General features: G+C 38.4%; 5 protein-coding genes across 10 annotated transcripts; 3 read left to right on the top strand and 2 right to left on the bottom strand.

Annotated features, from left to right (window-relative positions):
• Nucleotides 1-20,367: 20,367 nt before the first annotated feature.
• Nucleotides 20,368-22,044, bottom strand: LOC129925800 (uncharacterized). Its single transcript, XM_056026409.1, has one exon. The coding sequence runs from the start codon at nt 22,042-22,044 to the stop codon at nt 20,368-20,370; it is 1,677 nt and encodes a 558-aa protein (XP_055882384.1).
• A 46,930-nt stretch (nt 22,045-68,974) lies between these two features.
• LOC106072720 (uncharacterized) lies at nt 68,975-86,879 on the top strand. Its single transcript, XM_056025798.1, has 5 exons — nt 68,975-68,994; nt 70,630-70,917; nt 72,446-72,567; nt 74,501-74,682; nt 86,655-86,879. Exons 2-5 carry the CDS (start codon nt 70,672-70,674, stop codon nt 86,759-86,761), a joined length of 657 nt encoding a protein of 218 aa, XP_055881773.1. The 5' UTR covers nt 68,975-68,994; nt 70,630-70,671; the 3' UTR covers nt 86,762-86,879.
• Nucleotides 86,880-89,745: 2,866 nt separating this feature from the next.
• Nucleotides 89,746-128,523, bottom strand: LOC106067251 (uncharacterized). 2 transcript variants are annotated; one of them, XM_056025793.1, is made up of 2 exons: nt 128,429-128,523; nt 89,746-93,534 (listed from the first exon to the last, which is right to left on the bottom strand). In XM_056025793.1, the coding sequence occupies exon 2, from the start codon at nt 93,528-93,530 to the stop codon at nt 91,374-91,376; it is 2,157 nt and encodes a 718-aa protein (XP_055881768.1). In that variant the 5' UTR covers nt 93,531-93,534; nt 128,429-128,523; the 3' UTR covers nt 89,746-91,373. The 2 variants fall into 2 exon arrangements, with proteins under 2 accessions (XP_055881768.1, XP_013081860.2); XM_013226406.2 differs by lacking the exon at nt 128,429-128,523 and adding an exon at nt 111,814-112,310.
• On the top strand, nt 123,036-124,034 carry LOC129925799 (uncharacterized). The gene has a single exon (XM_056026384.1). The coding sequence runs from the start codon at nt 123,036-123,038 to the stop codon at nt 124,032-124,034; it is 999 nt and encodes a 332-aa protein (XP_055882359.1).
• Nucleotides 128,524-131,477: 2,954 nt separating the features above from the next.
• On the top strand, nt 131,478-142,842 carry LOC106067249 (zinc finger protein 226-like). 5 transcript variants are annotated; one of them, XM_056027633.1, is made up of 6 exons: nt 131,549-131,700; nt 134,317-134,382; nt 134,604-134,677; nt 136,362-136,616; nt 138,311-138,523; nt 140,380-142,842. In XM_056027633.1, the coding sequence occupies exons 2-6, from the start codon at nt 134,358-134,360 to the stop codon at nt 141,421-141,423; spliced, it is 1,611 nt and encodes a 536-aa protein (XP_055883608.1). In that variant the 5' UTR covers nt 131,549-131,700; nt 134,317-134,357; the 3' UTR covers nt 141,424-142,842. The 5 variants fall into 5 exon arrangements, with proteins under 5 accessions (XP_055883611.1, XP_055883610.1, XP_055883608.1 ...); XM_056027636.1 differs by lacking the exons at nt 131,549-131,700; nt 134,317-134,382 and adding an exon at nt 131,478-131,541; XM_056027635.1 differs by lacking the exon at nt 134,317-134,382 and having other exon boundaries at nt 131,548-131,700.
• Nucleotides 142,843-144,179: the final 1,337 nt, after the last annotated feature.

Raw genomic sequence — 144,179 nt, 5'->3', positions numbered from 1 at the left:
TGACACCCACCATAGTGACGCCACTGTCACTAGCTCCTTCCTTCTCTCTCTCTCTCTCTCTCTCACTCTCTCTTTCTCTCTATTTTCTCTCTGGAAGCTCTAGTTTCTTTTTACAATACGTCTATTTAAGTCACATGGTACCTGGACAGCTGATCTCAAAAACGGTTCTAACGATTTTCCTATAAATTTAACAGTTGATGAATATCGCTAAGAAGAGAATTACTAGCTCGTTGGCCACATTTGGGAAACTCTAGTTTGACCGTTATAAATTGTACAAAGTAAATGAATGTAAATTTGGCTAAAGACTCAACGTAGGTCAAATCCAACATCGGTCTTGAAATGACTATAGCGCTCTTGAAAGGACTACAGCGTTCGGGCTTTTCCATTGTATGGCATTGTTGATTCAAAAGTATGATAAATTAATGTTTGCGCATCGTCTTCTAAGTCTAGATCCAAAGGCTTTAAAGTTTCTTCCAGTCTGTTGAAAGACTATCTCGAACTAGATCTAGATCCACTCGATAATGCCTGTGAATACTTCCACGTGTTTTATTGACATACTGGGCTAATCGTCCTGTCTCTGACTCCGTCTTGAAGTGGCTGGCAGTTCATTTTAATGCTTCAAGCCCAAGCCATAGTTTCTTTTTTCTGTACTCCTAGTCTGCAACGTCATTCTTCTGTCTGGCTACGTCACTACTTTTTACTATCACTAATTACACTGCACAATATTTATAAACGAACTAATATAGGCCTACTAGTAAGACTAAACTAGGTCACTACACTAGATTGCAGTCTTTTGGGAATACCGAAAATAAAATACAAAGGTGTAATAGAAAGCTTGAGGTTTTTCGCGAATAGCGGTGGTCATATTGTAAATCTGTCAAAAAAAAAAGTAGGCGCCGCGTAAAGGCGATGGGAGCTGCAGTGCCCCCGGTTAGTGCCTTTCTGTACAAGTTAAGAAATATAGCATAGAATCTGAAATCAAAACTAGCGACTTATGTTATATGACTTTTTCAAGTAAAATGGCAGTCCTCTTGCTGCAATTTTCCCTCCTTTCCGTCAGTGCAGTGTTGAGTTTGTTGTTGTTTGTTGTTGTTGTTTTTTTTGCTATTCTGTGTGTCCTTTAAATGTTCTTTTCTTTTCCTCTATTTCTGGTATTATTTTTGGCGATAATACAAGGATTATTGTTCGAATAGATCTTAGTGTTATTGATTCTTATGCACGTTTTCACAGATTTGATGTAATTGGTCACTGCTTCGATGTATTCTCTCTAATCTTTTTATCTTTTATCGTTAAAAGATAAGCACCAATAAAAGACAAGCAAGGCAAAACTTTGCTAACTGTAACGGATGCATGTGTTCTGTAGTCACAGATTAATAATAAATTACTGTAGACGTTACTATTTAATAATGATAATAACGAGACTGTCTTTATCAAGGTAGACATATATAACTAACTTTTATTTCCGTCCCATTCTTTGCTTTCGCATAAAACATAGACAACAAACAATGACGTAATATCTTCTAATATTAACACATCCTTCCTTTTGAAGCTATTATCACATCCTTCCTTTTAAAGTTCTTAATACTTATATTTACAAGGAATTTTGACAACTCGACCACTTCTGGTTGTCTTGACCGGCACAGCAAGTTCTCTAGATGTTGGTTTATAATTGTCTGTTTCGTTTGTTCTAACAGTTTGCTGTTCATTGTCTTCGTCGGTGTCATAGTACACAGAGATGTCTTCTTCGTAGCTCTTGTTTAAAAACCGTTGATTTCTTCTGTATGTTTTCCCATCATTTGTCTTTATGATGTAAGATCTGGGTGATGGATGTTTCTTAATGACGACTGCTTTCTGCCATGTTTGTCCTAGACGAACTCTCACCTTCTCCCCGACAGAGTAGTCTTTAGGTAACCTTGCTTTTGCATCGTACCTCACTTTGCTTTTCCTCTGTCGTTCGTTGAGTAATGTATCTGCATTTTCAGCTACCGATGGTTTCAATAGTTTGGGATCAGTTGGAATGATGTTCCTGAGTCTTCTACTCATCAGCAGTTGTGATGGCGAATAAAGCAGTCCGCTTATCGGACAGGAACCGTCCGATGTCCACTAGTACTAGCCGTCTATAGAATTCTTATTCTTACTGTAAATAAGACAACGTCTTGATTCTAAGGCGTCGCCTAGAGAGTTCTTGTTTTTTAACCATCTGTCACGACACTTGTCACTAGGTAAAACTTTCCACTTATTCCCGAAACAAATACTAATACTAAATTCTAATCATGTCTTGTATACTAAAATAGTCTTTCTATGACAATCCCACTAGTCTTGAGCACAAGTCCGCTAGTCTATTGTCCTCTCCTTGGATGTGACACACGTTGAACTGTTTCACATTGGCGTTGACTAATTGTCCAAGTTGATAGCCAGGCGTTAGGATGTCGTGGCGTTCGAGATCACTTCTTCAGTGGAAAGAGCCATCGACCGTTGAAAACAAAATCTTCACTGTAATAATTTGACACCTCTTGAAGATCGCTGCTGCAATAATAGCAACTGTAGTAACGATTTGTTGAATTATCACATGGCAGGCATTCAGGCGTGATTTCTGTTAAGGGGGTCATCTACCTTGAAAACTTTTTTTTCTTGTTTTTAACATTTTAGGCTTTTTAATGTATTCAAATGATGTATTTGACCATAGGAACACATAATGTGCCTTTAAAAATTATTTTTTAAAATGAAATTCAACTTTTTTTCATCATAAGGGGGTGTCGAGGCAGTGGCGTAACTAAGGGGGGGGAGGGGGGGGGAGAATTTTTAAATCCCCCCGGGCCCCCACCTAGGGGGGGCCCCCAAATGGGTGTCCGAAATTTATTTGTAAATACATAAATTAATATATTTGATTGACAAATAGTGTCAAAGGGTGTCTTTTTTTTTTCAACATTTATGGATTAAATTTATCACAAAGACTAAACCTAAATCTATTATAGGTCTATCTGTACGTTGCTTTGTTGACATTTTACAAATATTTTTTCCCACAGAGATCAAAGTTTTTTTTAAAGTTAGTTTTACATTTTAAATTTTGTGGCCACGAATAAAACTGCATGATATACAGCGAATTCCAGGTATCTTGTTACCTTTACTAATAATAGATCTAAATGGCGAGTATTTTATGGCTACACTAATTAACCTTGAAGCAAAATTTACAGAATCAAGTATAACAGATTCAAAAGTTATTCTTAATAATGCTAGAATAGTCCATTATTCGGGTTTGGCGTCTATAATTTCAGAATTAAACTTCACACTCGAGTTATTACCCCTCTATTCATCATTCCTTAATCCAATGGAAACTCTATTTGTATTTCCATCTAATCCTTTTGCTTTCGCGCAAAGCATAAACAACAAACAATGACGCAATATCATATAATATTAGCACATCCTTCCTTTTGAAGTTATTATCACACCCATCCTTTTAAAGTTCTTAAGAGTGATATCTACTAGCAGGGACGGCCCTAGCATTTGCGGGGCCCTATGCGAAACGGATCGCTTGGGGCCTAGTTTGGGTAGGGATGAGCATAATGTCAAAATTATTTTTTTTTAATTAGAAAATAGGCCTACTTTCGTCTTCGCAATAAATTTTTATCAAATGAAAGCTTGCAATGCCACTTTTTATTTATAGGCACCCCAAAATGTCGATTTCGTCTATTATTCTGTAGATTTGAATGAATTCAAAAAAGTTCAGGACTTTATCGTATATTTCGCCTTTTCATGAGATTTCCTGGAGGCCTTGGAAAATCAGGAGGTCGCGAAAACCCTGTTATTTTATATACGTTATAATGGTTTAATTTAATAATGTACACTTAGAATTAGCGCGGGTCCTATGAAAGCGCGGGGCCCACTGCGACCGCATAGGCTGTAGTGGCCTAAGGCCGGCCCTGTCTACTAGGAACTTTAACAATTCGTCCACTTCTGGTTGTCTTTGACTGGCACAACAAGTTCTCTAGACCTTGGTCTATAACTGTCTGTTTCGTTTGTTCCAACAGTTTGCAGTTCATTGTCTCCATCGGTATCATAGTACCCAGAGATGTCTTCATCGAAACTCTTATTCAAAAAGCGTTGATTTCTTCTGTATGTTTTTCCGTTTGTCTATACGATGTAAGATCTGGGTGCTGAATGTTTTTTTTTATTACAACTGCTTTCTGCCATGTTTGACCTAGACGAACTATCCGGCAGAATAATCTTTAGGTAGTCTTACTTTTGCATTGTATTTCCCTTTGCTTTTCATCTGTCGTTCGTTGAGTAATATCTCTGCATTTTCAGCTACCGATGATTTCAATAGTTTGGGATCAGTTGGAATGATGTCCCGAGTCTTCTACTCGTCAGCAGTTGTGATGGTGAATACGGCAGTCCACTTATCGGAGTATTTCTATACTCGAGCATAACGAGATATGGATCTTTCCCACTTTTGTATGCTCTGAATCCTTTTGCTTGCGCACAAAACATAAACAACCAACAATGACGTAATACCATATAATATTAGCATAGAATCTTCTTCATGCAGTGGAAAATTAAGAATTTTTTGCCTATCTTGAATTCTGGTCAAAGCTCTTGCGCCCAATTAATATAGTTCAGAAGAAACTACAAAAGTCTGGACTGCATATACGGGAAGCTGCTAAAGAAATTAGTACCCTTTCATGCTTTCTGCAAAATGATGAAAAACTGACAAATACCCAAATCCATCGAAAAAGCAAAAGAAGGTAGTGAATACTATGGAATCCCTGTAATCAAAACAACCAGAAGAATGAAAAGACTTGATGGGAAGTTGAGTTCTAATGTAGGACTGTCAAAAGAACTGCACTGCTGGACAGATTTCATATGGAGATGAAGGGCAGATTCCAAAGGCTGGAAAGAAAATGGATACCTTTGGGTTTCTTCTTGAACCAAGACACCTGTTTGATTAAGACCCGCTTATGACTAACTGTGCTACTTTTCCTGTTTGTATGATGAAATAAATGGCAAATCGCTTTTTCAATGATGTCATTGATGCACGAGCACTTTTCATCAACAAACCAGTTATACAATCACCAATAGACATATTGAGGAAACAGGCTTCATATGGTAATTACGTGTGCTCAAATTTTGCAACCTCCTCCGAATACCGCTAACTCAGGCCACTTTTATTACGTCATGTGAGAGATCATTCTCAAAAACTATCTCAGGAGCACAATGACACAAGAAAGGCTTATCATGGCTTTAATGTCAGTGAAGTCACAAATACTTGAAAGTATCGATGTAGTTGATGTTATAGATGTCTTTGCTGCACAGAATGCACGACGTGAAGCGATATCAATTTAGATTTGTCACTTGTGCATTATTTAACTAATAAACAACGGTATTATTCAATAAAAGAGTCTTGATTACTTTTTGTTAAGTTTACTAATATACTGAACCAATTTGATTTGGGGCTTATATATTTTTGCGTACATTATCCCATGTCATATGTCGAATGTCAAAATGCAAGGGGCCCCCAAAGAGGTCCATCCCCCCGGGCCCCCAAATCCCTAGTTACGCCCCTGTGTCGAGGGGTCAAATCATCTCATTTCTAAGAATGTGTTTCTGAAATAACCATTAAAGCTGCAGGTCTAAAATTTGGTATATTGATAGGCACCCTATCTTCTTACAGGATGACAGAGAGACATTTTGAAAAATGTATATAGAGTATTTTTTAATTTTACCCTCTTCTGCGGACAACATTTTCAGCCATTGTAACCAATTACAATGTCTTTTACTCTTTTTCTGTAAACATTTTATGATATGTTCTTATGTCATCCTGTGCTAAGACAAATAGTTAAACATGTATACCAAATATTATTATAATTGAATTGATAGTTTTTGAGAAAAGTGATTCTTAAGAATACATACCCATGTAAAATTGACATTTTGAGAAAAATCAAAATAAAAGTTTCAATGAGTGAGAAAAACAAGATATGTATGTATATGTAGTGTCATCCGGGAGTAACAAGACTATGGCATTGAGTGCGAGCGAAAAACTTACCTTTCTCTTGTGAAGATGTCAGGCTGGTTGTCAACCAGTGCAGAATCTGTGCCGAAGTAAAACCTAGATATTTCAGTAATTCTAATGGAACTTTAATTAAGGCGATGCAGCCTTTCCAGAGACTAAGTATGGACTTCAAAGGACCGCTCCCTTCTACATCTCGGAACACATACCTGCTAACCATAGTTGACGAATTTTCAAGATTCCCGTTTGCATACGCCTGTTCTGATATGTCGGCTTCAACAGTAATTAGATGTCTAGATAATTTATTTGGACTATTCGGAATGCCTGACTATGTACACTCTGATAGAGGTACCTCATTCATGTCAAGAGAGGTGCAGGAATTTTTACACGAGAGAGGGGTGGCCACAAGCAGCCCTTATAATCCAAGAAGGAACTCTCAAGTAGAAAGGCTAAACGGCTAATTATGGAAAGCTATAACTCTGGCCTTAAAAACTCAAGGACTCCCGGTTTCCAAATGGGAGCAGGCGTTAAACCAAGCCCTGCACTCTCTTCGTTCTCTGCTCTGTACCGCTACAAACGAGACACCGCACGAGAGAATACTCAAGTTCTATCGCAGGTCCACCTTCGGCAAATCACTCCCGACATGGTTAACTCAACCAGGAAAAGTGTTGTTGAAAAAGGGAGTCCGTACATCAAAATATGACGATGGTACAATAGCTGTGGACTTAATCACATGCAACCCACAGTATGTGTTAAGGCTTCCGCACGGTGTTGCTTCTTGACAATATGTCTAGTGTAGATCTGACTGGAAGTAACGCTGAACTCAACTAATTCAGTAACACCGGCGAAAGGCCGAAACAATCAAATATGTAGTCGACGCTGGTGTTGTTCTATAACGATATTTAATACTCAAGAAGGGAATCGTCTGATGTCAGCTATGTCCGTAAATCTGTATCTATTCTATTGTACTCAAGTCTACTACTCTACAAGAAGCGTCTTCCTTTTAGCGTCGCTTAGAGCGTTCTTATTTTTTAAAGATCTGTCACGTCACTTGTCGCTAATTAAAACTTTACCCTATTCCCGAAACAAATAACTAATTCCTAACTAATTCCTAATCATGTCATAACAACTCCTCCCCCTCCCGCTAAAAAAAATTGCCTGTCAATTTTTTAATCTACTGTCTTTGTCTTACAATGTGCAAGGGCCGAAATGTAGGGAAACATAAAAGACAACACAACTTGAGTCTTGATTGCGGTTTCAACTTCTCTTCCTGTGTCCACAATCAAGTTCCTCTGAATACATATTTCCCTCAAGTGTCACTAAGTGATATTGTCCAATGTGATGTGCCATATGTGACCGCAGACATAGTTCGTTTGCGCTGACAATATAGGTGTGTCTATCTATACTTCATCACATCACGTTCCCGAGGTTACACCATTTTCCCTCACACGTCAGAACAGACCTTTTACCTAATATGACAAATTGACATTTATCAATACTCATTGTCCCACTATACACCTAACGTTCTTTCGGGCATTTACAAGTGTAGTTCGTTTGCGCTGACACTATAGGTGTGTCTATCTATACTTCATCACATCACGTTCCCGAGGTAACACCATTTTCCCTCACACGTCAGGACAGACCTTTTACCTAATATGACAAATTGACATTTATCAATACTCATTCTCCCACTATACACCTAACGTTCTTTCGGGCATTTACAAGTGTATTTTATTTCCTCTCTCCACTTACTTGTCCCCACACGACCTAACTCTTTACTGATGTATGATCATGATCAAATACAAAGAATAAATTATAAAACTTACTTTTTCGTGATGTAACTACATCGTCGCCTTATAAATGCCCTTTTTATTCATACAAACATACATACAATTCATACAAACTACCCGAAATCAATAACCAACATGAGTTAATCTAATAATAACGCAATAGCATTTATATTATAACATAAATATCCTATTCAAAAATACCTTAACACAACCTAATACCCATCTAATTATGACTACTAGCCTACTCGATTACTTAAATTAAAACAAAATCAACTGTGTTCAAGTTATATGCTCCTTCACCTATCTCAACGTAACTCGAGATAGCATGTCCGCCACTATATTGATACTTCCGCTTATTGCCTTTATTTCAAATTTGAAATTCTGCAGTATCAGGAACCATCTACATATTCTTCCATTCTTCATGCTTTTCTGTTGCATGAACTGGAGAGGTTTATGATCAGTGAGCAAACAAAATTCTTTGCCCAACAAATAACTTTCTAACTTTGTCACCACCCATACTGTTGCTCTCTCCAACTGGAGTTAACATCTCGTCGGGGTCGCCACGTTGTTAAGGCTTCCGCACGGTGTTGCTTCTTGACAATATGTCTAGTGTAGATCTGACTGGAAGTAACGCTGAACTCAACTAATTCAGTAACACCGGCGAAAGGCCGAAACAATCAAATATGTAGTCGACGCTGGTGTTGTTCTATAACGATATTTAATACTCAAGAAAGGAATCTTCTGATGTCAGCTATGTCCGTAAATCTGTATCTATTCTATTGTACTCAAGTCTACTACTCTACAAGAAGCGTCTTCCTTTTAGCGTCGCTTAGAGCGTTCTTATTTTTTAAAGATCTGTCACGTCACTTGTCGCTAATTAAAACTTTACCCTATTCCCGAAACAAATAACTAATTCCTAACTAATTCCTAATCATGTCATAACAACTCCTCCCCCTCCCGCTAAAAAAAATTGCCTGTCAATTTTTTAATCTACTGTCTTTGTCTTACAATGTGCAAGGGCCGAAATGTAGGGAAACATAAAAGACAACACAACTTGAGTCTTGATTGCGGTTTCAACTTCTCTTCCTGTGTCCACAATCAAGTTCCTCTGAATACATATTTCCCTCAAGTGTCACTAAGTGATATTGTCCAATGTGATGTGCCATATGTGACCGCAGACATAGTTCGTTTGCGCTGACAATATAGGTGTGTCTATCTATACTTCATCACATCACGTTCCCGAGGTTACACCATTTTCCCTCACACGTCAGAACAGACCTTTTACCTAATATGACAAATTGACATTTATCAATACTCATTGTCCCACTATACACCTAACGTTCTTTCGGGCATTTACAAGTGTAGTTCGTTTGCGCTGACACTATAGGTGTGTCTATCTATACTTCATCACATCACGTTCCCGAGGTAACACCATTTTCCCTCACACGTCAGGACAGACCTTTTACCTAATATGACAAATTGACATTTATCAATACTCATTCTCCCACTATACACCTAACGTTCTTTCGGGCATTTACAAGTGTATTTTATTTCCTCTCTCCACTTACTTGTCCCCACACGACCTAACTCTTTACTGATGTATGATCATGATCAAATACAAAGAATAAATTATAAAACTTACTTTTTCGTGATGTAACTACATCGTCGCCTTATAAATGCCCTTTTTATTCATACAAACATACATACAATTCATACAAACTACCCGAAATCAATAACCAACATGAGTTAATCTAATAATAACGCAATAGCATTTATATTATAACATAAATATCCTATTCAAAAATACCTTAACACAACCTAATACCCATCTAATTATGACTACTAGCCAACTCGATTACTTAAATTAAAACAAAATCAACTGTGTTCAAGTTATATGCTCCTTCACCTATCTCAACGTAACTCGAGATAGCATGTCCGCCACTATATTGATACTTCCGCTTATTGCCTTTATTTCAAATTTGAAATTCTGCAGTATCAGGAACCATCTACATATTCTTCCATTCTTCATGCTTTTCTGTTGCATGAACTGGAGAGGTTTATGATCAGTGAGCAAACAAAATTCTTTGCCCAACAAATAACTTTCTAACTTTGTCACCACCCATACTGTTGCTCTCTCCAACTGGAGTTAACATCTCGTCGGGGTCGCCACGTTGTTAAGGCTTCCGCACGGTGTTGCTTCTTGACAATATGTCTAGTGTAGATCTGACTGGAAGTAACGCTGAACTCAACTAATTCAGTAACACCGGCGAAAGGCCGAAACAATCAAATATGTAGTCGACGCTGGTGTTGTTCTATAACGATATTTAATACTCAAGAAAGGAATCTTCTGATGTCAGCTATGTCCGTAAATCTGTATCTATTCTATTGTACTCAAGTCTACTACTCTACAAGAAGCGTCTTCCTTTTAGCGTCGCTTAGAGCGTTCTTATTTTTTAAAGATCTGTCACGTCACTTGTCGCTAATTAAAACTTTACCCTATTCCCGAAACAAATAACTAATTCCTAACTAATTCCTAATCATGTCATAACATATGCCATTGTAAGACTTCCTGATGGAAGAGAAGAACAGTGTCACTGCGACATTTGGCCCCCGCTCCAAGAGAGGGAGAATCAGAGGTGTATCAACATATGGAACATGAAGACCTTGAGCCGGAAACAAACCCTATCACACAGATGCAGGTGCCTACTGACCATGTGACTATGGAAAAAATGGCTGCTCCTAACACACATATACAACAGGGGGAAAATGGACATCAAAAAGAAGTAAATGCAGGGACTGAGTCTCCAGTTAGAGAGACGCCGATGTCACCAACTCAAAGCGACGGCAGTATTGGTCTTGGTAGATATAACCTAAGACCAAGAACAAGCAGACCTAATTATAAGGTCTAACATTTATTTAATTATTTTTCCATCACAAGTTCTAACTCAGTATCTGTAGGCTTAATAGGACACACTTAGAACTGATCATTTTATAGTATATAGCTTTTTTAGTTAGACTTTTGTATTGTATTACTTATTACATTATTATTCAAGACTATTTTCTCTACTGGTCTAACCTAATATTTGTATGCATAATATGACACTTAGTAACTGATCAATTGTATAGTGTATAACGTGTTTGTTTATATTGTAATAACTTAAGTGAGGCAACTCAACGAGGACATAGACGTTTATTTACATAGAGACATGACAAACACAAAGGGCATCTGCCTTGAGTACAGCATCTCCATATTGGCTCTCTCCTTGGGCGGAAATCGTTAGTCTCTTCATGTCAACATCCTGTTCTAGTTTGGTTACTAGAAGTGCGCATCTCTGCACTAGCCTGGATGGTGGTACGCATGGCAAAGTCATAACATTGCCCCCGTCTTAGCACTTTTCGTCCCGAAAAGAAACACTGCAGTGGAGCTTTGACAGTTCAGGTGGAGGTCGATCGGTGGGAACCACAGACGTTAGGGTGTCTGCTGCCCACAAAGCCATCTGCACAGTTTCCCGTGGTCGTCGCTTCCTCTTCTTCCAGTTGGCAAGTCTACGCTTGAGGCGATATCGTGGTTGCTGCTTCGACCTCATGACGATAGTCGCTGATGCCAGCCAGCTTACACAGGGAGAGTTAGTGGAGGTCAGGGTTGCCAGCCACGTAACACAAATGGATGTTGTGGCGATCACCGTAGATTCCAGGGTTGTTGTTCTTAGACGCTTAGTCAGCGGACCTTTTCCATGGATGTCTCGTGACACAGTTGTAGGCCCACTGGTAGCAATGGTTTCAGGCACATAGTCTTTCTCAGCCTCATCTGTAAGGTATGCCATGAAGCATCCTTGTAATGCTCATCCACCGCTACATCAGGTTTCGCTGGAATTAATTCACAACCGTTCAAGTCACTCTCACTGATGTTGGCAGAAGTACACATTTCTGTCAAGTTCAGATCTTGTAGCTGGGTTTCTTGGCATGGGCACTGTCCCCGCAGGACGCCGCATATACAGTTCAAGTCAATCGCCTGGATGCAATTGCCAAGCATGGAGTTCTCCCTTATGCCGCTGTCAAAGTCAAATTCGTTGTTTCTGTCTCGGCCATTGTTGGGGCCCGTATTCGCAATTTTACTCGACGACATCCAAAGCAAGGAATCAGAAACGGTCTTGAGGCTTTCATGGTTTGAGTTCTTATCAAAGGTACTGACAGATAAACAGAGGTATTTAAGGTCCACAGCAGAAAGCTTGGACGCAGACCCAACGTTGTCTTCATCTGTCCGGCTCACCGAGATACTGGTAACAGGTGCAACAGGAACAAACACTTCAGGCACATAACAGACTTCTCTTGTTTCTTCATTTGTTTCTTTCCTTTCGATTTGAAACATACCGTTCAGATCGTCGAAGCAATCGTCGTCACGTTTCTCGCCTTGAAAGTCACCCCCGACAGACTTGCCCACAACACAGTCACAGACGGCGCTCCAATCCCCAGCGCCTCCATCACCACTGTTTGTGCAGCCACAGTCCTGACCAGGCAACTGCTCCTTCCCTAACGAGTTTATTCCTCCTTTTGCTTGCGACACAATGTTATCACTTTGGTCTATTTGGCCTTCTACTGGCAACACACTTTCATCTACTTTGTTCCACATCATGCTCCTCATCTTATTCCTAATCATGTTCAATTGTTCCTTAAATGCATCCCCACAGTCTTGGATCTTGCCCATTACATCAACAATCCCAGGCTCAATTTCAAATTGATAGGTCTCCGGATCTTCCTCTTCATCGATCAGAGCTTGCCGCAGACGAGCCGTGAGGGTTTCCCTGCTACCGACAGGTTTTAAACCTCGGTCTCGAAGCTCTTGTCTTAGCTCTTTAATTAAGAGCTGATGTAATAGCTTCAGCGATGCCATAGAGATCTAATCCTACCTCCTCTCGTTGAGTTGCCTATAAATCCCACTTCTGACACCAATTGTAATAACTTAAGTGAGGCAACTCAACGAGGACATAGACGTTTATTTGCATAGAGACATGACAAACACAAAGTGCATCTGCCTTGAGTACAGCATCTCCATATTGGCTCTCTCCTTGGGCGGAAATCGTTAGTCTCTTCATGTCAACATCCTGTTCTAGTTTGGTTACTAGAAGTGCGCATCTCTGCACTAGCCTGGATGGTGGTGCGCATGGCAAAGTCATAACAATATTATACAATGCTTTTCAATAGAGTAACTCTGTAGGTATTCAGTAGGGATACTAAGGCCTCCTATATCGTTGTCCTTCACTATTATTTACATGTTTATGTTCCTATAACTTTTAGGCGGGGTGAATGTAGTGTAACCGAGTTGATTTTCTGCATGCGTCCAGCGTGTCAGAAGGTCATGCCCAGTGCGTGTTTCATGTCCAGTGTGTGTGTATAGTACTGCATCAGTGTTATGCGATACGTGCTGGTTTCATTCACTGTTTACTGTGGTCTAATTTTGTCGAATAAAGCCATGGTATTGATATACTAGTATTTGTTGTTTCTTATCTTATCTTATATAATACAGACGTTACTTCAAAAAAGAAGATGATTACGTCCTACGCGTCATGCATTTAGTCATGCATATTAACCAATGACTTAAATTCAGCCAAGTCACTGGTTTTCCTGGCTAGCTCAGGTAACCCATTCCATGCTCTAATAGCACTAGGGAAGAAGGAGTGTTTGTACAAATTTGTCCTAGCATATGGTACGAGGAATGTGCCTTTATCTTTGTGTCTTTCAGAGTATTTTATTAAATTCTGTTTTTGTATTTGAAGATTATGGTTCAGTGTTTTATGTATGATTGCTACTTTACCTTTGAGTCTTCTGTCCTGAAGGCTTTCTAAATTTAGTGATTTTACTAAAGGTTTTACTCTAGTCAAATGTGAATATTGGTTTGTTATGAATCTCACTGCTCTATTTTGTGTCTGTTCCAGTTTCTTAATGTTTTCTTGAGTTGTGGGGTCCCAAACAGAGGATGCATATTCTATTATTGGCCTAACCAAGGTTAAGGTTAAGGTTTCATTACAGTATATTGATCAAAAAGATGTTTTATTTAGCTCATGTAACATCTAGGAATAGAAGCAAACACAGAAATTATTCAAATATTGTTAAAATTTATTATAAGTGGCTTCCCCCCCCCCCTCCCCCTCCCCCCAGGCGGAAAAAAAAATTGGCAAGGAGACATAATAAATCCAAATTTACTTTTCAGACATTAATGTAAGCCCCAAAACAACTAAAAATCAAGATACAGTATCCCTTATTTATAAATACACGCAAATAATAAGTAAATAAATAGTTACAATATAATTAATACCGAGTATATGAATGTGGTTTACACAAAAAGTTTTTCAAAGTAATAAAAATAAAATTACCTACACCAGTTCAAATAATTTGGAATCTAGTCTTTCTCAGGTTTCAGGCCTGCATTTTTTTGTCATAAGCACCTAATGTTATTTGTACTCATACTAGTGGTTTGATAAGAGTACACACAATAATAAATCCAGTAAATAGAATGGCACCAGTATTTGAAAAAAAAATGCAACTTGTATATTTTAGGTGGCTGAATAATTGTAGAGTGCTGTGCCTTTATAGTAGATAGTCCTTCATTGTAATATGATATGGCTTTTTATATATAGCCATTGAGCTGATAATGCACATATGTATGCTATGCAGTATAAATGTTATAGATGGTAAGAAATGCTGGTATAATGTGACATGGCGAGACTGAAGCTCATTGCATGTGTACAGCTACAACCACAGAAAACTCTAGTCCTTATTTATGTTGAAACAGTAGCTGATGATAAATTGGTTCAATGAAATAAGTTAGGTAGAACTTTATAATAATGTAAGAGTCTTTGTAGCTGGAGGTGGTGGTAAAAGACAGCATCCAACGAGTAAAGAATCCCAGGTTGTTAACATGATATAGATCTAAGGTCTATAAAGTGGAAATTATTGCTATATATGTGATAAGCAGCATGTGATGAGGTGTTTCATTATGAAGTACTTCTATGTCATACTGCAGTATTTAGGCAGCTTTCAGACAGGGTAGATGGTTGACGAGGTACTAGTATGTGGTGACGTTTTCTTCCAACAAGAGGAAGGGTCAGTGTACACTGCATGTGTTGTTTTGATCTGTTGATATAAAGAAAATGAAAATATTAATTAAATATTATGAAAATAAAATGATAAGTATAGCAGTAGTGTTATTTACTCAATATATAATCAAGAACTAAGAAGAATGATAGAAAAAAATGAATGGACAAAACTTCTTTTTTCTTACCTACAATTCCGTAAGTGTGTGTATCCTTGTAACAGATTAGGTAGATCATTACTTCTAATTGTAGTCAGGAGAACCTGAGACTGGAAATAAAAGCCCTACCCCTTTCTAACTCATTTTTTACATTAAAATACTTTTATTTTAGTGATTTTAGCTAAACTATATCATTTATTAGATATTATTCTAACATAATATGCAACTTTTGAAGAAATCGATTTTTTAAATGAAAAATTATTATTTTTGACCCGTTGACCCCCAGGTTTACGAGTTATCTAGAGGTTTACGAATTTGACCGGGTTCCCTACCTCAACAGGCTAATGCAATAACCAACGGGCAACAGCATATCAAGTTGCATGATAACTAAATAATCAACAATTGTTCAACAAGAACAATATTTATTAATAAGTGAATTACAAAATAAACAATATAAATTTCAACATATGCCAATCAATGACTCATGGTAATGTAAATATAGCATTGGTAATTATATAATTAATACACCTCCCACACGCTCACTCCATTTCAGCCCTACGGATCGACAGCTTCGAATACGACAAACAACTCTAGACACAGTCACGGCTTCAAGGAGACTAGACTCTTCCTCATAGCCCCAAACCTAACACCCGTTAAAACGAGGAAACTGTAAACTGTAGCGTATACAGCTCCATAGCTAAAAAGCTCTCTCTGCTACAAAGACAATACGGGAACTAAGCGTGACATAAACACATACAGTATTCTTGACAACGAAACACGCCCAATACAAACTACTTGCTAGACATATAAAACACGACTATTCGTCAACACGAAAAGAACACTTCACGCGCTCACTACAATCACCACTTCACCAACTGCTACTTCGACGAAGGCATCCGGAGCCGTTACTGTAGCTAGACCCTTAGGTTCGAGCGAGGTCACCACTGTAACGGATGGATGTAGGACTTGTGCTTGGTTTTATTTCTACAGTACTTGATAAGATTCCTTGATGCTTGGATAGCTTGTCAGGTGTATTACAGATATTCTAGTTCTACAACTAAGACATACACAAAATACAAATACAACTATGTTGCTTGCATGATGCTAATTTGTTTTTTAATGATTTAAGAGTTGTGCTAGTTTGGATTTTTTTTTTCTCTTTTCATCACATTTGACAATATCTTTTTTAAATTTATACTTGGCTAATTAGTTTATATTGGCTTAGGAAATAATTTTAAATTTTTACAGATCTAAGCCACAAATTATGTGTGCATACTTACCTCTGATAAACCTTCTATGACAATGGAGTTTCCATTCATTGTTTGATGTAAAAGTGGTGATTAAAATCTTTGGTAATGGTTTCTTTACAGAGTAAACAAATCCACCGGAAGTAACTTTACCCTGCAACCGAGGACGTCTTGGTGGATGGGACTTATTTAATTGAAAAATTTAGGCGTGTTGCGCAAAGTTGGCAGTCCTGAATAATATAGTCTTATGGTTTAATTTGAAATACCATATCTTGTCATATCTCTGATATTATCTTGACGCTCTTGTTCTTCCCTTCTAATTTTCTCTTGTCTCTTTATCTCTTCTATTGGTCTCTTTATCTCTTGTTATTGGCGCTCTTGCTCTTCTCTTTTTTTTTCTCTTTTCTCTTTCGTCCTGTTTCGTTGTCAGTATTTGCTGTACGTAAGCAGCTAAATCTTTACCTTTTAAGTCCTTCGCCTTTTAATCCTATATAGCCGTTTCCTTCAGTGGCGCCACTGGGGGGGGGTGCGGTCCGCACCGGGTGACACCCGATAGGGCGTGACACCTGAGTGGAAAAAAAAAATTTTTCCCCCCAAAAAAATACCAACTTTAAAATGTGACAGTAGCAATATAATAAAGCACAGGAATGGTTGAGTAAACTTTTTCTTAATGGGGAAAAAATCAATTGCGAAATTTTCTTGTTTGATAAACAGTGGGCATGTCCACAATGAGAAACTCGCGAGAAGAGAGAAGAACATTTATCAGGTTTTCAAATTTGGAACATTTTGGCAAAAAATGGACATGGAAGTCATTGCTTGACGTATAGATGGGAGAGCAGAGGAACATCTTGCACTTATAGATTGTTTACTATCGCATTGTTTCTAGCAAAGCAAACGTTGGTATATGGTGGCAAATTGAAGAAAACACCTCATTGAATATTGGAATTTTTTTCTTGGGATTGTGGAAATTTTATCCAAAATGACCCAGTGCTGAAGAATAACTTATACGATTGCAAGGCAGCGATGCAAAAGAAAAGTTACTTTCCAACTTGGTACCAAAACTCAGAGAGTTTATAAATGTTTTAACAAACCACTCAAGGGATATACTTATCAGAGACATAAATGCTGCAAGTTACTCTGGTATCTTGTTTTATAGCACACCTAACATAGGTCTCTGAAGTTGTAAGATATATTAACAGTAGCAATGGCAATGTTGAAATTCCAGAAAAGTTGTAGGATATTCCTTTTTATGTGGACCAAAAGCTGATGATATTCTGATAATTTAAAACGCCTGGAAAGAGATAGGCTTAAAGTATTGATACATGAGCTCAGGGACAATGTTAAGGATTCATGAAGAAGTGCAGGCAGTAATAATGAAGAGCAGAAAAGAAACTTGAATGGAAGTGTGCACCGTTTACTTAAGCTATGTGGTCAAAAGTATTAATTAGAAAATGTTTGAAATGTACATTTTCTCGGTTTTCTAGAAAGACGTTTTCTTTCTTTGCCGCTGTTACCAATGGATCTGATATTTTAATTGATGAACAATTCGCTGGTGTGCTCATTATGTTGCTGTTAGACTCATGAAAGAACGATTTTATTTAAGTGTGACGGCTAAAATCTTTGCCGTTACTCTGAAAATGCAAGCACTAGAGGAGCAGTGCAAAGACCAGTGCCAGCTGTCTATGAATTCATGCATACTTATCATTGCTTTACTTTCTTGTTGGCAGATGTACTGGGGAATAAGTCAACTAAACACAGGAGTACTTTCAAATAAAAGTGTTACTTATTGGCAAAGTGGTGGCTAAGCTAGAGCACTTTAACATTTACTCTACGAAATATGTGACAAGTTAGCTCAAAATGTTATTGAGATAATTTTTGTCAAATTAAACTAGCATATAAGTGCAATAAGTTTTAACAATATGAAAGTATCAGGAAAGTGATCTTAAGATGCCGGATTCACTATTCAAATAGACAACAGGAGTTTAATACTGAGTGCATCAATCTCGTTTATACTGAGCCAGACGACAAGATTTGTGAACAGAAATACCAAAACTAGAAGGCAGCAAAGTTTCGAAGGACGTCAACGAATCTCTATCAGCCTTTGATTTAAACCGCTAACTGTTTCTTGCCAAATGCATGTCTACGTGGCATATGGTGAAAGAAGCTTTTCAAAACTAAAGTTAATTAACAACTATTAATAACTTTTGAAAAACGAATTTCAAATCAAGCAATTCTGTCCATTGAAAACGAAGTCGCAAATTATATTAAGTTTAAAGTTATTTATTAAATTTTCAAATTTGAAATCCGAAAAAAAATTCAAGTTTTTATTTTCTAAAGCTATTGTAAACTTTTAAATGTGAAGCTAAAATATATATATATATTTTCTTTTCAAGTTTTTTTACCGATCAATATATTTTTCATAAAGTTGCATTATTTTTCATTAGTCGTCCTCAGGAAACTACCACTATAATGTTAAAAAGTTTCCATTAAGAGTTGTTAAAAAAGGTTTGCTAAGAAAAGCATATTTAATTAGTTTCCAATTTAAAAATTAGATGTTAATATATGTAATAATTAACAATAAAATGTCAGACATAAAATAATTTCAAATAAAATCGACATTCATTTGAACGTTGTGTAACAGCAATCAACGAACTGTAGTATTGCGCAAAAAAAGAACTAAACAAAGATAGTTTTTTATTGGGAAGAATAAGTATGTGTGTGTGGGGGGGTGACACCCAGATCTTATCGCACCGTGTGACACCCATCCTAGTGACGCCACTGGTTTTCTTTACTTTTTTCTTTACTTCCTTTTGATCTACATATGAGGATCTATATCTACTGTTGATGGTTGATGTCAGTGGCGTAGCTACCCATGGGAGAGTGGTGCGGGCCGCACGGGTCATCAAGTGGTAAGGGGCATCAAACTAAGGATAAATTCCCTCAATAAAATCAACGCATTGTATATACATGAACAAAGACAAGCTACTGAAGTTGAAATGTTTAATAGCAATTAATTTACTTCATTTATTAATTAATCTTCAATGTTCTTTCTTACATTAAACGAAGCTGTTAACCATGTTGAATCAAGTTTGCTAGATTTGTTTAAATCTCTGAAGGCAACGCATATTTAGTTTCTCCATTGTGCAGTACGCTGGTTTCAGCTAGATCTAGAGCTAAATGCCTTAGACCCTAAAATATATAGAATCTGGCATTTAATGGGCATCGCGAACAAGTTGAAGAAGAATGACAAAGACAAAATCTAGGTCATTTCTAGGGGTTGGTGAAATTACTTTTCATGTAATCTTGAAAGAACAATTGCTTCGAACTAAGCCTAGTTCCAGACCAAATACTTACTTGTCTCCACAAATACAAAACGAACCTATTGTAATAGTGGGTGATAACGAGACAAATATTTTTCGTTGATTAAACAGTTCACCTAACATCACAAAACTCATTTTTTCCGTATGTTGAGATTACGTTGTCATGGATAATGGCGGTGTTATGTATTTATGTTTCCTGTTGTGTGTTGTGAACTGATCTGTTCTAGTGTGTCAAAATGTCATGGTGTCCAGGTCAGCTTGTGTGTGTATGTGTGTGTACTGTGTTATTGTGAACTGTTTTGTCATTCTTGTTCAATAAAGCCTAGCTTCAAGACATGTCTTCCTGTAGTGTTTTATTAGGTCACTACAATTTATTGAACAAGAAATGTATCTTTGACTCTCTCAGGGAGTGGGAAAGTTCTGTTGTGTACCAAAGGATGGATCTTATCTGAGAAATGTCCTATCCAGTTGGCATAGTAGGAGAATAGACCAACAGCTCGCCTTTGTGCATTTAGGTTCTCGGGTGGAAGAAGTTGACGCAAGGGCAGTAGTCTTTCGGGGTCTGGCTTCATATCATTATGGGAGACTTCATAACCTAGTAATCTTATTCTTGAGGATGCGTATGCACACTTTTCCTCATTAAGAGTTAGTCCATATTTTTTATAGCCCCAAGAAATTTATGCAGATTTTTATCATGCTCTTCTCTGTCCTTACTACAAATGGTGATGTTATCAATATAAGCATATGTACCCTTCAGTCACTCTTGTTCTATGATCTTGTCGATTGTCCGTTGAAAACAGGCTACCCCGTTAGTTACTCCAAAGGGTATCCTACAGAATAGGTATAATTTCCCTCCAGCTTCGATGGCAGTATAAGGGCGATCAGTCTTCCTTACAGGGATCTGATGGTATGCGTTGCGAAGATCAAGGGTGCTAAATATTTCGTATTTAGCTATTTGAGAGACCATGTCATCAATGCGAGGTAAGGGATAAGCATCCCGAAGTGTGAACCGATTAAGAGTTTGGCTGTAGTCCACTACCATTCTTCGTTTGTGTCGTTCGTTAGCTGTTATTAAGACTTGAGCCCGCCATGGAGATGACGAGGGCTCAATGACGCCATCTTTTAAGAGTCTCTCAACTTCTGAATTGATGAATAGAGTTTCGTTTGCAGAATATCGTCTGGATTTTGTGGCGATAGGTCGACACTCTTTAAGCATATTTTGGAAAAGAGGAGCGGGTTCGACATTAGCAGCTTTCATTCCATTTAACACCATTGTTGGTTTAGGCCCCTGAAATGTGATGTGTACACTTTCATGTTGTTCAAGGAAGTCATGGCCTAAAATAACATCCTCACAGAGGTTGTCAAGTATGTGTAGCTTGAAGTCTTTATAACTGGAGCCTTTACTCTTAATGTCAGCATTAACATGGCCTCGAGTATAACCAGTTAGGTTCGTGTTGGCCATAGATATATGTTTTGATGAGTGAAAAGTTTTGAATCTATACTTTCTGACAGCCGATGCAGAAATGTAACTTTCCGAACTACCTGTATCGATGAGGGCGTCAAGGGTAATGTTGTTAACTTGTATCTTCATTACAGCACGAGATAGAGAAAACGAAGAGGCGGCTGTTATTGTATACGCCGCTGAATCAGAGTTATGTCTGTAAACTGTAGAAAGTTTTGATTTGCATACCTTTTTGTAGTGTCCCTTTTTACCGCATTTATTGCAGGTTGCATCTTTAGCGGGGCATTTGCTACGAGAGTGGATAGCACCTCCACAAAAGTAGCACTTGCCTTGAGCTGCAGCTATGGTACCGGTTGTCGAATCAATTGTGTCTTCTACAGCAGAGCAAAGTGACAATTCCGACGTAGTGGATTGTTGTGCTTGAAAAGTAGTGGCTTGTGGCGAGTTATATGTCACAGAATGTTTCTGTGCCATCTCAAGAGATCTAGCTACCTCCAATGACTTTGCGAGGTCCAGAGATGAGTACTCTAAAAGTCTCTGCCTAATCTCTGGTGATGACATGCCACTAATGAATGCGTCTCTGATGGCCTCGTTCTGGTTTTCGAGGGCAGTGACTGCTCTGAAATGGCAGTCTTTAGCTAGCAATCTCAATCTTTGAATATATCTGTCAACACTCTGTCCCGTTTCCTGTTTACAATTGGATAGGAGATAGCGAGCATAAACCTCAATGGTTTGTTTGACATAGAGTCCATTTAGTGTGTTTACAGCAGATTCAAAGTCAGTACAGTCAGATATCAATTCGTACACAGCATGTGAGATAAAGTTACATAGTAGATCGAACTTCTCACCTTCTGATACAGCTAGTTTTAATGCGAATTTTTCAAATGTGTGAAGCCAGTGCTTCCAGATCCTTTGAGCGTCCGGATCATTAGGATCCACCACCAATCTTTCAGGTCTTAGAAAACGATCCATACTTAAGGTTAGAAGCACAATTAATCCACAGGATTCTTGTTCAATAAATGCAATAACTCTTTGTCATCCTGGCATAGTGCGAATGCTCCATTTCGTCCGGTCAAAGAATCTTCCGTATGCAGTTGAAAAAATAAGAACTGTAGTAAACAATTGCCCCATCTGTGCAGAGATAAAACCTCGTTTTTATCAACCATCTGCCGGCAGCTTAGTAAAAGCCACATCACCATTTGAGAGACTTAGTGTTGACTTTAAGGGACCACTCCCTTCTACCACTAAAAATAAATATTTATTGAACAAGAAATGTATCTTTGACTCTCTCAGGGAGTGGGAAAGTTCTGTTGTGTACCAAAGGATGGATCTTATCTGAGAAATGTCCTATCCAGTTGGCATAGTAGGAGAATAGACCAACAGCTCGCCTTTGTGCATTTAGGTTCTCGGGTGGAAGAAGTTGACGCAAGGGCAGTAGTCTGTCGGGGTCTGGCTTCATCTCATTACAAAGTCTTTCATCTAGGGTATGATGTATGTGCCCGGGATCCCCACCTGAACAGTGTTTATTAAATTCCTGTCGGGGTTGTAATTTAGCCGTGGCTCGTCTGCCTGGGCACCCCTAAGAATCTAGCCATCAATTTATGAACTGAGTATAAAAAAAAACAATAATGCAAATAGTAACATACACTAGTCATAACGAGATTGCATATAACATAGCAAATGTTTAATGGAGTAACGATATGATGTGGCATAAATGATGAATAAATATTAATAGTTTGTACAAGGCAAATTGAAGTTAAACATATTGCTCAAAATAACATAGCTTAATCTCAGTGTCACAATTCGATCAGGGCCCGCGAAGCCCACTGTCAGGTGGGTTTAGCCGCTTAAGTAGGGTATGATATGATGGTCCCGTATCCCCAGCCTGAACAGAGTAACACAAGAACCCAAAGGTAGTGGCATGTAAAATACGAACAACGAATAACAGTTATTCAACTGAACAGTTAGTGACTAACAACAGTTATCAATATGAACAATATTTAATAATAATTATTTATAAGTTATCAACATATTTACATATACATCACTATCATTGAAGTCATCATTGAATTAATAATTAGTCTAATATAACGCCAATAAGTTTCCATAACACACCTCCACGCTCTCACTCCATCTCGGCGCCCAACGTAACCTCAACTCCCTACACCTCAACAACAAGAGTTACTGCAAAACTCCAAAGACGGAAAGGCGACACACTTTCCCATAGCCCAAAGCCTAACACCGTATTCTTATACAAGGGGGAAACAAACAACCAGACCAGCTACCTAGCTCACAAAAGAAGCTCTCTCTCTTGCGGGAACTAAGGATGACGTAAACACACACACACACACAATATTCTAGACAACAAACGCACTAAAAAGAAACTACTTCCTATACGCTAAAACACCAATATTAAATGTAAAGAAAACTTCACGCGCGCACGACATCCCCCCTCTCCCCCTAACTGGATCTTGCGAAGACAAGTCCAGTCTTCAAAAAAGAAATTGAAAACTGAAGTATAGAGACAGCAAAAGAAATTAGGACACATTTCCCAACATTGAAGCCGAAGAATCACAGAATTATTCACAGAGATGATGTCGCAAAGAACAACATCCATCCTAAAACATTATAACATTACATTGCATAATAAAACAAGCAATACATATTACATACATCTTCATATATATCAAGCAATAGCTATAATAAAATAGTCTTTGTGTCAATCGCACCAGTCTTGAGCACAAGTCTGCAAGTATATTGTCCTCTCCTTTGATGTGACACACGTCGAAGGTGTAGTCCTGGAGCATCAGCGCCCACCTCGTAACACGGTGGTTTGTAAAGTTCGTGCTCCGAAGATAAGCCAAGGCCTTGTGGTCCGTCTGGAGGTGAAACGTCTTTCCACAAAGATATCGGTCAAGTTTTCTAATGGCAAATACGATAGCCAAGCCTTCTCTCTCGATGATGGAATACCTCTGCTCCCGAGGCAACACTTGCGACTCACATACTTGACGGGATGCAGAACACCATTCACGCACTGAATCAGTATACCGGAGATTCATTTGTCCGAGGCATCGGTCTGAAGAAAAAATGGCAATGAAGGATCAGGCAAACGAAGAATGGGGTACCTACACAGATACGCCTGCACCCTGCTCAAAGCCTCCGCGCACTCATGATTCCAGTACACCTTAACAGACCGACCCCGACACAATAGATCAGTAAAAGGGTACACTAGATCAGAGAATCTCGGTATGAACCTGCTGTAATAATTCACCAACCCAATGAGGCTACGAATTTCCTTTTTTGTTGTGGGCGTTTTAAACTCTAGAATTTTCTTAACATTACTAGGATCAGGCTTAACAACCCCCTGCCCTACATTATGTCCGAGAAACTTAACATTAGTGAACCCCACTTCTGGCTGGCTTTAACGTAAAACCATTTTCCCTAAGAGCGCCGAAAACATTACGGACACTTTTCAAATGTGTATCCCAATCTTCACTGAAGATACATATATCATCAAAATAAAATAAAACGGTTTGTAAACCTTGCAACATACGTTTAACGACCCTATTAAAATGATTTGGGGCCCCACTTAACCCAAAAGGTAAATAGTGAAACATATAATGTTCCCCCAATACACGAAAAGCTGTGTATGGTTTACTTTCCTCACTAATGGGAATCTGCCAATAACCTTTAGTAAGATCAACTAAAGTAAAATATTTGGCCTTATACAATTTGTTAAACAACTCCTCCTGCTCAGGTATCACTTCAGCCGGGATCTGAGTTACATTATTAAGTTTTCTAAAATCTATACATGGTCTTAACGACCCATCTTTCTTTTTAATAATGACTACCGGGGCTGCATATGGCGAGTTCGTGGGACCTATTATTCCCAATTCAAGCATACTGTCAACTTCTTGCTTAACTTTATCCCTCATATGTATGGGAACCGCGTATGGCTTTAGTGCAATAGGTTTTGTATCTGTTAACGTAATAGAAAATCTCTCTACCTTTGCTCTACCAGGCGAATCTGAAATGATATCCCTAAACTCATTTAGAACATCATCAACCTGATTTCTCTGCACAGAACTAAGATCGGGGTTTATTTTGACCTGCGCCAAGATATTCCCGTCTGACTTCTGGCTAACTTCCAACGTTGGAATGTTAGGCAGCGCATCTTCCTTAGACAACCCTTCCGTATCTGCGTCTTCGTCACTCACGACAGACACCATATTGGCTGATAAAAACTTATTTTCATCACCAATAGAATGAATACTAACTACCTCATCTACTTTTCCTATCCGACAATGATACTTCATAAGCCTATTAATATGGTACATTTTCAGCCTCTCGTCCTTCTGTACTACAAAGTTAAACTTTGACATTTTTTTGACAACCTTATACGGGCCTTGCCAAAATACAGCCAACTTATTGTCTCTTTGTGGTTTTAAAACCAACACACAATCTCCCGCCTCTATGTCCCGATTGGATGAATACTTGTCATACTGGAATTTATATTTACTTTTATTTACTTGGTCATTTTCACTAGCAATAGCGGTAACGACAGACAACCTTTCTTTCAAGTCCAATAGGTAGCTAAATACATTTTTATACTCCGTTTCTTCTTCCCTATTTGTAAAAACTCGTTTTAAAATAGACAATGGACCCCTCATTTGCCTACCATAAACAAGCTGGAACGGAGACACCCCAGTTGTCTCATTAGGAACTTCCCTAAATGCAAATAATGCAGCAGTTATCTTTCTATCCCAGTCCCGTGGGCTATGTTGGGTAACCTTCCTAAGGAACGACTTCAAAGTCCCATTTAGCCTCTCAATTTGACCATTCAAGGAGGGGTGAAACACAGTAGAGTGCACCGGTTTAATTGAGAAGAACTCACACACCTGGTTATACAGTTCGGAGGTAAACTGACCCCCCTGATCCTACAATATTTCACAAGGCAGTCCGATTCGGCTAAATATGGTGGTTAGTGCCTCGATTACCGTCTCTGTATTTATATTACGTAGTGGAATAGCCTCCGGCCGTCTTGTAGCAATATCCACCAAGGTTAAAATAAACCTGTTTTTATTTTCTGTTAGCTCCAATGGGCCAACAATGTCAATGGCCACCTTAAAAAATGGGGTGGATATCACATTCATACGACCCAGTTCCACTCTGTCACAACGACGCGGTGTTCTAGCTTTCTGACACACATCACACGATTTCACAAACTCTTTCACATCCCTGTCTAAACCTTGCCAAAAAAAATATTTATAAATTTTTCCTTTCGTTTTCCTTATTGAAAAGTGACCCGCTAGCATACTCTCATGCGCCGTTCTTAACACAAGCTCCCTCTTAGACGACGGTACAACTATCTGTCTCTCTTCCTCACCACATTCTCCCTTAAATACTCTATACAACAATCTATCAAATACTTTAAATTCTACACATCCATTCTTCTTATTATCAACACAGTTATCTACCTGCCGCTCCCAGAGATCTTTCAAAGACGGATCACTCAATTGTTCACGTAAAAAGTCATCACTCGTACCTAGAACATCACGACAATCTTCCAGCACTCCGCTGTCATTCATAACACTGTCATCATTTTCTCTCTCTTTCATCGCCCTAGTTACAGCAGCACAACCAAGCTGACTGCCACCGTTCAAATCTACATTCCCAATAATTAAGTCTGCCACTGGATCCCTAAAACATGCTACCACAAACTTACCAACAATATATTCAGTCTCAATGTAAACGCACGCCAACGGGTAATCTCTCACAGTCCCATCAACAAGTTTCAACCTGTAACTTCCAGGAATCATATCATTCTTTCCAACTAACGACCTCCTAATACCTATCACGCTTGAACCAGAATCTTTCAGCACAGACACAACTTTACCATTTACTCTACCACTTTCAAACTTCAACTTGCCTACCGATCTGTCACGCAACGATTTATCCACATAAGATAATGTTTCTTTTTTACAAGGGGAAAAAAAATCAAGACCCTTTCCTAGGGAACAATTGCAACAATTTTGCACATCATGTGGACCACTCAGTCACCTGTATCTAATCGGTGGGCCAAAGGTTCTGTTGTTATAGTTGGGTCTCGGTGCGTACTCCCCTGTACCACCTGACCTTCCGTATCCGTTATCAGGAGGACGCCCCTCCACGTCACAACTTTGTCATCTCGTGCTCGTGCCGCGGATTCTGCGCCCACTACCATCAAATTGCCTCCGATAACGCCCCAATGAAACATTTCTATTTGGGTGAGAGTTTGCAGGGGTTGCGGGTGCTTTCTTAGACCTTCCATCCGCAACAGGGGTGGAGTTCGCTACTGGCGAACGTTGAGGGCATTCAACTGACTTGTGGCCTTTCATGCCACACCCGAAGCAAACAATCACTTTTCTTTCAACGGCTGGGCCACGATTCACTGCTTCGCCACACGCCGCCGCAACATAAACACTTTCTTCTTTAGCAAGCGACGCCCCCGAATTTGCGACTTTAAACCCCTCTATAATGTCTAACATGTTCTCCACAGTGTTTTGCTTGTTTAAAACAAGTTGTCGATAGACCTCCCCTGAAACATTCTCAAGTATCCCGTCTTTAATCAAGAGATCTTTGATCTCATCTACCGTCTTTCCTACCTCGGCCATTTTGCACCAGTTGTCCAGCGCGGTCCTCCGCTCAGTCACATACCCACGGAAGTCATTCTGCCGTGGTTTGACCCGGTGGAACCTTTTGCGGCATGTCTCCGCATTGATGTCTGCGTGGCGGAGAAGTGCCGTTTTGACATCCTCATATTTGTCGCTAAGGAACAGACTGTCCCTCAACATAAAATTTTTGAGCGATGTCGTCAGCTTGTAGGACAACAGTAGGGCCCACTCTTTACTCTCAATCTTACACCTTGCTGCTACGGCCTCAAAGTGCGTCAGGTATGCTAGAAGGTCATCATCCTCCTTCATGCCTTGGAAGTTCTTGTCTAGCCTGTCCAAGACACTCTTTTGTCGCACCTCAACTGCCTGACCTACCACTGCACCTGCCTCTTCTCTTTAAGCCGTGCCAACTCCAGTTCATCTTTTCTCTTGAGCTCCTCTCTAGCATCTCTCTCCTTCCACCTCTCGTGTTCCTCACGCCTGGCCCTCTCCTCCCGTTCATGTCTGGCGGCCTCATCTGCCTTCGCCTCTCTTCTCAACCTCTCTTCACGCTCAAGTCTGGCTTTCTCCTCAGCCTTCGCCTCTTTCTTTAATCTCTCCTCTTCTGCCTTCGCCTCTTTCTTTAATCTCTCCTCTAGCTCAAGCCTAGCCGTCTCTCTTTCAAACTCCTCTTTCTTACGTTCAAACTCCTCCATCTTAGCTCTCTCATAGTCAGCCTTCTGCTCTGTCACATACCTCTCCAACCTCTCACCATCATACCCGAGAGCACTGATGAACTGGGCGGTTAGAGTCAACCTTGTCTCCATCACACAGACTATTAAATACTACTTACAGTCTAACTATCACTAACAAACCAAAGTTAGACCATAGAGAGGAATAACGAAATAACAATAATATATTATTACGTAATTATAACGGGCGAACTGAAATCACGGGCGCATCGACAAAAACAGGGCCAAGGACTTATCTGCTCAGTATCCCGCGTCGGAAGAAAATCGCCTCACTCCAGGCTCCGCAGAAGAGAAAAGCCACAGACAACCAATGCCACTGGAGCAGACCAACGGTTTTAACTTCAGGACGGTTCCGGTACACCAGCCAGCAAGACACACAGTTTCAGGTCGATCCCGTCGACAAGCACTCGATCCACTCACACGTTGCCGCTCAGAGTCAGAGGATTCAGGCGTTGGTGACAATAAATAAAAGAACAGGTTACAATAGTTTCAAAGAGTAACTATCCCCAGCCTGAACAGAGTAACACAAGAACTCAAAGGTAGTGGCATGTAAAATACGAACAACGAATAACAGTTATTCAACTGAACAGTTAGTGACTAACAACAGTTATCAATATGAACAATATTTAATAATAATTAATTATAAGTTATCAACATATTTACATATACATCACTATCATTGAAGTCATCATTGAATTAATAATTAGTCTAATATAACGCCAATAAGTTTCCATAACACACCTCCACGCTCACACTCCATCTCGGCGCCCAACGTAACCTCAACTCCCTACACCTCAACAACAAGAGTTACTGCAAAACTCCAAAGACGGAAAGGCGACACACTTTCCCATAGCCCAAAGCCTAGCACCGTATTCTTATACAAGGGGGAAACAAACAACCAGACCAGCTACCTAGCTCACAAAAGAAGCTCTCTCTCTCTTGCGGGAACTAAGGATGACGTAAACACACACACACACACAATATTCTAGACAACAAACGCACTAAAAAGAAACTACTTCCTATACGCTAAAACACCAATATTAAATGTAAAGAAAACTTCACGCGCGCACGACACCCACAACTTAAAACAATGGAGGCAAGAACCGCGTAAGTCTCATCGCACTAGGGCACCGTGTTGAGAACTCTATTCTCTGATAACATGGACAAGGAAAGCGGCAGTTCTTCTCAGAACTTCTCTGTCTCCGTACAGAGCAAGCTCCTCATGCAAACCAGTTTCTGCTTCACTCATATGGCCATGTTTGGGGTGTAGTGTTGCGCACTCATAATGGATGTGGTTTACTGTCTCGACGTCGTCCTGACAATGCCTGCAGCGTGAATCGAAGTTTGGTTTAAATTTAGCAAAATAGGCACCGATTGGACAGTGTCCAGTTCGGTACCTAGTGATTGTCACCCGCCACCATTCGTCCGATTTGGAGGGCCCTTTTAAGTTTTGCCAGACTTCCCTTCCCGTGTTACCATTTTCCCAGCTCTTACACCATTTATCTCTTGCCCATTCGTCCACTATCGCACGCGCCTGCACAAAAGTCTGTGGCTCGTCCACAGGTTCCAGCTTTGTGCCGGAATAAGTCAGCCTTCGTGTTACCTTCGACCCCCACGTGTCCAGGTACGTACTGGAATGTCGTCCGAATGTCGTGTTTTTCTTGGAGGCGTCCCACGCACGCCAGTGTTTTTGCCAAAGGTTCAGGGAGCGTGTCGGCTGAGCTTTCAATGGCTTGTAGGCTCGACAGAGAGTCTGTGAATAGCACAATAGGACTGGGTTGTGCTGTTTTCTCGTTAAGTCGTTCTTCAATGTACTCTACTGCATTTTGAATTGCTACCATTTCTGCTACGTAATTGCTCCTGCCAGAACACGAACCTAGAATCTCTTCGTTTTCAGTCGAGCCAGGGAATCGAACCACCACACCATACCCAGAAGTTTTTTGTCTAAGGTTCTCTCTCGTGGAACCATCTGTGAACACCTTAATGGAGTCTGCTGGGTACTGGGCGACAGTTTTCTGGCTGTGTTTCGTAGGACAGTTTTTGTGCACTTCTTATTGATTTCCTCACCTCCGGGATTCCAGGAGCATTCGCCGGAGAAGAAGCCCCATGCAGAGCGAGAGCTTGGGTAAATCATCGACCTCTTTGGACAATTCCCGCACCGAGTGCATGAAAGAGTTCCGTTTCAGCCGATTTCCGTCCTGCCAGTTGTCGACCAGACTTCTAACTGGGCAGCCTTCTTCTAGCCGTTTGAATTTTTCGTAAGCGATCATAACGGCTCGCTCCCTTCGTAGTCTCAGTGGTGGGAGATTTGTCATGACCTCACATGCCGCAGTTGGCGTCGTACGAAATGCACCACAAATGAGTCTAATTGCTTGTCTCTGCACTGAGTCCAGCCCCGCTAGAGACGTTTGTGAGGCGTAGACTTGTGCAAGAGACGAGTACTCCATCCTCGACCTTACCGCTCCAATGTAGAGGGCCCGTAACACGTTCGCTTTGGCCCCCCACTTGGTCGTGGCTAACCGCTTGACTACCATAAGGCTCTCCGAGGCCTGTTCTCGTACCAGTCTCACATGGTCGGACAAACCCATTTTTGGGTCCAGGGTGACTCTCAGGTATTTCGGCTTGGCTTCCATTTTTAGCTCGGTACCATTGATTGAGAGAGAAATATTTTCTTTGTAGACATCTTTGCCAAGAGTGAAGAGGGTCCAGACCGTTTTCGCACAATTCACTTCCATATTCCACAAACGTGTGTAGCAAGAAATCGTGACTAGGTCACGTTGGATTTCCGCAACAAGAGCGGCTGCAGACCTCCCAGTTTTCCAGATTAGCAGATCGTCTGCAAAAAGTAGTGAGCGACACCCCAGGCGTTTGGTCAAATCGTTGATGAATACCAGAAAAAGTGTGCACGAGAGTGACGAGCCCTGTGGCAACCCCTGCTCGAGTATCTTCTTGTTTGATAGTTGCTCGCCATAAAGTGTCTGAACTAACCTGTTCGTTAGGAAGCTTTTGATCCACCGGTACATATTGGAGTTTAATCCAAGGTCCATCAACTTAAGCAACAATCCTTGTCTCCAGACTCTATCGTACGCCTGTTTCAAATCTCGAAAGACCGCAAGTGTCGACTCACCCTTCCTCTCTCTTCCGCCTCTCTAGAAACCGTCCGCTACTTCTTTCATAAAGACTGTTACCTGGTCCATTGTACTACATCGCTGTCTGAAACCACCCTGTTCCTGACAAATTAAATTGTGGGACTCAAGGAACCACGTAAGCCGTCGGTTATTGATTCTCTCCGCAACCTTCCCCACACACGATGTGAGGGAAATTGGTCTGTAACTCTCAGGGCTGTTCGCATTCTTGAAATCGTACACTCAGACTTGACTCTAACAGAGTCCCAAACCTGCGTCCCTAAACAAGAAAAATGAGCATTCCTTGAGATCTCCATTCACAAGATCACAGGACCAACGAATTAAGAGCTACACCACTAAGAAATAACTAACTTACCCAATACTGGGGAAGAAAACACCAAAGAAAAGAACTCCAACCAAAGATCAAACATCAGTACAACCACAACAGAAGCAAGGAAGCAAATGACATCAACAAAAGCGCGTCCTTAGAAACTAAAGTAAATTATTGTGCACAAAAGAAAACACCCCGCAAGATGCGCGCGTCACTTACTTCCTCTTTCTGTCTCAGACGTCGCACGTGCCTTTTCACCCCTTTGACCCGAGGTGAACATATAACAGGCAATGTCAAGCGAGACTGTGACGCTTCTCTCGGATATTGAACTGTGCGAGCTTAATTTCGAAACGCTTTAGGTAATCGCCGATGTCGTCCTTATCTTCCGCAAAAGGTTGTATTTTCCTTTTGATCCTTGCGGCGCTACTTGGGTTTTCCGTGTTGGCGCTATTGTTGCTGTTGCTCTCCGTGGTAACACTTACACCAGCCTCTATCCTCATCTGCTCCACTTGTATCTTTACCTTTCTTTCTTCCTCATCTCTTCTCTCTCTCTCTCTCTCTCTCTCTCTCACTCTGTGCGTTCCGGTTCTCTTTTTCCCGCTCTACGCGGTCTGCCTCTATCGCCTTTTCTGCTTCTCTAACTCGTTCCCGCTCCAAGCGTTCTGCCTCCGCCGCCACCATCTGCTGCACATAAGCCGTTATTTCTTTGCCGCGCAGTTCTAGTTCTGTCTTGGCGTGACTTGAAGCAGTTGCCATTTTATTTACCTGTTATATGTTACGTTACCCTTACTTGTTACCTGAGTTACCTTCTTAGCTATGTTCTATAACTAGAACCAACTTGTGCGCTTAACCTCGCTCCGCGGCTTCCCAATATCTCCCAATTGAATGGAATTAAATGTGTGACTCTTGGCGTCTAGACTTGGATGTACAATCATTCCTATACTTTCTAAAATACACTCAGTATTTGTGGTGCAAGTATCTACCCTCTGACCCGACTGAATTTCACTGTGCGACACACGCACACTTGACCGACCACGTGTTACTCAACACGAGTCGCTGGTAAATAGACCAACCTGTCTATTTACAAACAACAAAATTGCTGTATGGGAAATCAGGCTTCACCTTGATTGTCCCCCCCCCCCCCAATCTAATCTAGATTACGCTAGATCCTAATTACCGATTACCTGCTATCACAATCAGAAGTGCATATCAATAATATAATACATTAAATTATGAAGATAAATAAATGTAAATAAGATAAACACTAAAATATAGATCTAGTTCTAATGAATGAGACTTTCTTCTATAGACAGAAGACGGAAGTACTGCAAACAATTAATATACAACGTTACTAAAAAAAATGCTTAACTAAATGATTCACATTCACATATACGACGGATTAACAACTAAACGTATATATGGGCCTCTTGCTAGATTACACCTTATTTTAAGGATATCCCCAATCCACTACGATTCAACTTGGTAGTGATAATCTAGCGAGTGATCACTTTCCTATAGACTCGTAATTCAATATTTTAGGGGAGTGTTCTTCTTGACATGTGGCTAATTCACATGATCTAAAAAAGGCAATTATCCAGAGCTTAAGGAAAAGTACACCAGTTGTTGAAAGAATGGTTCTATAAAAGGCTTATTAAATGGAATGAATTAGTCACTTAATAGCAAAAATTATATTGTTTTTCTTTCAATTATTTTCATCCGATTCTATCTAAATATGTTGCTTAATTTAATAGGTGGCGGAAATAAAGTCTGAAATTGAAATATTAAAAGACGTATGAAGAATATTCTTCTGGATTGGAAAATGAAGGCATCCGGCTACACCTACAAATAACAGGGAAGTCGTTGCTATGATTGATGTGAAGAAAAATGGAAGGATATATTGCACAGATTGTTTTAATAAAAGCAGAATAATTGACATATATTAACGACGTGTCTTAATTGAATAAAGAATTTCCTTGAAATAATGGAAATGTAAATAAATCCTGAACTGAAAGTACATCTACAATGTTGAAATGTTTATAGACGTTTTAGCAAACAACGTTTTAGTCAGAATGACTGTAAAAAACTTTGTATTTTGTTTGACAGTACAGCTGACATAGCAGACATTGATCAGATTCAGAAGTTATAAGACTTCAAGATAGAAAAAAAGCTGATGAGTTGAACTTAACATCTTAAAATGTGTAGAAAGGGTCGAGCTTCAATGTTTGATGTGTCGTGCTAAGGAATATGAAAATGCAGCTTCAATGTCTGGAACCATGAAGAGTACAGTAAATTTTAAGAAGCCACATAAAAGCGATTTAATAGATGTCTATAACATTCACTTAATTCACGTGGTCAACATTCTTTAGAAAATGCTGCTAAATTTGTTTGTACTATTGAAAGAATATTTTCGTCCTAAACTTACAGCCACTAGCGGCGAGGTTAAGATCTATTGAAATATGTCATTTATTTTATCGTTTTTGCTAGATTTTTTTAGAAGATGTACTAGAAGGCCAAAGATACACAATAGTACCTTTCAACTTTTGACAAAGTGGTGACCAATGAAACCTTTTTTTTACCAAATGCTTAACACGTTAGCTCAAAGTGTAATTGAAAAGGCTCTTTAAAAAAACAACTTGTGATTCAATTAAAAAAACAAGATGTTTAGTAGCAAGTTCGGGTTCCTTTTCTCTGCTTGGCTCGTTAGAGGGTTATTTAAATAACAATAAAGTAGTACTAGGTTAAATTCAACTTGAACTCCAAATGTCTGCGTGGCGGAGAATCGCCGCTTTGACATCCTCATATTTATCGCTGAGGAACAGACTGTCCCTCAACATTAAGTTTTTGAGTGAGGTAGTCAGTTTGTAAGACAACAGCAATGGCCACTCTTTGCTTTCGATTTTACACCTTGCTGCCTCGGCCTCAAAGTGCGTCAGGTACGCCAGAAGGTCATCATCTTCCTTCATGCCTTAAAAGTTCTTGTCTAGCCTGTCCAAGACACTCTTTTGCCGCACCTCAACTGCCTGACCTACCACTGCACCTGCCTCTGGCGCCGACTTCTCTTTAAGCCGTGCCAACTCCAGTTCCTCTTTTCTCTTGAGCTCCTCTCTAGCATCTCTCTCCTTCCACCTCTCGTGTTTCTCACGCCTGGCCTTCTCCTCCCGTTCATGTCAAGCTCAGATTTACATACAAGTTTACATATTTCCCCAGAGCCCCCAATCCTGTCAGGGTTGGATAACTGATTAGTTAGGGTATGATATTACGGTCACGTACCCCCAGCCTGAACAGTGTAACGCAATAACCTAAAGACATGTAAACTACGAACATTGAATAAATATTATTCAACTGAACATTTAGTGAATAACAACAGTTGTCAACAGGAACAATATTTAATAATACTTAATTGTTAACAACACAATTACATGTACATCAATATCATTGATGTTAAGCATTTGATTAATAATTAGTCAATATTACACCAATAAGTTTCAATAACACACCTTTCACGCTCTTACTCCATTTCGGCGCCCTACAGAACATCAACTCCCTACACCTCATCAACGATAGTTACTATACGACTCCAAGGGCGGAAAGGCGACACACTTTCCCATAGCCCAAAGCCTAACACCCCTTACAACGGGGAACCAAAAAACCAGCTACCCAGCTAACAAAAGAAGCTCTCTCTCTCTCTCTCTCTCTCTCACGGGAACTAAGGATGACGTAAACACACACATACACACTATTCTCGACAACAAAACAAACCTCCTTTAAGCTACTTCCTATACGCTAAAGCACAACTACAAAGAAAATTTCACGCGCGCACACGACACCCCTGACAGCAATAGAAACATATGAGCACATTTACTTTTGCTTTTTATGTCAGGTCCTCATTAGAGCTGGGTAGGGGGACTCAGAGGCGCCTAAAGATCCCGAAATTAAAAATCTTATTTATTTAAAAAAAAAAAAAGGGCCACATTTTACTAGCCTGTGAATGACTGTGTCTGTTATGAACTTTCACGATCTGCTCTCTCTCTCTCTCTCTCTCTCTCTCTCTCTCTTCGTTCTCTGAAACCTCAATTTTGTTAGTTGTTGTTTTTTTTTACCTGCATATCGTAATAGCTGTAATATACACTTGGCTTGGAAAGGCCTGCTTCATAATGCGCACCCGACATATACAGGCCAATAACTCAAACTCATGTTTTGGGTCCGTTAATTTTAGTAGCACTTTGACTTATCGCCCCTCCCTCGCCCTCAATAAAAGGTTAGTCCATCGTGTACATCCCTTTGCCCATTCTACACCTTTGTTTGTATTTCATCTCTTAATAGTTTGGCTTTATAGTTCAAGTGCTAAGAGTTACACAACTGAGGTATTAAAAATAAGGTAAACAAATACAAATCTGTTGTAAAAATGTATATTTTTTAAGTATTTTGCCCGATCCCATCTCCCGGATAAAGCCCAGTATTTTCCCAGTATCAGTGCAATCAGACAGCGTTTAGAGGTTACTCTAAAATATTTCCCTCTAATGTCCCGTTCCCCTTTCTATATTTATCTTGGTTTTTTTTTTCTCAAAATAAACAAAAATATCAATTTGGCTTTATCAATCGTAATAGCTTATCTCACCCCTTCTGAGTGTAGTGAAATAACAATAGATCTAGAATTTAGATTTTCAATGCGATTTAGTTGTTTTTTGTTTAACAGTGTTACAAAGAATCATTCCTTGCTCACTCTCTCTCTCTCTCTCTCTCTAAAGAATACAAATACCGAATACAAACTCTGAAGCAATTTTTAAGAAGCATCAAAACAAAAAGTGAAATTTATTTCCTCAGTTATAATTATAGAGTTCTATAGATAATCTATGTGAAGCTACCTAAACAATAAGTAATTGCTTACTAAGAGGTAAGACTAACCTTTCAGCGAAATATGCAATTTAACACTTTACTTTGATACGCCAAAACGCATCAAAGAGTTACTGACAAAAAAAAGATGTTGTTTTTTTTTATTTGCATTAGATCAAGATTGAATTTTTATGTACGATTTGTAAAAAAAAAAAATCCGAGCAGTGTTTTTGAATTTGTTTTGAAACGTAAGTGGAAATGCTGTAAAGCTGATTGGAACTAAGTGACTTAATGAAAAATAAAACATTGCTTTAAAAATACGAAATTCGTGCTATCTTTGTAAATGCTTTATATTGTTGTAACTCTAAGGCAGGCACTCAACGAAAGGCAGGTCGGCAACAGTAAAGGATGTATTTATTTAGTATAAGCATCAACAAATAGTAATAGTTACTAGTTAGACTTGGACTTCTGCTATAAAGTCACAGGGGGTAATATGTCTTAAATTTTAAGATTCTTATTTCATACCAGAACACAGAACAGACCACCGACACACTTCCCAGTGTCGCTCCAGGTCTCCCAAACAGTTTCCTAGTATCACACAGGACAGCACTCAGCACCAGACTGTTCAGACTCCCATGACTTTTAGCCGGCTCACAACAGTCTTTCTTCCTGTCTAAACATGTCTTATACTCCTTGTGTTCAATGGCGCTCTGATGCTCACCATCAGTGTGTCTCGGGAGCAAAGTTACATTCCGTCAGACTGAGGGTGTAGAGGCGTGGTGCAAGTCTTTTCGATGCAAAGTGTCCTGCACATCTCCTGAAAGACTCTGGATTCAAAGTTTCGGCCCTGGTCTGAGTGTAACTCAATTGGAGCACCATACCGACTTATCCAGTTCTCTACAATGGTTTCCGCTACTGTGGTGGCTTCTTGATTGGGTATTGCATATGCTTCAGGCCATTTAGTAAAATAGTCAATAACTACCAAGATGAACTTATTTCCTTTCTTGGTTTAAGGGAATGGCCCCGCAACATCGATTGCGACCCCTTCAAAGGGATTCCCAACGTTGTATTGCTGCATATGTCCTCTTGTTCTACGATGCGGGCCCTTGGCTGCTGTGCAGACATCGCACCTTCGGCAACATTCTTCCACATCTTCCCGGTAACGGAACCAGTAAAACCGCTGGCGTACCTTCTCCAAAGTTTTGTTGACACCAAGATGGGAGCCACTGAAGCCATTATGTATCTCTTTCAGTACTTCCGACACCCTAACCTTAGGTGACACTCTAACCTTAGGTAGCATCAGCTGAAAGCGATTGCTTGTCCCGTCTGGCGTTTCCCAGACTCTCTTAAGGACACCGTTCACAATTTTTAGGGAGTTCCATTGGACCCAATATGTCTTGGTAGCGGTTCCCCTATCAGAGATGTGTTGCCAATCTGGTCGTGGTCCATCTTCCTTCATTAGGAGAATGGGAGCCAGATATATGGGATCTTATTGCACCACCATAGTGGCCTTTCTTTTAATGGTTGCCTTTGTTAATCTTCCTGGTCCTCCAATATCTTTATAGGTTTTAGAACTTTCATTGAATACTTTATTTCTGTTCAAGAGCCGCTTCCTCATCCGCTTCTGCACATGACCGCAGCATTCTAAGTTTTCGATCTGTGTGTCATTATAAATTGGAGGAACTGATTCAGAAATAGCTTTAAAACTTTTGGAATCTCCATCCCCTCAAAAGTTGGCATATTTTAAATTATAACGCCTCTCTGGTGTTCAAATATTCATTTGGTTCCATGACTCTGACCTATCATGATTCTTCTGACATAATGGTGCATGCTCATGTTTCCATCTTTCTAGACCCTCAACAATTAGCTTTTTTTGCCATATTGCATCACAATGGTTTGACATGATTTAAACATCAAGTACTTTAGGTGGTTACAGCTTTGGTTGATGTCAAACAAGTTGACACTCCATTTTTACTTGAGAACCCCCTACGTTGCCATGTTCCTAGTGATGGGCAAAAGTTAACTAAAAAGTTATTAACTTTTAGACGTACACATGTAGGTCTAGTGTACTGTAGATTGTTGTCCATAATGACAAGACCAACCCGCATTTTTTTGTCTTGCGCTATTAACGGTTATGCAATAGTGTTAGTTGTATGGTGAGTGGTCAGACAAGAAAATAACACAATGGCATGGCTAGTCAAGCAAGTACTTTACACTAAAATAGTTACACAGGTCAAATGTTTCATAAAACATTTATCTGTCCTATTGTCACTTTATTTTAAAAAATACATTTGATTGTTGTTGAAGCTCATATGTTTCATATTTCTTTAAAACAAACTTTAAATCCCATTTTTCTCAAAATAAATTTTTCATGACACACACAACCTTGTTTTTTATTTTTCTAGAAATCTATTTGTCCAATCGTTCTGTTATTGCATAAATGTGTTTAAATATATACTACATAGTAGCAGAGCAAAATTTTAAAATTAAGCCAAGAAATGGAGATATTAATAGATTATGAACAAATTTTACATCCGCAGAGAAAAAAAAAGATAAGGTTTCAATTTAATTTCTTTACTCCTAAACCTGACATTCTTTTCAAAAAAGCTTCTGTTATTATGAAACACATAAATAAAGTATTAAAATGTAAAATGTGAACACTCTAACTATTATAGTTTCAGAAAAAAAAATCATTTTTAACAATTTAGCAAACATTTTTTTCTTCTAATTATGCCTATCTAGACTTGTAGCAATACTTTAAGCACATTTTCATTGTAAAAATATGATAAATAAAAAAAAAGGTTCTGGAAGATAGACTACCCCCTCAATGTCTGCGTGGCGGAGGAGTGCCTTTTTCACGTCCTCATACTTATCGCTGAGGATTTGGCTGTCCCTCAACATGACGTTTTTAAGCGATGTCGTCAATGTGTATGACAACAGCAGGGACCACTCTTTCCTTTCAATCTTGCACCTTGTTGCTACGGCCTCAAAGTGCGTCAAGTACGTCAGAATGTCATCGTCTTCCTTCATGCCTTGGAAGTTCTTGTCTAGCCTGTCCAAGACACTCTTATGGCACACCTCAACAGCCTGACTTGCCACTGCACCTGCCTCTGGCGCCGACTTCTCTTTAAGCTGTGCGAGTTCCAGTTCATCTTTTCTCTTATTATATATTATATATTATTTTATATATTATATTATATATTATATTATATATTATATTATATATTATATTATATATTATATTATATATTATATTATATATTATATTATATATTATATTATATATTATATTATATATTATATTATATATTATATTATAAATTAAAAATAATGCTAAATATCTCTATAAATATTGAAACTCCCAATATAAAAAAAAATCAAGTAAATGTAAATTAAGCTAATTAATTGGCTCTACTTCAATACCCTCAGTCAAAGACACAATCTCCGGACAGTATTTATAAAATACCGGTACTGTAAACATAAATAAATAATAACAACAATAATAACAGAGACTTGTGTTTATACAAGTAGACATAGAAGACTATCATTTCAAATACTTTCTCACAAAAAATTCACAACAAGCAATAACGCAATATAAACTTATTATTAGCAGATCTTTCCTTTTAAAGTTGTTATCACATAATAAGTTAACATATATCAGTTAACAACGAGAGTTTAACTATCAACAGTTGAATAAATAGATAATATAATAAGACATGAATGAGAAGTAGGTACAGAAGAATAATAATTTCAAGGTCAAGTACAAGTTAGGTAAATTATTCATCATAAATATAGCACACCTTAAGCGCAGTGCAACAGTTCAACCTGGGCTCGCGATGGCCACAAGCCAATGCCATGGATGGTAGCTAAGTAGGGTCCGTACAATAACACATCCTACATATCAGGATTGACTCCAGCAGACTCCCAAGCAGACTCCCAAGCCTGCATCCTAAACAATAAAAATATGCCTTCCTTGTGACCCCCATTCACAATATAATATTAACGATTTTAGAGCTACGAACTAAAGAAGGAATTAAAATAAAACTAACTTACCCAATACTGGGTAAGAAAACAATAACCTTCAGCCAAAGATCCTGCAAATCCAAGCAGATGCAATGAAGCAATGACTGCCAACATAGCGAGACCCATAGAGATAGCGCATAAACCTTTATGGTGCACACACAAAACTAAACCTAGCAAAGAACCAGTGTGTGTCAATCTTTACTCTAGATCAGGGGTTTTCAAACTGTGGGTCGCGACCCCCTTGGGGTCGATTGACGATTTGTCAGGGGTCGCTTAAAACCATTTAAAAATGAATTCTAGCATGTAAAACTGACACATGCAAAGTTTTTTTTTTTCATTGCAATTTACTATTTTTATTGTTATTCGAGGATAGATTTTGCAGACGGCTGAATCGGAATTGATTTCAAACATTTTAAATATCGCAGCAGAAATATTTTTAATAGTATAATTTAATGTGCTTTAAAGCATAACGTTTCGTTACATCTGGTCGTATTGTTAAGCTCTGGACTCTCGTCTGTAAGGTCAAGAGTCATTATTAATAGTCACTAATTTATTAAGTAGGCACACAAACTTTTATTTGTAGCCAAGCAAACGTATTAAAACTGTAATATGTGGACTAAAATAAAAATGTTTTGAAAAAGGTGGAACAACGCATCCATAATATTTCAATTTTAATACGTAAATTTTGTATAGAAATACATAACGTATTGGACAACATGAAACTTAAATGAACTCCAAATGGTAGTGTCACGTACACTGTATCTATATTTAGCCGCCCAAGGTTACCAGCCAGAACTTGTTAGCTCGATCGTAGATCTATATCTATGATAAGATAAGATATCGATAACCAAACTGACCTTTGAACATAGTAGAACTATTCTCAACAAAGACAATATGAAAGAACAAAACTAAAATTTGAAAAACAAAAACTACACAAGTTGGAAGAAGAATTAAAAGGTTATCAATCTCAAATAGACGCAATTCATCGCAACATAGCAGATCATGACGAAAGAATGAGACTATGGAATATTTTCACAATGCAAGAGTAATGAGAATTGAATCAGAAGAAGATTTAGATGACGCCTCAAATGATACAGAAGAAGTAGAAAAGAAAAATGAAGACACAAAGTCACAAGATGTGAACAATACATGTTACATGAAACAAGAAGAAATAAAAGAAGATATAAATAATGTACAAGAAGATACAAATGAACATAGAACAGATTTACAATACATTGAACTTGACAGAAAACGGCAAGAAGAACTAAAACGAGAATTATTAGAATTGAAAAATACCGAATTCAAAGCTGCACAAAAGAATGATGCAACATTAACAAGAATATACCAGGAAGCTCCATTAGGATACCTTGAAGCATATTTTGAAGATGGATTTATCAAGAAAGTTACTTTCTACATGTGCAATATAATTAAACAAATATATGCACCACAGAAGTACAGAAAACAAATAATTGAAGCAAAGCATGAGTTTCATTACACCAAACATATGAGTGTAACAAGTACTAAGAAGAGAATTGCCAAAGAATATTATTGGCCTAGCTTGAACAAAGATGTCAAGAAATATATTAACAATTGTCCAGATTGTAAAAGAGCCAATCTTAAAAAGAAGCAAAAGTCAAAAGCAATCTAAATCAATCAAAACAAAGAATGAACCAGAATACAAAGTCAGAACCGACAACAATGAATCTATGCATCATGACTAAAGCAAATCTACAGGGACACCACTGCCTACTACATGCCATCCCTACCTGTTACTACATGTCCATCCCTACCTGTTACTACATGTCCATCCCTACCTGTTACTACATGTCCATCCCTACCTGATACTACATGTCCATCCCTACCTGATACTACATGTCCATCCCTACCTGATACTACATGTCCATCCCTACCTGATACTACATGTCCACCCATACCAAGTACATGCCCATCCCTAACCACTGATGATAACTTCATACATCAAGACTTGAACAAGACTGCATCTGCATCATAATCTACCAATGCTATGGCATGCATTGAACATTTCTGCTACAATCAAGACAAGTCTCATAAACCAGAAGCAGATACCAAAGAAGCTTATCTTCAATCAATTTTAGATATACCAGGCAAAAAAAAAACTATGCAACTTGACTCTAACACTCATACAAGTATTCCTCATTTGAAAGAATGTGAGTCAACTAAAGAAGCCATTACAACCATGAACATTGAAAGTCAAAGAATATTACATGAACACATGAAATCAAGACATTTTGCTCAAGGAGATTAAGTCAAATTACTGTTACCAGACTTGAGTAACAAGCTTTTCTACAAATGGCAAGGTCCATATACCATCACCAGAAAGATTTCCAACCTGCTTTATGAAGTCAATGTAAACAAGTTTACCAAAGTATTTCATGTTCATATGTTTGAACATTACCATGAAACAGATAATGAAGACATCAAAGCAGAAGTTGAACATTTTACAAGCTTAGCAACTATCACTGAAGAAGAAGAAGAAACGTCATCAACACCCATTCCTGAGATAAATGTTTCATTACCAGCATCAAATCAATTTGACATTCCCAAGGTCATCACTCTGGATGACATAGCACTACAGAAAGTGAAGAACATTAAAGTGTTCACGGACCATGATGAATTCTTTACCAGTGTTTCTGAAACATTTCCAGTTCTGCAATTTGAAAGCAACTCAGAAAGCATCAACATTGACAACACCAAGTTTCATCCATCATCCACTCAAAGAGCAAATTTTCTTCAGAAAGAAACAACTGAACTTCTTCAACATAGCTTTATGGATCGATTGAACTCAGACCTGTTCAGTCATTGCTCTATTGAACATTCTAACGCAAAGCATTCTGCTACCATTGTTCTACAGTGTCAAAGTTCATCAACCAGAAAATTGAGTTTTGGTTTCGGACAGTTCTTATTTTCACCAAACTCAAACGCGGTTCAAACAGACATTATCTGTGTTATCAATATGACATGGAGACAACAGCTTCACAAACTGAAAGACCTTTTCTTCAAGTTTAGAAAACGCAAATGCACATCCATGAAGGCAACTCAGAAGGGTTCTAATCTTAACATTTCTACTTTACATACGTCCTATAGCATATTTAGTGTTACTTAATCCACTATCATTCATACTCGTCAAGGAAGAGAAATATCCAGTTATATCTAATCAATTAATTAGTTTGTCTTTACAGTTTGTTTGTTTTCCACAGGAGTTTTATATCAGTATGTTACATTTGTTTTAGCACCAAGCAACCCACTGAGAAAGGTCACTCATCCAAGATATTGTTACGTATTTCTGAATCTTCTGGCTAGATGTATTAGTTGGCACACAAATAAAAACACAGCAAAGAACTTGACGACTAAACTTTCAGTTTCATATAACTTTAATGACTATTAACTCTAACAATTCGTTACTGTAACATGTAGCGTAGAAGACTGTACAATATCTGTCAGTTTACAGTTAGCTATACTTCGTTGCAATTCATCTCTTCACTTCGTTGCAATTCATCTCTTCTCAACTTGCATCGAGCCGTATTCCACAGTACAGACCAACAACACACTTCCCAGTCTCCCAAAGCTGAACCAAGTCGTACTCAAGTCTACCGAATCAGAGCCGCACACGTCTTACATCGACTGTATCGACTGTAACGGCTCAAGTCCACTGTAGTTCGCTGTATAGACTTAACGACAGTAGTCCACTCCAGTTAACTCTACCCTAGTTAACTTGCATCGAGTCGTACACATCTCTCTTCTACTGCCTCGCACAGTAGACAACAGTACCGACGACTCACTCACGACTGACTTTCACATTAACTCTCTGGCTTATATAGAGTCCCTAATCGATCCTCCAAAGTTCCACAAACACTGCTAGTATCTTCTGGAATAACACGTGAGGAAACGTCACATCCTGTCTTTGTTTATACATGTAGATTCCAGAAAACATCGGCTGCAGTGTCATCTTGCCGGGGTCACAAGTTGTGACCTCTATCTGTCACTGGACATTGCTAGTACCTTTTGGAATAACATGTAAGGACACGTCACATCCTGTCTCTGTTTATACATGTACATTCCAGAGAACACTCGCTCCTGTGTTATCTCGTCGGGGTCACACGTTAACCTCTTCCTGTCACTGGTCATTTGTAACAATATATTTGATCCATTACTTTGTTTATTATGTTTCAGCATCTTTGCATATGACATGCATTAGTCATCTTAATTTTTATAACATGTGCATTTTATTTCAGGTATAATATTATTGCATATATCCTATTATAATAGTACAGATACATGACAGACAATTGTAATTCTTCATTGCTTCACACATATTGAAATTTGTATTACATTAAGCATCATTATTCAGAAGATTGTCATGTATTATCAATCATTTTTTCTATGTCAATTTTTCATAGGTACTATATTTTTCCATGTACACATTTTCATATTAGCACTAACCAAATGAGTTATATTGTCATAATTATTTTTCATATTTCAAAATGATGACATTTTACATGTATTATTTTATACGCATTTCTATTACCATACAAATGCTTAAGAAAGCGGGGGGTAATATGTCACGTACACTGTATCTATATTTAGCCGCCCAAGGTTACCAGCCAGAACTTGTTAGCTCGGGAATTTCCATCACGCAACAAACGTATGTTTAGGAGTGAATGTGTTTGGTTAGAAATATTAATTATTGTACTTTGAGCTGCATTTATTGGTTGGCCTTGCAGTGTAGAGATGTTAGTCACGTGATTACGCTCTAGAGCCCGGGGAGATTCTAGATTGACGCCAGTGTCGTGCAGAACGTGTTAGAGATAACATGTACTAAATTCTTGTGTTAGAACTCAAAGTAAGAAGACATAATTTTATTATTGTGTGGATCATTTATTCAATAGAATTATATTCTGTTCTATTCAAATACATTTAATCATTGTAATTATTTGTGAATAGCTTTTCCAAGTTTTGAATTAAAGCATTTGTTTTAGACGAAGAGAAGTTTCTTCATTGAATATAATAATATACTTAGATCGACTTAGCGATTAGCAACTTCTAGATGATCCTCTTATCAACTGGCAACTTCTAGATGATCATCCTATCAACTGGATCTATATCTAGCTACTTCTAAACGATCATCTTATTAAAAGACAACTTCTGAATCTTCGGCAATTACGATCATTGATTGTGCTTCAACGTGACATCTTGACATCAAGTTTGATTGTAACATCTAGCACTATTGATGATCGTAACAGGTAGCAGGAGAGGAAAGCATGGGCCTCCCCTAGTGCTCTGGTAAGTAACTCTAGCTCCCATGCAGTTCAAGTGACCCTTTAGTTGTCTTCCCGCAGTTCTTGGAGACTGTTGTAAGTCATGCACCACTAAAGCATGACGTCATTTATAACAAATCTCGTTTAGTCTATGGAGCCGAAAGAACTGTAATGTCATTTTGATAGCTAGCATCCGAACTTTGTCGTCATAGATAGCCAGTAGTTTTGAGGAATGGTTTGACATATAAATGTTGGCCATTTCAAGATTTTTGCAATCCACGACATGATGTGTACGTGTTAACGAATATTAGTTCATTTTTGGAAAAGTGTCAAATAGTTTTGAAAAATATTCGTGGTATCTGGACAGATGGTGCTCCAAGTATTGGTTTACACGACAATTCGTTCACAGACATTTCGTTCACCGACAAATCGTTCACGACTTTTCGTTCACCCGACAATTCGTTCACCCACCATTTCGTTCAACCGACAATTCGTTCACACGACTATTCGTTCACCCGACATATCGCTTACCGACAACTGACTCACAGACAACTTGTTCACCGATATCTAGGCTATTTTCATCGCGTGTTTAATTTGTTTACATTAAAATTTTTCGGGGGTGAACAAAATGTCAGTGAACGAATTGTCACGTCCCCATAGTATTGAAGTATGTTGGTCTGAATTTTCCACAGAATGAGTCACCAAAAGTCATTGGAACTTAGTTTGTGATTCAGCGTCGACTAGTTATAACGAGGACAATGTCATTAAATTTACAAAAAAGGATGAAAAAAGTCCCAGCATGGATCAAATGCAATGGATAATTTTGTGACAGAACATTTGCAAACACATCAAACTTTCCAAACTTAACATTCCATTTCCACATGCCAAAACTCCAATGAAAGTCAAAGTTAAAGATGTTTAGGAGACAGAAATAGTATATTGAACTCATTAATACAGATGCAGCGATAAATTTCTCTATAATTAACACAAATCTGAATCAAGCATTTGCAGTCATGTCCCAATTTGTCTGTGTTGCACCTTCAATTTACAATAATACATTATTTGTATAACAGCTTGTTCATTATCAAGTCAAAATACAGAAACTCGTCTCACGTATAGAAAATGTGGCTAATGTGACTAAGAAATAGAAAGCTCAATAAATGCATGTCATAAAGTTATTATTTTATTTATGTGTCATTAGATGATAAGGAGAATTACGTAATTCAAGAATATGATATATTGTAACATAATATAAACATAAAGCTTTTGCGATGCAAATCAGAGATTTACATTAGGCCTACAATTATAATTTGTAACATTAGCCTAAGCAGTTATTTATATTTAAGAACGAAAATAATTTACTGTTGGGGGTCGCGGCATAGTGAGGAATTGTAAAAAGGGGTCGCTGAGCTGAAAAGGTTGAGAACCGCTACTCTAGATACTAATATCATCTAAATTAGGGGTGGGCAAATTACGGAACGCGGGCCACATACGGCCCGCCGGAGTGTTTTATGAGGCCCGCGGACACCTATAAAAATCAGATCTGCCCACAGTATATACATATAAAAATGCAAATATTTTAAAATTAATTATAAATATCTATATACATTATTGAAACTGACTCATTATAAAAAGTTTCAAGTAAACAAACATTATTTTTATTGGCTATACTTCAATACACTCAGTCAAAGACACACTATCAGGCCAGTATTTATTCAATGGTATGAAGAACTGTGTTGAGTGTTGGGTAGGCTTGGAACAAGATGACAAGTGTAACAACTGATGGAAATCGATCTTTGATGTGAAAAACATTTTTTAAGAATATCTCAACCACCAAACAGGAAAAAGTTGCATAAAATATCAACTGTGATGTATGTTTAATTCTGTACTGAAGTCAACTGTAGATGATTGTTAGATTTCAATCAATTACTCAGCAAGCGTTTGGGTTTCTTGTTCGGGTGTATTCAATGTAGTTGAACGACAGCACATAATCAACACACATCGATTTAACAAGTGAAAAGATGTGGTCAACACTGATGAACAATGAATAATAAGTTTAATCCAATAAAACGCCACAGTCAGTCTCCGTCGAATAAAACACGTCTTTACCCAAGAGAATCTGCGCTCCTCTTTCCTTAGCACTTTTGGAGCTCAAATGTGCCCTACTTCTTTTCTATCATTGTGTCTGCCTCCTCTTTTGCTCAGTCTGCCTTCATTGACCATCACACTGTCTCCTTAACTTTAAATTCTCACTACGTCCTAGACCAGTCCGTTTGCCGTGGACTGCGACGGGTAAGGGGGGATAAAGAGATCCTGATGTTTGAGTGGTGGCTATCTGAGGATAAACCACAACAACACAATACTTTGGCTCCAAGTTCCCCTAGACCTGAGACCCAGATGGCCCGCTCTGGGTCAACCGGCTGGTCATGCCGAGCTACCAGCATAGGTCGTCGACCTATGCTGGAGGGCGGTGGCTGGAGGGTCAATCAGGGAGCTGCTGTATCGGACACATGTCCGATGTAGCAGCTGACTGAGTATAGCACCTGTGTAGCCCTGGCGGGCTCATTCTGGACATCCGAATGGCCCGTCCCCTTGTTGGACTCGATGGCGGGTGGGGAGCACAGGTGCCGAATTAACCAAAATATATATGGACAAAAAAACACACACAAAACTACTTGCCCCAGACCTATGTCTGGGCAAGAAACGTCGAATTGACGATAAAAAAGAGGAGGTCCCAAAAAGCTGTGCCACCTGGCCATCATTTCTGGTGGTTAGATGCACAGAGGAGGGAAAAAGCCTGACAAAGTTGAGCCCTTTTATTATCTATAAGGGACTCAAGTCAGTAGTGGGAGAGCCCAAGAGTGTGTCTAAGCTACACAAAACAATGGAACTCCTTGTAGAAGTAGACAGCAAGACACACTCTGATGGGCTTTTAAGATGCAGAAGACTCTGTGATCTCCAAGTGGAAGTCATGCCACACAAGAGTCTGAACACCAGCAGAGGTGTAATCAGCTCTAGGGACCTACTGGAATGTTCCGAGAAGGAAATAGTGGAGGGCATTGAAGGAGTCACCCATGCCCGGCGCATTACCAGGCGCAGGGAGGGTGAGGAGGTCAAAACCGCCACTATTATCCTCACATTCGGAACTAGGACACCGCCAGAGTATGTGAAGGCAGGATACCTACGAGTTCCAGTGAGGCCCTACATACCTAACCCCATGAGGTGCTTCAAGTGCCAGGGTTATGGACACGGCGCGGCAGTCTGCAAGAGGAACACTGTGTGTGCCAGATGTGCTGGAGAGGGTCATGAGGACAAGGGCTGCACAGCCCAGTTCAAATGCCCAAACTGTCAAGCTGGCCACTCAGCCTACTCCAAGGACTGCCCTGTGTGGAAACAGGAGGTTGCCGTGCAGGAGTACAAGGCAAGAAATGGATGTACCTTTAGCCAGGCGAAATCGGCTGTACTGGCCCTACCCAAGGGCCAATTCGGCTTGACAAAGACCTACGCCCAGGCTGTTGCTAAGAAAGGAAGATCCATAGCCACACAGACGGACACATTGACCCCACCACCCCCTCCTCCTCCCCCAACTCAGAAGAAAACACCGCCAAAGAACACACCTCTGAAGAAACAAGAAAGCCCTGTTGTCATGCTAAAGAACAGGTTCTCTGTGCTCGCTGATGAGAGCATGGAGACTGAGCAGCATGTCAAAACCAATACTCCGGGAGAACCCGGAGACATCATGTCTGACACAGGTTCTCCTCAGAGAACCCAGCCAGACACCCCAACCTCTACCGAGTTAGAGGTTGACCAACTCCCTAAGGGGAGAAATCAAAGCGGAGAGGATGCCCGAGGTGAGAGAGGAGGAAATAACCTCCGCTCTAACCAGAGGGATCTCCTCTCTCCAGAGAGAAAGACTTCCCCCAAAAGGGGGTTGTCCTCCTCTCCATCCAAACCCAAGAATAAAAATACCAAGGTCACTGGAATAAAGGGAAACCCCTCCGGGGGCCTCCCAAGGCCAAATAGCTCCAAATAGGTCATCTAGAATAAGCCATGGATTCCAGAATTGTACAGTGGAATTGTAGAGGCCTCAAGGCCAATTACGAGGAAATGCAGCTACTGATGGACTCTGAGACTCCTGTAGCTGTCTGCTTACAGGAAACATTTCTGAAAGATTGCATCAGCTTCCGAAGCTACCGTGCTTACACCAAGAATGTTGAGGATGCAGAGAGAGCATCAGGTGGAGTCTGTATCCTTGTGAAGGATAGCATCCCCCATGAGAGGGTAGAACTACAGGCCGTAGCAGCTAGGATAACCCTTCACAAGGTTATCACTTGCTGCAGCCTGTATCTACCACCAGGCGCTCCATTAAACCGAACAGACATGGAGGACCTATTGAAACAACTCCCCCGGCCTTATTTAATCCTTGGGGATTTCAATGCCCATAACACCATGTGGGGATCCAACAATACCGACACAAGAGGTCGTATGCTGGAGGATATCTTCCTCCAACATGATTTATGCATACTTAATGATGCATCACCGACCTACTTGCACCCAGGAACTGGATCATTCACATGCATTGACCTCACCGTATGCGTCCCCGGACTACTGGACGATTTTAAATGGTCAGTTAGCAATGATCTACGGGGAAGTGATCACTTCCCAATCATCATTACTAACAATCTCCCTTCATTGGGACGACCTCAGCGGTGGAAACTGAATAAGGCCGATTGGGAACAATTCCAAAAAAGATGCTCTGAGGATATCACAGAAAATATCCTCCATGAACAGAACCCAGCTGATACCTTTGCTAGCAAGCTACTAAGTATAGCCAGGAAAGTTGTACCCCTAACCTCTGCAAATCCAAAACGGCCTAGCAAACCATGGTTTGATACAGCTTGCAAAAGTGCTATTGGTGATAGGAAAAAACGACTGGCTGCATTTATAAAGAAACCTAAAGCTATTCAGGATAGCTAGAGCAAAGGCTAGACAAACCATACGGTCAGCCAAAAGGAATTCCTGGAGAAGTTTTGTCGGCAGTCTGGATGCCAAAACTTCTGCTAGAGCGGTTTGGAAGGCAGTAAGGCGAATCAAAGGGAAAGAATCAAATGCAATAGGGCATTTGAAAAACCAAGGACGAACTGTCACGTCCCCCAGAGAAATAGCTGACTGCCTTGCATCCTCAATAGCAGAAAAATCATCCACTGCACACTACACGCCAGAGTTCCAAAAAGTCAAAACCAGGGAGGAAAGACACCCCATTGATTTCAGGTCAGAGAACAATGAAGACTACAACAAACCGTTCTCGCTTGAGGAACTGAGGGAATCGCTGGACAAGTCACATGACACAGCGCCTGGAGAAGACGAAATCCATTACCAGTTCCTCAAGCACCTTCCCGAACCCTCATTGGCAGTCCTGCTAGGGGTCTATAACTGTGTGTGGCAAACAGGCGCTTTCCCAAACAGCTGGAGGAAAGCCACAGTTATACCGATACCTAAACCGGGAAGAGACGGCTCTGACCCAGCTAACTATCGACCAATAGCACTAACAAGCTGCATCTGCAAAACCATGGAAAGAATGATTAACAGTAGGCTGGTCTGGTACCTGGAAAGGAATAAAGTGATCTCAAACTACCAGTGCGGATTCCGGCAGGGGCGGACAACAACTGACCACCTGGTAAGGCTGGAAGCTTATATTAGAAATGCATTACTCAGAAGAGAACATCTAGTAGCTGTATTCTTCGATATAGAAAAGGCCTATGACACAACCTGGAAACATGGCATTCTACGTGACCTGGCGCTTATGGGGCTTAAGGGACACCTCCCCCGTTTTGTGGAGGAATTCCTGAAAGATCGAAAATTTCAGGTTCGAGTGGGCAACTCCGCTTCTGACACTCATGACCAGGAAATGGGTGTACCCCAGGGCAGCATTCTGTCAGTCACCCTGTTCAACATTAAAATAAATAGCATCATAAATGCGCTGTCCCCTGGCATAGAGTGCTCTTTGTATGTTGATGACTTTGTCATTCTTACTTATGGGAAAAACATGAACACCTTAGAAAGGAAATTACAGTTATGTTTAAACAAAATTCAGGGTTGGGCAAACTATAATGGTTTCAAATTCTCAGACTCCAAAACAGTTAGTATGCATTTTTGTAATCTAAGGGGACTCCACACAGACCCTGAACTATTTATACACAAAAAGAAGATCCCTGTCGTGAAAACTACAAAATTTTTAGGCCTCACCTTAGATTCCAAATTTAATTTTCTCCCCCACATTAAGGAACTTAAGAAGTAATGCCAAAAGTCATTAAACATACTAAGAGTACTCAGCCATACGGACTGGGGAGCTGACAGAGATACCTTGCTGCTGCTCTATCGGAGTCTAATTCGATCCAAGCTAGACTACGGATCCATAATATATGGAGCAGCAAGGAAGTCGTACCTAAAAATACTGGAACCAATACAAAATGCTGCCCTGCGTCTCTGTCTCGGCGCGTTTCGTACATCACCTATCCCAAGTCTCCATGTGGAGGCTGGAGAACTCCCCATGGATATAAGAATGAAAAAGCTTGCAATGCAGTATATAGTCAAGCTAAAATCCAACCCCACAAACCCTGCTTTTGACTCCATATTTAACCCCACAGAGGTAGAATTATACAATCGAAGGCCTATCGTCATACAGCCGTTGGGCCTTCGAATGAGAGAACCCATCCAAAATTTAACCGCACCCTTTGACCAAATCTCTAAAATAGAAACCCCTCAGAATCCTCCTTGGCTAATGAATAAACCCAAATTAAATTTATCCCTCCTTAATTTCAAAAAAAGAAAATACAGACCCAAGCATACTACAAGTCCACTTTAGGGAACTGCAGGAGAGCTACGGAGATTGTGGCACCATCTACACAGACGGATCCAAAATGGAGGGAAAGGTCGCGTGTGCCTGCTCCTTTCGGAACAAAACAATCTCCCGTAGACTCCCCGATGGCTGCTCCATCTTTACGGCCGAATTGCACGCAATATTGCTTGCACTTATGGCCGTAAAAGCATCAGAAAGGAGTAAATTTATAATCTGCTCCGACTCCAAATCTGCATTGCAAGCTTTGGGGCGGATGAAGACTGACATCCCATTGGTACATAAGAGCCTGAAGCTGTTGGACCAAATAACAGCCGACCGTAGGGATGTCACCTTCATCTGGGTCCCCTCCCATGTTGGCATTGAGGGAAACGAAGCCGCAGACAGAGAAGCAAAGAGAGCCCTAAATCATGCGGTGTCAGGAACCCAAATTCCCTACTCGGACCTGAGACAAAGTATTGCCTCTGCCACCTATCGAGAATGGCAGAACCGATGGGAGGCTGAGACTCACAGTAAACTCAGGCAGATTGTGGCGGATGTCAGGTGGCGGCCCACATCTAAGGGTCTGACAAGGCGTGGTAGCACAACCATGTCCAGACTTAGGATTGGCCACACCTACATCACGCACTCTTTTGTACTGAAGAGAGAGGAGCCCCCACTTTGCGAGTACTGTGACTCTCGCCTCACCGTGGAACATATCCTCGTTGATTGCCCCAGATACCAGGATGTCAGGGCGAAATATTTTAGAGCCACTAATCTAAAAATACTATTTAATAATGTCGACCCTGGGAAGGTACTGGGCTTTATTCGGGAAGTGGGGCTATCTACGAAGATCTGATTTCTGAATTTGTGAACATGCACTATTTACATTAGATTTTTACCAAATATTTAAATTTTTACTACCTTTACTATTTTAACTGTGAATAGACCTTGATTTTAATTATATGACTGTATAGAATCTGGCCCTTGTTGTTTAGAGAGAGAGTAGCCCTTAAAGGACTGCAGGCACGACATGGCCTAAATTGTGCCGATGCGCCTCAAATCAAAAATCAAATCAAATCAACCCAAGAGAATCCTATTGCTAAATGTTTTTCCAGTCTCTAACCCAAAATAACCCTAGCGTCACTAGTTCCGTTCAATATACGTCTTCTATGTTGCGTCTCTAACTAACTAATAATATAAACTAGGTGCCTAACAGATTCCCCCCCCCCCCCCCCCCCGCTTTGGAAAAAAAAATATGTCAATATTTTGTCTACTACTGTCAAGTCTTACAAGGGCATTTCATGGGGAAGACAACAAACATAAAATCTTGATATCTTCATCTTGGCTTGACAGTTCACACTAATGTTCATCTCAATGTTCATGCCAATGTTCATATCCATATTTCCAACAATGTTCATTTAAATGTTCATAACAATGTTCACTTGGCACTCTGTATACTTTCGAAGTTTATCATAGCAATGTGGCATTTTCATGGGCATTTCATACATATCACACAAATATTCTCCACTGGCAGTAATCTGACAAAATATAATATTTCAAAACAAATTATAAACATTGTCTCCACATTTAAAAAGTTTTTCCTTACCACCCTTTTATAAGCTTTCGTCCATTTTTCTTTTCCACTCACCCTTTTCCATCGACATAAGTTTTCCAATGGTAGATGAAATGATACACAAAAAATATATAACCATACTTACTTTCCAATGCTTACTATTATAACAACTATTAATTCCACTTATCTCCTTTTTTTCCACTATCATTTAATCTGTGTCATGTTAATTAATATATTAACATACAAAAATCTAATATCAAACAGCAATGTAGTATATACATAGTATTTACAAGTATCAATTCCTCATATTAATGTCAATCTAGACAGCATATAACCAATTTAAAATTATCAATCAATATACATATACCAATATATTACAAGAGGTACTTCCACCTTAGTTTTATAACTTTACACGTTTCAAACATATCATTACTATGGAATGTCACATCGTAGAATTCTCCATCATTTATTATAGTCATCAACTTCATTAATCAACTTATACTTCAATTTAAAATTCATTTTTCTCATATTATTTCTCAACACATAAATAAACTTTAATAACCAGTTTAACTTAAACATGGTTCCATATACAAAATATCACTTCTCAATTTATACTATATCTTCTCATGTCATTTTGTTCATCATAAGTTCTGTACCCATTTGATCTATAGTCATTGTATTTGTTTCTACTTTGATTCCTTCTTTCATTATTTTTACCACAATAAGAACTTCTGATTGGTATGAGACCTACTCCAACATTCTCTAGCAAAATGTCCTTGCTTATGACAATTATATCAAGTCATGTTTCTTCTATTATATGAGTTATTCATAGGTCTACTGTATTGTCTATTTCTGTTTCTCATATGTCTGTTTAATTAACAAATGACCATATTTGCTTTGCCATCTGTTAATGTCCCTCATGGTTGTGACAAGACGGATTAAAGTATTGGCCGTTTTGGGTGTCTAGGGGATTTTATAGTTTGAGAATCCTTACTTGCACATATAAACTACAAGCACAGCGTTATAATGCAGGCAACAAATACTATATTTAGATGTAAAATTATGTACAGTTTATTTTACAAAGGATAATTGAAAGGTAAAATGCTGTACAGATGCTAGAATGGGATCTAGCTTATTTACATATATAGGACTATCATCATCAGATATTAGAACCAAGTGGTCTGAGTGTCATTAGGCTGGTTGCTTAGCTTTTGGTCCGGTGCTGCACTGGTGAGACGGGTGTGGCTGGTACTGATGCTGTCTGCTGGTGGGCTGGCGTAGTGGATCCAGGCTCCGTGTGCAGTCCAACTTGTATGGTTGCAGAGCTAAGCTGCGTCTACCAATCAGTTAAGCCAGTGACGAGTCTGTGGCTAGCGTTGTTACTTGGACTCTTGAAGGATGAGTAGGTCTGATGTCTACAGATCTGGTGCCAGCAAATCTGCTATCAGCTTTAGGTTGCTAAGATTTCAGGCGGATGTAGCCTATAGATAAAAGCTGCAACGATATGATGTATGCGTTGGTTTAGCCATAATGATAACACTGGGAGGTAGATGCCTTTCCGTGAAGGACATCTTCAGACTGATGTATAGAAACTATAAGCTAGTTTCATAATTATCAAAGGGACCTAACAAACGAATATAGTGTCCCATCAAGGGAGATAACAATAATAATGGGGACTCCCATAAAGGGAAATAACAAACAATAATAAGTGATATATGATAAGTAATACAAGTGTCGTTCACCAATCACGGTGAGTAGCAAGTACATGCATCACTAAGATAAATGAGATGAAAGGAGAAGGGGAGATCAACGTGTGATACTCGCCCGTGCTCTCACATAAGTAAACATAGAGCATAAGTAAATACGTACTCAGTAATAAGACATGTTTACAGAAATGCTTTGATAACTCCCTGCCAAGGAATTAATCAATGATAATATATTAAAAGCTCGTGCCGAGCGCTAATATATCAGAGTTAAATTAATAATAGTTAAAGAGCTAAATACATCTGGTAAGAATTGTTAATAAACTCTAGTCCAGCTGGTTTGAACATTTAGCCACAAAGTCATGATATAAAATATAAGTATACAGTAATCTACTTACATTATCCATGATAAGAATGCACAAATAGGTACACAAATAATGTAGTAATAAATGCACAAATATATATACATTACTAAGTAAAATGGTTCTCAAGCACTTTACTAAGTTACATACCACCAATCCAAAGTGAAATAAGGGGATGAAAATAGTCTAGAGCTCAAGCAAGAGATAGATGTGCTCCCTGTGGGCTCTCCAGCGTGAATGAGACCGGACGATGAAGTTTGTCCATATACACGTGGATAGCAAAGGGGGGGGGGGGGTGAGTGGCGGGAGACAAGTGCAAAGGTGGTCTAGACTATCTGGCGTCTTTGACAAAGAGATCCTCGCTTGACCGTGACGGAGTTTCCGGGAGATAGACATTGCGCGAAGGCGCGAGTTGAAAGTCCAGGAAATCATCCCAGGTGGTCAGGTGGATTATGAAGGGGAGATTATCAGAGCTCGGCACATCAAGGGAGATTATATTATGATAATGGCTAGTGCTAGACGAACAGCGTTGCCCGAGGCGTTGAGTTGAATGGGCACTTTGAAGTGACCAGCCGCTCCCGGAAGGGGGGGGGGGAGGGGGTCAACGGATGTTTGCCACGATAGATGGAGGGAGTGTACTCTTGTCAAGAGTCTAGTGTGACACGTGTCAAAGTGGGGATAGTAACATGTGACATCGATGCCAAAGGGGTGGGGTTGGATTGGAGGGGTGGTGGCTGTGTTTTTAGCGCTTGATTGGCTAAATTAATAAAATTGATGATTAATAGCGAGTAAATAAATTAATTAAATGCTTAGACCTGAGTGATACCTCGAGTGAGCTAAAACGGTTCGTCACAACCCTCCCCGCGTAAGATAGGTCTTGGTTAAAAGATCTATAAAGTGCTCACATTGGTATCGCTCAAGTTTCGTCTATTGTCGGTCGTAGCATTTAAGAAAATTTTCCCAGTAGTTAAGAGGTTGCTAAGGTCCAGAGGGGTGTCCGTCCTAAGGGTCCGCTGTCGCCTATGTTCTGTCCGCAGGCGGATTGCCACGTGGAAGGGGCAATTCTGGAAACCTGGGGAAATAGGCCGGGTAGCTAGGACTGGGTACATCTCCTTCTTGGGGCAGACCAGTAAGTGGGATAAGTGTTATGGCGGAGTGCCCAATGCGCGTATGTTGGACGGGGCTTATCTCTAAAGCCATAGTGAGGCGTTTCTTCGTGAGTGCGATTGATCGGCTTACCTCTAATTTTCCAGACACGGTCAATGTCAGGGAAGAGTGGCCTTAAAGTGTGGGTGGAGCCGTGATGAGGTCCACTTTCACGAGAGTGAAAGTTTACTTTCCTCTGTGACTTCCTGGCAGGATCAGTGCCAGGGATGAGTGGTTTGATAGCTGAAGAGCGGGAGTTACAAGGACTCTCACGAGTGTAGGTATTTCGCTTACCTCGTGACTTCCTAGCAGTGCCAGTGCCAGGGATGAGCGGTTTGATTTTGGCTGAAGAGCCAGTAAAGGGTTTGTTAGAGTTGCGACCAGGGCTTCCAACCGGCTGGTTGCTGCCACGTTTCTGCTTTGTCATTCTACCGACAGGCAGAGAGAAGTATGGTTTATTGACAACTCCTAGAGTTATGTACCTGGAGCCTAGAACAAAGTCGTATACTGGCGAGTCCATGACTACTGCATCAATGGTGCCATGTACATACTTGCATTCTACGTGGACCCGAGCGATAGGATACACCTTCGGAGGAATGCCACGGTCTAGAGATTGAACCGTCACTGATCCACCAGTGAGATCCGATGGGTCGACCAGTGCTTTGCTGATGACAGAGCTCACCTCACATCCGGAATCGAATAGTGCCTGGACAGGAGATCCGTTAATCAGAATAATCTCTACCCCAGGGGGTGATACGATGGGGTGAGGCGGTATCGGTTGGGTAAGGCCACAAGCAGTGGGTTCAGGGGCCACGGTCAGCGCTGATATGATGTAATAGTCCTCCTCTTCCTCATCAAGAGGCGATGGCTGATTATGCAAAGCGGGTTCAGGGAGCTCAGTCATGGCTGACACAGTACGTGGAGCCTGCTGCTGTCGATTGGGCCTGTGATCACTCGTGCTGTTCCGATCACGGTGATGGTTATTGGTCTGGCCATGTCGAGGCGGGTGGCTTCGTCTGTCGTAGCTAGTAGGCGTGGCTGGTCGTTGGATTGGTGCTTTTTGGTGATGAGGTTTAGTAAAAGGAGAGGGTTGGCTAGAAGGAGCGTGTTTGTTGGAAGAAGTGGGCTGGTCCTCTGGTTTGTCCGAGGCTGAGGTCTTGCTTTTGATGTCCTTAACGTCTTTGCGGGCAGTCGCGTACCGGTCTGCAGCTGAAGCTATGTCGGCTGGTGTAGCGGCTTGCTGCTCCCTTACAAAGATTTTGACATCGTTAGGCATGCACTCTAGCAACTGCTCTGCGAGTATGAGGCTCACTAGGCCGTCCAAAGTCTCTGGCAGTTCGCTAAGAGTGTGCCACCTCTTCAGGTATTTGTCCAACCTGTCGCAGAGATTACCGTAGGTCTCTCTGCGCTCTAGGCGGGATGTCCTGAATTTCTTTTGGTAAGCCTCGGCAGTCAGCTCGAATTGGACGAGTAGCGCCTGTTTGAGGGCCGCGTAGTCTTCTCGCTGGCCGGAGGGGAGTTTAGAGTATACTTCATAGGCTTTGCCTCGGAGGCATTGGGATAGCCGGAAGCACCATTTCTCCTCTGGCAGACCGTAGTAGCTCGCAACTTCTTCGAAGCGGACAAGATAAACTTCGATGTTTTCCGTCTTGTCGTCGAAGTGCTCCATTGGCATGTGGGGTAGGCCGTTTGAGGAACTTTGCTGGGAGGCAGGGCTAGCCGGGCGAGATCCGGAGGAAGCTTGACTGGCGGTTCCGTTCTCTTTCTCCGCGGTTATCCTTTCTCTCTCAGTTATTTGTTTTTCTTTTTCCCTTTCTCGCTCCGTGATTTCCTTTTCTTTAGCTATAGCTACTTCAGCTTCCCTTTTCTCTCTTTCCATAGCTATTTCATGTTCCCTTTTCTTCTCCTTCTCAAATTCTGCCCTCACAAATTCTTTCTGCTTTGCCTCATCGTCATACAGGACGGCCGCGAGTTCTCTGAGTTCAGCTATTTTTTGTTTCATGTCAGAGTCCGCTTTGGAGCGTGTGCCACTGGCCATGGTGGTGAGGGGTGGGTAATGAAGGGGAAAAGCGGAAGGTAGAGTAAGAGGTGGAGACGATGATGGAGCTGCTGAAAGCAATTACTTAAGAGTAATAGGAAAGGTGGTATCAGCCTTTGTTTTGTGCTTAAGAACCTGTAAAAGAAGTACAATTACAGCAATACAAAATTAGAAAATTAAAATAGCTCTGAATGACACTCTATAGTCTTGTGCTCTAACAATGATGATAGTTAAAATACTGGGGAGTTGCCTGCTGTGCTTGCAGTATTAGTTGGGTAAATCCCGGACGTGGCTCGCCATTGTGACAAGACGGGTTAAAGTATTGGCCGTTTTGGGTGTCTAGGGGATTTTATAGTTTGAGAATCCTTACTTGCACATATAAACTACAAGCACAGCGTTATAATGCAGGCAACAAATACTATATTTAGATGTAAAATTATGTACAGTTTATTTTACAAAGGATAATTGAAAGGTAAAATGCTGTACATATGCTAGAATGGGATCTAGCTTATTTACATATATAGGACTATCATCATCAGATATTAGAACCAAGTGGTCTGAGTGTCATTAGGCTGGTTGCTTAGCTTTTGGTCCGGTGCTGCACTGGTGAGACTGGTGTGGCTGATACTGATGCTGTCTGCTGGTGGGCTGGCGTAGTGGATCCAGGCTCCGTGTGCAGTCCAACTTGTATGGTTGCAGAGCTAAGCTGCGTCTACCAATCAGTTAAGCCAGTGACGAGTCTGTGGCTAGCGTTGTTACTTGGACTCTTGAAGGATGAGTAGGTCTGATGTCTACAGATCTGGTGCCAGCAAATCTGCTATCAGCTTTAGGTTGCTAAGATTTCAGGCGGATGTAGCCTATAGATAAAAGCTGCAACGATATGATGTATGCGTTGGTTTAGCCATATTGATAACACTGGGAGGTAGATGCCTTTCCGTGAAGGACATCTTCAGACTGATGTATAGAAACTATAAGCTAGTTTCATAATTATCAAAGGGACCTAACAAACGAATATAGTGTCCCATCAAGGGAGATAACAATAATAATGGGGACTCCCATAAAGGGAAATAACAAACAATAATAAGTGATATATGATAAGTAATACAAGTGTCGTTCACCAATCACGGTGAGTAGCAAGTACATGCATCACTAAGATAAATGAGATGAAAGGAGAAGGGGAGATCAACGTGTGATACTCGCCCGTGCTCTCACATAAGTAAACATAGAGCATAAGTAAATACGTACTCAGTAATAAGACATGTTTACAGAAATGCTTTGATAACTCCCTGCCAAGGAATTAATCAATGATAATATATTAAAAGCTCGTGCCGAGCGCTAATATATCAGAGTTAAATTAATAATAGTTAAAGAGCTAAATACATCTGGTAAGAATTGTTAATAAACTCTAGTCCAGCTGGTTTGAACATTTAGCCACAAAGTCATGATATAAAATATAAGTATACAGTAATCTACTTACATTATCCATGATAAGAATGCACAAATAGGTACACAAATAATGTAGTAATAAATGCACAAATATATATACATTACTAAGTAAAATGGTTCTCAAGCACTTTACTAAGTTACATACCACCAATCCAAAGTGAAATAAGGGGATGAAAATAGTCTAGAGCTCAAGCAAGAGATAGATGTGCTCCCTGTGGGCTCTCCAGCGTGAATGAGACCGGACGATGAAGTTTGTCCATATACACGTGGATAGCAAAGGGGGGGGGGGGTGAGTGGCGGGAGACAAGTGCAAAGGTGGTCTAGACTATCTGGCGTCTTTGACAAAGAGATCCTCGCTTGACCGTGACGGAGTTTCCGGGAGATAGACATTGCGCGAAGGCGCGAGTTGAAAGTCCAGGAAATCATCCCAGGTGGTCAGGTGGATTATGAAGGGGAGATTATCAGAGCTCGGCACATCAAGGGAGATTATATTATGATAATGGCTAGTGCTAGACGAACAGCGTTGCCCGAGGCGTTGAGTTGAATGGGCACTTTGAAGTGACCAGCCGCTCCCGGAAGGGGGGGGGGGAGGGGGTCAACGGATGTTTGCCACGATAGATGGAGGGAGTGTACTCTTGTCAAGAGTCTAGTGTGACACGTGTCAAAGTGGGGATAGTAACATGTGACATCGATGCCAAAGGGGTGGGGTTGGATTGGAGGGGTGGTGGCTGTGTTTTTAGCGCTTGATTGGCTAAATTAATAAAATTGATGATTAATAGCGAGTAAATAAATTAATTAAATGCTTAGACCTGAGTGATACCTCGAGTGAGCTAAAACGGTTCGTCACAATGGTACAAGATTTAATTCCTCTAATGTTACCCAATAACATATCCTGTGTCAAAACTAGGTATTGCTACAGCATTACAGTAACCAGTGATAAATGATGTCTTGATAAAAATTCTGCAAGCTTTAAATTTCTTAATACTGCCATCTAACAATAATCAAACCTTTTTCGTGTAACCTAAATAATACCATGGTTCTACAAATTTTGAATGAATTGCAATTGTTGTGCATTCTGTGCCCCTGATAAAATTTACAGATTTTTTATTTACTAGACCTTTGAATAGTTTAAAATTATTTCTCTTTTCTTCAACCATGTTAATTTCTTCTATAGTGTTACCATAATTTAATTGTTCAATTTCACTATCCTCATCACTATAAGCCTGGTTTTCATTAGTATAGTAAACTCTACTTGTTTGATTCCTATCTCTATGTTTACTACTACTTCTGTTTTGATTTCTATCTCTATATGAGTTCCTATCATTTGTTCTATAGTATGTTGGTTTTTAGCACTGGGAAGCTATGTCTTGAGGTCAACTATAGATGACTGTTGAAATTCAATCAATTATTCTGCAAGCGTTTGAGTTTTATTGTTCGGGTGTATTCAATGTAGTTGATCAACAATATAGAATAAACAAGACAATTGATTTAACTAGTGAAGAGATGTGGTCAACACTGATGAACAATACATAAGATATTTATTCCAAGAAAAGGCCACAGTAAAAGTCTCTGTCAAATAAACACGTCTTTACCCAAGAGAATCCTATTGCTAACTGATTTTCCAATCTCTAACCCAAAATATCCCAAGCGTCACTAGTCCCGTTCAATATACGTCTTCTATGGTGCGTCTCTAACTAACTAATAATATAAACTAGGTGCCTAACACAACATATTATTGACTTAGTGATGAAGTCATCACAGCTAGGGGTCTTAGCCACAGGCAGTTTCAAAAAGTTATTGAAGATTTAGAAACAAAATATTCTGATGTTCTAATATTTCTAACTAAGAGTGGAAGACAGATATCATGTTTTTCATTATTGCTATTGCAATGATTTTTTTTTGCATATGAAATGTAATGCAGGTTAAATCCTTTCAAAGAAACCTTTTAAATTTGTCCAGACAAGCAAGTGAAAACAGGTTTTGTCATTTCCCTTTGCTGAAATGTAAAACTATTTCTAGTGAAATGGTTAAAACTACAAGACTTATTTAGATTCCCAAATTGTGGAATTTATAAAAGTAAATTTTAAGACATCAAGAACCAGTTTTCAAAACCATCACCTCACCATTTAGCACAGAAGCTAATTGAGCTTCGGGGGAAATAGCTCCATGCAAATTATAACCTGAAAGAAAAGTCCCAGTTAGTTCTTCCACTGGAGTTAAATGGGTGCCAGAAGCTGTATTTCCACACTTTAAAAAAACTTTGCTGCTTAGCTTTCACATTATTTGGGTCCATATACATCTGTGAAAAAACTTTTATTTGTGTGGAAACTAAATAAGTGTAATGAAAGGTCGATGTTGACTGACAGTAATTTTGACAGCAGTCACAGGGATAACTTTAGTAAGCTAGTTCCACAGCTCGAAACATTACGCACGAGTGTAAACAGTAACTAGTAATTAAATATTTCACATTAAGTATAACTGTACATTTGTGTTGAAATGTTGTATTGTAAAAGGACAATAGCAATTCTTTTTTAAATCGTAAAATTGGTTTCAGAAATTGCTTACTCTTGTTTTAATTCCTCAATTGGAATGTGAAACAATGAAAAGCGAATGTATAATACAGTATAAATATGATTTAAAAGAGCTAGTGTATTTTTCTAAGTTGTAAGTGCATATAAAAATATATGTCAATATATGTATGCTTATATAAATGCGGACCCCAATTCCCAATTTCTTTTCAATGCGGCCCTCGATACAAAAAGATTGCACACCCCTGATCTAAATAGAACAAGACATAATTGCTCTTAATAGTCGTTTCAGTATTCTTTGAATAAAGTTTGAAAGCACTGTTCAGACCGAATGGCAAATAATGAAACAGAATGTCCGCACAGCACTCAAAACATTGCGCGCTGTTACATTTGTCGCAAATTATGATACATTTAACTAACGTAAAGTGTGAAGCTTTATTAAATCAGGAATCACCTCAGCAGATATTTCAGTTATATTGCTTACTGTACTAAAGGTACTTCGTGAGACCTATTATCCCTCATTGGTACATGCTGTCATCCTCTTGTTTAAAGGGGCCGCGTACGGCTTTAAGGTTATAGGCTTCGAAGCAATGCAAAACTACTTCCTCTACCTAAAAACACAACTATTCAACAAGAAAGAAAACTTCACGCGCTCTCGACATAGACGGGGAAAAAAGAATATGGACAAATATTTCGGTGGCTGCGCAGGCACATGACGTCTGATTTCTCTGACCACTTGAAATGACACGTTCAAGTTCTTCTTTCGATGTCATGCTAAACCAAATAGTGGCAATCCTAGACCTTGAATTATCCTTAAAGTCCAATAAGTCACCGATTGTTAAGTCTTGTTACGTGATGAGAGTCTGTCGGCAATACATTAACACCGAACGTCAAAATCATAGTTTTAAGAACAACTAGCACTACACACCGGCTTTATATTGTTTATTATGGTCGGAACACCCATATATTTGTATTATATTCTTCCATCAAACAATCCACTATAGCGATGGAGGAAGCGTCTGTTGCCAAAATACATTTTTTAGTAATATCGGGCAATTTTAATATTGGTTTTTCAGACAAAACACTCTTGATCCTGTTTAGCGATCTTGCACAGTGTTCAGACCTAACTATATTATTAGATTTCTCTTTTTCATTTGTAAGATATCTGAAAATTCGGAACAAATTTTCTATAGAAATTGCAAGACTATAAAGACTTCTATTTTTTTCATAATTTTATAAATAATTGATTCTAAATTTAACAACAAACACTGTCAACACTATTTTGTTTATATGTCTCTATTTTTTGGGGATCTCTCTTCTATCAACACGTATTCCATTCCACATTCAGACTTGGATGCGCACGTCACAGCGATGTAATCAATACTAGATAGGTAACAAATCTATTTTTTTTTTAAATACAAACTTAAGAGACCTATTTAAACAAAAGAAGGATTTTTGTCAAACCTTCGCATTTGGGTGACCAGTTGAAAAAGGGATATCACTGATACTCACGATTAGAAAAATTAAAAATACAATATTTAGTTCCCTTGATTCCTATATATGTACTGAGCACCGGGCTTTAACTCTAATGTTTGCTGTTTATTTAATAATTGTAAATTATGTTGTCACACAACACCAGCAGTTTATGAGAGACATTTCAGTTTAATGGGATAAGGAAAACTTGTCAAATTAAATGATTTCATTTTTTTATGACTACGGTGTGTATGCTATCTATACTGAAAAACCGAATTGACATGACATTGCCTCAGTTGCGTTATTATCTTATAGGTTACAGTTGTTACTTCAAAAGATAATGGCACAAGGGAGCACTTTTACGAATTAGTCTTAGCATATGGGATAAGAAATATGCCTCGGACTTTGTGTTTTTCAGAGTATTTTATTAGGTTTTGTTTTTCTATTTGTAAATAACGGCTCAGTGTTTAGGTACTATTGCTCCTTTACTTGTATTTTTCTATCCTGAAGTGTCTCTAAGTTTGGTGATTTTACTAATGATGTTAGTCTTATCAAATGTTTATATTTGTTTGTTGTCAATCTCACTGTTCTAGTTTGTATTAGTTCAAGTTATTTATGGTTTCTTGAGTTTGATGGGTTCCAAACAGAGAATGCATATTATATTGGCCTAACTAAGGTTAAATAGTGTAATAACTTTTGGGAGGCAACTCAACGAGGCAACGATGTTTATTTACAGGGACATAAAAGGTACATAAAACAACATCTGTCCGGGGGTTTAACCTGCCCTTATTACAGTCTGTTCATCTCGGCTCTAGACTTGGGCGGAACTCGTTCTCTTCCTTGTAATGTCAGCATCCATCCTAGTCTAGTCTCTAACTGGGCGCACCTTCTGCACTAGCTTGGATGGCTGTGTGCATGGCGGGTTTTGTTGACTCTCTCGTGACTTCTAGTTCCTAAAGTGATGTTGGTATAAAGTGAGGTGTATAGTATGGAGTTAATGGGCCTTAAACCTTAACTAGTGTTGTTTATTTTCTAGTAAAACTATTAAAATATTTGTTTCTCCTTATTGACATGGTATTCGAGAGTCAAATAAAATGTCTGGGTTTATATTTCGCCTCGTCTCAGTTTCTCCCCTTGTTGCCCACAGACTAGTACATAGAGCAGTAACGTGTAAGGAATGAGCCAATTACTTCAATTTGTACACAGTGAAGGAACATTCATTAATAGTAGTCAATGTATACCAAAAATCCACAATGCAAGTAACTAAACACTATCACGAGTTGTCAGAGTGTCAAGAATGTTTATTTCATTTTTTAGTTCAATGTTATGGAAGTGGAAAACATAGGTTGGTGATTCTAGCAATGCACTGTTATGTTTAAGTATTATCAATAGCTATAGAATTGTGTATAATATATTATCAATTATGTATTTTATGAATGCCATGATTATCTATGACTTGACACTATTAACTATTATGAATCCAAAGTAATTCATGACAATATATCATTAGTTGTAGTGGTACATACCAACATCCCAGAGTCCCACCTGACAGAAGACCATGTCAAACACAGTCGCACACAGAACCCACCAAACTTTCTCTGTGAGGAGTGAAAGCAATGGCTACTCGTCAAGGAATAGTTACACAATGATCTTGTTCAAGTGTACTTTTCAGTTCCAGCCAGAGGTTCAGGTTAAATCCCCAACTTTATACCCACACTTCAACAGCTTTCATACCTTAGCCATTGTTTTTTAAATGTAAAGCACTTTGCTCACCAACAGGAATGCTGAATGTCGAGCTTGTTAGGACCCTCCCTGAATCCACTCAAATCCAATGGGTACCTGGCTGTTGGTCATTTTGCTGGCCACATGACCATCTCGTAATGCGTCAGCCTTAGAAACCTTAGAACCCAATGAGCCTTAGATCCTCTGCCTCAATAGATCGCAAGGTCTTTTTGTTTTCTTTTGTCAAGTGAAATGAATTTAAACTTTAATGTCATACTTTATTGGACAACAAAATCCCAGGATCCATTCATAATTTTTTTTCCTTCTCTGTCATTCTCTGTGATCTCACACACAAAATGAACAAAGATGAACATATTTTTTTTTGACATTTGTGTATGTGTTGTATAAGTTTTGAAAGTATAGAAATTCTACGTGCCATTTTGTGCTGATTTATTCATTCCTTGTATCTTATGGAATGTGTACACATAGATAAAACATACACAACTTGAATAGTTTTGTTTACGTTTTAAATAAAGTATATCCCTTTTCTATGTTGAGGTCTTCTTTCTATTTGCATGATTTATTGTTGACTTTTTTTGATGCATGCTAACAAAATCAATCTGTTGCTAATAAACATGTTTATTATTAACCGCCATTTGTTCTTGTTGCTACTGTTGTAATGTTGGTGAATATTCGTTTCAGTTTGATTTATTTTATTTTTGTGTTCTCTGATATGTTTTGACTTAAAGTTTCACTGAAAACAAAAAGAAAGATACTAATACAATAAGATACAAATAGTATACAAGCAATACCAGAATGCTTTTTCTTCGTTAATAGTAATAATAACTTGTTCCACGACATTCCTCTGACTACAGACGTATCTGACTAGTGTGTACATTGGACGGAGGGAATATCAAGGACTAAGACGTTCAGTCACTAATCACTTCCACAATTATAATTAATTATTAATAGGAACTTTGTTTTAAACCATTACATTTACACTGCTTAATTTTATATTTCGCCTTCTTTTATTCCCTTAATGCTAATGTTAGATTTTGAGTTAATTATTTGAAATTTTAATAATTCGCTAGATTCCCGAAACCAATGGCAAGTGTTGAACCAGTGCGAGATGGACGGATGGTGTAAACACATGAACACACTTTTTTTAAACACCAATGAAAAACAAAATGAACCAATTAGTTCTCAGACAGAAAAAAATGTAATAATTCTGTCTTCTCTCATTTATGAAAAGTTTAAGATGCTGTTAACATCGTTTAATAAATAAAATACAGTAACCAAAGTAAAGCAGAAAGCGATACGGAGAAATGTTCTGGCGATACAAGAAAACCTCGATAAAACACGTTTGAGAATAAGAACAAGGGAGTTTTTTTTTATTAACGCCTACGGACATGTTAAGAGGTCACTTATGTCAACTAAATAGTAAACATTCATTTATTCTACTAGTGTAGGACTTTTGAAATTCAAAGCTTTTCAACACCGTCCACTGGATACACCGATCTAGTTATTGTTATCCCCTTCTTCAACACCTGTATTTCGTCCACTGGATACACCGATCTAGTTATTGTTATCCCCTTCTTCAACACCTGTATTTCGTCCACTGGATACACCGATCTAGTTATTGTTATCCCCTTCTTCAACACCTGTATTTCGTCCACTGGATACACCGATCTAGTTATTGTTATCTCCTTCTACAACACCTGTATTTCGTCCACTGGATACACCGATCTAGTTATTGTTATCCCCTTCTTCAACACCTGTATTTCGTCCACTGGATACACCGATCTAGTTATTGTTATCCCCTTCTTCAACACCTGTATTTCGTCCACTGGATACACCGATCTAGTTATTGTTATCCCCTTCTTCAACACCTGTATTTCGTCCACTGGATACACCGATCTAGTTATTGTTATCCCCTTCTATTGAAAATCTATGGGCTTATCTTGTGACACACACAAGCTCATACCAGTGTTTCTATCCGTAAGTCTAGCAAATAGCTAGATATGTGCTGTTCATCTACTTAGTGAAAGATCAGCCGAAATCAAATGTCTAAGGGAAGCACCCTGTTTGGCTATCGGTCTGAAGGTAGATCTGTGATAATTAATAGTCATCTTTAGTATCTTAATAACATTATTTATTATATCGTATCTGCGCTGGGTCTTGTGATGCAAGTCCATAAATCATAAGATTTCTGCACATTATTTTTGTACAATCAATTCAAGGTTTAGATTGTTTCATATAAAATAATTTAAGTTTTAGTAAAATTTTGCACAAATTATTTGGACTTCCGTCGTCTTGTTGCGTTGAAATCTAGAAAAGTTACACACTAAAAAAAATGAACGTTTGCTAAAATGTAAACCATAAACAACTTTAACATTTTTATTTTTTGATGCCATCTTTAAATGCAAAAATATTTTAGGTAATTATACTGTTTTAAAGTAACACCAGTCATGATAGTGGAATGCAGAGCTAGGGATCATGATCTACACCTAGTAGAGATTGCAAATGATAAAGATAGCCCTGAGCCTACCTGAGGATAGATTATATGGAACAGTTTTGGATTTTGTTTTCGTAATGAGTGGTATAATGTATCAATGATAGATCTAACTGTAATGATGAAGATCTAAACTAAAATAAATCTTTTAAAAAATAAGAGTTGCTAAGTTAAGGTTGAGTAATAAAAACAACAACTACGAAGCGTGTAGGGCAAGCCCTCAATAGAGTCGATGTACCATAAGAGCTGAATATAACAATGACACAAGTCTAGAACTACCCTTAGGTTTATTTTATTGTCACGTGATTAAGTCGGGGTAGGGGAAACACGTTGAAACTCGTTGGGACTCGGGTACATTGTTTATTTTTGTTGTTCAATCTAAATCTTTGTGGCTTTTATTTGTGTAATGTGTACAAATTATTTCTTGAGATTCTGTTCGTTGCATCGTTCATTAAAGCAGCTGCTTTCAACAGTTTTGGGCCATTTTCTTGGCTCATCCCCCCACACACACTTTTTCAGCATAAAAAATGGACTTTTACCAAACTGAACATTGAGGAACTAGATTGACTGCACACTGATGGAAGTATCATCTTTCTGACTGTTAAATCAAATAGTTAGGTGTCGAGTGAATGTTCCATACAGATGAAGAAAAGCAACGCCAGACACTTTGACTTTGTAACCATTCATTTTCAAAACGAAATACAAAGTGTTTTATCCCCTCAAAAAGCAGTTTTAAAATTAACAAGTTCTTTTCCAAAACAAATGTATAGACAATGTATTACAAATATTAAGCAGTCTCGAGGGTATTGATCAGCTTGACCACAAGACATGATAGCAACAGTGCTAACTGTAACTCCAACTTGTGGCATTTTGTTTTCCAATCCATAATTTTTAAACTCAAAATCAAGTTATATGTATTAGGCATTGTCTTCGATTGTGAAGATCAAGAAAGAGTGCAGTATATCACTTGACCATGTAGACCCATATCCGACTTGCATATCTTGTCACATCCAATGCGGTTTGAACTGTTGTCCCGGGGGTCAGCTTAGGTACAGAGGAAAGAAAAACGTATAGTGCAAACAAAAGTTTTTTTTATAATTTTTTTTTCAGACACTATAACCATTCACAACACCGGTATTACTTAGTGTTTATAGAAATCTAAACTTTGCACTTTGTAGCCAAGTAGAAACGAAACTAATTCTCTTTCATGAACATTTCTCGCTCAGCTTAGCTCGTGCACAATCTTCTCTTGCCTCCATGTCCTCACAATGCTGACAAGCCCTTCTACCGCTCAACTAGCCGCCCAGTCCCAGCTCCAAATAATAAGAAAGAAAAGTTTTACAAATTTATGGGAATGGTTCGGAAAAGAGGAAACATGTGTGCCTCCCTCCATAGGGGCGGGACGGCCTACAGCCAAAGATGTCTGGCGCCCTCGACGCTGCCACACGAAGGGTCCACTTTATGAGTTTCATGTCGAGGAAGTCTCTGTTTCACAGGACAATCAAGTCCAATTGGTGAGTACATTTGTAGGCTAGTTAGTGTAGTGTGGTCACAGGACAAGGAAGTCCAATTGGTGAGTACATTTGTAGGCTAGTTAGTGCAGTGTGGTTACAGGACAATGAAGTCCAATTGGTGAGTACATTTGTAGGCTAGTTAGTGTAGTGTGGTCACAGGACAATGAAGTCCAATTGGTGAGTACATTTGTAGGCTTGTTAGTGTAGTGTGGTCACAGGACAATGAAGTCCAATTGGTGAGTACATTTGTAGGCTAATTAGTGTAGTGTGGTCACAGGACAATGAAGTCCAATTGGTGAGTACATTTGTAGGCTAGTTAGTGCAGTGTGGTCACAGGACAATGAAGTCCAATTGGTGAGTACATTTGTAGGCTAGTTAGTGTAGTGTGGTCACAGGACAATGAAGTCCAATTGGTGAGTACATTTGTAGACTTGTTAGTGTAGTGTGTTTTATCATTTTAAAAAACCCCATAGTTTACATACTATTTTAAATTTTTAAAAAGTAGATTTCCATTTCAAACACATTAGAACAGACTTGTTTATATCTAAAACCATTTTCTTGTGTTTCTTAATAGCCATGACAAGAAGTAATCTAGAAGTAACATTAAAGCTTTATTTCGTTAAAAGGGGGGTGGCGCATCATCCAGCTTATACATTATTATTTCAAGTGTGATTGCTTCTAATAAAAATGTCATAAGAATTCGCCTGTTTTTAAAATGATTTACTATCGTCTTTTATAGCAAGAAAAAAATCCAAATCACTGAGCTTTCTGGAATTGTATAACACACAACATAAAAAGCTGAACGTTTGAATTAATAATGACATTTTATTTATTAATTATATGAAGTGACTAATATCAGTCATAGTACTGACCTTGACCACATTAGATGGAACCGACTCATACCAAATTAGTAGCTATTCTAATTAAATGATTTGAGACTTTTAAGGTCTAGTAAATGAGAATTGCAAAACTAAGATCTAAATTGTTCATTAACTCTCGTGCACTAGTTTTGGAGAGATTTGGAGATAGCCTACGTATTCTAGCCGACCACTGTCTGGCTTCAAAGTAAAACCCCACCAATACAAATGTTTGATAGATGGTAACGATATGTTCATGTATTATTCCTTTCACATTGATGTCATTAGCTCGTCTGGGAAAGTTCAAATTATCATGTCATTTAATTACTTGCATTCATTTATAATTACAGTGTAACAAAAAATATATATCCCAGACCAATTATTTGCTTTTAAGGAAAAAAACTGAACATTAATACATTAAACATGCGTTGAAAAGTTTAATTAGATAAATAAAACATCAGCTTTATGTACATTCTAGAAGTTCAGAAGAAAATTAACTCAAACTATGTTGATGTGGAAATTTTTTATGATTGATATCTGTTGTATTAATCTATTCTCCATTGTGTTGTAGTCTAGGTTCGAACAAAATGAATACTACTTTAAAAAGCAACCTATGTTTATATTTAGTTCATTCTGATATAAGTTGAATGTATTTTCTAATTTGCTTCTAGCCACCACCATTAACTGAGGTCTCTCCTAGCCTACCAAAGGTGCGTGTGAAAATCTGCCCGATATGTCGACGTGTGCCAGTGGACCCAGTGACGCTAGAATGTGGTCATCTATTTTGTAGATTGTAAGACTTATTTATTTATTAGTTACCTCGGAGCTTTCGTCTCGGATGAAGGAGCCGGGCCTGAGCGAAGCAGGACGTTTTGGCGACGCCGTTTTGGCGACGCCGTTTTGGCCCCGCCGTTTTGGCGCGAAGGTCGTTTTGGCGCGAGCCGTTTTGGCGCGAAATACATTATGTACGTTTATTGTATTATTTCTTTTAAAAGAATTATTCATGTCTATGTTTTGCATGAGTGTTTGTGTTAAGACATATTTTTCACGTACTAAATGTAAATGTGTGTTTGTATTTCACATCATTTTCTTTAATAAACATTTTGGCTTGTGTATGTGTGTTTATTAAGAGGCACACTTTATTTTCAAAAAAGTTTTTTAAGATATTACTTTAAAAATTAAAAACAATATGAAACGATGAAAGACTAAAAATTGATGCAATTATTTGTTTACATTAACATTGGTTTATTTAATGACTGTACGGTATCTCCAGCTATACATACCAAACACTTGCTAATATAAGTAAAAATATAATACATGTACCATGTTTCTCAAAATACTTTAAGTTAAGTATACATAGACACCATGGTTATTCGCCTAAGTCGCTGGAATTCAAGGGTTCATTAAAAAAAAGCTACGTGCTCATTAAATTATCGTCAAATGATATCTCGCGCCAAAACGTCCCGTCGCCAAAACGGCTCGCGCCAAAACGTCCCGTCGCCAAAACGGCTCGCGCCAAAACGTCCCGTCGCCAAAACGGCGGCGTTAAAACGTCACGTACCGGGGCCTGAGCTAGTGGCAAAAAGTTGCACAGTCCAGACCAGAGCGGGAATCAGGGGGGGGGGGTGTCTTTGGTACTAATATCAGAGTGATGGCCGCCTGCTCATGGCTGCATTCTTATGTTCTTGCGAATTTCGGACGCTGGTTGCAGAAATAGAGCAAAGGATCCTGGCAATGAAATTTGGGATGCTAGGTTCTATGTGTCACATGCAGAGACCGCATCGCAAACGAAAAGATTAGAGTTAGGATTAATACAGCTATCGGACTGCACGGTCTGACTGAAGTTAAGGACTGAGGCTTTGTGGCCATATCGCAGGGTCCTCGGGGCCTCCAGGGCTTTCTGTCAGGGAACGCTGCCAGAGAGGGGGAGGCGGGTCGAAGAACTACGCGGGTGAATGGACATTGGGAAACTGGGGATTCTGTCCAGGGTGGGTGACAAAGAGGAATGGAGAAATGTGGTTATCAGATCGTGTGTGGTGCCCCAACACTTCAACTGACGATGGTGAAGACCTATTTAGAAATGGCCGATAGCTGTAGATGTAGCAGCTTGTTTCACGTACACGTCTATTTGTTGTTGTTTTTTGTTGTTGTTGTTCTAGGCTAGCCATTGCTTGAGACAGTTTAGTTAGAACAAGAACAAACCTAATCTTGCGAGAGTCAAACGTATAGACTGATCTGTTACTACCTGCCGCATTTGACATTGTGAACGTAAACACAACAATGGGATGTATCCAGCCAATAAACATGAGAGTTGTGAAGCAAGGCGAGACACTTCTCCCATCCCAGTAGGATATGCACTGTGTTTTCTTTTGGTCCACCACTCATAGCCCTCACCTTAATCTCTCTCTCTCTCTTTCACACTCTCTCTCTCTCTCTCTCTTTCTCATTCAGATATAGCCTATATATCTAGATGTCTAAATAAAAATCTAGAATTAAAATGACTAACCAAAAAAAGTTGTCCCTTGATTTTTGTAGCGATTGAATTTCTTCCTTAAGAACTGATTAGGTTCGAAAGACCTATTTTTTATTTGAGGACACTTAAACTGAATTTTTGCTCCTAAATGTTTGTTTTTTTTAAATTTACTGTTAGCTAAGATATTCTCATTGTAATGAATCTCCCAAGCTTAGATTATGATGCAAATCTCTTCTCTTCTTTTCTCGTTAAGATGTATCGCCAAAATACGCCCAGTGTTGTTTCAAGACTTTGCAGAAAGCATTAAAGACCACAGAACAATGATTCGCTGTCCTTTTCCGTCTTGCCAATACCTGATGCCAGTTCGTCCCATTGTCAATGGAGATTTTAGATTCAACAAGATTCACCCTGATGATAGAGTACAAGTCACTGAAAGTAAGTCACATCATCACTCTCTGTCTTAGTGCACTAATCAAATCATACAGTAGAAGGCAGTACTGCGACCTAATAACAGCAGATTCGTCATAATAATAATAATAATAATAATAAAGCTTGTCTTCGAGTCTGAAGATTAATGAGATGTGCAGTATGTCTCGTGGCTACGCAGCCCCAGCTGTGACCTACATATTTTGCCACTCCAAGTAAGCATAACCATTGTCCGTCGGTGGTCGATTAAGATTTTCTTTTCGCCGTCTGCTTCTGTCCTCAACAGCGGATTTTCTTTGGGTCTCAAATGTGTATCCCTCGGCCTTTGTGAGGTCATGATTTTGTTATAAGTAGTAATAGTAAAAGTATGTCAGTCAGATGATGATCTTGTGGCGTTTTCCTTTCTTTAGCTTGTCGCTAACGTGTCACGTGTTTTCATTCTACATATTGAAATACTTTTTTTTTAAACAATTTTGTTTTGCCGATAAGATTATTTTAGTGCCAGGTGTCTGCAATCAAATGTGGACTAGTGTAACGCTATCATGATCTACATTGTTTTGTTGGTTTGATTCCAGTCAAACACCAGGTTGAACAGTCTTCTCGGGTTAGTGACGTGTCACACAGTCTACTGTGACGGGGCACGTTTTCGCATAGAAATTCTATCCTTGTAATAAAAGTGTTAGATAATTTGTCGGATGGCTCGTCCGTCTCATACCAGTGGCAGGGTTTTGTTTTCTATTGTACTGTGACAAACTCATTTCATCACATTTATAGTCAAACTGAGGAATAATTTATGATTGAAGTGAAGACTCTCTCTCCAGCGTATCTTTACAATGTATGGTGTGGACACTTTTCTGTTTGTAAATTCTAAAGATGACATCTCTCATCAAGATGTACACAATGTGGCTGGTGTCACGCGTGAAGCGAAGGATATACAATTCCACCGGTACATCACTTGTGAACATGTCAGTGATTTGAGACGTCACGTTTGGCAAAGTATTTGTTACCTCGTATCTGAAGTCTGGCCTTTATTTCCTCAAATGTCAAGTCTTGCTTTTCTTGAAGTCTATGTGTTTTCAAAGAACTTTTTGTAGAAACAGATCGATCTAATGACGAGATTACTCTCATCTGATCATCTGAGATGGTAGGAGATAGCATTGTTAGACAATCAACACACATCAAAGGAAGAATATTCTTTCATTAGGGTGTTGTTTTTTTACAAAGCTTTATATCAACTCGCACTGTCTAGTTAAAAGTTTGTATACGTCATTTCTCCCACACCCTATCTCGGATCGAGTTGAAACTTTGCACAATTATTCATTGGTAGTACAAGACACGAATAAAAGAATTAACCAATTAGTCAATTAAATACTGGTAATTAATTATTTTGTTTGATAGCAGAAAGAGAAAGTAATTCTTCAGTATTCACAGTTATTGGAGCTCACAGCTCAGCAGCAAAACGCTGGCTAGAAGAAGATGTACACATTATAGACTCAAGACTATAATTACTAACGATTCTCAAAAACATTATTTTTTTTTTACATTAAAAAAGTTTCTAAAATCTTTTATTTATACTATTTATGTTGTATAATATATAAATATATATAATAATAATAATAATAATCTTTATTGTCCGTATCGAAATTTGTCTTACAATTTGTGCATTACACCAAACAAAAAAAACATTATAACTATAAGAAACCAAAGTGTACATTCACACCATAAGCACTCATAATTTACATGTGACAAAGTTTATACCAGATTGCTCTTATTTAATGATTTGATTTGCCAGGGGAACAAAAGAGTGTTTGTGTCTGTTTGTCTTTGCCATCGGTGTCTTGTATCTCTTTTGTGATGGTAAAATCACAAAATCCTGACACAAAGGGTGATTCTTTATTTCAAGGATCTTGTTAGCTTTTTTATACATGTTTGTCTCAAACAACTGCCCAAATGGGGTTTGTTTTTTGCCAATGATTTTGCCATCAGCATTTAGGATTCTATAAAGTTTATTTTTATTTTTAATGCTCAGATTGCCATACCAGGCAGTGATATTGAAACTTAAAATATTGCAGATGTGAGCGTGATAAAACATAGCCAAGGCCTTTTCGCTAACATTAAACGAGGACAGTTTTCTTAGTAATCGTAATCTTTGCTGCCCTTTTTTGCTGATATAATCAGTATTTGCAGTAAAATTTAGTTTATTGTCTAGGATAGTACCAAGGTATTTAAAGGTTTGCACTATTTCAATAGTCTCTCCAGCTACAGAAACAATATCATTTTCCTTCTTTTCCCTACGAAAATCGATTATCATTTCTTTGGTTTCTTTTACATTTAATAATAAAAAATTTTCTTTACAGTATTTTTCCATGTGTTCTATTTCTTTGAAATACTCATTTACGTCTGAGCTCTCTGAGAGCAGGACAAGAAGAGCCGCATCATCAGCGAATTTTGTGAAGGAGCAAAAAGGACTATATTTATTTATGGATAGATATAGATATATGAATTTAAATACAATACATAAATAAAAGCGGTTTCATAATTTGTGTTTAATTATTAAATGTGTCTCGTCTAACATCACACTATATTGTGTAATGTGTGTTGAATCCCTTAACAAACTTGAGCCTATCAGATTGGATGGCTGTCTTTTAACACTGTGGCTGTTTGGCCATCTCTGTTGACTTGTTATCGAGCGAAACAGTTTTTTTCTCTTCGAGCTTGGACCCATAATAAAACAAACAAATAAAACAATCGAAAAGCTAGATGTCAAACTTAGAAATAATGACAAGATTGCCTCAAGTCGGCCATTGTTAGAGACAGAAGAACTACCCATAATTTTGTTAATTTCTGTATTTGGAAGCAACTGATTTAATCGTCACTGTCAAATATTTCCTACTAATAGCATAATGCATGCATTTATAAAAAAACATGGTTCTGAGTGTGTCCTTTAGGTCTGGAGTTAGTTTAAGCTCGTCATGTGTCCTTTAGGTCCTGGAGTTAGTTTAAGTTCGTCATGTGTCCTTTAGGTCTGGAGTTAGTTTAAGTTCGTCATGTGTCCTTCAGGACACTTCAGGCCTGGAGTTAGTTTAAGTTCGCCATGTGTCCTTTATGTCCTGGAGTTAGTTTAAGTTCGTCATGTGTCCTTTAGGTCTGGAGTTAGTTTAAGTTCGTCATGTGTCCTTCAGGACACTTTAGGCGTGGAGTTAGTTTAAGTTCCTCATGTGTCCTTTAGGTCTGGAATTAGTTTTGGTTCGTCATGTGTCCTTCAGGCCTGGAGTTAGTTTAAGTTCGTCATGTGTCCTTCAGGCCTGGAGTTAGTTTAAGTTCGTCATGTGTCCTTCAGGCCTGGAGTTAGTTTAAGTTCGTCATGTGTCCTTCAGGCCTGGAGTTAGTTTAAGTTCGTCATGTGTCCTTTAGGTCTGGAGTTAGTTTTGGTTCGTCATGTGTCCTTTAGGTCCTAAAGTTAGTTTAAGTTCGTCATGTGTCCTTTAGGTCTGGAGTTAGTTTAAGCTCGTCATGTGTCCTTCAGGCCTGGAGTTAGTTTAAGTTCGTCATGTGTCCTTCAGGCCTGGAGTTAGTTTAAGTTCGTCATGTGTCCTTCAGGCCTGGAGTTAGTTTAAGTTCGTCATGTGTCCTTCAGGCCTGGAGTTAGTTTAAGCTCGTCATGTGTCCTTCAGGCCTGGAGTTAGTTTAAGTTCGTGTGACAAGTCGGATTAAAGTATTGGCCGTTTTGGGTGTCTAGGGGATTTTTATGGTTTGAGAATCCTTACTTGCACATATAAACTACAAGCACAGCGTTATAATGCAGGCAACGAATGCTGTATTTAGTTGTAAAATATGTACAGTTTATTATACAAAATAAGATAATGAAAGGTGAAATGCTGTACAGTTGCTAGTATGGGATCTAGCTTATTTACATATATAAGACTATCATCATCAGATATTGGAACCAAGTGGTCTGAGTGTCATTAGGCTGGTTGCTTAGCTTTTGGTCCGGTGCTGCACTGGTGAGACGGGTGTGGCTGGTACTGATGCTGTCTGCTGGTGGGCTGGCGTAGTAGATCCAGGCTCCGTGTGCAGTCCAACTTGTATGGTTGCAGAGCTAAGCTGCGTCTACCAATCAGTCAGGCCAGTGACGAGTCTGTGGCTAGCGTTGTTACTTGGACTCTTGAAGGATGAGTAGGTCTGATGTCTACAGATCTGGTGCCAGCAAATCTGCTATCAGCTTTAGGTTGCTAAGATTTCAGGCGGGTGTAGCCTATAGATAAAAGCACCAATCCAAGTGAAATAAGGGAATGAAAATAGTCTAGAGCTCAAGCAAGAGATAGATGTGCTCCCTGTGGGCTCTCCAGCGTGAATGAGATCGGACGATGAAGTTTGTCCATATACACGTGGATAGAAAGGGGGGGGGGGGGTGAGTGGCGGTAGATAAGTGCAAAGGTGGTCTAGACTATCTGGCGTCTTTGACAAAGAGATCCTCGCTTGACCGTGACGGCGTTTCCGGGAGATAGACATTGCGCGAAGGCGCGAGTTGAAAGTCCAGGAAATCAGCCCAGGTGGTCAGGTGGATTATGAAGGGGAGATTATCAGAGCTCGGCACATCAAGGGAGATTATACCTTGATAAAGGCTAGTGCCAGACGAACAGCGTTGCCCGAGGCGTTGAGTTGAATGGGCACTTTGAAGTGACCAGCCGCTCCCGGAAGGGGGGGGGGGTCAACGGATGTTTGCCACAATAGATGGAGGGAGTGTACTCTTGTCAAGAGTCTAGTGTGACACGTGTCAAGGCGGGGATAGTAACATGTGACATCGATGCCAAAGGGGTGGGGTTGGATTGGAGGGGTGGTGGCTGTGTTTTTAGCGCTTGATCGCAAAACTAGTAAAATTGGCGACTAATAGCGTGCAAATAAATTAATTAAATGCTTAGACCTGAGTGATATCTTGAGTAAGCTAAAACGGTTCGTCACAGTTCGTCATGTGTCCTTCAGGCCTGGAGTTAGTTTAAGTTCGTCATGTGTCCTTCAGGCGTGGAGTTAGTTTAAGTTCGTCATGTGTCCTTTAGGTCTGGAGTTAGTTTAAGTTCGTCATGTGTCCTTCAGGCCTGGAGTTAGTTTAAGTTCGTCATGTGTCCTTCAGGCCTGGAGTTAGTTTAAGTTCGTCATGTGTCCTTCAGGCCTGGAGTTAGTTTAAGTTCGTCATGTGTCCTTCAGGCCTGGAGTTAGTTTAAGTTCGTCATGTGTCCTTTAGGTCCTGGAGTTAGTTTAAGTTCGCCATGTGTCCTTCAGGCCTGGAGTTTGTTTTGGTTCATCATGTGTTCTTCAAGTCTGGAGTTAAAGCTCCTCGTGTGCAAGTCTGGAGCTAGCTCATTATTCGAGGGTAAATCAGATTTCCTTTCGTTTACATGTGTAGCCATTGTTTGAATGAATATTTTGCCTTCACGAAATAAGAGACAGCAAGATTTGGGACTTTTGTTGTCAAGCCTCTGGATATCTATCCTGGAACTCGATAGTACTGCTGCTGAGAAGTTCTAAAGATGCTGAGCTCGACTTCTTTGTTACAATTTTGTATTCAGCTAATGAATAGAAGTGGACAAAATGTTTTCTTTGAGTTTCTGGGTTTATTTTGTTTAGTTGCAAGTTTTTGACAGCGTTTCCTGTCGAACAGACGCTAAAGTTCAAAACAGTATTTTGAAATCTTTTTTTTTAAGCATGTTTTCGCGCCTTTTTTGAAAGAGTCGCTTCATTGTACTTCTTTGTACAGTACAGACACAAATGTTGATACACTCTACAGACACACTATTTGGGGTTGGACTTGGCATGTTTCTTTTTTAACATGTATGATTTGTGTCAGGGTCGACCTTACAAATTGCGGGGCCCAAGTTAATGGAATCTTGCGAGGCCTCTCTTCTACATTTATTTTACAATAACAACTTGTATTATTAATTAGATCATCATATCAACATTTATTATACAACTTGCATAGGCGCCAGTGGGTTAATTACAGTCAATCGTTTGATACACTAGATATGTTAAACCTTTAAGTCCTACATCTTTAAAAGCCTATGACAAAAGCCATGACTGATAGTCACCGTCCCGAGACATGACGTTAAACTGCGCTTCTCTTTCCTTAGCACTTTTGGAGCTCAAAAGTGCCCTACTTCTTTTCTATCATTGTGTCTGCCTCCTCTTTTTCTCAGTCTGCCTTCTTTGATCATCACTCTGTCTCATAATCTTTAAAATCTCACTACGTCCTAGACCAGTCTGTTTGCCGTGGACTGCGACGGGTAAGGGGGGATTAAGAGATCCTGGTGTTTGAGTAGGTGGCTATCTGAGGATAAACCACAACAACACAATACTTTGGCTCCAAGTTCCCATAGACCTGAGGCCCAGATGGCCCGCTCTGGGTCAACCGGCTGGTCATGCCAAGCTACCAGCATATGTCTTCGAAGAGAGGGCGGTGGCTGGAGGGTCAATCAGGGAGCTGCTGTATCGGACACATGCCCGATGCAGCAGCTGACTGAGTATAGCACCTGTGTAACCCTGGCGGGCTCATTCTGGACATCCGAATGACCCGTCCCCTTGTTGGACTCGATGGCGGGTGGGGAGCACAGGTGCCGAACTAACAAAAATATATATATGGATAAAAACAAAACACTTGCCCCAGACTTGTGTCTGGGCAAGAGACGCCGTATTGATGCAAAAATAGGAAGAGGCCACAAAAAGCTGTGCTACCTGGCCATCATTTCTGGTGGTTAAGTGAACAGAGGAGGGGAAAAGTCTGACAAAGATGAGCCCTTTTGTCATCTACAAAGGACTTAAGTCAGTAGTGGGAGAGCCCAAGAGTGTGTCTAAGCTACACAAGACTTTGGAACTTCTAGTAGAAGTTGATAGCAATATACACTCTGATGGGCTTTCACGATGCAGGAGAGTCTGTGATCTCCAAGTGGAAGTCATGCCACACAAGAGTCTGAACACCAGCAGAGGTGTAATCAGCTCTAGGGACCTACTGGAATGTTCGGAGAAGGAAATAGTGGAGGGCATTGAACGAGTCAACCATGCCCGGCGCATTACCAGGCGCAGGGATGGTGAGGAGGTCAAAACAGCCACTATTATCCTCACATTCGGAACTAGGACACCGCCAGAGTATGTGAAGGCAGGATACCTACGAGTTCCAGTGAGGCTCTACATACCTAACCCCATGAGGTGCTTCAAGTGCCAGGATTATGGACACGGCGCGGCAGTCTGCAAGAGGAACACTGTGTGTGCCAGATGTGCTGGAGAGGGTCATGAGGACAAGAGCTGCACAGCCCAGTTCAAATGCCCAAACTGTCACGCTGACCACTCAGCCTACTCCAAGGACTGCCCTGTGTGGAAACAGGAGGTTGCCGTGCAGGAGTACAAGGCAAGAAATGGATTTACCTTCAGCCAGGCGAAATCGGCTGTATTGGCCCTACCCAAGGGCCAATTTGGCTTGACAAAGACCTACGCCCAGGCTGTTGCTAAGATAGGAAGATCCATAGCCACACAGACAGACACATTGACCCCACCACCCCCTCCTCCTCCTCCAACTCAGAAGAAAACACCGCCAAAGAACACACCTCCGAAGAAAAAGGAAAGCCCTGTTGTCATGCTAAAGAACAGGTTCTCTGTGCTCACTGATGAGAGCATGGAGACTGAGCAGCATGTCAAAACCAACACTCCGGGAGAACCCGGAGACATCATGTCTGACACAGGTTCTCCTCAGAGAACCCAGCCAGACACCCCAACCTCTACCGAATTAGAGGTTGACCAACTCCCTAAGGGGAGAAATCAAAGCAGAGAGGATACCCGAGGTGAGAGAGGAGGAAATAACCTCCGCTCTAACCAGAGGGATCTCCCCTCTAACCAGAGGGATCTCCCCTCTCCAGAGAGAAAGACTTCCCCCAAAAGGGGGTTGTCCTTCTCTCCATCCAAACCCAAGAATAAAAATACCAAGGTCACTGGAATAAAGGGAAACCCCTCCGGGGGCCTCCCAAGGCCAAATAGCTCCAAGTAGGTCATTTAGAATAAGCCATGGATTCCAGAATTGTAGAGTGGAATTGTAGAGGCCTCAAGGCCAATTACGAGGAAATACAGCTACTGATGGACTCTGAGACTTCTGTAGCTGTCTGCTTACAGGAAACATTTCTGAAAGATAGCATCAGTTTCCGAAGCTACAGTGCTTACAGCTAGAATGTTAAGGATGCAGAGAGAGCATCAGGTGGATTCTGTATCCTTGTGAAGGACAGCATCCCCCATGAGAGGGTAGAACTACAGACCACATTACAGGCCGTAGCAGCTAGGATAACCCTTCACGAGGTTATCACTTGATGCAGCCTGTATCTACCACCAGGCGCTCCATTAAACCCAACAGACATGGAAGACCTATTGAAACAACTCCCCCGGCCATGAAGACTACAACAAACCGTTCACGCTTGAGGAACTGAGGGAATCGCTGGACAAGTCACATGACACAGCGCCTGGAGAAGATGAAATCCATTACCAGTTCCTCAAGCACCTTCCCGAACCCTCATTGGAGTCCTGCTAGGGGTCTATAACTGTGTGTGGAAAACAGGCGCTTTCCCAAACAGCTGGAGGAAAGCCACAGTTATACCGATACCTAAACCGGGAAGGGACGGCTCTGACGCAGCTAACTATCGACCAATAGCACTAACAAGCTGCATCTGCAAAACCATGGAAAGAATGATTAACAGTAGGCTGGGCTGGTACCTGGAGAGGAATTAAGAGATCTCCAACTACCAGTGCGGATTCCGGCAGGGGCGGACAACAACTGACCACCTGGTAAGGCTGGAAGCTTATATTAGAAATGCATTACTCAGAAGAGAACATCTAGTAGCTGTATTCTTCGATATAGGCCTATGACACAACCTGGAAACATGGCATTCTACGTGACCTGGAGCTTATGGGGCTTAAGGGACACCTCCCCCGTTTTGTGGGGGAATTCCTGAAAGATCGAAAATTTCAGGTTCGAGTGGGCAACTCCGCTTCTGACACTCATGACCAGGAAATGTGTGTACCCCAGGGCAGCATTCTGTCAGTCACCATGTTCAACATTAAAATAAATAGCATCATAAATGCGCTGTCCCCTGGCATAGAGTGCTCTTTGTATGTTGATGACTTTGTCATTTTTACTTATGGGAAAAACATGAACACCTTAGAAAGAAAATTACAGTTATGTTTAAACAAAATTCAGGGTTGGGCAAACGGTAATGGTTTTCAATTTTCAGACTCTAAAACAGTTAGTATGCATTTTTGTAATCTAAGGAGACTCCACCCAGACCCTGAACTATTTATACACAAAAAGAAGATCCCTGTCTTGAAAACTACAAAATTTTTAGGACTCACCTTAGATTCCAAATTTAATTTTCTCCCCCACATTAAGGAACTTAAGAAGAAGTGCCAAAAGTCATTAAACATACTTAGAGTACTCAGCCATACGGACTAGGGAACTGACAGAGATACCTTGCTGCATCTTTATCGGAGTCTAATTCAATCCAAGCTAGACTACGGATCCATAATATATGGAGCAGCAAGGAAGTCGTACTTAAAAATACTGGAACCAATACAAAATGCTGCCCTGCGTCTCTGTCTCGGCGCGTTTCGTACATCACCTATCCCAAGTCTCCATGTGGAGGCTGGGGAACTCCCCATGGATATAAGAATGAAAAAGCTTGCAATGCAGTATATAGTCAAGCTAAAATCCAACCCCACGAACCCTGCTTTCAACTCCATATTTAACCCCACAGAGGTAGAATTATAAATCGAAGGCCTATCGTCATACAGCCGTTGGGCCTTCGAATGAGAGAACCCATCCAAAATTTAACCCCACCCTTTGACCAAATCTCTAAAATAGAAACCCATCAGAATCCTCCTTGGCTAATGAATAAACCCAAATTAAATTTATCCCTCCTTAATTTCAAAAAAGAAAATACAGACCCAAGCATACTACAAGTCCACTTTAGGGAACTGCAGGAGAGCTACGGACATTGTGGCACCATCTACACAGACGGATCCAAAATGGATGGAAAGGTCGCGTGTGCCTGCTCCTTTCGGAACAAAACAATCTCCCGTAGACTCCCCGATGGCTGCTCAATCGTTACGGCCGAATTGCATGCAATATCGCTTGCACTTATGGCCGTTAAAGCATCAGAAAGGAGGAAATTTATAATCTGCTCCGACTCCAAATCTGCATTGCAAGCTTTGGGGCGGATGAAGACTGACATCCCATTGGTACATAAGAGCCCGAAGCTGTTGGACCAAATAACAGCCGACCGTAGGGATGTCACCTTCATCTGGGTCCCCTCCCATGTTGGCATTGAGGGAAACGAAGCCGCAGACAGAGAAGCAAAGAGAGCCCTAAATCATGCGGTGTCAGGAACCCAAATTCCCTGCTCGGACCTGAGACAAAATATTGCCTCTGCCACATATCGAGAGTGGCAGAACCGATGGGAGGCTGAGACTCACAATAAACTCAGGCAGATTGTGGCGGATGTCAGGTGGCGGCCCACATCTAAGGGTCTGACAAGGCGTGGTAGCACGACCATGTCCAGACTTAGGATTGGCCACACCTACATCACGCACTCTTTTGTGCTGAAGAGAGACGAGCCCCCACTTTGTGAGTACTGTGACTCTCGCCTCACCGTGGAATATATCCTCGTTGATTGCCCCCAGATACCAGGATGTCAGGGAGAAATATTTTAGAGCCACTAACTTAAATAAACACTATTTGATAATGTCGACCCTGGGAAGGTACTGGGCTTTATCCGGGAAGTGGGGTTATCTACGAAGATCTGATTTATGAATTTGTGAACATGTACTATTTACATTAGATTTTTACCAAATAATTAAATTTTTACTATTTTTACTATTTTAACTGTGAATAGACCTTGATTTTAATGATAGGACTGTATAGAATTTGGCCCTTGTTGTTTAGAGAGAGAGTAGTCCTTAAGGGACTGCAGGCACGACATGGCCTAAATTGTGCCGATGTGCCTAAAATCAAAATCAAAACAAATTACTGATAGTCATATGCTAAATGTAAAATGCGGTGCCCCTACCAGGCCCAGGGCCCAATTTTCGGAGCAATATGTAAAATTAGCCATTAGGGCTTTAAAAGAGGCATCAGTATTGGAGGTGAAAAGCTAACTAGTGTTAACAGCGTCAAATACCTCGGAGCTATTGTCTCAGATGAGGGAACAAAACCCGAACTATTGGCCCGAATAGCACAGTCCACAGCAGCCCTTTCAAAACTTAAAATAATATGGAAAGATAAGGGCTTAGCCCTCGGCACCAAAATTAGACTGATGCGCTCTCTGGTCATGGCCACATTTTTATATGCTTGCGAGTCGTGGACGTTGAATGCAGAGCTAGAGAGGAGGATCCTAGCAATGGAATTGAGATGCTACAGAAGGATCCTAGGCATCACATTCAAAGACCGCATCACAAACCAAGAAATCAGAGACAGTGTTACTGTAGCGATCGGAGCCCATGACGACCTGCTAACTATTGTAAAAAGACGAAAGCTTAAAACCTTTGGCCACATTACAAGATCTACGGGGCTCGCAAAGACCTTTCTTCAGGGAACATTGCCAGGGAAAAGAAGAAGAGGCAGACAGAAAAAGCGATGGGAGGACAATATTAAAGAATGGACGGGCCTGCTATTGAGAGAGGTTCTAAACAAGGCAAAAAAAAAGGGAGGAATGGAGAAAGACGGTCGACAAATCTTGCCTGGTGCCCCAACGGTCCAACAGACTAAGGGATAGGTAAAGGTAAAGGTAAAAGGTAATAGTCATGAGCTTTTTACATTTTAAAAATCATTTATAGCACCATATAGATAATTAGTGAGTTTTATTCTTTAAAAATCATCTTTTCAAGTGTAACATATGGTAGCTCAAGTGTACAAACATTTAGGCTCACAACTAACTCGCTTGCTCATGTTTTTATTTCAGTACCGCTGTGTGAGCTGGAGGCTTTGAGAAGCTTTAGAGTTAGCGTCGACATAGATTTTACTAAAAAGTATAAATCTGATATCTTCGGTGGATTTCTGGATATTTGATCAGAACGTAGATAGTAGGACCAGATGTGACCCAACTAGCTGAGTGTCGACATGAAACTTTGGGGTCGACAGCGTCAAGTCAGCACGGTGTATATAAAGCAAATGTAAACAAACGATACATTGTAGTTATTTTTGTTAACAAAGTTTTCTATCTAATTATTTACAATTGTTCTAATTAGCTTGGAAACTCTTCATGGAACTTCCGCAGTACACCGATCTCAAAAACGACTCTAATGATATGTCTAGACAATTATTGACAGTTTACGTGCAAGTTTGTGAACAAAACTCTGATTTGACTCTGTGTTATAATTCTCAGAAAAGAATCTTAAATTTGGTCTGGAGTTCTAAGCTCATAAACATCTTGAAAATACATACGTCAGCGGTGTTCATGTATGCATACATTTAGGAGTTAAATAAATGACTAGACGTTTATGAACATTTTTCGCATTGTCTTGTAAGTCTGGATCTAGTCTATATGCATATCACCAAATAGAACCGCTGTACTTTATATCTAAATCAAGTTTTCTAGTAGAGACTACTGTCCTTGGTACCAAGCTGTATCTCTATAGCATCTCATTTCTGCCTCCTCCAACAGAGACCATTTGTTATATAAGGCCTGAACACTGACCTGCAACGTCACAACATGTGGGCAGTTTATACCAATAGCTCCAACTATCCCAACGTCTTGCCCATCTTCTTGGCCTCTGCTTCCAAATCGCGACGCCATGTAATCCTGGTCCGTGCCCTCTTTCTCTTTCCTTAGGGCTTCCAGGTGAAGGCTTGCCCTGCAATGTTGTATGCAAGCTTGCGAAGGGTGTGACCATCTCTAGCGTCTCTGAAAGATATCTACTTCAATGGGCTGCTGGTTTGTTCTTAGCCCCAGTTCCTCATTCTAGATGAGCCACGTATCACCAAACTAGAATTGGATAGACTCTGAGTAGATTTATATATGTGTGAAACCAGGATTTCTTATTCGGGAGTGAGGGATTGGTGCGTGGTAGAAATGTTTCCTTTTAAAAAAAAAAAACACTCATGAAATATTTAGTAAGAGCAAAGTAATTAATCATACAAAACATTAGCTCACAAAGGAGAAATTATCTTTTTTAGCGGCCCCCCGAAAGGGAGAAAGATGCTATTAGTTATTAGTTTTGTGTGGAATGTCTGTCCGTCCGTCCGTCCCGTTTAGATCTCGTAAACTAGAAAAGATAGTGAAAATCCGACATCATAGTATTTTATACCATTCAAAGTTCTGATGTAACGGCTACAATAGTAACAAACACGGAAGGCTCTTTAGTAGGAGAGATGACTATTTACCATATTCTAACACATTTATGCAAATGGTTTTAGATTTTTTTTTGTCAAAAAAAATTTTTTTTTACATTTGTATTGCTAAGTTAAGTAAGTTCTGTCATACTAAATACTACTTTTACATTTAAAAAAATTTAAATTGAAAAAATCTATAACTATAGAACACATAACTAAAGGAATTTTTTTTATGGAAATGTTTTTTTCTTGAGGATTCAAATAAGAGATTGACCCTTTACAAAACTATTTGATCAAAAAGATAATCATTATATGAAATCAGTTAGGCCAGGTTCAGATTTTTACATTCACTTTCACCTATCCCTTGGTCTACTGGACCGTTAGGCCACCACACAAGATTTGTCAACCTTCTTTCTCTATTCTTCTCTGTCATTTGCCTTTGATAGAATTTCATTCTGATATTCTTTCTGAAAATATTGAAACCTGCCTTTTTAACTACCTGGGTGGACCACTTCGGGGGCCGATTTTGAGTTTGTCTTTCCACACAAACTGTCTTTGTACCTTTTTTTTTGTTTTGTTTTGTTTTGTTTTTTTTTTTTTTTTGGTTTATTGTTGTTGTTGTTTTTTTTTGTTACTTTAGTGTAATTCAAAAGTTGAACTTGATCTTTAATATTTCAAAAACTGTGACACTATTTTTTTTAATGAAACATTATTACGAATTCATTGTTAACTTTAAAAAAAGTTTTAATTCTCTGAAACCTGAGCTTAGTCACAAGGAACATAGATTAGAGTTCAGATGTAACCAAATAGATTTGTAAGCAGTGTAATCTCATTAAATTGAAACCATATACATGCAGATAGGTAACACAATTGTTAGCTTAATAGTAAACATTTCATTAAAATGACTAATTAGAATGTTCATACTATATAGCTATTAGATTTATTACAGCTGAGGAGAAATATATAGCAATAGTATATGTATTGTCTGGCTTAACTATTGAATTTAGAATGAAAGTGATATTTGTAATGTAACTTGACTTGAGTAGCTCCTATAGAACTCTACACTAAATAAAGTTTAATCTCCAGTGAGATGAAAACAATTATTTTATTATTATAGACATTTCTGTTGGCTGTATACACAAATGTTATATCTTATTAATATTTAGTTGTTGATTTTTTTTTCTCCTGACAAACAAAACCCATAATACGTCCTCTGTTACTTGTGTTGCTGATGTATTAATATAATGTAACTTCATCTGAGAGATGGACATCGATCATGTCTGGACCTGGTTAGAGACAGACAATGTTAATTACAATTTAACCTTTAATTTAGATATTGGGTTCTCTTTTAATTGGAACAAGAAAATGGTCAGTTTCTTTCTGAACTCATAGTGTAGATGGCAATAAAAGGCAATATGTTATGTTTATAGTTTAATTAAGTTATATACGGTCTCTCTCTCTCTCTCTCTCTCTCTCTCTCTCTCTCTCGTCTCTCGTGTCATGATAATGTAATCATTCTGTGGGCTTACTTCAGTCGTAACGACTATGGCTCATTTCGTAGAAACTTTGTCTTGTGACTGTGGAGCACTATTTTGGAGAGACACTTCCGTCCACATATATCGCAGCTTAAGGTGGCTTTCACTTTGGTGTTAGAGGAGCCAGCCATTTTTCCTTTGGCACGCTTTTCTTCCACGGCTGAAGCCCAAATTTTTGTCCCAACCTATCGCTTTCTTGGTTATCATCTCTCTCCACATAGAGCTGCGGTCTAGGGCTATGTCTTCCCAATAGTCAGTATCTCTCTCCACATAGTGCTGCGGTCTAGGGCTATGTCTTCCCAATAGTCAGTATCTCTCTCCACATAGTGCTGCGGTCTAGGGCTATGTCTTCCCAGTAGTCAGTATCAATATTCACTGCTTTCATGTCCCTCCCCCTTTCCCAACTGGACCAGACAATTGACAGAATCACAGCGCATTGAGAAAGCTAAAAGCGAAACAAAAACAATTAGTAAATATATTTCTAATGGCACAGATTTATTATGTATAAGTATATCAATCATATAATTACGTGACTGATATAAACTAATTGATACAATTACATTTAATATATGCTTTGTTGTTGTTGTTTTAAGTATTTTTTAAAATGTTTTTCTTCTTTGTTTGTTTGTCTTTTTTGTTAATTTTTTTATCAGAAGGAAGTTTCTCTGTTGTTGTTTTTGTCTCTAAAACAATGCTGTCTCGGCTCGGTTCTCAATGGTGCGCACTATCGCGTGAGATGACTGTGTTCTCAGTGGTGCACACTGTCGTGTGAGATGACTGTGTTCTCAGTGGTGCACATTGTCGTGTGAGATGACTGTGTTCTCAGTGGTGCACACTGTCGTGTGAGATGACTGTGTTCTCAGTGGTGCACACTGTCGTGTGAGATGACTGTGAGTAGAACAGACAACAACAGAATACAAAAGTGCAAGATGATCTGTCAACTTCGTTTTTGAATAAATGCTCAAACTTTAGTGTGCATTGACTTTTTTTAAATTTAATACTTTGAGAATGACTTATTTTGTAGGCTACTTGATATTGATTATGATTGAATATGCTTTCCTTATCTATGACCTACTTATCAACATTAAACAGCACTGAATGTCAAATTGTAATAAATAGATCAATATGCTCACAATAATTGTCAAATAGTATTATCGACTATACTATTGAATTCCTATAGTTAGAGCTGCCACTCTATTTGGCTTTAATAAATGTGTGCAATGTACTTGGAATTGAAGGCAATGCTGCGCTGATATTCTCTTTTACTAGACACTCTGTATACCAAAGGATCTCTGATCTTAACGCACTACTTTTTGTTTCTAAAAGAAGAAGAAACCATTTTGTTCAGGATCAGAGTTTTGTTTTAATGAAAACTTTTTACATTAATGGATAAACAAAACTTGTATTCTATTTCAATGTTCCCATGTGAAGTGGAAATAGAACAATACAGTGCGATAAGTTAACAAAACACAAGTAAAACATTCGCCAGAAGTCAATGTCGATTGTTTACAATTCAGATGGAATGATCGTTTATGAAGCAGTTGATGTACTACAGACTGAGAGGTTGGTATGGGAAAACAAAACAACAAATTGAAGAGGACTCAAAATAATTAATAGAAAAGTGACTTCATAATTATAGTTTTCCAGATTTAAGTTCTTTTAGTTTGAAGTATTTATAACACTATTTCAGTATTCAATGAAATGTATACCCATGGGCAAGTCAAATAGTAAGTATAGACTATTATAAAGTAAAGGTGCACTTGAACACGACTTCAGTTGAATGATATCACTGGACATGAGCCTACAAGATGAGGCTAGTAATGCAGTACATGAGTGTTAAAGTCAAGTCGCCCTGCACACACCAGTCCACAAGTGTTACACTGCCAGGGGTTGTTCACGTTGTGCAGCCCCATGTGGAGGTGAAACAGGGTGACGTCCAAAAAGAGGATCTCGCAGTGCGGACAGTAACGAGCCTCTCCGGCACGCCCTTGTGATTCTGTTTGAGAACCTCTAGGAGGTCTCTCGTTCTGCTGGTACTCGAAACTCATTCTGTTCGATTTGGACGTGAAACACGTTCCGTTCATCCCAGTGAAGTGACTGTGGTTGAGTCTGTTGTTTTCGGTTGAGTCAGAGGTGTTAGCGTAGTAAAGATTACGATTGATGGAGCTTCTGTCTGTTTGTTCTTTGGTTTCATTTCCATCACGATGTCGTGTATCGAGGTCAGTGTTCTGTTTGATTGGAGCTGAGTACCAAGACGATCTCTCAAGTCCAGCAGCACGCTCGCGTCCAGTTCTGCTAAAATCCAGCGCTGACATTTCTTCGCCGGCGTCGTCTTTCGTTTTGCTGTTTTCTTCATCTGACTCTAGAGCTTCTACTGGTACCAGCACTGCTTCTTGAGCCATGATAGCTTCAAGATAAGGAATCGATCGTGTTTTATCTGAGTCTACTTTTGTTTCCCCAGATAAGTGAGCATCTTGTAGACTTGTTTCATTAGAGTGGATTTCCTTAGTTGAAGTCAATGGATGACTTGTCTCTTCTCGCAATCGTTTGGGATTGTTCGTCTTATCTATAGCAGCATCTTCTTTAGACTCATTGCTGTCACCATCGGCGCCTCGTTTTCTGTAAAACCCTGTGTCATAAAAATCCTTTTGTTGCTGTGTTTTGGAGCCATCTTTATTTTTGGAACAACCGTTGCTAAGCATCATGGCGTCGTCCGCAGAGAGAGGTCGAGTCTGTGCTGTGGCACCCACGGTCACGTCATGGGATACACTTTTAGGTCTGGACAGAGTTCGCCCTGATGTTTTTTTGGGAGGTGACCTCAGAGAAGACTCTATAGCCATGCGCTTAAGTTCAGCTACTCTCTCCGCAGTGAGCTCCCTGTCTTGGCTCTGCGTGTGTTTGACTTTTTTGTCTTCCCCTGTCCCAGACTTGCTACTCAATGCTGGGCATGGCCCGGGCGAAGTAGATGAAGACGAGTTGGATGAACTTGATAAAATCTGATTTTTGGACGACATGTTGATTGACACATCCGGCCACAGCACTCCTGACTTGTTTTCACTGTCTTCGTCTCGCGTGTGGTACATCACATGCATGGCCAGGGCGTCTTTGTTGCTGAACACCTCGCCGCACACACTGCAGCTCATCTGCTCTAGCATCGAAACCAGCGAGTTCGAAGATGAGGAAGACTGCAGACCGTACTCGTTCAAAAAGCGTCTGTACTGCTTTGGATCAACATAGACGCCAAAAGCATCAATACAAAACAAACTTCCAAAGTTTAAAGCTCGCTCGGCCATGGCCGTGTTTGATAAATCAATTTCATCTTTTGTGGAGATGCCGGGGGACGTTAAAGGCTGAATGCTTTCAGGAAGCATGCCTGGTGAAGGCATCATGGCCGCAGCCGCCTTGCTCATCACCGCGGCTTGATTTCTGAGGGCCATTAGCATGGCTTGTTGGCGGAGTTCTCGCTCAAACTTTTCTCTAGGGGTTGGGTTTTCAGGGTTTGGGGAGATCGCTGAGGTAGGTAGTGCAACGCACGACTCGTTTTTGGCCCTAAGAAGCATGTGCATGGCGTATGTGTCACGGCTTGAAAACACAACATCACAACCGTCACACCTGAAAGAGCTCTTGTCATTTTCAAAACCATGAATCCCGAAACGCCTTAGATCGATGCCGTCTGCTCCTAGGTTGCTTTTCAGCAAATCTTGGGCTGACATCGACCCTGAAAGAGTGGGATGACGACTGAGATCACCTGCTGAGGAGTTGAAGCTGATGTAATGTGAATGCGTCTTCATGGAGTAGCCTCCTCCTGGTGGTCGCCCACGTCTGCTGACGTAACGTAGTCGACCTTGCGGAAGGGAATTAGTCGTCTCAGTCGATACTTGGAGTTGAGCCCCTGCTTCGTCATTCTCATTGCTGACAGTTTCAACGGGCTCTTTCTTGACCACAACGTCAGCTACCTCCAGAGTGTCCATTGCCCTAGAGAGAGAACAAAAATAGCGCCTTTAAAACAGTGTTTTGATAGATCGATGTGCTCACAGAACAAAAAAAATGTATTAAAAAAAAACAAATTTGTCTGATAAAATGAAATGTTAACAATGTGAGAAAAGAAATTCAAAAACACACAGAAATAGCATTAAATATGTCGATCCGGTTTCATTTCTTTGGGTTAGATATTCATCAATGACAACTGTCATTAATAACATTCGGAAAGTTTCAGAGAATAGCATTAAAAAATAGATGTATCAAAACAATTATTTCTCAGAACTATACACTAACGTATAATAGCTATCTGACATGTTCTTTTTTTCAATTAAAAAAAAAAAGTATAAGTGAGAAAATTGTAGCTTCAAATCCATTTCTTCACATTATTCTTGACTTTTAGAAAGCGTGTCGTCCACTTCATCCGTTGTCACGTGATGCATTGCTGCATAAAACTCCGCGTGTCAAATGAGAACCAAGCGACGGTAGCTTCCCTTTTTTTAAAATGAGTTTTTGCCTAGCGCATCTTACATGCTCTAATAGCCTGCTCGAGGAGGTCTGGTCCTATCTAGCACATCTTACATGCTCTAATAGCCTGCTCGAGGAGATCTGGTCCTATCTAGCACATCTTACATGCTCTAATAGCCTGCTCGAGGAGATCTGGTCCTATCTAGCACATCTTACATGCTCTAATAGCCTGCTCGAGTAGATCTGGTCCTACCTAGCACATCTTACATGCTCTAATAGCCTGCTCGAGGAGCTCTGGTCCTATCTAGCACATCTTACATGCTCTAATAGCCTGCTTGAGGAGCTCTGGTCCTATCTAGCACATCTTACATGCTCTAATAGCCTGCTCGAGGAGCTCTGGTCCTATCTAGCACATCTTACATGCTCTAATAGCCTGCTCGAGGAGCTCTGGTCCTATCTAGCACATCTTACATGCTCTAATAGCCTGCTTGAGGAGCTCTGGTCCTATCTAGCACATCTTACATGCTCTAATAGCCTGCTCGAGGAGCTCTGGTCCTATCTAGCACATCTTACATGCTCTAATAGCCTGCTCGAGGAGCTCTGGTCCTATCTAGCACATCTTACATGCTCTAATAGCCTGCTCGAGGAGCTCTGGTCCTATCTAGCACATCTTACATGCTCTAATAGCCTGCTCGAGGAGATATGGTCCTATCTAGCACATCTTACATGCTCTAACAGCCTGCTCGAGGAGCTCTGGTCCTATCGCTTTTATAGACGTTTGGGGTAGAAGAAGGGATGTAGGTTTCCGTGCTGCCTTTGGGCGCTCAGCAAACACAACTCACCTCGAGCGGGTTTGAATTCCAGCCCCCTTGCTAGGTTACCAAGTAACTCATCTATCCTAATATTTCGAAGGGCTGGCCAGCAATCGAGTTACGGACCAAATCTGGCCCGCGTGCCGTAGTTTGAGCGTCACTGACTCAGTCCATTAATTCTGTGTGCTCTGTTATTTAGCTGGCCACACTACTCACAATTCAACTATTTGACCCTTGCAACGGGTTTTCCTTAAGTCACCGTGTTTGCTTGTTTATGGGCTTTCATTTTTAGAGTCAATACCTGCGCCTTTAACAACCAAACACTTTTTTTGATTCCCCATCCCTCACACTCCCACACAGGCACACCTCCTCCCCTCCTCATTTCTCCCGTAACCTTTTTTGTCTTCAATCTTCCTCCCTGGCCCAGCGTAGGTTGATGGGAGCAAATGTCCCCCCTAAACCTTGGTTGCATTATTCACCAGCTGAAGCCATTTAATAACCCAGTGCTTCGGGATGCATTCAACTATTCAGCAAGCCAACAAACAGTTGCAGTCTGAACATTGTCCACTAGGTTGCTGTTTACCATCAAACTTTTCACACTACTATTTCTGTCAGAGGATTTGTTTTTAAATGGAGAAAAATCAAGATTCAGCAAAAACAGAAATTTTTTTTTTTTTTCATCATGTCTTTCATTTTTTTTAATCAAAAGTACTGTTGGTTCTACTGTATGGGATAAAAGAAAAACAACTCCGAAGATTCGAATTAGAACTACATAAAAAGGAGGAGGGTGAGTTGGGGAAGCAAATGCAATTTTCAAGCTTCTTAAATAATAGAAGTATGAAAGCTCTTTGTTCAGTGAAAGCAAATTTAAAAACATAAAATATTTTAACAGCACAGTGGCGCGCGAGTAAATAAATGATGAGGACTGAGAGAGTGTGATGGCTAGGTCTGTCTGTAGGGGGGTGGGGTGGGGGGCACCGGACGTCTACTTACATTCATAGTGACACACACACTCAGTGTGTGTTTGTGTGTAGTTGGGAGAATGAGAGTTTGAAGACAAATTAGATTTGTTTTTAATTTATTAATTTGGGATAGATATTCTACAGTTATTTGGATATTTCTAGTTGCATAGTATTGTACACTAACTAGTACTGTCGGTCGTTAAAAGAAAGAAACACAAAATACACAGCACTTACAAAACTTCACTCAATTTCCTCCTACGTCATTATAGCCCAAGTAAATCTCTAGACTATCCTATTCAGAAATGAGCAGTACCTTAATTATTATTACAAAGCTTATATCTACTCACTCCGTCTGGATGTCTGGTACAACTTTTGTAAACGTTATTTTTCCCATTTCCCATTCTCGGATGAAGTTGAAACTTAACAAAATTATTCTGTGTTCCTAACCAAATGTGAAACAATTCTTTAAAAGCTTAGCCAATTAATTAATTTCGATTGATTCAATAAAGAGAGATAATTCTCACAGTGTTGAAAAATAAGGCTGTAAATGTGCAGCTATATCCCTTATACGTTTTTTTTTTTTTTTGCTTTTTTTTTAAGCCTGGCCAGATCTACATAGGTTTTTTTAGCGCCCCCAAAAAGGGAAAAGACGCTATTAGTCTTGTGTGGCCTGTCTGTCCGTCCGTCCCGTTTAGATCTCAGAAACTAGAAGATAAAATGAAAAATAGACATCATGACATTTAAGATTAATCAAAGTTCTGATGCAACTGCTACTTTTTTCTTTTCTCAAAGTGAACCATCTAATTTTTTAAATTATATATGCAAGCAGATTTTTCAAAAAATTACACCACTTTTCAAATAAAAAACTTCAGGGGAGGTAACTTTTTATAAAAGGTCATGAACTTCTTCAATAATAACTCAAGCTTCATTCATAGATTCGCGCATTGGTAAAAAAAATGCATCTAAGGTCACAATGGTAAAAGTGTCAACGGATCCTTATAAAATAAATGTATTACCAGACTGACAGACAGAGTTGATATAAGTTTGTTTTTAAAAAAAGGCTACAAATTTGTAAGAAAAAAGAATGCCAATGAATGTTTGAACTAGGATGCAGCTGGTGTAATATCGGTCTGATTGAGAGTACTGTGAGTAGAAGTTAATTGGAGTTCACAGCGTAACATTTTAAACAAGCAAAAGAAAAAAATTAAAAAAAAAAAAAAAGCTTATCCAAGGGAAAGAACCGCCAACTACTGCCATTTATCTCAAGATGGCAGGGTTAAGCTTCCTTTCTGCTATATAAATCAAAATTAATTAAATACTACTTATTGATTAACTAACTGGTTAATTTTTGATTGATTCATGTATTGTCATTGACAATGAATAATTATATAAAATTTCAACTTGATCCAAGGCTGGAAAGTGGGAGATAAAACGTGGAAAAAAACGTCATATGGGAAATAAATTCATATGCACATAGACATATCTCATAAAGTAGCATGTATTCCCCTGATTTCGATATCAAACAAAATAATTAATTAACAATAATTAATTAACTAATTGGTTAATGTTTTTCATTGATTCATGTTTTGGCAAGAACAATGCATAATTGAGGAAAGTTTCAGTGTGATCCGAGAATGGGAAGTGGGCAAAAAAACAAATGTACACATTTTTTACCAGACAGACAGACAGACAGACAGAGTGAGTTGATATAAGCTCTGTAAAAAAAAGTACTTGTATTTTAAAAATGGTCTGATGGTCTGAATGAAAGGGGACACCGCACTTACTGGATACGCCGCTGTATTCATGGACATTGCATGGTAAAAAATATGAATGATTCGATACATACTCGAAATGCTTCGTTATGTAATGGTAAGCTGTAGGTATGCTGTAAGTACTCTATATCTTATCAAATTCATGGAGTATGCTTCACTACAGACAGTTGCATATTTAATGTCTGTTGCCGTTAAATTTTCAAAAGCTAGAAATGGGCTCTAACTGGAGCGTTCAGATGAGTGGATTATTCCCCCGTTTCCACATTACAAAATGCATGAGATTCTGTCCTATGAAAGAATTGCCGCGAGCAGGAACGTTCACTCTGCTAATCTCTCCTACATGTCTCCAGCGTGTAGCAGCAAGACAAACTTGAATGTCACGCGGTAGTGGGGGTTAGATTTTTGTGTGCGGCAACTGTGTTGTTTTTTTCCCTCATAATAATTGGTCGTTAAAACCTTATTAATCATTCATGTATTCAGCAATCTATTGGAAGCAGCATTGTTTGGAAACGATTAAAATTGGACCGATTATTGACCTCTGTGATAACAGTTCCTTTTTTTTATACGGTTCAATATCGTTCCTACAGTTTTAATATTCGATCACAGTAGAAAAACTTCATGTCTAAAAACATGATAGATGTGATTTATAAAGTAACAAAAACAATGGAATACCATTGTCATTCACAGAATAATTATGAACTTTAACTAAGTGCTCTTTAAGAAAAATAAAACAAAATACAATGTCCTTTGTTACCACACTAGAAGTAATTGCTCCTTCTTGCAAAGCTAATATTAATTCACTCTGTCTGTCTGTCTGTCTATCTTAAATCTAATCTTTCTTCTCTCAATTTCTAGAATATTCTGATCTCACCATCCTTTGTCTCAGACCATAATGATCTTTGTTTGTTGTAAGATGTTTCATGGTAATTTTCTTCAATCTAATTACGCCACACCATTTTTAAAACAGAGAATTGACATTATCTTTAAAATTTTCCTTAAAAGTTAGCCTACTATACAATGCATGGGCGTAGCCAGGGGGGGGGGGGGTTCTTGGGGTTCAAACCCCCCCCCCCCCCCGAAATGAAATCCCCCCCCCGACCGGAATTTAGTGAATGATTTTTTGCTTTGATTTTGTTTATTTTAGGTGAGATTTTAATACTAAACCATCAATTGCCCCAGCACAACCAATGGGGTTTTGAGTTTAAAACCCCTTACCAGGGGGTTTTGAGTTTAAAACCCCCTACAAGGGGGGTTCGAGTTTAAAAACCCCTACCAGGGGTTTTGAGTTTAAAACCCCCTACTAGGGGTTTTGAGTTTTAAACCCCCTACGTGGGGTTTTTGCAGTTACCCCCCCCCCTCTTCTATAAAACAAAACAAAACAAAAATGCAAACGAAAATCTCCTAATTCCAAGAGCACAGTTAAGGGAGATTTTGATTTTAAAACCCCCTCCAAAATTTACGATAAACCCCCTCTTCAATATAAAAAAAGTTAATAACGCACTCAAAATGTTATGAGCGTAGCTAAATGGGTTTTGACTTAGTTTTTAGTTTAAACCCCACTTCAGCGGGGTTTGAAGGTAAAAAATAGCTCTTTAATAATAAAAACAAAGCAAATTATACACTCAAAATGTTTTGTGTGTAGTCAAAGGGGTTTTGAGATTAAACTCCCCTCCAGTGGAGTTTGAAGCTAAAAAGTACCTCTTCAATATAAATAAAAGCAAATTACTCACACTAAAATCTATGAATGCAGCCAAAGGGGTTTTGAGTTTAAACCCCCAGCCAGGGGAGTTTGAGGCTAAAAAATACATCTTCAGTGTAAGAAAAAAAAGCAAATTACGCACTCAAAATGCTATGAGCGTTGCCAAAAGGGGTTTTGAGTTTAAACCCCCATTCAGAGGGGTTTAATGCTAAAAATACCTTTTCAATATAAAAAAAAAGCAAATTACACACTAAAATTATTTGAGCGTAGCCAATCCAATCTGGGGTTTTGAGTTTAAACCCCTCTTCTACAGATGGAGTTTGTTAAAAGTTTAAAACCCCTCCAGATGGTTTTGAGTTTAAGATCCCCCTACAGAGCATTTTGAGGTGGAAAACCCCCAACAGATGATTTTGAAGATAAAACTTTTTTTTTGGATATAAAATCTAAAGCAAACTACAGTCACTTAATTCCAAGAGCGTATTCAAGAGTGGTTACACATTTTTATCAGTGGCAGGGCTCCCTTAATAAACTGCAGTGAATAGTAATCTGCCGAAATTGAATAATACTAAATGTACAGTGGCTCAACAAAGATGGCTTAGACAGATTTTAGGAGTCCGTTATAGAGATCGGGTTTAAATCAAGGAAATCCTATGCCGAACTGGGAGTCGACCCTTTAGTAAGATTGTGAGAGAGCGACGCATGAGGTTTGCGGGACATGTTCTCCGACAAAATGGATTACGCTTAAGAAGAGTTGCAATGATATCCTAGTACAACTTGACGCCACTCTTTCATTGAGGTCCTTATGGCAGGTGGGAAGAGGCTTTAGACATTACCAGTGACAGATTTTTATGGAAACAGCTTGACGTCAAATGCTCCGAACGGCGCGGGAGGGTCTAAGTCAGTAAAAATAGCACATTAGGTTTTTGAAATAAAACTTTTTAATGGCAGGCAAATGCACTGTGGATACCTCAGAATATGCATTTTGTTGGCTTTCAATACCAGAAATAGTGCTTGGCGGCGGGGCTTCGCCCCGCGCTAGCGCTCCCCAGACCCCATTGCTAGTAATGGCAGGGAATCTACAATTTTATGGAAACAGCTTGACAGCAAATGCGCCAAACGGCGCGGGAGGGTCTAAGTCAGTAAGAATAGCACATTAGGTTTTTGAAATAAAACTTTTTAATAGCAGGAAAATGCACTGTAGATACCTCAGAATATGCATTTTGTTGGCTTTCAATATCAGAAATAGTGCTTGGCGGCGGGGGCTTCGCCCCGCGCTGGGGGAGCTCCTAGTGCTCCCCCAGAACCCCCTTGCTAGTATTTGCGGGAATCTACAATTTTCCCACTAACTCATGGAAGAACCTATTCTAGGGCACAATAAACGTCTTCCGAAAGAATGAAGAGTCAGAATGCAATAAAGATTATGTACACACACACATAAATACATATAAAAAGAAAATTTCGCTGGGGGGGGGGGGTCGCGGGTGAAACCCCCCCCCCCCCGAAAAAAAGTCCTGGCTACGCCCATGATACAATGACAGTAGCTAAAACGATGATTTCATTCATTCTAGGGACAGCTTCAAGGGGTACAATCTTATTCAGGCCAACTTCTACCAAAATTACATGTAGCATTTTTCTTTCAATAACTACATATTAAAATTTAGGCATGCGTTGTTATATGTCACAGTTAGGAATATTTTGATAACAAAACAACTTTGTCATTTATTGTGGAATAATTTTTAAATCATCATATACCAATTTACTTTTATATCATTCAATGTAGGTTGAAGATATGTGAAATGACAGAGTCTATGCTCGTCACATGTCATATTGTGACAAAAGAAACCCTCTCCATTAGTTTCGCTGGTTCTGCAATGAAATTGTCCGCATGCGATCGTGTTTTAAAAGTACATTTTGTATAGAGGAAGCCAGGATTGGGGCTTCTGATAACTCGTAGTGCAAGGATTGTTATATTCCCATCCATAGAAATGTTTCATTTGATCTTTTCCTAACTCAAAGGTTTGAATGACTACCGTAGATTTATATATATATATTGACTTGCATTGCTCACCAAACAACGGACCAACTTAGGCCGTCTATGAGCTTGTGTGAAAACAAGCGCTTTTTCTTTTCTTTTCAAATGGAGAGGAATAATCAACCAAGTTAATCATTTAAAAAATTGATCCCATCAAAGTTATCTTTTTTTTTGTGGAGCGCTTTATAATGACTTGCGGTGGTTGAGTGGTAAAGTGCCTTGCTTCCGAACCGAGGGGTCATGAGTTGGAGTCTCAGTGAAGACTGGGGATATTTAATTTTGGGACTTTAGGGTGCCCCTGAGTCGACCCAACTCTAATGTGTACCTGACGTTAGTTGGGAAAAGTAAAGCGGCTGGTCGTTGTGTTGTTCACATGACGCCCTCGTTAATCGTGGGCCACAGAAACAGGTGACCTTTACAACATCTGCCCTATAGACAGCAAGGGGAAGCTAAAAAAAATTGTTTAGTTTAAAATTGATTGCTGGGGGGGGGGGGGGCAGTGAATGTGACAAACATGTAATCAAGACTCTGAATTTTTATTCTACCTGAGACCAAAACATATTTTCAAGGACTTTAGGTCCCACATTGTAATCATCCATTGATATAGTGGGTTAAAAATAGTAATTGTAACTCAATAGCTAGACTTAGCATTGTAGAGTAAAATAATAGATTGTGTTCTAACTCTTGAGCACCGCCAATGGGTAAACTCTAGTATTTTATAAAGATATTTTGAACTAAAGTATTGCATACAGGCTGGCAAAGAGTAGGTCAATGTTATTAAAGGGATGCTTTCAATAATGCAAGCAGACGTCATCAGTGTAATAGTCAGGTGCTATGAATATTTTAGTCGTGTGTCATTAAAAATGGAGCATGGCGCCATTAATAATAAAAAGAGTCGCCCTCAGTACAAGAGCCAGGCCTCATCAATAATAAACCCGCAAGCCATCAATAATGTAGTGGACCATCCCACATTGGAGAGTCTACAGCTATTAGTATTATGCATGTTCTATCGAGTTCTGGTCCTACGGAAGGAAGAATGAAACAGTAGACGTCAACTAAAATGTTACATACTGAATTCGAGAAAGCCTCCAAGTATGTAAATATTTTTAAGTTAAATAAGAATGTCTCAAGCTGTGAGTAGGTACGGCAAAAAATTCAAAAAATAATCAAACGGGGGTAAATTTGGACATTGTAATCTAAACATTCAGAAATATCTGAATAAGTATCAAAACATTTTTAGCTATCTGAAGTAGACGAAAATATAAGTAAAAACATATTTAAAAGTCAGTTTGTGTTATTCAGCAATATTCACCATTATTTTTTAGCACTAGATTATGGGTAATGCACAATGGGGGTAATACATATCCACAAGGGTCACCTACGCGTTTTTGTAACAAAAACTCTCTGAATTTTCTTGATTGCTTAATTACTTAGCTGGTATTTAATAATAGAACTTAAACATAATGAAACTATTTTTTATTTATTTTTTTGTGTGTGCATATTGTTAGGTTTTGTAGGACCTGACTGTCACCTAACTTGTCACCTGACTGTCACATGACTTGCTCGTTTCTTTTACAGAATAAAAACTAATTATCAAAGTTCAATCGACTATTGCATATATTATAATGTTAGCAGTACTCACCAGCGGCGCCCACCCCCTAGACGAAATTAAATTCGATCGCGAAAGCTTGAGAGAGGGGGGCGTTGTAAGTTCTCGTTGTGTGATCCGTGAGGGTTTGGAAAACTTCATTTAAAAAAACAACCTTAAAAACATAATAAAACATAAATTTCCGATATTTCTTTGTTTATATATTTCTTTGGAACCCAAATTTAGAAATTCAATATCTTCCTCTTCCGATGCTTCAAGGGCGGACTGGCTATATGGGCATTTAGACAAATGCCCGGTGGACCGTTACCCAAATGGGCCGTTAAGGCCACCTAAAGGGCCTCATGAATGCCACTATAGAACGTATTCAATTGTTAAAGATTTTATCAAATTCTCATGTAAAAAGAGAATTTGAGCGTCGTGTTTATAAAAAAAAATCATTTACAGTGTAATGCTAATTTAATATAACAATTTTTTCGAAATAATGTAATAGCCTACATCCATTGAAAGTGCTACTTGTTGGCTTCATTCTTTTAGGGCCTACACACTCAACGATTAAAAAACAACATAAGGCCTATATTTCTCATAGAGCTCATTGTATGCGTGCGTTCAGTTATCGATACATTATCAAACTTATCAGAATGATTTTGAGGACAGGTAGACCTAACATTGGATGTCCATCATATGATATCCAATTGTGGCCGGATTGTTTAGAAATACCAGGGCCGATTTTAACACCCAGTCCGCCCCTGTTAGGTCGGGAAATAAGGGGGCAACATAACATAACCAACAAGGAAGTCTTAAAGAAGAGGAGGGTGCTGGGACATCCGTGCTGTTATCAGCAGTAGACGCATTTGCTGGATTGGTCATGTACACCACATCTAACAGGGCAGGAGAATTACAGGATATGCCCCAGTGGAGGGGCTAGCATAAATGATTGTGGTGAACATACCAGAATTGGGGAAAAGGTTGACAACGCTATAGTGTCTGATGATTACAGATGACTGTATATGTGTATCAAGGATTGGTCTCTTTAGTCACATCATGAGAAGTTGAAAATGCCACAAATAGATGGTCAAAGAGAATGAAAAATTTCTTACTGAATATATCAATTAGTTACTATAAACCAGTTACTAAGAAAAGTAGAAATATCTACATGGCCTTATGACAGACAGCGTAAGTTATCTCGGGAGAATGCGTAAATGTTAATACGTTTCTTTTCGATCGATCCGCCTCATTTTAGAAAATGACACAGTCATAATAATAATAATAATAATTTACTGTTTGGGATAGAGTCAGAAAGTATGTCATGTTTGGAATAGTCAGAAAGTATGTCATGTTTGGAATAGAGTCAGAAAGTATGTCATGTTTGGAATAGAGTCAGAAAGTATGTCATGTTTGGAATAGTCAGAAAGTATGTCATGTTTGGAATAGTCAGAAAGTATGTCATGTTTGGGATAGAGTCAGAAAGTATGTCATGTTTGGAATAGAGTCAGAAAGTATGTCATGTTTGGAATAGTCAGAAAGTATGTCATGTTTGGAATAGTCAGAAAGTATGTCATGTTTGGAATAGTCAGAAAGTATGTCATGTTTGGGATAGAGTCAGAAAGTATGTCATGTTTGGGATAGAGTCAGAAAGTATGTCATGTTTGGAATAGTCAGAAAGTATGTCATGTTTGGAATAGTCAGAAAGTATGTCATGTTTGGAATAGTCAGAAAGTATGTCATGTTTGGGATAGAGTCAGAAAGTATGTCATGTTTGGGATAGAGTCAGAAAGTATGTCATGTTTGGAATAGTCAGAAAGTATGTCATGTTTGGAATAGTCAGAAAGTATGTCATGTTTGGGATAGAGTCAGAAAGTTTGTCATGTTTGGGAGAGAGTCAGAAAGTATGTAATGATTTGAAGACACAACATAATGTGTGCAAACATTTAGCTCATAATTCCTATTCTATAAGCTATTTATTTTAAACTTTTATTATTCTGTCTCGTCCCTCTCTTCCTAATCTGGACAATCATAAGCCTGAAGCAAGTTTACACAAGGTAAAGAAAACTGGGACTCAGTGGCTTCAAATACATGTATTCCATTGGGAAGGATGCCGTGCCAAGCTATTTCCGCCTATGATACTGGTCTAGGTGTCATTATGGAGCCTGGAGAGAAGTATGAATAACATTTCTATCCTCCCCGTACACAGTAAAATCGTAGTGTTTTGTTTTCGAGGAGAAATGAGTCCCTTCATCATTAAATTATAGTTGATGCTTTAAAAGGGAAAAAAAATTTGCCCGACACAAATTTTTAGGCCTAACTAATGTCAGATGACGTACGATCACTTACCTAGATTTGTGATTAAGTGTCAAAGTATTCTAATTATGCGAGAGATAAACATATCGACCTCTTATTTTGTCTTTCAAGTATATTTCAAAATACTTGCTATTGAAAAGCGTTGGTGAGCCGTGAAGACTTAATCGAAATGAGATTATCAGTAGAATTATTATAACATATGAAATAATTCATAATACAGGATGAAAAAATTATTTGACAGTTCCTGACCAGAAGTTGAGCTTATGTGTAGATAATTTCTGGTTTCGTACGTACTTTAAGTTATGTCCCCTTGTTAACACGCTGTTTATGTAAAGAGATTAACTTTAGAAAACCGAGTCTCTCTCTCTCTCTCTCTCTTTCTCTCTCTCTCTTTCTCTCTCTCTCTCTCTCTCTCTCTCTCTCTTATAAGATTACAGATCTATCGAAACCCACACCTTGTGTAATAACACTGTAAAATTATGCAATATTATAATAATATAATATACAAGTCGATACAGCGTGATGTCCTGCAGTCTGTCATTCTATAGACGTAGTCCCTCTGACAATGAGGTGATGTCTTGACAAAGTGTGTGTATGGCTGGGGGAGGGGGGTTAGACCGGTCATTTTTTTTTTTACAATATCTCTATTCAAGTCATAACCTCATGGAAGTCGGGTGGGCAGAACCTGAGCGCTGATATTAAAATCGGCTCTAACAATGTTTCTAGAAATTCAAGAGTTGATATATGTCGCTTAGAAAAGAATTACTAGCTTGTTAGTCACATGGGAAAGACACTTGTTTGACCGTTATAATTTTTCAAAGTAAAATATAAATAAATTTAAATTTGACTTGAGTACTAGACTTTGATCTAGAATCTAGAGGCAACATTGGTTTTGAAAGGACAATAGCATTTTTGAAAAAGACTATCGCGTTCGGGAATTTCCGAATGTAAGGTACTATTGAGTCAATGTTCAGGGAATGTAAGGTACTATTGAGTCAATGTTCAGGAAATGTAAGGCACTATTGAGTCAATGTTCAGGGAATGTAAGGCACTATTGAGTCAATGTTCAGGGAATGTAAGGTACTATTGAGTCAATGTTCAGGGAATGTAAGGCACTATTGAGTCAATGTTCAGGGAATGTAAGGCACTATTGAGTCAATGTTCAGGGAATGTAAGGTACTATTGAGTCAATGTTCAGGGAATGTAAGGCACTATTGAGTCAATGTTCAGGGAATGTAAGGCACTATTGAGTCAATGTTCAGGGAATGTAAGGTACTATTGAGTCAATGTTCAGGAAAATTGTGTGCATTGTCTAGATTTAAAGGCCTATCATTAGAATTATTAAATTTTAAAAAAATTTGGTGTAGTAAGCCGCGGTGCACTGATATTATGCGATAACTGAGTTGTTTATTTTTAATTTAAAGTTTCCTTAAGGTTATTGAAAAATTTTTAAAGCTTCGCTTACATCCCTGCGTAAATCTAATCGTGTATTTAAATCTAGACGTAGATCTAGATCAAGATATAAACTAGGTCTTAAGAGTTCTAAATAATGTCGATTAAATGAAAATAACAATAAATAATGGCACAATTTTGCATTGTCCTCTGACCAATTGGTAACATCGTACGTTCGCGCAGCTGGCGGTGTCAAAATCACGGCTTCGATACCCGGTTTGAACCAAATATTTTTTTTTTTTATTTTTTTTTTAGCGGCCCCCGTAAAGGGAAAAGCAGCTATTAGGTTTGTGCAAAATGTTCATCTGTCCGTCTGTCACACTCAGATCTCGAAAACTAGAAGAGAAATGAAAAATATATTTCACCTTGCGATGCGGCTTGAAAAGTGCAACGGCTACTTTTGGTTTTCTTAAAGCAAACCGTTTAGTATATAAAATTAATTATTTTTTTCTTACAAATACACCATTCTAAAACAATTACATAAATGTAAGGGAGGCAATGTTACAAAATGTTAACAAAGAAAGATCACGGGAAGAGTATTTTCAGTATCACTAAGTGTGATATATATCAACCTTAAAAATATTTATATAATGTACAAGAAATGTTCAACTAGCTGCTAAACTTAAAAAGAAAGAAAACATTTATGTTTGTTTCTAAAGGCTAAGAATACACTTTGTATGAAAATATCACGCACATTTTTTAAAATGGACTTTTTATGCAACGAACTTCGTGATGTAGCGTAACGCCGCGGCATGATATGGTGCTAAATTAATTCTTTAAAAATTTTAAATAATCAGATTTTATTTATTTTTGTTTAGTGCCCCCATCAGGATAAAAGCCGCTTATTTGTGTGCGTTTTGTCTGTTGGTCGGTCTGTCCGTTACGTTTATATAAAAAATAACACTAAACGCTATTGAAAATCTGATTAAACCTTTAATCTTCCTTCCGAAACATTGCAATAGTTTTAAGTATCTATAATAGATTGTTCCGGAAGTTTTTGTGAAAAACAAATCAATGTCAACGAATGTTTGTTTGCTCTTCTAACTTATATTACATGTAATTTCCGTGCTATGAACTATGAAGAACTATGAAATTGTTCCGGATATTGTTTTATAAAACAAATTTATGTCAAATGATTATTTGAAATCACATCATTGACTTAAATTATCCTTATATTCTTGGACAATACGTCACTATAGTCTAATTATCAATATCTAATTGTTCCGTATTCTCAACTTAAAACAAATTTATGTCAAATGATATTTTTTCAAAAATATCGACAATAGGTTGCCCAGGATTTTTAAAATAAGAAAGTAATTTACTTGAAACAGTTATTGAAAAACACTTTTTAGACTTATTTCACATTGAATGTTCTTGCTGAAACATAACAGAAGTTTTTTTTATCTGTAAAGAATGTTCCGGATTTGATTTTGAAAAAGAAATCAACCAACAATACTTAAATTTTCTTATAAATCGACTCCAAAATTGTTCCGAATTTTATAATAAAATTATACTAACACAAATAACTTTTTCAAATCCCTCTTCTAATAAATAAAACAAAAAATCTTCTTCTCATTTACGAGTATTGGTTGTTCCGGATTTTTATGAAAAACATTATAACTCTATTTATGTAAAATAGCACTTCTGTCGTACATTACATTTAATTTTCTAGCTAAACGTTTTAAAATTTAATTATGGTTAATATTATGTTCCGATTTTCAAGAAAAACAAATTCCTAACACCAAAACATGGTATAAAAATCCCTCCACAAGGCTATGGTACATCTAATTCTTAAACGAGACCATTCCAAAAATATAATTAATGGTATTAGATTTATCTAGAACTCTCTTTTTGTCTCACTATATATACAAACATCCGGAACAATCTGTTATAGATACTTAAAACTATTGCGATGTTTCGAAACGAAAATTGAAGGTTAATCAAATTCTCATAAGCTTTTAGTTGTTTTTATTTTATATTAACATGATGGACAGACAGACTGACTGACAAAACGCACAAAAAATTAGCCTTTAATCCTCTTTAAATAAATTCTATTAGAACTCAGTGCACCAATGTCGTTAAATATCTCGTGTTAATAAAGACATTTTTTGGTACTAGCCCATTGTGACGTAATGGAATGTTTTTTCTTTTGACGTCATTTGAATAAATTCTTTAAATGTAATGCTAAAAAAAACTCGGTGCACTAATGTCTATGAACCCTCGATAACTGGCTCGAATTGATGAAGACATATTTTTAATTTTCAAGTAGACCGTGTGACGTAGTGGATTTATTTTCCTTTCACGTCATATGGATTAATTCTTTAAATGAAATGCTAAAAGAACTCACTCGGTGCACCAATGTATATGAACACTCGACAATCTGCTCGTATTGATGAAGAAATTTTTAGTCTAACTAGGCCGTGTGACGCAGTAGATTTTTTTCCTTTGACGTCAGATGAAATGAATTCTTCATATGAAATGCTAAAACAACTCGGTGTAGTAATGTTTATTAAACCTCGTAATCTGAATCGTATTTTTAAAAAAGGCATGATAGCTAGATTTAGATCTAATCAAGATTTTTTAAACTAGATCTAGATTTTTTTACAGTATATCTAGATTTTTAAACTAGATCTGGACTTATATTCTAATTAAAATCGTTGTAGACTGCACAACTAGGCAGGGTTAATACACATACAATGCTCGCTGCCATCATCCGTCGTACAGCGAGAAGTTTATTATTTTTAACTTAGAAGGAACATCCTAAACATGTAAAAAAAACAACATTTTTTACAAAGGCAAATGAATCTTTGAAACATTATTAATTTTGACCATCAAAATTAAAGCACGTCTTGAATATTCCTTGCGAATAGGCGGATCCGACTCCGACTGGGGCCGCCTCTGAGTTAGTGTGATAACACAAACTCTCTTTGTAATCTTGTTTATATTTTAAGTTGTATAATGAAAGTATTTTCTTTTCAAAAGATTTATTTTTTATTGTTTTATTTCTTTCAAGGTGCAGAAAAAAAATGTGCTGTTATTTTAGCTATAAATCCATGTTTTAGTATTTACAGAGAATAATGACATTATTACCAATGTTTCAAAAAAAAATTTTTAATTAATTAATTAAGAGACAATACTTTATCTTCTAAGTAAGATCTTTTAAAATGTTTTCCCTTTTCGCGAGAGGAGTCTGCAACAAAATTGTCTCAAAACTTTTTGAAGAATTAATTTCAAAACATCTCTCTGCAAACTCAATTCTATTCAACGTTCTTATGTCAGATCTCTCGATTTTTTATCAGACTGTCATCGCTCATTGTTATGTTGACAACTTTTGCGCAACAAAAAAAAATTGTAGAAAAAAAAAACGTCTTACTTGGCAGAAAGATGATCTTTCGACGATCACGAACTGCCACATGTACGTGCAGTCTATATACCTCGAATGTCTCGCGCCTTCTTCTTTATTAGACTTCATTTGACATGCGCGTATTAGCCCCGCCCCTTCCTTTTAACTCTTTTTGTTTCGTTTTCATTACATTTTTCAAACCCTCCCGAACCCTACTCTGGTGGTTTACAATGATCCTCCAGACCCTTACTGGTTAAAGGCGGGGGGGGGGGGGGGGGGGGGGGGGGGAACGAATCTTTTTTTTCGTTTGGGAAACAATGGTCGAAAAACTCCGTAAGCCCAAAACTACTTTCGGAATGTTGTTTTAGTGTCGTGTGAGTATTTTGTCTCACTAGATACAAATTAAATTTAAATGTGTATTTTGTCTCACTAGATACAAATTAAATTTAAATGTGTATTTTGTCTCACTAGATACAAATTAAATTTAAATGTGTATTTTGTCTCACTAGATACAAATTAAATTTAAATGTGTATTTTGTCTCACTAGATACAAATTAAATTTAAATGTGTATTTTGTCTCACTAGATACAAATTAAATTTAAATGTGTATTTTGTCTCACTAGATACAAATTAAATTTAAATGTGTATTTTGTCTCACTAGATACAAATTAAATTTAAATGTGTATTTTGTCTCACTAGATACAAATTAAATTTAAATGTGTATTTTGTCTCACTAGATACAAATTAAATTTAAATGTGTATTTTGTCTCACTAGATACAAATTAAATTTAAATGTGTATTTTGTCTCACTAGATACAAATTAAATTTAAATGTGTATTTTGTCTCACTAGATACAAATTAAATTTAAATGTGTATTTTGTCTCACTAGATACAAATTAAATTTAAATGTGTATTTTGTCTCACTAGATACAAATTAAATTTAAATGTGTATTTTGTCTCACTAGATACAAATTAAATTTAAATGTGTATTTTGTCTCACTAGATACAAATTAAATTTAAATGTGTATTTTGTCTCACTAGATACAAATTAAATTTAAATGTGTATTTTGTCTCACTAGATACAAATTAAATTTAAATGTGTATTTTGTCTCACTAGATACAAATTAAATTTAAATGTGTATTTTGTCTCACTAGATACAAATTAAATTTAAATGTGTATTTTGTCTCACTAGATACAAATTAAATTTAAATGTGTATTTAATTCAAATTCAAAATGTTGCATGAAGATACGAAATGGAATTGTGTGTTATTGTTTAAACCATGGTGCTAGTAACCTCTGACTGCTAAAACTGATTTTTAAAAGCAAAAGTAGAAATTGGGGCTCTAACAAGGACAGATCTTACTTAAATTAGCAATACAGTTGTAAAAAAAAATATTTTGGCAAAAAATCTAAAACCATTTGCATAAATATAAATATGGTAAATGGTCATCTCACTTACTAAATAGCCTCCCGTGTTTGTTACTAATAATAGTGAATAGTTATAAAAATGGTGTATTTTTATGCATAGTTGATTTTAAAAATTAAATTTTTCGCTTTCAAAAAAGAAAAAAGTAGCCGTTGCATCAGAACTTTAAATGGTTTAAAATGTCATGATGTCGGACTTTCAATAGCTTTCCTAGTTTACGAGATCTAAACGGGACGGACGGACGGACAGACAGACCACATAAAACTAATAGCGTCTATTACCTTTTCGGGGGCCGCTAAAAAATATGATTAAAATATGCATAAATGCAAAAAGAGTTGAAGTCTTAGACTTCAGTTCCTAACAAAGTCCTGTGCAATATTATTCCAAACAAATATGCCTTACCTTTTGTCATGAAACCTTGAGGTCTACACAAGACACAAGTCTTTACAGCTGTTTCTTTCTTCTTTACTTTTCGAACACTTGTGCAATTAGAATACAAATTGTTTCAAAGGATTCTCTCTACAGCTTGCACTGAGTTGTTTCTACGATCAATGATTTTTTTTATTTGCACAGAATATTCTGGAAAGATTTCTTTTCCAAGCTCTCTCCTCTATTTATCAATAAGCATAAAAAAAGAGAGATTGTTGTTTTTTTTAAATTAGACTAACGCCGCCTCTTCCCCACACAATTCTTCATTAATCAGTCGTCTCGGACACAGCCCGTCCAACAGTGAACCAACGCGACAGGAATCAGTCCAACCTGGCCCCGTACGATTCCCCCGTCTGGTCTAAAAATGTCTTTGGTATCTGGTTATGTCGTCTGAGACACCGCCCAGTGAAACCAGAAAGAAAAAAAAAGTTTGTTTGGGTCACAAATCAGCTTTGTGTTCCATTACCTCAACATCGAATTGCCGACTTACTGAAGGCTCAAGAGAGAGTCATTACAGACAGATCGGGATGGGCAGAAGCAGGGCGGGGCTCGTGGTGGGGAAGAGGGGGGAGGTGCGCTGGTAGGGTCATGTGGGGTAGGTGGGTCATATAACATTCAGGTATTGATAAAAAAAAAAAAGATTCGTGGTATTCCGTTATCGTGTCCTCTTGGTAATTTCTCTGCATATTTCATCAGGTATTAATTATTCAGCTCAGAATATTACTGTGAGGAGAAAATCAATACGTTGGTTGTATCCCAGTAAGGTTTAGAGTTCAATTATTTTAGTCCCTTGTTTTTTGTCTTTCTGTCTACAATTGTAGCCTATGGCTTTCACAAAGTGTCTTATACTCTCTACCAGGAAATGTCCCTACCCATTTATTGTAATTTAGTTAATAGTCATATCAATTTCTTTTCTCTTTGTTAATGTTGATATTCATGTATTATCATTTGGTTTACGTAAGCTTCGTTAACTATTTAATTAGATTTAAAGAACGTTATAGGCCTGCCGCCTACTACAATCTTTCTTGTTACATCCAATCACAGATCTAAAGAAATTCGTGCTGCTATTTGAAGGGGAAACAATTGAACACAAAAATATTTCGCCATGCTACCTTCACCGTAGCCTGTCTATTAATCCGTTAGACCGTTGGGGCACCATATAGGATCTGTTGACCGTCTTTCTCCATTCCTCTTTGTCTTTTTCCTTTTCCTAGTTATTGGATATCTCTGTTAAGTAAAAACATATAAGTTATTGGATAACTCTGCTAAAATTATTGGATAACAGACAGATACTTCTACTGCATACTTTTCCTTTTTTTTTTTTTTTACCGATTTTTTTTCTAATTAAAGGTTGTTGTTTTCTTTTGAAAATTCCTCCTAATTCCTTGTAAAGTCGTCATGGGTTGCACATGGAAACTGATCACTCGGTGGACGGTTATTTCGAAAACGGCTGTAAGGATTTTCCTAATTTGATTCTTTATGTATATCTTTGGGCAGTGGCGTAGCAAGGCACCCGTGGGCCCTGGTTCAAGAATATGTTGATGCGCCCCCCTCCCCATCCCCATAAGACAATTTTTGTGTGAGACAAATAAAATCGAGTACTTTGTATGTATCGGTACATTTACTAAAAGACATGCTAATACAACTTCATGAACACAACAAACAGAAGTATTGAAGAACTTGTTTAAGTACTGTTTAGCACAGTGAACATAATGCGCAAGCGGCTATTGTACTTTCAGCTCATATTGGAAAACCATCATTGCCTTGGCCTCGCAAGTATAGAAAGATGGTGATTTTGTATTTCTTGGAGTATTTGTTTAGTCAATTCTCCAGACTTCTGGTTATCACAAATGTGAAAACCTACAGATGACTCTCTGATTGCAATTTCTTTGGGTAGTTCGTCATTGGAGCTCACAAAACTATTTAAGAAAATAATACTAATCTAATCAACTTAGAATATTTCTTGAGTGTCGTCAGCCATGTTAGATAAAAATGGTGAAGATTGGATCTCTTTTAGTATTTTGGTAAAACTGCATTGCCCAACAGGTCTTTTATATCGCTTTGAATCTGTGGGTCAGTGTAAGGGTTTGTGGATTTCGTTGTTATTTTCATAAAAATTTATGTACTGCTAAGAAATTTTCGTTGTTAACTGTGTCCCTAAACGATAACCTTTGCGATGACCACTAAATAAAAGGTTGTTGCATGCTGAAGTTAAAACTAACATTCACTATGCGATGAAATTTCCGTCAGTAATTGTCAACTTCTTCAATGTGCTCCTTGTTTGCATCATCCACCGTTCTTAGACATTCGTGTTGTCTGTATGTTTGGCAAGCTTGTTGGTGAAGTTAAGGAATTATTAGGCCTATCATGTTTTCTTGTTGTTTTTTTTAAATTCGACTGGAAAACAAACAACGTTAATGCTGTCTCGGGGTGTAAACCCGAGACCTTCCGAACGACAGTCCAGTGCACATTCCATACGTTAAGGCAGCCATTAAAGTGAAAGACACTTTACCATGATAAATGTAATTATTGCTCTATCTTTAAATATTTGTTATAAGCCTCCTCCCCAATTCAGCCACGATAGGTAGCACAAAAACTCAACATCTTTAACGATTTCCTAAGTAACAGAATATGTTTCATTTGCTTGTTTAATATCTAATATACATTTCTGGTAATAGAGAAAAAAAAGATGTTTACTTTAAAAAAGAAATACTACGGTTTAATTAACATAGAGGGGAAATAACCCAAAGAGAGAATAGGACACAAACGTTACCCCCAACGCACTGTCACCACCATTACAATAAACCTGATAAAGCAGTTCCTTACATCAAAACCATCCAAGCCGCTTGTACACTCACTCTAAGTGAAAACATGGGTTAATGGTTTGACGTTAATATAAAGTTTGATAGGACGTTTAGGCTATTTTGAGGGAACTGTTAATTTTTTTTTTTATTTTTTTTTTACAAAATTGCAGTTATTTTTTTCAAATTTTTGCCCTCCCCCCAAGGGCTCATGTGTACAGGTTACAATTGGCCATTAGTCACGCGCCATGCAACAAACTTAAAAGGCCCTAAGCTATTTGAGATAAGGAGCCCCATATTTATATTAGTGCAGATATTAAGCCTATCTATCTACTAAATATTTCTTGGGGGCCCTAACCCTATAGCTTATATTGCATATAGATAAATACAGCACTGGCCCATTGGTTGTTACGCCATCGGGTATGGGCCCCTAAATGTTCGTGGGCCCGTGTTCATTGAACCCCTTCGCGCCATGGATGCTACGCCACTGTCTTTGGGTAAAAAATACTAACTAATAGGCCCCACAGTCAAAACTAAGTCAGGTTTAATCTTTACTATTTTTTAAAATATAAGCAAATTAAAATTAAATTTGGCTATCGTTTTTTTTTTGTTTGTTCATATGACATGGCCCACCGGGAATTCCCGCACTTGACTCCAATGTTTCTTTTGTATTCAGTAAAAAGTTGAATAAAAAAAAGACATAGATGCACATTTTGCACACGGTTTAGAATAGAAATCATAAGCTGGGCTGCTATAATTAGTTCATAGACAATATTCATAGATATCGTACATGGTACGCAATTTATCAACACAATACCTACAATTAGATTCAGTATTCTAGTCAACTTTTGTTCTACTTCTTTTATTTAGTATACACAAGTTATCTGAGCTAAGTAGTCCCACGTACACAACTGTCCTCAGCTTCAGAAAGAAGGAATTGAAGTTTGCTTTTTAAAACTTTTTGAAGTTATTGTTAAAGATTCAATTTTATGACAGCATTAAATCTAGTATTATTCAAACTGCCAAGATAGAGAGTGTAATTGGAACACGAACTCGTTAACAAGAGTTCAGTAAAACAAATTTCTAATGATGAGGCAGGTCGGCGGATGCGTCGCTCCCTGACAAGTGAATCGAAAATATATTCAGTGCATTTTCCGAGTCACTTTTTTATCTCCTGCTTCTTATCATTGCTTATTCAATTTATAGTCGCTTCATTTTGTTTTGATTTTCAAAACTGTTCAACCTTTGTACAACCCAACAGCAGAGATACTAGACAACCAATGTACAGCCCAAGAGCAGAGATACTACACAACCAATGTAGAGCCCAACAGTAGAGATACTACACAACGAATACAGAGCCCAACAGTAGAGGTACTAGACAACCAATGTAGAGCCCAACAGCAGAGAAACTAGACATCCAATGTAGAGCCCAACAGCAGAGATACTAGACATCCAATGTAGAGCCCAACAGCAGAGATACTAGACATCCAATGTAGAGCCCAACAGCAGAGAAACTAGACAACTAATGTAGAGCCCAACAGCAAAGATACTAGACAACCAATGTAGAGCCCAACAGCAGAGAAACTAGACAACTAATGTAGAGCCCAACAGCAGAGATACTAGACAACCAATGTAGAGCCCAACAGCAGAGATACTACACAACCAATATAGAGCCCAACAGCAGAGAAACTAGACAACTAATGTAGAGCCCAACAGCAGAGATACTACACAACCAATATAGAGCCCAACAGCAGAGATACTAGACAACCTATGTAGAGCCCAACAGTAGAGATATTTAACAACCAATGTAGAGCCCAACAGTAGAGATATTTAACAACCAATGTAGAGCCCAACAGTAGAGATATTTAACAACCAATGTGCCACCCAACAGCAGAGATATTTAACAACCAATGTAGAGCCCAACAGTAGAGATATTTAACAACCAATGTAGAGCCCAACAGCAGAGATATTTAACAACCAATGTGCCACCCAACAGCAGAGATATTTAACAACCAATGTAGAGCCCAACAGTAGAGATATTTAATAACCAATGTGCCACCTAACAGCAGAGATATTTAACAACCAATGTGCCACCCAACAGCAGAGATATTTAACAACCAATGTGCCACCCAACAGTAGAGATATTTAACAACCAATGTGCCACCCAACAGCAGAGATATTTAACAACCAATGTGCCACCCAACAGCAGAGATATTTAACAACCAATGTGCCACCCAACAGCAGAGATATTTAACAACCAATGTGCCACCCAACAGCAGAGATATTTAACAACCAATGTGCCACCCAACAGCAGAGATATTTAACAACCAATGTGCCACCCAAGGCTTGTGCAGATATTGCTGATCATTTCTAATATGACGTCAGTAATTTTTTTTTTATTTCTTTAACATCGTGGGCGTAAATTAACACCTGTTCCATTTTTAAAGCTCCCCAGCAGAAACATTATTTTACATGTTTCATGAAGTGATCGATTGATCTTAACATTCATTAAACACAAACTGGCAGTTTTAAAAATTATTTCTTCTTTCTTTCTTTATTCTCTACTGTGAATTGTTGTATTCGTTTGAACAGATTTCAGATTATGACATTGGCGTTGGTAAAGGTGAGAGAAATTGTAAATAAATTTCGTTTTGTGTTAGAGAATACTACTAATAACTATGCGGAGGCTTCAACTATGATACGATACAAAGAATTGAGGCAATTTCCTATGCTAGAATAAATTATCAGTAGAGTTTAAGTTTTAAGTCATTGATTAACATGCATGACTAGATGAACATAGAGGGGCGCAGTAGCTGAGTGGTTAAGTGCTTGGCTTCCGAACCTGGGGTCCTGGGTTCGAATCTTGGGGAAGACTGGGATTTTGAATTTTGGGATTTTTAGGGCACCCCTGAGTCCAGCCAACTCTAATGTGTACCTGACTTTAGCTGGAGAAAGTAGTGGCGATTGCTCGTTGTGCTGGTCACATGACACGCTGCTCGTTAACTGTTAGCCATAGACATGGCCTTAACATAATCGGGTCCATGGATCGCAACGTCTTAAAGGGAAACTTTACTTTACTTTTGGAGGCGCAGTGGCTGAGCGGTTAAGCGTTTAGCTTCCGAACCGGGGTTCCGGGTTCGAATCCTGTTGAAGACTGGGATTTTTAATTTCGGGATCTTAGAGCGCCTCTGAATCCTAATGGGTACCTGACATTAGTTGGGGAAAAGTAAAGGCGATTGGTTGTTGTGCTGGCCACATGACACCCTTGTTAAACGTAGGCCACAGAAACAGATGACCTTTACATCATCTGCCCTATAGACCACAAGGTCTGAAAGGGAAACTTTTTACTAGATGGACACATGAAATGCGTAGAACGTAATCATATTCTTTTTTGAAGTAATAGAATTTTATATATAACATGACATTAGATACGCCTACAATACTGATGAGTGGGAGTTTCTTGTACACTAAACTCGTGTAATGATTGTGGGGTTCGTGGCTCGACTTTGTAAAGGTTTGGTTGTGAAAGTCTTAATATCTATAAAGACTCCTCAATTTAGTTCTAATGGTTTTAGTATTGAAGTCAAATTAATGTCAATAGCTTAATTGTTTCATATCAGCATTGATTTATTTTCTGGACAATGTAGGCTGCATTTTATCTTCATCTATTAAATGAGAATGTTTAAGGTAAAGACACTGTTACTAAAACAATGTTACTAAAACAATGTTACTGATTTCCCTATTGTTTATCTATTTGAAAACTAAATAAACAAAACTATGAAAGATTAAATTTTTTAGCCAACACAGAAATGTAGATAGAACAAAAGAGTATTTAAGATAAGTCTAGATCAAACGTTAGAAAATAACAAGAGAATAAAATACACAATCATTCTGCAAGTCAAATGCACAGAAACAATAACTGTCTCTTGAGTGCTGCCAGACAAACTGTGTTATATATTTAAGAATGAACCCGTACAAATAGTTTTTTTTTCTTTAAGTATAGTTGCTGTTGCTGTTGTTTTTAAGTTTAGTTGTTTTTTTTTTTTTTTTTCATTTTGTTAAAGATTGCTTTTGAATTTTTACTAACTTATTTTACCTTACCTATATAAACTGATAATGCTAGTAAGAACAATGGCAATAATGTGGTCTCCTAAGCATGTAAACTACTAAGCAAGTGACCTACTTAAGAAGTGACCTACTAAACAAGTGACCTACCAAAGAAGTCACTTACTTAGCAAATGACCTACTAAAGAAATGACCTACACATATTGTGTGTAAGGAGTTTGTGTACAATTGTCTTACAATAAATACCTTTAGTCAAGTTACACTTCCGGAGTGGAACCTGGGTGGGTGGAAACAGATCTTGAAAACGGATGGTTGTTCAAACTTTCAATCATTATGAAATAATAATCTGTGGCATTTCGAACTTGCAATGATTCTTTGGTATTATAACATTTATTTCACGTGTACCGTCAGGGCTCGCAAACACGTTTCTGCAGGGGAAAGTACCAGGCTAAAAAAAAAAAAGAGGCAGACAAAAGAAGTGATGGGAGGACAACATTATAAATGAACCATCAATGAAAGAGACTCTAATCATGGCATAAGACAGAGAGAAATGGAGAGAGGTGGTCGACAGATCATGTGTGGTACCCCCAACTGTTCTACAGACTAAGAGAGAGGTAAAGGTGATGAAAATTTCCTCAGTAATTTCCGTCATTTTCTCTACACTTAATCCCCTCTGTGCTTGACTCATTTCAAATCTAATTAGAACTATCAACAAAACAAAAAAAAAATTAAAACTTTTTTTTTCGCTATAGGCTTAGGCATTCCTGGTCCGGACAGGTCGCTAAGCTTCGTATAGGAAACTTTGGTCTCCCTGATCTGCATGCATTCACTTTATACATAATCCATCCTAATAAATGAACTCAACGCCCATGTCAAGTTAGATAGGAAGAGATGGTTACATTTGCATATATAACACCAGGGTGGAAAACGGAATTGTGGGATTGGCTGACCGCCACCTGGCAAAACGAAAACATTCATTATTGCTGGGAATACATTAATGTCCCGAGTTCAATCCCTCGCTAGTGTTTTGTTATTTGGGCGCGTTGTGTAGATATGGGATGACATTACATGGTGATTTCTTGTGATCCTAAAATCCATTTAAGTTAATGACTCCGTCTGACGTCCTCTTAGAAATGTCGATGTTTTTGTGAATACTTACCATGCTACAAAGAAAGAATGCACTAGTCTAGAGAAGTCGAAGAACGGAACGTCTATCACAAGTAACTCGAGGCCCTTTTTATATTATCGCCACCCTAAATGGGAATAGACTCTATTAGTTTTGTGTGGTCTGTCTGTCCGTCCGTCCGTACCGTTTCCACACAAAACTGTCTTTGTAACCTTGTTTTAATTGGCCTTACGTGCTTGTTTGTTAAGCCAAAGAACTCCTAAAATCTGTTATCGACTTACATTTTTAAATTAATTATTATTTGCATTGGTATAACTTGTTTTTTTTATTTATACTAAGTAGAGAGAGACAATAGAGTTTTGATAATAGAGTTACGTTGTTATGGTAATAGTTGATATAGGGAACGAGTGTGAACAAAGATTCGGAGTTGTGTTGCAGTGGAAGAAGAAAGCTGGAGATGAACGAGGCGTGACATCCTTTGAGCCCCATTTCTATTTTAACTTTATAAATAAGAAGAGTGATAAGAAGCTGGCGGATGTAGAGTTGGTGGCTAATGGGATCGAAAGTAAGTTAGAGCTGATAGGATGAACTTTCAGAGGGAGGAAATTTTACAGCAGCGTTTCTCAAACTGTGGGTCGACCTGCTGAGAGTGGGAGTGTGAAGTTGACCTTTTTTTTTTTGGGGGGGGAATCTGTTGTATTTATATTGTAATTATAAATCCATTTTTGAGTATTAATCTTATATTATAAAGTAAAAAGTAAGGCGTATGTATGTATGTATGTATGTATGTGCCGAATAGAAATCAAGACGGTATTGACCAATCTTGATAAAACTTGTCAGAAATGTTTCTTGTGTACTAACTTAGACCGTAGTGTATGTGATGTAGCCCAAAACAAACTTAAGACCCTCAAAAAAAAAGTTTTCCAACTCTATGAAAGCATTATAACTTCATCGATCTAGGCTATGTTCACCATATTTACATGAAAAGATTGAAAGGATCTAGATCTAATTTTAGAATCTGCACTTTGCGCAGATAGTTTTTTACTTTAACACATGAAAATACAAAATATAGTCCATTGATTTCATTATTTAATCAAATTAACCTTCAAAATTGTGTTTTAAAAGCATTTTTACATAAATTCGTTCCATACATCTGCGAATTTAGAATTAGAATTAGAATGTTTCAGTGACTATATCAGCAATACGCAAGTTAAGACCAGCGGGCAGCGACTAATAAAAATGTCTAGTTAAATATAAAGGAAATTAATTTTTATCCGTGTTAAATCAATTCTATTATTAAATAAAATGATGTCGTTTCATCTTCTAAGTATTGTACCGCTTTCGCGAGACAGATCACTCAATGGCTCTTTCAAAAAGACCTTACAATACGCCTTCGCCAATGCTATTCTAGACTGTTTCTTACGTCAGAACGGTCAAATTTCTAGTGGCATGAATTTTTAAAGATCAGATTGCAGAAAAAAAGCTTGGCGCCGGGGCTTCGGACCCCGCTTGGGGAACTTTTGGCCTTATTCCTATTTCCCAAGCTGGCTGAAATGGGAAAGGGAAAGGTTAATTTTTGATTTGAGAAACTATTCTATGATTTGAGAAACTATTCTATGATTTGAGAAACTGTTCTATGATTTGAGAAACTGTTCTATAATTTGAGAAACTGTTCTATAATTTGAGAAACTGTTTTATAATTTGAGAAACTGTTCTATGATTTGAGAAACTGTTCTATAATTTGAGAAACTGTTCTATAATTTGAGAAACTGTTCTATGATTTGAGAAACTGTTTTGTGATTTGAAAAACTGTTCTAAGATTTGAGAAACTGTGTTATGATTTGAGAAACTGTTCTATGATTTAAGAAACTGTTCTAGAATTTGAGAAACTGTTCTATGATTTGAGAAACACTCTTCTATAGAAAAAAAAAAGAAAAGGATAAATGAAACATATTTCATTCTTGTTTCGTCATGTTTCCAATGTGAATTTTCGCTACAATTTTTTTCTCTTTCTTTTGTCTAGTGAATGTTTATTTCATTGCGACTATTGTGCTAATACTTTTATCATGTACACGAAATGTATTGTTTTAATAAAATCCTATACATTTTTGATGGTGTTTGTTCTGCTGTAAGCGTTGTTTAGGTCGATGGTGCAATTGTAATCGAGAGAATTTAAAGCAATCAATATGCTGCATCGAAGTTGGAATCGGTTTGATGGTGTAATCGTTAAAGTTATAAGCTGGAAGGATGTTATTTCCACCACCTTACGCCCCTTTATCTATCCATCCACCCTGTAAAAAAATATTAGGTGTGGCTAGTTTTATTGTTGATGTCTTATGTCTGCTTTGGGAGATATTAGGTGTGGCTAGTTTTATTGTTGATGTCTTATGTCTGCTTTGGGAGATATTAGGTGTGGCTAGTTTTATTGTTGATGTCTTATGTCTGCTTTGGGAGATATTAGGTGTGGCTAGTTTTATTGTTGATGTCTTATGTCTGCTTTGGGAGAGAGTGGGAAAGATATCGCATTTCTTACTTATAAAATGCGACATTTGTTGTTTTTGCCTTTTATTTATTTCGTTTCTTTCAGCTCATGACCCTTTGTGTGGTCTTAAACAATAGGTCGCAATAGTTTCTTGTCCTGGGCTTTTTTCAATTTGTTCCAAGTGTCTACCTCTATCTCAGGTCACCAGATGTCTCCCTCTTTCTCATGTCACCAGGAGTTTACCTCTATCTCAGGTCACCAGATGTCTGCCTCTTTCTCAGGTCACCAGATGTCTCCCTCTTTCTCATGTCACCAGGAGTTTACCTCTATCTCAGGTCACCAGGTGTCTCCCTCTTTCTGATGTCACCAGGAGTTTACCTCTATCTCAGGTCACCAGATGTCTGCCTCTTTCTCATGTCACCAGGAGTTTACCTCTATCTCAGGTCACCAGATGTCTCCCTCTTTCTCATGTCACCAGGAGTTTACCTCTATCTCAGGTCACCAGATGTCTGCCTCTTTCTGAGGTCACCAGGAGTTTACCTCTATCTCAGGTCACCAGATGTCTGCCTCTTTCTGAGGTCACCAGGAGTTTACCTCTATCTCAGGTCACCAGATGTCTGCCTCTTTCTCATGTCACCAGGAGTTTACCTCTATCTCAGGTCACCAGGTGTCTCCCTCTTTCTGATGTCACCAGGAGTTTACCTCTATCTCAGGTCACCAGATGTCTGCCACTTTCTCATGTCACCAGGAGTTTACCTCTATCTCAGGTCACCAGATGTCTCCCTCTTTCTCATGTCACCAGGAGTTTACCTCTATCTCAGGTCACCAGGTGTCTCCCTCTTTCTCATGTCACCAGGAGTTTACCTCTATCTCAGGTCACCAGGTGTCTCCCTCTTTCTCATGTCACCAGGAGTTTACCTCTATCTCAGGTCACCAGATGTCTGCCTCAATCTCAGGTCACCAGATGTCTCCCTCTTTCTCATGTCACCAGGAGTTTACCTCTATCTCAGGTCACCAGATGTCTGCCTCTTTCTCAGGTCACCAGATGTCTCCCTCTTTCTCATGTCACCAGGAGTTTACCTCTATCTCAGGTCACCAGATGTCTGCCTCTTTCTCAGGTCACCAGATGTCTCCCTCTTTCTCATGTCACCAGGAGTTTACCTCTATCTCAGGTCACCAGATGTCTCCCTCTTTCTCATGTCACCAGGAGTTTACCTCTATCTCAGGTCACCAGGTGTCTCCCTCTTTCTCATGTCACCAGGAGTTTACCTCTATCTCAGGTCACCAGATGTCTGCCTCTTTCTCATGTCACCAGGAGTTTACCTCTTTCTCATGTCACCAGATGTCTGCCTCTTTCTCGTGTCACCAGGAGTTTACCTCTATCTCAGGTCACCAGGTGTCTGCCTCTATCTCAGGTCACCAGGTGTCTGCCTCTTTCTCAGGTCACCAGATGTCTCCCTCTTTCTCATGTCACCAGGAGTTTACCTCTATCTCAGGTCACCAGGTGTCTCCCTCTTTCTCATGTCACCAGGAGTCTACCTCTATCTCAGGTCACCAGGTGTCTGCCTCTATCTCAGGTCACCAGATGTCTCCCTCTTTCTCAGGTCACCAGGAGTCTACCTCTATCTCAGGTCACCAGGTGTCTGCCTCTATCTCAGGTCACCAGATGTCTCCCTCTTTCTTAGGTCACCAGGTGTCTGCCTCTATCGCAGGTCTCTAGGCGTCTGCCTCAATCTCAGGTCACCAGGTGTCTGCCTCTATCTCAGGTCACCAGATGCCTGCCTCTATCTCAGGTCTCCGGTGTCTCCCTCTTTCTCAGGTCACCAGGTGTCTGCCTCTATCTCAGGTCACCAGATGTCTCACTCAAGTTCAGATCACTAAATTTCTGCCTCTAGTTCACGCCACTAAATGTCTGCCTCTAGTTCACGCCACTAAATGTCTGCCTTTAGTTCACGCCACTAAATGTCTGCCTCTAGTTCACGCCACTAAATGTCTGCCTCTAGTTCACGCCACTAAATGCCTGACTCTAGTTCACGCCACTAAATGTCTGCCTCTAGTTCACACCACTAAATCGCATTAGACGTTCTACTTGGATGCAAAGTTTTTCACTATACAGATTTAAACAATGTTTGACCAAAAATGGTGTTGCTAGGATAACTTTGACATTTGCGTGCATGGCCTCTTTCCAGCTTGCATTGGGTTTTAAGATGTAAATTGAGTAATTGAGGGTGTTAGTTTTGCGAATTAAGACCTAGGGCTTAAGTGTAAAAGATATTAGTTAGGTTGTAGAGTTTAGTGACGATTTTTGTATTCGGTAGGTTGTCTAAGTGAAAAAAAAAGTGACAGATTTTTTAGTTATCAGTCGTAATTCCTAGCGCTTTCATTTACGGGTGTTGTTTTTTTATTAGTATGAAATAAATAAACTAGGCTTTATGAAATAAAGTAAGTAAAAAAGGAAGCTTGAATAAGAAACATTAGCGGAAAACAAGCAAAGTATAAAAATACTTTTTAAAAAGAGCTTATAATGGGTGAAAACTCCAGATTTACAGCCCTATTCGTTCAATGCGTTATCTATATCAAACAAAATTGATTAATTGCCACTAATTAATTAATTATTTGTTTAATCTTTTGATTGCGTCATGTTGTGTTAGGAACAATAAATAATTGTGTACAAAGTTTCAACTTAATTCAAGAATGGGAAGTGGGAGAAATAACATGTACAGAATGTGTACCAGACAGACGCTGTGAGTTGATAGAGGCTTGGCAATGATGAACAGATACAAAGAGAAGGAGAAGTGGCGTAGAGCAAGAAGAATGTATCAGAAATACATTTTGAAAAGTACAAGCTTACAAGTATCCAATACCTTCTTATGAAAGATATGAAAACCATGACCATAAGAGAAAAACAATGTCAATATAAGATACGCATAAAAAGAAGAAAGAGAGAATGAAAAGAAAGAAAAAAGGAGAGAGTGAAAGAGAGAGAGAGAGAGCTCAGACAAACAAACAAACAAAAAAATAGTCTGACGACACATTCTCGATGGATAGTTAAACTCGTAGACACCATTTCTTATTAATGCCTGTTGCGGGGTGTCTACATCAAACATTTATGGGGGAGCATATTTAAAGACGGGCGCTTACCGAATAAGCTATAGTGGCCCTGCCAACCTTCTTGAATTATTAATGAATCCGTTCAAACTCTGGCTGCCAGAATTATAAAAGTCAATTTGAGTGAAAGCATCGTGGGACTCGGCAGAGATGTTTTATTGAAACACAGAAACAAAGGGAGATCCAAGCGAGCTGGACTAGCAACAAATACATAGATGAGTGCGCCCAGTGTGTTCAAATTTAATATACAATTAGTTTTAAGTGTGTTCCGAGAATTGGTAATAAACTGTATAGAATGCAAGGATTATTTATGCATGCTTCATGTTTGTCTTCTTTTAGAGCACATAAAATAAAGCTCCCATTATTTTGTCCAGAGTTGGTATTGTACCTTTTGTGAGCATTAACTCTGTAGTATTGCTAAGACTAAATGAAATCAATGATTGTGTTTTTATGGAGTAGTAACAGCTAGCGTCAAGATAGACAAGAATTTAAAGGCATTAAGGAAGTTCTTAGTTGGATGACATTGGAGAAATTAAATATATGTGTCAATGTGTGTGTGTGTGTGTGTGTGTGTGTGTGTATAAACACATTCTCTCTCTGTCTCTCTCTCTCTCTCTGTCTTTTGCTCTCTCTCCCTCTCTCTCTCTCTCTCTTATGAGCACGCATTTTTTTTAAAGTTAGTACATGTTTATCAGACACTGTAAAGGTCCAATAAAAAAATGTAGGGTTTCTAGTCAGGGATATAAAAAGTGCAAGGTACATATATCTTGTCTGACAGTACAACTAACATGGGCGAGGCAGGATTTTTTTTCGGGGGGGGGGGGGGCTTGACAACTAATACAGCAAACGACGATCAGAGGTTCCGGGGGATATGAATGATAACGTTGAATTTAAACAAGTATTTTTTATTACAAAGCTTATATCAACTCACTCGGTCTGTCTGTCTGTCTGGAAAAAAAGGTTTGTGTACGTTATTTCTCCACACCCAATCTCGGATTAAGCTGAAATTGTGCACACTTATTTCTTTTACCTAAAAACACAAAAATCAATACAAAGAATTAACCAATTAATTAATTAACTATTGTTAATTAATTAGTTTGTTTGGTATCTTGAACAAGGGAAGAAGTCGTACTTGACAGATGTCATGGTAGGCCTATAAGTTGAATTAGTTACCCTTGTGGAATCTTGAGCCCTGGGTGAACATTTTTTATGCATTCAAAAAAAACGATCATGTAAACTTTCACAAAGATACATTTTTCTTCTCTCCCCCTTTCACAACTGGTCCAGACAAGTGACAGGAACATAGCGCGTTGAGACAAGTGACAGGAACATAGCGCGTTGAGACAAGTGACAGGAACATAGCGCGTTGAGACAAGTGACAGGAACATAGCGCGTTGAGACAAGTGACAGGAACATAGCGCGTTGAGACAAGTGACAGGAACATAGCGCGTTGAGACAAGTGACAGGAACATAGCGCGTTGAGACAAGTGAACATAGCGCGTTGAGACAAGTAACAGGAACATAGCGCGTTGAGACAAGTGACAGGAACATAGCGCGTTGAGACAAGTGACAGGAACATAGCGCGTTAAGACAAGTGACAGGAACATAGCGCGTTGAGACAAGTGACAGGAACATAGCGCGTTGAGACAAGTGACAGGAACATAGCGCGTTGAGACAAGTGACAGGAACATAGCGCGTTGAGACAAGTGACAGGAACATAGCGCGTTGAGACAAGTGAACATAGCGCGTTGAGACAAGTAACAGGAACATAGCGCGTTGAGACAAGTGACAGGAACATAGCGCGTTGAGACAAGTAACAGGAACATAGCGCGTTGAGACAAGTGACAGGAACATAGCGCGTTGAGACAAGTGACAGGAACATAGCGCGTTGAGACAAGTGACAGGAACATAGCGCGTTGAGACAAGTGACAGGAACATAGCGCGTTGAGACAAGTGACAGGAACATAGCGCGTTGAGACAAGTGACAGGAGCATAGCGCGTTGAGACAAGTGACAGGAACATAGCGCGTTGAGACAAGTAACAGGAACATAGCGCGTTGAGACAAGTGACAGGAACATAGCGCGTTGAGACAAGTAACAGGAACATAGCGCGTTGAGACAAGTGGCAGGATCATAGCGCGTTGAAAAAGCAAAAAGCTAAACGAAAACAAAAAATAAAAATATTTCTTTCCCACAGATTTATATGTCTAAGTCAATCATACAAGAAATAACATGAGTGATCCAAATTAATTCATTTAATTACATTTAATATAAGCTCTGTCTTTTTTTAAGTATTTGTTATGTTGTTTTTTTCCTGTAAGGAGTTAGAAAGCTAATGAATTCAATACTGCTATCCTACGTCCTACATGGTCTGGAAAGGGACAAGCTCTATGATGTTTTGATATGTGCAGCTTAGTGAAAGGTTAAAGCAGCCATAATATCTGCAATTTTTGAACCAGCAGTAAAGCTTTTTTATGGCACTGCAAACCATTCACTTCATCTATTTTTGAAAAATTCTTGTTCAGAAAATGCTTATTTGATTACATTCTTATTCTTTAATTTTTTTTTATTATTATATTTTTTTGTTATATGTCATTTATGCCATCGCATCGATGGAAAAAAATTTTTTTTAATGAAGTCTCACTAAGAGGCTATCAGCCAGTCACTAGTGCGTTTTGTATGCTTCTGTTAGACCCAAAAGGAATTATTCAATGAAAGTGTGGCGAATGTTTAAGCTCTTTGCGATCATTCTAACATTGTAGACACTATTGCCAGTGGTCTGTAATTGTATCTCTTTGCTTTACTTTCATTTGTTCAGATGTAGTCTACTTGAAAAAGTTAATGATAAACAGACTGAAAGTTTAATTCTTGATGAAGGAGTGACAACGAAAGAGGAGTTTCAATCTCTTGATCTCTACCAAAGTGCGACACTGTAGCTCAAAATGATCTTGAAAAGATTCTTCTCACATTAAAACTGCATGTCGTTTTAACAAAAAAATTAACTTACTGTTGTTTTTTTTTTCTTAGTTTTGATAATCCGAATGTCTGCTTCAATTCATTGAGAATAAATTAACAACACTTGTAATTTATCAGGACACGTCCATTGTCTCTGAAACAGAAGGAGACATATATTGATAAAATATATTGATAAAATAATATATAAATAACTAGATTTTTACGTAGTATCAATTCCTATTCTACAGTTGTGAATCAATAATTAAATTCGTGTATTTAGCTCCTATTTAAGGTAAAAGATGAACAAGAAACACAAATAAATTTGCCGAGAATATTTTTTTTATGGGGGTGGGCACCATGAGCTATTTGGACCACCTAATGCAGACACTTGTTCGCCACTGCTTATGCTATTGCCTATAACATCAGACACAATCTAGCTACTAGCTGATATCTACCTTATACGTACAATAGAACTAAATTAGAATTTATTTAGATCTCGTTGTGCTGAATTTTAGTAGGCCAAAGTGGAGGCCCTAGGCAGGATTTTGTAGTTGCCCCCTTTAAGTTTATATAAATGCACAATTAATTCTTATCATATAAAATACAAACGTCACTTTAAAAAAAAAATTACTTCCTAGGCGTGTTCCTTGGTCAGTCTTGTCATGCATGTTAATCATTGAACTAATGCCAAATCATTGGTTTTCCTGACTGACTCAGGCAACCCATTCCATGTTCTAATAATAGCACTAGGAAAGAAGGAGTAGGCTATTTGTACAAATTAGTCTTAGCATATGGAAAAAAAAGGTTTGGACTATAAAACTCCCCTCTTCGATAAACATTTTTATGCAAACTACATGCAGTAAACAAATTTCTGAGCGTAGCCAAGAGTGGTTTTGATTACCCTCCCCCACACACTTTAACCCTTTTCCAATAAAAGAAAAAGCAAAGCTATAATTATAATTTCCATGAGCGTAGCCAAAATGGGTTTTGTGATTACCCTCCCTCCTCCACTAAAATACTAAAGCAAAATTATAGGCCTTGTTACCAATTTCTACCAGTCGCTGTCCATTGATAAAGTGTAGTTAATCGCAGATTTTGGATTTTGACTTAATTTTTTTAATAGAATAGCAGGATAATGCAGTGTAGATACCTCAGTAAATGCATATTTTTAAATTTAAATACCGGAAAATATCTTGGCCTGGGGGGGGGGGGGGACAAAATAAATAACTCTCCCCCTCCATGAGCCATACTTTAAAATGTCTTTATACTTATAAGTTCTATGTCTAGAACAGGGGTTCTCAACCTGTGGGTCGCGACCCCCTTGGGAATCGAATGACGATTTGCCAGGGGTCGCTTAAGACCATCGGAAATAATAGTTTTTGGTCTTGGCTTTGTACAAATGTTTACCATAGTTATAGCTACTATATATTTTTTTTTACTACAACTGCTATTCGAGAAAGATTTTGTAGACAACGGAATCTGAATTTAGATAAAATGTCAATTATTTTACTGCGCACCGTCTTGCCATTGTTAAATCATACGTATTATTTCTATGGAAAAGATTTATCGCACGTCAAGGCTCAATTAAAAGCATTGTCGATTATAATTAATAGTATGCCATGTAATGTTTTCATTATGTAGCAGCCCATAAGAAACGGACCTCGAATGTTAAAAAGAATGTTTAGAAAAAATAATTATATGGCGATGTTTTTACGGTATGTTTCTACTTCAATAATTCAAGTTTGACTTCATGCAGGAATTGAAAAAAAAAAAAAACATATCGCGTTATTTATAACAAAGTTCCATCGCCAAATTTATGCAATTGACGAGTTTCTCTTTTGCAAACCCCTTCTACGGAATGTTGGTTCCTTTTTTAAAAAGTTTCAAATCTCTTGGGAAACAAAAATGGTGTCTGCACCGATGATGTAAATATGTTAGTCTTGATTTCAACCTTTGGTACAAAATGAGCCATCAAAAGTCATCGTTATTCACTATTTGATTTATCTACATATATAGGTAACGAAAGTACTAGCTCAAGAATGACAAGAATCTTTGGAAAAAAAAGTCACAACAAGGATCATATGCAATTTTTTCAAAATCCGATCCTTCAAAATGTAACTTCTGCTTTGGCTAACAAATTTGAAGAAAAATAATGTTTAGGCCTACATGTTTGCAACCTTATATCTACGCTATGTGAGGAAATGTTATAGAACCTGACAAACGGATAAAAGAATAATTTCGTAGGCCTACGTGTTGCGCGTGTTCTTCCATTTTCATTAACATTCTTTTGCGAAACATTATGTCTTTCTAGAAGTAGACTTGATGCAAAAGATGACATTCGTTGCGATTTTGTCTGCCCTGATAATCCCCGCTATGGCGAAACAGAAACAATTAAGCTAAATGTTTGCATAAGCTGTTTTGTACCGATGTAGTTTACCGTTGTAGTAGGCCTAGTGACAATCTTCTATGCTAAGCCATGTTTTTTTAAATTGTCACATAGCCTACTAATTTAAGTATGCAACATAACATATGATGAACATGCAATAGACAATAAGTCAAGGAATATAAGTTAAAATATGGTAAAGTTTCATTTGCTTGAAATTTAATTATAAGCAGTAATTATAAGTAGAAATAAATGTTTTACAAAATAAAATTACACATTTTTACTAGACCTACTTAGGCTTATATGAACAAAAATAGTTTGACTGTTGGGGTAGCCGCATAGTGAAGAATCGTAAAAAAGGGGTCGCCGAGCTAAAGAGGTTGAGAACCGCTGGTCTAGAACATCTAAAATGCTGACCCATAAGCATATGGCATGCGTGTTTTTCTTCTAGGCTTTTAATAATGCATAATCGCCTTGTAAATGTCCCCTTTTTATTTCTTCAACTATCAATTATTCAAGAAATCAATATTTAATGATTCACTGGCGCTTTCTTTGCATTTGTTGGACTCTTTCTTTGATGTGTAGACTCTACAGCATGAATATAGTCTATATTTTTTTAATGAAAATAAGCCTAATACTAGATCTAGATCTATATATACTAAAACAGTAATATAAAAATAAATGAATATAGGCCTATATTTTACAGATCCAGTTAGACTCAAGGCTACACCGGAAATGACCTTAGGTTTAGAATGCACAGAGAAAAATCAAAACAATTTTCTGTAAATACTAGATCTAGATATCTAGATCTAATATAAGACTATTAATATTATACTTATAGAATATAATCTAGACCTAGAATATAGATCTAGTAACTAGTAGTATCTAAACACTAATACCGCCAATTTTCTCTTCATGGTCTAGTCTAGATTCTAGACTATGTGAGTATCAGTATCAATACTGACAATATTTAAAATATTACTATACTACTCTATAGTCACTATAGATCTAGATAGTAATCTAATACTATTTAATTAACTAATACTAATAGGAGTTAAATAGTATCATCATTTATCATGATATCATGACTATAATATGAGTATGAGTGGACATGTGATGAGTATCATATATGACGATGTCACTACATTCACTATGATTCACTAGATATTCTTATCTTATATTACTGATAATTTATATAATTTATTTTTTTATAATACAGACGTTACTTCAAAAAAGAAGATGATTACATGCATATTAACCAATGACTTAAATTCTGCCAAATTACTGGTTTTCCTGGCTAGCTCAGGCAACCCATTCCATGCTCTAACTCTAATTATAGCACTAGGGAAGAAGGAGCACTTGTACAAATTTGTCCTAGCATATGGAACGAGAAATGTGCCTTATCTTTGTGTCTTTCTGAGTATTTTATTAAATTTGTTTTTGTATTTGAAGATTATGATATTAATATTAGTAGATAGTAGATATATATTTTTTTATATTATTATAGTTGGCCTATCTATATTATTTATTTATTTTATAGATATCTAGATTTAGATATGACATATGGTAGCATTGACATATGCCGCCTCCTATCACTCCTACGTATGCCTATCATCATCATCATCACTCCTTTGAGTTCCTCATGGAACATAGGGCCTCGACAAAAACACGCCACTCTCCACGGTCTCTTGCTAGTTTTTTTATGGTTTTCCAGCTCTTCCTGGTCCTCTTGGCTTCTTCAAGTAGACTGCGTCGCCATGTTCTTTTTGGTCTTCCTCTGCATCTTGTTCCCTGGGGGTTCCACTCTAAGGCCTGCCTAGCTCTGTTGCTGGTATCTTTTCTAAGGGTGTGACCAATCCATCTCCACTTCCTCTCTAAGATCTGCACTTATATATTTTTCTGTCCACTCATCTCCCACAGTTTGGTGTTTTCTATTTTGTCATACCAGTGTATTTTTAGGATATTTCTCAGGCATCTGTTGATTCTGTCTGTATTTTTTTGTTGTGGCTTCAGTTGTTCTCCATGTTTCAGAACCATACAGTAGGACAGCCTTGACATTAGAGTTAAAGATTCTTAGTTTAGTCTTGTTTGAGATGTGTGCCTATGCCTATTATCAATAATTATGGCCTATTATAATAAATAATCTGTTGATTCTGTCTGTATTTTTTTGTTGTGGCTTCAGTTGTTCTCCATGTTTCAGAACCATACAGTAGGACAGCCTTGACATTAGAGTTAAAGATTCTTAGTTTAGTCTTGTTTGACATGTGTGCCTATGCCTATTATCAATAATTATGGCCTATTATAATAAATATAATATACAAAACTATATAATCTATATAAATATTTTTATATTATAATTATAATATATATATGCCAATATGGCTAGCGGCTATGGCCATTAGTATCATTGCTATCATGTAGATTTAGATCTATCACTGCCAGTATCAGTGTATGCTGTACATAATTATGATTATATGGCCTATGCCTATGGCTATACAAATGCTCTATTATCTATATCTATATTTTTATATACCGTAATGACATAATGTACCTAACCTATTATTATTATTCTACTATTCTACAATTCTAGATCTAGTCAATCTAACATAATCTAGATCTAATATCTAATAATTGTAATGCACAAGTGTGACAATTATTTATAATAATGTATTTTTTTTTATTTCCTCACAGATAATATTAATAAAACTAAAGATCTCTATTATTATTATATTATCTTATATATTACGGATGTTACTTCAAAAAAGAAGAAAATTGCATCCTATGCATTTTATGTGTCAATCTAGTCATGCATGTTAATCAATTACTAGATTCTAAAACTTTGCCAAGTTGTTGGTTTTCCTTGCTGATTCAGGCAACCCATTCCATTCTCAAATGGCACTAGGGAAGAAGGACCACTTGTACAAATTTGTATGTACACCTAAACATCACTCCCCCGAGGCTCCTTACTCCCACAATGCAAGCATGTGAAAGGGTCCAAATCTAGTATGATTCTGTTTCATCATCGTCTGTTGCAGCTCTTTCCTTCTTTATGGGAAAACATGTGTCAGGGACCAAATCTAGTATAATTCTGTTTCATCATCATGGTCTTTTGCAGCTATTTCCTTCTTTATGGGAAACATGTGTCATTGATCAAATGTAGTATAATTCTGTTTCATCATCATCTGTTGCAGCTATTTCCTTCTTTATGGGAAAACATGTGTCAGGGACTAAATCTAGTATAATTTATTTCCTTCTTTATAGGAAACATGTGTCATTGATCAAATGTAGTATAATTCTGTTTCATCATCATCTGTTGCAGCTATTTCCTTTTTTATGGGAAAACATGTGTCAGGGTCCAAATCTAGTATGATTCTGTTTCATCATCGTCTGTTGCAGCTGTTTCCTTCTTTATGGGAAAACATGTGTAAGGGACCAAATCTAGTATAATTCTGTTTCATCTGCTGCAGATATTTCCCTCTTTATTTCCTTCTTCAGTCTTTCTCACAATTTTTCCCATTCATACAATGAACACAATTTTTCTCTTCTCTTACATCTAGGTGTTAAGCACAGTGCTGCCTAGCATCAAGTCTTGAGCTCTATGTGTAGCCTTCAGTATTTCATCAGTAAGAAAACGCACCAATAAAATGTCAAATTGAATAGTAAAGAGATTATATATAAGTGCATTTTATATCATTTAAATCATTTTATAGAGTTTAAATTCTCTATTGAGCACTGGCAGAAATAAATTCTTCCAACTGGAGAAACACATTTGCATTGTTCAAATTAAGCAACACTTCAAGCAGCTTATATTGATATGATTTAGTATTATTTATGTATTTGACAGAAATGGAAAGATCACAAGGGCTCAGAGTTTGCTACTACATACTTTATGATTTTACAGAGGAAGTTTTCTCAGAGGTTAGATTTTGATTACTTAGTTTGGTTTACTTGTAAAATAAAATGTCTCTATCAATGTAAATAACTCTTTTTTAAAAATAATTAGGAAAACGTGAATTGTGTCCCCTTATCAAGAAAACTAAAATAATACAGATGAATTGACAGAAATGAGTATCATTGCATCTGTATGTTTCAAGAAAACCCTGATCACCTTTAGAATTGTATGGCAAACAAAAGGATGATGACAATCTCCTCATTGATTTTGACGTAGGTTAATTTTAGGATTACTTGGTGGGGGCTAAATGGTGAAGTGCTTGGCTTGTAATCAAGGGATTTTGAATTTGAAGACTGGGATTTTGAATTTGGGGATTTTAGAGCCCCCTTAAGTCCACACAACTTAAATGAGTTCCTGACGTCTTAAAGGTAGTTTTTAACTGTCATCCATAGAAACAGATGAGCTTAACATCATCCGCCTCCATAGATCGCAATATATGAAAAGAGGTACAATAAACTTTTACATAATTATACATTTTTAAATGTTTGTTGTTACTTGACCAAATTCAAATATTATCTTGATGAGCTGTACCCAAAAATATGTCTGTATGTACTGTAAAAGTAGTGATAGAAATGTGGAAGCTTAAGTTAGTAACGGTTATGTTAAAGTTCAACAAAATATTACCACAGCATCTTTGAGAGATACAGAGCTAGAAAAATGCTCTTTTTTGGGTTCCCACACAGAATACAAGACTAACAATAAAAAAGCATTTATAAAATTTTTAAAAAGGAGGAACGACCTGAATTCAAACTCATAATTAGCTAATTGGTTATTTGTTTTTATTAATTCTTGTGTTGTCAGGTAAAAGAAATAGTTATGCAAAATTGTAACCTCATCGATATTTAGTATGGGAGAAATAGCTTGTACAATAACTTGTACAAACTTTTTACCAGACAGACAGACAAACAGAGTGAGTTGATATAAGCTTTGTAAAAAATAACTTGTTGATGCTGATGATACTTTGATCTGCTATACCATTGAAAGTGGACATTTTGGGAAATAACATTTAGTGTTCTAGTTCTTTAATTGTTTTTATTAATTTTTTTTAAACAAGATATTTTTTAAAGATTTTTTTAAAGATTTATCTCCCCTTTCTTAGCAATTCAAGATAAAAATCAATAAACTGGACAAAAAAAAAAGATAAATTAACAAGAAAAACTTAAAAAATACTTTAAAACAACAAAAAAACACAAAGTTTATACAAAGTGTAATTGTATCAATTAGTTTGGATCAGTCATGTAATTGAATTTGTAGTAGATCTAGACCAACAACAATAAATCTATGGGATCAATAAAATTTGTACCAATTTTTAAAATGCTTTTAGCTTTCTTCATACGCTCTAATCCTATTGCTAATCTAAACCAGTTGATAAAATGGGGGGTGGATTTTACTGTAATTGGTTTTTAAAAGCATTTACAAATTAAAAAAAAAAGGGACCGAGCTGAATTCGAACATATGACTCACGCCTCCTTGGACCGATGTGCTAATCACTCTGCAAGTGAAGTACTTATGATAAGAGAAGATTGTGTAGTTATATTTTCTTTGTTTCAATTTAGAATGGTGACCCATAAAGAAGACTTGAACCCCCCACTTCAATCATGTACAATTTCTATTTGTTTTTTTTTCTAAATTCATTTGCATTTATTCCAGATGAAGATAAAGCTAAAGGACCTAAGCCGAAGACAGCTGGAAACCTTGATTTGTGTATTAAGTAGAGAGATTGGCAGATTGGAACAATATTATTCTACATGTCTCACCAACAACACAAATAGTGCCAAGTCACAAATTGAAAAGGATGAAAGAAATAACATTCTGACTACTTTCAATGGAGAAGATGAAGAATCAAACTCATCAAATGAAGCTTCTGGTGTGACAGTTTTTGACAATGATATTGACTCTGCGAAAGTTAGTTGAAATTTTCTGTTGGTTTTGTTCGTTTTTATTTCTTATTTTTTAAAATAATTTGACTTATATTCCATCCCTTTTTTTGTGTCTTGGGGTTTGATATTTAATGGTTGAGCAAATGTTTCTTGTCCATTCTTGCAGAATGTTAGACTGTAAGAAGCGCTCTTGTGAAATCAAAATTTCTCAACCCTAATTCTTTGATGGCATAGCATTTACATTAGAAATGGATTTTATCATATTTTAGCCTCCATCAATATTTTGTTTTGTTTTCTTCAAGAATTACTTTTGTTACTTATGCCAGCAAATAATGCCCACAACACATTTTTACTTCAACAGTGTATTATGTATGTCTAATTAATGTTTCTATTTCTAAAAAAGTTCGATTTTACCCAGACAAAAACTCATCAGTAGCCAAAATACAAATATAAGCTTGGCTTTTAGAACCTTCAGGGGTAGGGTTACCAGAGTAGAAAAAGCAAAAACAAAAAAACAAGAAAAATTTTAAACTAGGCTTGCAATTTTTTTGATGAAACATATCAGTAAATTAATGGCTGTAAAATCACTTTTTAAAACATGTCTCAGATAAAGCAAATTTTTAGAGTAGTTTATCAAAATGCAAACATAGATAGTGAAACCTTATAGCTTCAGTTTCTTCTAGTTGTCAGCCCCAACTTTGTCAAAATAAAAGCCTCTCAAAAAGTGATTCTCTCTTTTATACACTGTGCATTGATCAATGATAACCTACTTTCATTCATAGCAACACCTAGCTATAAACACACTTTGTTTTCTGCTCGATGGAGATGAAATACCTTTGCTTTAATTTCTTTATTTTAACATAGATAGCAGCTAAGTGAGAACATTTAAAACAAGTCAGACAGGGAAGGCTTGGGCATTTATTTTTTTACATAAATACATTTAAAAGTTGTACTCTTGGCAAGTAAAACAAATATTATCCTATGCTTATTTCCTGTAGAAATTAATATTGTTACGAATCTCACTATCCAGGCTCTCTGCAAACTGCACCATACACCACCAACTTAAAGAACTTGACAAGTCAGGGCTCCAAAATAACGTAAAGGTTTAATGTCCATAAATAACAGCCAATACTGTACAATTGGCAGCACGTAGAACAGTACAAATAGCTCTGCGATAACAAATATCTCTCCGATAACACTGTTCCGCCGTATCAAGTCTGAACCGTCGTAATGCTCCGTACAGAACCACACCGCTGAACTGTGCTGTAGTCGACCGGACTGTAGTGAACCGGGCTCTGAACCCCTGCCGTGAACCCGCTTTCTGAACTGTCTTGACTGCGACACCTCCGCTCTTTATATAGGGTCCCTACTGGCCTTCTAGAACCGGACAGAACGCCGCTCGACGTTTCTAGGTGGTCAGATGACTACAACTCTCGTGACGCTCCTGAGCTCTGTTCACGACGTCGATCCTTCCCGGACCGCCGTCGATCCTTCCCGAACCGCCGTGTTGACACTCGTCTCGGCTGACCGTCGTAACTCGTCACGGTTGACCGCTCGTCTAGCGCTGGCCTGGGGCGATTTGCGTCGGCTGACTAAACTCACACCACTACCCCCATCTGTGCCACCACCAGGTTTATAACATTATGTCAATTGTTTCATGTTATATTTAGACAAAGTGTTTTGTTTACGTCCATTACAAAAGCATTTTTTCATTTTTAGGTCCTTTCATTGTTGGAGTTAAAAGCAGCCAAAGAAGGACTTACGATTACAGAAGATAGAACCAACAGTCAGCTAGACATAATTCACACTAAAGATGGTCAGAAGATCTACAGCAAGTCTTGGATAAACACTGAAACTTCAGTCACAGCTAGAAAATCCCCATTAAAAGAGGGTCATTTGAAACAAAATGTGAGAAAGCACTTTAGAACTAAGGTATTTAGAAGTCAAAGGAGGAAACAGTCAATATCTTGACATGTATCAAAATTTCTACAAATTATCTTGCAATATAAACTTATGAAGTCACAAAACTCCATTATGTCATCTCATTGAACAGATTTAAAGAAATATTATAAATGTCTTCTTTAAACAACTTTAATATTTTATATGCTGGTGTTTCTAGACATAATATAAATAGAAAAAAAAAAAAAAAACTTGTGTGGAGTTTTTGATCTCCCATCGAGCGCCTCCCCAGGTGGCGGATAGGGGAATGCCCTCCAAATATGGTGGGTACCGGGGAAATAAAATACCTGGGGTGGACCAAAATCAAACCTGCTGCCTTGCAGGAAGTGGAGGGATCCACAAAGGCTAGGGCACCTTACCCGAAAATAAAGGCAGTTATCCAGAGAGCTGAAAGGGGCAGCCCCCCAGATGGTTATGCACAGGGCTAACAACTCTGTCATATAAAAAAAATACTGTTACAAAACTAATACACACAAGAAAACCCGGATAGATCTCAACGGAAAACGACCTAGGCCTGGAAAAGGACATGATTTTTGTTTTGCAACATGGAACGTGCTAAGCCTTTATAGAGCAGGTGCTCTAGCCCAACTTACTGAAGTGTTAAAGAAATATAGGATACCCCTTGTAGACGGAAATAAAAAAGAACAGACTACGTTGGGCAGGTCACCTTGAAAGAATGTCAGACAACAGAGGAGCAAAAATCGTATACAGGCAAAAACCAAAAGGCAGGCGACCCAAAGGCAGACCCCGAATGCGATGGATTGACGATGTGGAAACAGATCTGAAGCAGCTTGGGGTTAGGGCGTGGAGATGAAAGGCCCAGGAGAGATCTGAATGGAAGGATGTGCCACAAAACTGGCACTAAAAACTGTCTCAAGAGGACAAATTTCATACAGGAGTCTCTGGACCTAAAAAAGAAACACCAACTTAAAAAAATAACTCTGGAATCCACGATACATTATAATGAATCTCAACCCTGGGATAAAAGCTCTCTTCCTACTATAAGAGACCATTTTGAAAATATAACCAAAAAATCTGACTACATTCCAGCAGAGTTTAAAGAAATAGTGAACTCTTTTTTACAAACTCATTATCTTAGCAATCTGTGGATCAGAGTTTACACAGATGGCTCATCTCATAAAGCCACCACAAATGGATGAGCTGGAATATTCATTGAATGGCCCGATGGAGAAAAACTAGAAAAATCCATTGCAACTGGAGAGCTCTCTGACAGCCACAGAAATAAAGGGAAGCACTAGAACTAGCTGCTACCATGCTAGCAAATCACCCAAGTATAATATAAAGATCCCTTTATTATGTTTTAACCTTTTTTTTCTACCACTTACCATTCTCAGATCAAGTTAAAATTTTGCATAATTATTTATAGTCGATCACAATACACAAATCAATCTGAAACTTAACAAATTATTTATTCAATTAGTACTAATTAATTAATTAATTTTAGTTTATAGCAAAAAGGGAGCTAAACCATGTCATTTTCAGATAAATTGCAGTAAATAGCTTTTTTTTTCCTTCAGATAAGCTTTGTTTTTTAGACATCTTTTTTCTATTGCTTGTTTCTATATCAGCAACAGCTTTAAATGTTTTTTTGTTTTGCCTTGTTTTTTTTTTTTTTGGGGGGGGGGGGGGGGGGGGGGACAGAAAGGGGAAGCAGTAAAGGCTTTTTCTAGAGTAGAGTCCTGTGTTTTTATTAGCTGGAAGACAACAATTCTCAAGCCTACCCTTGTATCTTAACTTATGTTTAATGTTTGGATTTTTAAATGTTTTGCTTTTATCAAGATTGAACAAAATATTTTCATTGTATCTAGGTTGAAGATCAATACATTGAGCCTCAGCAAGATGTGAGAACAAGTCACATTGAGTCTGGGACAGCTGAGACAACTGAAACTATCTGTCCAATCAAATCAGAGGACAACAATGATTGGAATGCTAATTCTAGTCAAACCTTGGAGCACATTAAACACTCCACATTAGGAAAACTAAGATCTTCATTTCATCTCTCATCAAAGTGCAGGCCTTCACGACATATGAATCATCTTCAGAGAAAATCAAACGAGAACACACAAAAATGCCAACGTAGTTCTCTGACATGTACAAAACCAAAAATAGTATGTTGTGACCTGTGCAATAGAACATTCCACACAAATCACTTACTGAAGGAACACCTCAGAACAGTACACAATCAGTCACAACCCACAAGACTTTGTCCTTACTGTGGGAAACTGGTTCTGCATTCCAGGCTCAAAAAGCACTTAGAGAAAGTTCATGAGAAACCGACCTACTCCTGTCATCTGTGCAGCAGAAGTTTCCTGAAGCGAGAGTGTCTAGAGGGCCACCTAAACAAACATGCCAACACAAAGCCTTATGTGTGTGAAGTGTGTGGCAGGAAGTACACTTACTCCACCAGTTTGTCCAGCCACAAAAAACATTGTGCTAAATCTGTACTTCCCCCTCACTTGCAGCAATCGAAGAGCAGAGAGGACAAAACCATGCTTCATGTTTGTGAAGTCTGTGGAAGAACATTTGAAGGAATGAGTGGCCTGAAGGATCATCATGGTGCCAAGCACAGCAGCAGAATTCAGACCTGTTGCCATTGTGGGAAAAGTTTCCACTGGAGGCCATCCTACAACAGGCACGTTAGGACCTGTAAACAAAGATCAGATGAAGAACGAGCAAAGAGTATTAAAACATCCCTGAGTAAACTTTTTACTTGTGAGTGTGGTAAACAATATTTATACCGCCAGTCATTTCGCAGACATCAGAAAACATGTCTTCGTAAGCAGCAGTTGGAGTCGTACGTCTTGTCTTCTAGCACAATGAAAAAAATGTCTTTATCAGAGTATTTAGAATAAGTTCAGAAACTTCAATAACAATTTTATCGCTTCAATAATAACCTTGGGCCAACATTTACGATCCAACTGCTAGTACCACTGATGAACTAATGTTGTGATTAAGCAAACATATTTTTTATGATCTAAAGGTTACCTCAGAAAATTCATCTAATTGTATTACTATCAGCATCATAAAACTCAAGGTGAGGGTTTTAAAGGTTGGTTCTTTCTACTTTATAGCTAAGAGGTTATTGATAGCCTTCCGGGGCTGGCAAGAGAGTTTGCCATGTGTTATGGAGTGTGTGTGTGTATATGGTGAGGTTAGCTATGGTTATGAATGATGCAACATAGGTGGTATTGTAGTCACTTGATCTTCGTGATGGGAGACAACTGGTCGTGTGGTTTGCCGAGGGTTCAAATCCTGCCCACTCCCATGCCCCGTCGTCCTGCGGGAGATTTGGACTAGGAAGTAAACTATCTTCAACTCTGAAGGAACATCCGAAACATGTAAAACATTTTACAAACCAAACTCCAGAACGTGAGACGTGGTTGTGAGTTATATTTTGTTCAAAAATATCATTACTGAAGTCTACTTCATTTATTTCATTTATCACATATTGATTTTTTCTATATTATAAATAAATTTCTATTTAGTTTTACTCACAAAAAGGAAGTTATTCAAGTTTTATTAGTTAAGATATATTTCACCTACAAAGGTTTAGCTGTCTGCCAGAAGTATGGTGCTACAAGTGGACGATCAGAAACAGCACCATGGTATCGCATATCTCATTTTATGCCATGATGTAAATAATTTTATTAGGTGACTATGTTTGTTAGTTTGTGGTGTCTCTAATAGATTTATTTGAGATTGAGCAAAGATATGAAGAAAAAGCAACATGAAGAAAAATGGTTTGCATTCATATTTCTTCTTATATGTGACAGACGTTCCATCAAAGAAGATTAATTGGTCCCAGCCTCATTGGTTTTTCTAGCTTATTCAGAAACACATTCCATGCTATAATGGTAATAGGAAAGAATGAACAACCATAAGACAGTTTCAATCATATGGAACATGAAGTGCAGTATTTTATATATTTTCATTATTTTACTCTTAGACTTTTCTCCTGGTGTTTCTAAATTTAGTGATTTGCTTTAGTCTAGTCATCTGGGAATATTACTTGTTATAAATCTCATGCCTCTATTTTTGCTTCCAATTTCTCATCAATGTTTTCTTGAGGTGAGGAATAGCTAACAGATGATCCATATTCTATTATTGGTCTAATCAAGCTATGACCAGGATTTGAACCTGTGTCCCTCCAAGCCCTTTTCTGTTCAACCATAGATTCAACCACAGCATCTCCAAGGATACATAGTATTTTAGTTTCATTTCATTTGTCAACATTTCCCTTAATAAAAAATAGAAGTTGTATTGTTTGCTTATTTAAGAAAGTCATTTCATTTATTATAACACCTAGATATTTTACTGTTTTTCTGTCTTGAGTAACTGTTTCCATAAATCCATGTTTGTCATAATCTCATTCATACTGGTACTTAGGTTTTCCTTTGAAATATTCCAAATGAGACAAAATAGTCTCCCTTTGTGGCGAAATATAACAAAATAAAAACATTTTAGAACCTGTGAAATTATGCTGAAACAATTACTGCGCCACTCCGTTCTATTTCTACTAATGTATTCTTGATTTTAATTTATTTTAGATCTGATCCACCCCCACCCACCTGTATAAGGGAGAGAAGGGGCTCGTTAGGAGAATTGGTTGAAAATATAAATGTCATATAGAGGGATTTATATTATTAAATAATTAGAACAAGTTGTGTCATCTCTCCACACACATTGGTCGTGTGGTATTGGCCCTGGACTGTCGTTCGATGGTCCTGGGTTCGAAGGCTTCCCGCTTACATCCCCCGTTGTCCTGCGATAGATTTGGACTAGGTTGTAATAATCCCCAAATATAAAGGAACAGCCGAAACATAAAAAAATAAAATAAAAAGTAGTACTGTGTAACTCGAGTGATGGAGGGACGATAGCCCACCCACCCCCTTTCCTCCCCAACAGTTTCATTAGTACTTAATTAACCAAAATTCTGCACACGCCATCAGATTTTATCAGCAAGTAAGACTTTAAAAAAAAAAAACTTGTCCTTGACTAATTCAGGACAATGAAGTCCGTGTTGCAGATAAAGCTTTGCGACTAGGGAAACTTTTTTTCAATGAAATCTTTCATAGAACATTCTAATTGAATTGTAGCTGTAGGCCTTAGGACAAGCATCCCAGACGCTCATTACCATCCATTTAGAACAAGAATATACATCATATAAACAAGAATATCCTATACTCTTAAGCGAACATTAATTGTATATATATATATATATATATATATATATATATATATATATATATATATATATATATATAAATTTTGTTTCGAAAACGGCTCTAACGATTTTCTTTAAAATTTCAAGGTATGTGCATATTAGTGAGAAAAAAAATCTCAAATCATTGACCACATCGGGAAAACTCGAGGTCGACCGTTATAACGGTTTGAAAATGCCTCATTATCGAAAAATGAATTTTGGCTAGAATGGTTTATGAATGAAATTTTTCCGTGACGTCAAAGGGAAAAAAACTTGACACCGTTAACATCACTAGGCTCACAACAGTACACTAAGTTATTTCTTCGCAAACAAGTTTTATCAATCAATTGGTCTAATTAAATATTTGCGCAACCATCTTATTGTAGATTGATCTATGATGTAATA

The sequence above is a fragment of the Biomphalaria glabrata genome, chromosome 4 (assembly GCF_947242115.1).
Source record: "Biomphalaria glabrata chromosome 4, xgBioGlab47.1, whole genome shotgun sequence".
NCBI lineage: Eukaryota > Metazoa > Mollusca > Gastropoda > Planorbidae > Biomphalaria > Biomphalaria glabrata.
This window is presented reverse-complemented; position numbering and strand designations above follow the sequence as displayed.

Bases quoted from the DNA above. Each gene is read 5' to 3' on its own strand.
- LOC106072720 (XM_056025798.1), top strand. From the start codon at position 70,672: ATGCTGACAAGCCCTTCTACCGCTCAACTAGCCGCCCAGTCCCAGCTC. The intron at 70,918-72,445 runs GTGAGTACATTT...ATTTGCTTCTAG, and splicing joins AGGACAATCAAGTCCAATTG to CCACCACCATTAACTGAGGT. The intron at 74,683-86,654 runs GTAAGTCACATC...TTTTTATTTCAG, and splicing joins TAGAGTACAAGTCACTGAAA to TACCGCTGTGTGAGCTGGAG.
- LOC129925799 (XM_056026384.1), top strand. From the start codon at position 123,036: ATGTCTGCCACTTTCTCATGTCACCAGGAGTTTACCTCTATCTCAGGT.
- LOC129925800 (XM_056026409.1), bottom strand. From the start codon at position 22,044: ATGGATCGTTTTCTAAGACCTGAAAGATTGGTGGTGGATCCTAATGAT.
- LOC106067251 (XM_056025793.1), bottom strand. From the start codon at position 93,530: ATGGACACTCTGGAGGTAGCTGACGTTGTGGTCAAGAAAGAGCCCGTT.
- LOC106067249 (XM_056027633.1), top strand. From the start codon at position 134,358: ATGTGTAGCCTTCAGTATTTCATCA. The intron at 136,617-138,310 runs GTTAGTTGAAAT...TTTCATTTTTAG, and splicing joins ATGATATTGACTCTGCGAAA to GTCCTTTCATTGTTGGAGTT. The intron at 138,524-140,379 runs GTATTTAGAAGT...CATTGTATCTAG, and splicing joins GAAAGCACTTTAGAACTAAG to GTTGAAGATCAATACATTGA.